Source organism: Sphaeramia orbicularis, chromosome 19 (assembly GCF_902148855.1).
Source record: "Sphaeramia orbicularis chromosome 19, fSphaOr1.1, whole genome shotgun sequence".
In the NCBI taxonomy this organism is placed as follows: Eukaryota; Metazoa; Chordata; class Actinopteri; order Kurtiformes; family Apogonidae; genus Sphaeramia; species Sphaeramia orbicularis.
The window spans coordinates 31,655,217-31,799,395 of NC_043975.1; the positions used below are offsets into that span (position 1 = coordinate 31,655,217).

At 37.4% G+C, this 144,179-nt stretch overlaps 2 protein-coding genes across 4 annotated transcripts; both read left to right on the plus strand.

Moving 5' to 3' along the window:
- The first annotated feature begins 4,604 nt into the window (after nucleotides 1–4,604).
- LOC115410255 (glycylpeptide N-tetradecanoyltransferase 1-like) lies at nucleotides 4,605–13,023 on the plus strand. Its single transcript, XM_030121818.1, has 12 exons — nucleotides 4,605–4,674; nucleotides 4,754–4,859; nucleotides 5,109–5,253; nucleotides 8,132–8,250; nucleotides 8,536–8,627; nucleotides 9,053–9,169; nucleotides 9,274–9,444; nucleotides 9,717–9,825; nucleotides 11,666–11,836; nucleotides 11,940–12,107; nucleotides 12,473–12,610; nucleotides 12,787–13,023. Exons 1-12 carry the CDS (start codon nucleotides 4,658–4,660, stop codon nucleotides 12,808–12,810), a joined length of 1,377 nt encoding a protein of 458 aa, XP_029977678.1. The 5' UTR covers nucleotides 4,605–4,657; the 3' UTR covers nucleotides 12,811–13,023.
- A 1,456-nt stretch (nucleotides 13,024–14,479) lies between these two features.
- On the plus strand, nucleotides 14,480–75,229 carry svild (supervillin d). Of its 3 annotated transcripts, none has more exons than XM_030121912.1 (29): nucleotides 14,480–14,596; nucleotides 25,903–26,408; nucleotides 34,725–34,759; nucleotides 40,815–40,876; nucleotides 46,522–46,619; nucleotides 48,745–48,853; nucleotides 52,702–53,219; nucleotides 53,318–53,453; nucleotides 60,148–60,295; nucleotides 61,890–61,973; nucleotides 62,391–62,477; nucleotides 62,600–62,783; nucleotides 62,939–63,111; nucleotides 64,240–64,395; nucleotides 64,490–64,626; nucleotides 65,515–65,662; nucleotides 65,751–65,896; nucleotides 66,119–66,294; nucleotides 66,520–66,655; nucleotides 68,075–68,375; nucleotides 68,525–68,679; nucleotides 68,838–68,937; nucleotides 69,937–70,141; nucleotides 70,966–71,090; nucleotides 71,255–71,410; nucleotides 72,757–72,900; nucleotides 73,125–73,237; nucleotides 73,959–74,114; nucleotides 74,196–75,229. In XM_030121912.1, the coding sequence occupies exons 2-29, from the start codon at nucleotides 26,056–26,058 to the stop codon at nucleotides 74,280–74,282; spliced, it is 4,428 nt and encodes a 1,475-aa protein (XP_029977772.1). In that variant the 5' UTR covers nucleotides 14,480–14,596; nucleotides 25,903–26,055; the 3' UTR covers nucleotides 74,283–75,229. The 3 variants fall into 3 exon arrangements, with proteins under 3 accessions (XP_029977772.1, XP_029977773.1, XP_029977774.1); XM_030121913.1 differs by having other exon boundaries at nucleotides 52,708–53,219; XM_030121914.1 differs by lacking the exons at nucleotides 14,480–14,596; nucleotides 25,903–26,408 and adding an exon at nucleotides 34,442–34,549.
- The last annotated feature ends 68,950 nt before the right edge of the window (nucleotides 75,230–144,179 follow it).

The window sequence follows — 144,179 nt, forward strand, 5'->3', positions numbered from 1 at the left end:
ATCACTAAAACGACACTGGCTCCAATTTGGCGCTCATATTGCTGTTAGGAAATAAAATATGTTTCTAGATGCTGAAAAATAATGAATGACATTGTGATCAGGAAAGTCATCCTTCATTCTGGCCACTCTCAAACACTCCAGGTTACCCTGCACTGTACAAATGATGAGTGTATGTGTTCAGAAAAATGCCTTCAGAAGAGATTAAGCAAGTCAGAGAATGAAAAATGCCCAGATATTTCACAGATAATGGTCATGTCATGTTTATATTTAATACTTTAAGTCATGTTTCAGCTGTTAATCACTGTAGCGACAGTACTCCAAGGAAAAGTACCCTGGGTGTGAGTAATAACATGGTGGTTGCATGATGTTGAAATGTCTTTTCTGACTTTTTTTTACACTTGTCATCTTTGTTATCAAGTCGGTGTTGGGTTATGTCAAGTACTTATGGCTCCTCACTGCTGTTTCAACCTGAGTGTGGACAGAGTTTAGCATTTTTCTTTCCAGTTGGTGATTAGATGTCACCCCCTTTGTCACTCCCCTGTCACAAATGTATTTTTGGGAGGTGATGTCCTCCAAATACAGGTCCGTTGAGGAACTTTTGCAATAACATACTAAACCCCTACCCCCACCCCTGCTCCCATATTTTTTAAGGGATGGGGGTGCGGCAGGATGCTGATGCTGCCATTACTGGGGCTTTGGTCGTTACACTGCATTACACAATAGAAATCCATTTCACATGGTAATTTTTTTTTTCATTTTGGGGTGTGTTGCCCCCCCCCCCAGCAATATCGCCCTGTGCAGCCACACATTATGCACATGGCAGACAAGGTTATAATAGTTATGGATTCTTACCCCACCCCCCCAAGGGAAGGCAAGGGGTATTGTTTATCATTCAGTTTGTTTGTGTCTTTGTTTGTTAACACTTGTTGAATTCATACCAAATTGGGTTGATAGGTTCCCAGTGACCCAGAATAGATCTGATGACATTTTGGGAACAGTAGGTCAAAGTTCAAATTTTTTATGATTTTTTTTAATCTTTTTTTTTTCCCTCCCATTTACTTATAATGGGTGAAATTTCAAATTTCGATAAAAAACATTAATTTTTGTTTCAATTTACTTCAAACTCGGGATATATATAAAGGCAATTGATATGCTGACATCAGCACATGCATAGTCATGATGACATCAGCTGGATTGATGCCAAAAAAAAAAGCTACAATACATGCGAGGGGCGGGGTTTGTTGTGCCTGGCACCACTTGTTCATTATAGATTAGAGAAAAAAAAAATCAAAACTGAATAAAAGTAAACTATAATGAACAATTACTTTTATTTAGTTTTGATTTTTTTTTCTCTAATTCAGTTAGTTTTAATTTGTTTTTAGAGCAGGTTTACTAGTTTTTATTAGTTTAGTTTTTTTTTTTTTTTTAATGCTTAGTTATGGTTTAGTTTTAGTATTAGTTTAAGTTTTTTTATGTCTTTTATCTTCCTCATATTCAAATAAATCCCATACAGCACTCTGCTGCTTTCTCTCAACTTTAGTCTCCATGTTTGAGTGGGGACGAGAAGCTGACTCTAAACGACAAGTGACGAGAACTGATGGACTGTGAAGTGCTGTATGGTGCCGCCAGCTAAAATTGCTCAAGCGAAATAAATTGATTTCATATCAATCTGATATTGACAAAGACGAAAACAAAGGGATATTTATCCATAATTTTTATACGTTTTAGTTAGTTTTATAAGGACAAAATACAGTTTCTGTTAATCATCATTTTTTCTTTTATACTTTTTATCTATTGCAGTTAATGAAAATGTTTTTTTCAATTCTAATTTTTGTCATTTCATTAGTTTTCGTTAACGATCATAACCTTGATTCCAGAAACCCACCACTAGTGGCAGGGAAATAACAAGCAGACACAAAATACCTCCAGGCTGCCCTTCAAAAGTAAAAAACACAGGCGACGTCTATTTCACATGTATATTTGAGCTAGAATCATTAGATCAAAAGAGAATAGGCCATTAATAGCATAGATGGTTGCATAGATGTACTTAAAAAAAAAGGATTCTGGACTCTTAGCGATGCTTCACAGATGAAGCAGCATGCAACAGACTCCAGAGGGATTGCAGTAAACCTTCCATGGGCTATTCACAAGAGGATACACGCTGCAGGAGATGTCACGGCTATTATTATCAGAGTTTAAAGAGGCTTGTGTGATGAAAAGGAATGCAGCAGCAGCAGCAGTAGTGGTGGTGGCGGCTGTGGCGTGGATGTGAATTTTGGATTGTCGACCATCTTGCTGATTTCTCTTTCTGAATGTATTTGGGGATTCAGGGAGTTCAGCAGGTTATGGATGGAATTGCTTTGCTACTCTGTTGAGGAACTAAAGTCTGGAATGGAGGATTGTCTTACTTTTAATACTTGTAAACTTGAAAAGTGAGAATTGTGACCCTTTAATGTAGATGTAAAACAGAGGGTAAAGGCTCAATTAAAAGATGCAGATGACGCTAATAGAAAAACAGTCTAAAAATGTATATCCAACAGACAATTTAACCCTTCAACCTCTGACATGTCTGTGGTGAGCATTCTGAATGTATGATTTATTTTAAATATTCATAAAAATTCAACCTGTTGTACAATAAGAAAAATGTCCCTGTTCTTTCTATAGACATCTGAGCATGCTCAGTTCACCCCCCACCACCTGTATAATGGGGAGCAAAACACAGAGCAATGAGTGAGACCAACTCACTATAAAAATAGACAGTTTGGGCTTTTTTTTTTCTTCTTGTACACTGTTTTCCATGCAATTTTTGGTTTTTACCATTGTTTGCTGTTTTGTCATGATTTTCCTTTTTTTTTTTTTTTTTTTTACCGTGCTTTTACAGAGTTTTGACCATCTAACTGCTTTTTTGAGTTCAACCAGGTGTTATAAAGCAGCTGGACTGATTTAGAAAAAAAGAGCCCCAAAATAAAACTACTAGGTCAAATACTTGCTGTTCAGTGTGTTCCAGTTCACAGTTAATGTTCAATATCCTAAATCCCTTATTGATTTTAATTCTGAGTGCCTTATTTAGTAAAAACCTGTAAAACTTCAATTCCTCTCTCTGTCTTTTTCTTTTATTCCACCCTGTTTTGACCCTAAAACACACAGTAAAACAAAACCACTGAAGAAAATGAACACAAGCACATACTCACAGCGGCTTTAATGACACTGAAACAGATGCAAATTCACAGCAGCACGTTAACCTGGAATAATGTCTCAGGGGTTAGAAAGTGAAATAAAATGTTTAGGTTACACAGAAAATAGGAAAAGTGCCATTAAACTGCCATAAAACTAATAAAAGCACTGGAAATAATGATGTTTTGGGCTCATTCCTGCAGATCTAAGGCTATGTTGACACTGCAGGTCTTCTTCTTTTTTTTTTTTTTTTTTTTTTTTTTTTTTTTACAGAAATCCAATTTTTTGCATGGTTGTTAGCATTATATTTGAATGCAATTGCCATGTGTGTACTCATGTGTGAACAGTCTACAGTCCTAAAGTGACCCATATGCAGAAGAAGATGTGACATCACTTGCAGCTCACTGTGTTTACAGTAGTATATATGGATCTTGCTGGGCTCCGCCTCCTCTAGTGCAGAATTGTGACAGATGAAGACTCATTTGAAAACATCAGATATGTATCTGATTTAAAACCTGGGTGTGAAATGAAAAAAATGGATTTGTGTTGTTCAAACAGTCATAAAATAAATAAAAATGGGTCACATATGTATATGCAAAAAAAGTCAGATTTGGGTGACTTTTGCCTGCAGTGTGACCTAAGAGACCACACAGGCTTTCAGCTCAGTTCTGATGGAAATCCAATAGAATAGAATAGAATAGAATAGAATAGAACAGACTTTATTTTGCCATTTGCAAAGATACATTGCTGTATAGGTAGATTGGAATTCTTCTGTGTTTCCCTGAGTCACAGAGTTAAAAAAGACACAAAACACAGCTAAAACATATATATGTATATATATATATATATATATATATATATATATATATATATATAAAGTTATTGCATGGACAGACACAAATACACACTGTAAAATAAAGTACTGTATCAGAGAAATATTAATAACAAAAGTATAAAAGTACTAAATCCTCTTTGTAAAGCTTTTTTTCTGAAAATATATGTGAAGATGCATGAACAATATAGTCAATACAAATGCAAAACCGTACCTATTATGCAAAAAATGCAGATTATCATTAGTCCAGTTAGTAATCTACAACAATTTTGCAGTAACTTCAAACTATACGTCAATAAGTTTATCTCATTGAAAATAGGCAGCGATCATCAGGTTCACAAAGGAAATAAAAGTTTAGAAAAAAATTCTACAATTAGACAACATCGACTAATTCAATGCGCTCACAGTATTAAGCTAATATAAACTCCATTCTGCTGCAGTAGTTGATTCAGCAGCTGTCTGATATATGAAAACTGTGAGAATGTATTTTTAATGGTTGGTATTAGTCTCAGTTATCTATTGACTGGGTGGGAGACGGGCTGGGCAGCTGAGGCGGTCACTCTCCTCCCCTCACTGTTCACTGAGATAAGAGCTGAAAATAACGCAACTGCATCACAAACCACCCTATTTCAGCTTCAAGGCCTCTTAACAATGAGTGACTCAAACTCGTAAGTATGCTTCTATCTCCTGCTAACTAAAATAAAAACAAACAGACTTGACAATCAGCACGTGAAAATGTCTTTTTAGGGACAAGCTCACTGAGGAGAAGACTGTTGATGTGAAAAAGAGCAAAAAAAAGCAAAAGAAGGAGGATGCCTGGAGACCAGAGGGCCCCAGAGACCCAGTTGCGATGGTTTGTGTCTTTGTGTGTGAGTGTGTGCATACATTGATGTTTGTGCCTGTTTTTGTTTGTGTCTGTGTGCCTACGCTGAAACATAAGAGCTTAGAAGTATTGCATTCTCCTGTCACACATAAAACAAGTGTAACTGTCAAATATAATCATGTGTTTTTGAATGTTTCTAGTGGCGACTACTGCAGCTGTGTGTCACTCTTCTTAGAATATATTGTTACATTTACATCTGTTTGTGTTCTTCTGTCCCAGCTGAATGCTTTGCCTGAAAGCAAACAGCAGGAAATCCAAAGAGCCCTGCACCTCTTCTCTTTAGGTTCAACTCTGCCAAGGACGCTGCAGCAAGCCAAGAGACGCATATACCGATTCTGGGAGACTCAGCCTGTCCCCAAACTGGGTAAGATGTAACTCAAGTTTAAAATATCTACTATTTATTATATGGAAATATTTCCAATTATTAAACATTCTTACCATTTCCAGCCTGTTACCACTAACAAACAGAAATGACACTATATTGTCATTCCTTTTCAAATAGTTGTATTCCTTTTTCCTCCCACTTATATTAACTTTTTTGTTAATTTCATTCTTAGTTAATGTTTTTTATTGGCTTAGATCACAGGTGTCAAACATGCGGCCTGGGGGCCAAAACCGGCCTGCCAAAGTTTCCAGTCCGGCCTGCAGGATGAATTTGCAAAGTGCAACTTAGGGCATCGAACTCAAAAATAATATCGTAATAACCTATAAATAATGACAACACCAGTTTTTCTCTCTTTGATTTAGTGCAAAAAACATTAAATTATGAAAATATTTAAATTAAGAAACAATTCTTTAACAATAACATGTGAATAACCTGAACAAATATGAACAACCTGAAATGTCTATAGAAAATTAAGTGCAATTTTAACAATATCTTGCCTGTTACTGAATGTTTTATGCCTTTGCAGATCGGATCTGTAATGCATACGTATAAATGATAAGTCAAGGCAGAATATTGATAAAATTGTACTTACATTTCTTAACAAATTTAATTTTTTTTCACATTATTCACATCCTTTTTGTCTGGATAGTTAGTAAATGTAAATATTGGCATAACTGAATGTTATTTTTTGCACTAAAACAATTTGGAGTTGTCATTATTTATTGGCTATCGTGCTATTATTGTACTGGTCCGGCCCACTTCAGATTAAATTGGGCTGAATGTGGCCCCTAGAAGAAAATGAGTTTGACACCCCTGGCTTAGATATAAAATTAGATAGACAGACTTTATTTGGAATGTAAGTAGAGAAAAGACATAACCAATTTAACCCTCTAGAGTGCACTCATAGAAACACTCTGAAATTCAACATTTCAACCTTAACCCAAAAAGACCCAGTGTGACTTTTGTGGCCCTTCCCAAAGAAATTTTCTGTGTATTTAACATTCCTTAATTGATTTATCACCATTTATTGTAACATTATCTTCTGTATTTTGTGTTTTTTCAGTGAAAATCTGGTATTTTCCTACATTTAATTCCCTAATTATGTAGATGTTCATACAAAGTCAGATTAAAGTTAAGGGTTATCATATAAAAAACAGAGAAAACTGAAAGAAAAGTGACTTTTTCAAATGTATCATTAACTGAACATAAACCCAATGTCTCCATCTGCTGTCACTGATCCAACTCCATGGGTTTTACTGGTGAATCAATGTCATACAAGTTGATGGTGTTTCCATGTTCACTACGGAACCTCTGAACGTCCAAATGGGTCATATCTGATGACCATGAAAAGATGCAAACTGCATTTTACACCAATTATTTACATTAATTTATAGGTTTAGTGGATCAACAGGTATTAAACCGTTAACATCAATACATGGTTTTGGTCAACAGTGGATGTTTGGGTCTTTATGGGCTAATGTGTTACTGAAGGACATAACAAGACTTTATTACTTTTGTGAAATTGTTCAAAATTTTTCATTGTTATGTAGAAAAATCAAGGTCAGTGAAGTTACCGTATTTGGTTCCTTACCCGTAAATAATAATAATAGTATTAAAAAAATTCTATATATATAATATATATATATATATATATATATATATATATATATATATATATATATATATATATATATATATATATATATATATATATATATATATGTATATGTATGTATGTATACACAGGGTGGGGAAGCAAAATTTACAATGAATATTTAGTTGTTTTTTCTCAGCAGGCACTACATCAGTTGTTTTGAAACCAAACTTATATTGATGTCATAATCATACCTAACACTATTATCCATACCTTTTCACAAACTTTTGCCCATATGAGTAATCAGGAAAGCAAACGTCAAAGAGTGTGTGATATGCTGAATGCACTCGTCACACCAAAGGAGATTTCAAAAATAGTTGGAGTGTCCATAAAGACTGTTTATAATGTAAAGAAGAGAATGACTATGAGCAAAAGTATTACGAGAAAGTCTGGAAGATACTATTAAAGAAGAATGGGAGAAGTTGTCACCCGAATATTTGAGGAACACTTGCGCAAGTTTCAGGATGCGTGTGAAGGCAGTTATTGAGAAAGAAGGAGGACACATAGAATAAAAACATTTTCTATTATGTCAATTTTCTTGTGGCAAATAAATTCTCATGACTTTCAATAAACTAATTGGTCATACACTGTCTTTCAATCCCTGCCTCAAAATATTGTAAATTTTGCTTCCCCACCCTGTATATACAAATATATAAAATACAAAAGAAGCACATGCAAGGAAACATGAAAGGAACATTTATTTTACAACATTAGAACATCACTTTTATAACATTCCAACAACATCAGTGCATATCCAGTCCCCTGTCCACTTCCACATTCTCCTTTTGAACATCATTCCTTACATTAGTACCATTACTTCATGGTACCTAACAAAGCAGGTCCACTCACTGTTCATGCAGAGGTGGACCTTACAGACCCTGTAGACCACATTGGACCTGAGACTGTTGACTCACTGTCCTCACTGGAACTGTTGCTGGCACTGTCTTGTAATGTGTGCAGAAATGATCAAAAACAGTCACTTGCCCGATAAAAGGGTTAAACAGGACACTCCAATATATGGAAATAAATCAACCAAAAAAGAAAAACAAATGTCACACAATTTACAAACTATTTCATTGTTGCTCTTGAACAATACTTTATGTCTGAAAAGGAGTAGGAAGAAGCCAAGCTCATATCGTCTTATGTGAGTTTAATTTCATGTGGTGATTGCTTTTCTCCCTGGGAAACGCTTTGTGGCTGCAGGTGACAGGAGAACAGCTCACGGTCCAATAGCAGAGACAGAAACCAGTGTCCGAAAGGAGCACTACTCTCTGCCCCAAGGCTTCTCATGGGATACTCTGGACCTGACCAACCCTACAGTGGTAAGATGCACCTGCTGCAGCATCTGTCAAATTCATGTCATTTGGATCCTTTTTTTTTTTCCCATTTCAGGACAATTCTCTCTCTCTCTCTCTCCTCTCTCTCTCTCTCTCTCTCTCTCTCTCTCTCTCTCTCTCTCTCTCTCTCTTTTTCTCTCTCTCTCTCTCTTCAAATATATATTGCAGCAGGCAGTGCTTTTCTAGTTTGAGGTTTGGCAAAAAAAAAAAAGATTTACTGCCTGAACTAAAATTCGAGGAACTTAAACGCCTTCCCTTCTCTTATTTCAGTTGGGAGAACTATGCGCTCTACTGAATGAAAACTACATGGAAGAAGACGACAACACCATTAGATTTGACTTCTCTCTGGAGTATCTGCAATGGTACGCTTTGGGCAGTTGCAGTTCTTTATAATTTATAGATTTTTTTTCTTGCTAAGTGCACATTAGTAAAGTTTGCAGTCTAAGTAACACTAAAGGATTCAAAGCTGTGACTTCCTTCAAAGTAGATAACCATTTTCCTACTGAACCCATCGATTCTGACCCCACAATACATCACACCAGTCTGAATGCTACTTCATCCTCTTCTCTCTCTGATCTATATATTTACATCTAATTTAATAAGATGCTTTCATCCAAACATAGTCAAACTCACTCTGTAATGAATAATTAACACTAGATCCGATACCTGAGCAGGTCCAGGGGAATTCTAATATTAATTTTTCCTGAATCAGTCACAATTTACTGAGGTGTACCTATATTTTTTCCACACACATATTACTTAGAGTTTTGTTTGTTTTTATTTTAAGGGCTTTGCAACCTCCAAATTGGCTGGCCCAGTGGCACTGTGGTGTAAGAGTGGACACCAATCAGAAACTAGTTGGATTTATTGCAGCTGTTCCTGCAAACATCCGCATATATGATGAGTAAGTGGCTTGAAAATGTACGTAAATGAATGTATATGTTCTGTTTTTTTTTTTTTTTTTTTTTTTTTGTAAAGCCCGCAAAACAAATAACATGTGTTTGGCAGGGAGAGACGGATGGTGCAGGTCAAATTCTTGTGTGTTCATAAAAACCTACGCCTAAAGAGGATGACTCCAGTTCTGATCCGAGAGCTCACCAGACGGGTCAACCAGCAGGAGGTCTACCAAGCTGTCTACACAGCTGGCATAGTGTTGCCCACCCCACTAAGCTCCTGCAGGTAGTGGCAGCTACACACACCACAAATTTGGTTCATTCATATTTTATACTGTGGTTATGAGTGAAAGCATAAATATGAGTTTTAGCATAGTAACGATGTAAATCAAAACATATAAACATGTTTATCTGGTCCTTTTTCTTTCCCCTTAATTGCAAACAGGCAGTCTTTAAAGAGAGAATAAAGAGAGATACAAATATGATTCAACATACTGCAGCCTTGTAGCATTTTTGTCATGTAGCAATAGTTTTCTGTATTACTCCATATCCTTCCAGATACTGGCATCGTCCTCTGAGTCCACGTAAGCTGATGGAGGTCAACTATCCAGGTGTGAGACAGAACATGACCCTGCAGAGAGCGATCAAATTCCACCGCCTGCCCGAGGTGAGCTTGTACTGACACCTAGAGGCAAAAAAACACTAATGACGCTGTAGTCTGATGCACAGGGTTTCATTTCCAAAGCAATCTACTAAGCAAAATCACATTTAACCCATAAAAACCCAAACATCCACTGGCAACCAAAAGCATCTACTGATGTGAATATTTAATACCTGCTGATCCACTAATTCAATCAATGCATGTAAAGAAACGGTGTAAAATGCAGTTTGTTTCCTTTTCATGGTCATCAAATATGACCATTTGGATGTTCAGAGGCTCTGTAGTGAACGTGGAAACACTGTCATCTTCTACAACATTGATTCATCAGTAAAACCCATGGAGTTGGATCAATGACAGTGGATGGAGATGCTTTTTTTTATATTTAGTTATGAATATCTTTGCTGAAAGACTCACTTTTTCTATAGCTTTCTCTGTTTCTGATATAATAACATTTGAATTTATGAAAATCTATGTGATTGATGAATTTAATATAAGAAAATACCTGATTTTCACTGAAACAAACACAAAATGCAGAGGATAATATTGTAAGAAATGTTGATAAATCACTTAAGAAAGGTTCAATAGAGAGACAAAAATCATTTGGAATCTGCAACAAAATTAGCCCTGGGTCTTTATGAGTTAAAAGATAAACAGTACAAGAGATTTAAAAAGAAAAAAACAACACATTTAAAAGAAGACACACTTAAAAGAAGTCACGTACACTCAAGGTGTGGAATAGAGTTAAAAGGGAAGAGTAAATGCTGGCAGCCTTGGTTTCTTAAGATCCGTTCCATTTTTTTTTAATATGTTTTGTATCCTTTTGCTTTTATACTTTTTGTTTGTCATTTTCAGACTTGTCTTTTTCACATTTTTACAATTTTTTCCCCACCTGTTTCAATAATTGTTTAATTGTCAATAGCTGTAGCTCTAGTTTTCATGACAAAACTAGAAATCTTTAAAACATGTTATTTTTTGTTTCAATTAAGACAGTATTAAAGAGGATGAAGGTTTTTTGTTTCGGTCTATTGTAATCCCTCATGTCTTAATGACTTTGTGGATAAGTACCTGAAAGACTGTGTAATAATTCATGTAAAACGCAGTTTGTCATCTTTTCATGGTCATTAGATATGACCCATTTGGACATTCAGAAGCTGCAAAATGAACGTGGAAACACTGTCATCTTCTACAACATTAATTCACCAGTAAAACCCAAGGAGTTGGATCAGTGACAGTGGATGGACACACTTGGTTTATGTTCAGTTATTTATATCTTTGCTGAAAAAAGTCACTTTTTCTTCAGTTTTCTCTGTTTCTGACATAAATAACTCAACTTTAATCTGTACTTTAATGGACACCTACATGATTGGTGAATTACATATAGGAAAATACATGATTTTCACTGAGACAAATTAAAAATACAGAAGATAATATTATAATAAATGGTGATAAATAACTTGAGAAAAGGTCAATACTGTGAAAAAATCATCAGAGAACTGCCACCAAAGTAGCGCTGGGTGTTTCTGTGTTAAACCAACTGCTGTGTTGTGTTTTATCTTTTTTTTTTTTTTCCTTCTTGTGCTGTATGCAAAGCTGCTGAATACTTGAATTTCCTTTAGGATCAATAAAGTATTTATCTATCTATCTATCTATCTATCTATCTATCTATCTATCTATCTATCTATCTATCTATCTATCTATCTATCTATCTATCTATCTATCTATCTATCTATCTATCTATCTATCTATCTATCTATCTATCTATCTATCTATCTATCTATCTATCTATCTATCTAAATCCATTCACTTGTGTGTTACATGTCTGTATAATTTTGATATTTCTACTCAGGTTACAAAGACACCAGGGCTGCGTCCGATGACAAAAGAAGATATTCCAGGGATACACTCCCTTCTCCACGCAAACGCCTCCAAGTTTCATCTCAGCCACATCTTGTCTCCGCAGGAAGTAGAACACTGGCTGTTGCCAAGAGAGACTGTGATTGACTCCTATGTGGTGGAGGTCTGCCCAAATACAACATCTTTATATAGAAAGAGAAAGAAAAGACACAGACACTTATTGTGCTGCTGCAGTTATTTGATTCACCTCCACTCTTTACACACAGAGTAACGACGGTACGCTGACAGATGTGCTGAGCTTCTATGGCATCACATCCAAGGTGCTTAATCACCCGGTTCACACTAGTGTGAGAGCAGCTCATCTCTTTTACCTCACCTGTACTGCCACAGACCTGCTGGCTCTCATGGAGGATGCACTGGTTCTGGCTAAAGCTGTAAGTGTGTCAAAACCCCACTAATTAAAACAGTGTGTTTTGACACTGCTACACACAGTAATTATCAATCTTACATTACTGATTCACTTCTTCATAATATTTAATACACAATAACTAATATTTATCAGACACTGGTTTATTATGCAGTTTTTTTTATACAATTCGACTCCAAAATAAGAACAACAAATTCTCCGATTCACTTTCAGATACATATGTTTATGTTGTTTCCATCTCTCTTCATCTTCATTTATTTTCTCACTTGTTCTGATAATAACTATCAAATAAAGTAAAATGCAAAGGCTTTGATTTGGTTACAGGTGTAAAATGTCTTTCGATTTTTAATTTTTTTTAAATGTAATCAACAGAAAGGGTTTGATATCTTCACTGCCCTGGATGTGATGGACAACAGGAGTTTTTTGGAGAAGCTTAAGTTTAACATGAGTACCCAGAGCCTTCATTACTACCTGTACAACTGGATGTGTCCTGACATGAGCCCAGAGAAGGTAATCAGTACTGTAATATGTATCATCAGCCTATCATGTTCCATGTCATTTTGTGTATTCACAGCTTGACTATTTTCCAGGCATCCAACTGTGAGGTTCGCAGAATGACAGATATTGTGGAGATGTGAGTCTGCCAGTCAGCTATCAGTAATTCACTTGACGTGCATGTTTTACAGGTGGGCTTGCTGTTAGCCAACTAATCTGCCTCAGGGAAGAGCTGAGCGATGAGGATGAAAGGACCAGAGTGACTGTCACAACAGTGGACATAAAACTGTATTAACAGCACATCTTTAAATGTCAACTGTAAAGTGAAAAACACAAGTCGATAAAAGAAATAAAGATAAACCTGCATTTGTAAATACATTAATCATCCGGATGTCAGTTATTCACTGGGCACGGCATTTCCATGACAAGGATGGATTGTTCCTGACATTACAGAGAACTGGGTAAATAGAGTCAAGCTGTTTGAAAATGTCCCCAGTATATCCTAATGCCAATTGGTTTTGTGTGTGTGTGTGTGTGTGTGTGTGTGTGTGTGTGTGTGTGTGTGTGTGTGTGTGTGTGTGTGTGTGGCAGCAGAAACACTGATTGGGTATGTTGCTCCCTGGATATTTCAGCGGACATTTCACATAACCTCTAGTGACGTGACACTTAATATTAGTGTAAATATTGTGCAATGCACAAATCTGAGAGCAAGATCATTAATCATTTTCACATGCACATGTACAGGGAAACACACACACGCACACACACACACACACACACACACACACATACAAGCTCATACACTTTACAGACTACTGTGCAACAAAAAATTAATTTAGATGTACATGCTGTATAATGTCAGGCAAAAATTCAGTCACATCAAATCTAATTTAAACAGGGTATGGATACACATATACATTCACTGGTTCTGTCAGTAAACATTTCTCATTTGTTGTTTTTTAACAGGCAAGCACCCCCTTTGATGGCATCCCATTGGGGCACTTGCATTTTGATCATTTTGTTAACGAGAGGGATGACCCCCCCCCCCCCCCCCCCTACACACACACACACACACACACACACACACACACACACACACACATAAGTATATAAATAATGTCAGTTTTCTATTTTTGCCAAATGATCCAATGAAAACTCTAAACCTGGCATGCGACCAGCTCAATAAATCTTCTCATGTTTTAGACAAATCACTAGTGATGTTGTTTAATATAGTCAGTTACAATTATTTGTCACATTTTCTCCCCTGATCTGAACAGTGATTGGTACATGGAATATACCAGCTGTTTACTGCACAAATACTACCTCAGAATGAGCTGTAGGGGGGGCTGCAAGACTAGACGTTAACTATGAAAATTGCACAGAAAAGCAAAGCAGATACAGACGCCACTGTTTGTTATTGAAATGTTGAGGGGGCCAAGTGTTCCGGACAGACAAGGATAAGAAGTTTTATCTGTTTTATTTAATCTGTTTAAAATATAGCAATTACAAGATTAAAGCAATTTTGCACTGAGCACATTACAGTTAATATGATCATTTGTTCTAAAATAATTCTCATCACTGGATTGTTTTTAGTCCAACAACGGTGCTGTATTTAAATGCTTGCGTAAAAGAGGGAGTTCAAGCCTGTATTAGTTATTTCGCTTTTTTTTTTTTTTTGATTTTTTTTTTTTTTTAATTTATTGACAATTTTAACTCTAATTACGACAAACGTTTCATAATTTGTGGTTTATTTATTACAATTCGTAGTTTTACATGCCCAAATAAGTTGACAGGATATCGCCACATTCTGTCTTTCCGTGATGGCACTGAACGCATCACGGTGCTTCTCGTTTCGGTGTGAGCCAATCAGATGCAGGAAGGCATTTTAAGTTTGAAGTGACTGGGCTCGGACTGCAGCTACAGCAGCAGCCCACTGCCGTGTACACCCTACACGGGCACGACACGGACCACCGCAACCCTACGGCTCCGTGGACACTTAAGGTAAAAAACAATACATTTTACTCAGTAGACAAGTAGTGATTTACTCTCATATTTCCATTTATTTTCCATTGAAGTCTCGTTCGTACCGGGTAAGGGTTAACTGCCTACTTCAAGTGACGTGTTAGCTTTACTACGAAGTTTTAAAAGCACAGCGAGTGTATTATTAGCTAAAAGTAAAGAGAGTTTTCGTCTATTTTGTTTGCTCTTCCAAAAGTGTAGAATATCTGAACGTGTTATATTGGAGAGGCATTTGTAGACGCCTTAGGTATGTAGGTACAAAATGCCAAGTTAATATCTGTAATGAGTGTGTTGTTACAGTTAAGCTAACTCACAAACTTTGGACTATCAACTGCAGCCCTGTTGTTTAGAAAATGTTTAATATATCCTAAGGGAGTGGGTTACATGCATTTACACGGGTAGTATTATGATGAAACGTTATGAACACACCACTTGTCATTGCATTAGTCAGTGTAATTTCCTTCCTTATCATTAGCCTAGTTCTGAACGTGACGATACGACAGTGACACACTATTCCTTTTCCCTTTAACTCTATGTCTGTGTACATGTACATAGGCTCTTCTACTTGTTTGTTCATGTTGGTAACTTAGCAGGACTGCATATTGTGGTGAGAGGAACTCAATACTCCTTTTTATATTTAAATGACTCCCCCAGTGACATATCAGGTGTCAGCACGGCTTAATGCATAAAGCCTCATCCTTAATGTCATTGTTTTTGGACTTGACGGATCAGGAAAGTTGACAGTAGATGAGGTGAGTGAGGTCTGTTTCTTTGCAGGCAGAAGTCCCTCTGCAAACAGTGTCAGAGCAGTAAGCAGCTGGGGCTGATTTCTGCAAAACCACCTGTGAAAACAAAGCGATAAGAAAGTGTGAGAAGACCGATGTCCAAAACAGCACATGGCAAAGTGGTTTTATATTCTCTTTCGTGGAGAAATAGGTCAGAATAATGTCACAACAGGCTATGGTCTGTAAGCTGGCGAATGATTGTTTAGAATCAAAGTCATGTTTATCAGTGTCTGACTGTCCTGGCTGGGCAAATACTCACAAACTGCTTGTGTAATGTGTACACTAAGATAGATGAGACAAGTTTGTCTGTAAATATGGTGACTGTATTCTGACTCTGTAAGGTGCAGCCTCTGATTAAGACCTCCGATTACCTGTTGTCTGACTTCAAATTTACAGTCATGTTCAGAACTGATTGTATCATGAGAAAACATACTTATGACATCTAAACTCCCTTGATATAAAAAGTTAACAAGGATTGTCCTGTAAATTCAGACACATGTTTCATCAAAGTTAAGTTATAACTTTTGTAATTTGGTGAATAGAATGAAACTCAGTGAAGCTTCATATCCAAAGGGTATAGTATTTAAGGTTTGCCAGACTGTAATTTTCCCACTGTAAGGCATCTCACTGGCCTATGTCACAACAGGCTTCTTTAGTCAGCTGGTGTTGAGCAACACAGAAAAAAGACTTCTGATGTATGCCTTGATAAGCCATACTCAGTGTCTGTGTGTCAGTCATGGAGCAGGAGGGTACACATTTGTGTAACTACACCTTATATAAGGGCACGTCATCCTGCATTACTGCTACAATAATCAGACTGGGAAATAACATAAAGATGACAGACAAAGTACAGGCACCACTGACCCAAAGCCAGTCTGTGCAGTGTAGCGTGTGCAGAGCATGTTCAAACAGGGAGTGGCTCTTTTCACGCTTTTTTTTCCCCTTCTTGACCACACACATTACTGTACTGCTTTTGACCTGCCTTTTCTTTGGCCCATGTATAGATCCTAAACAAAGACAGACACACCATTGTTACTGAGCAGAAGTGAGTGTTATGTGGTTGTGGTAAGTGTTATCATTCACCTGAACGGTTTTCGTCTGTGTAGGAGCGGTGTTGTGTTGCCCCTGCAGGGATCTTGTTACCTAACACTGGTGATAGAGTTCTTTCTGCAGAGGCTTGTCTGGGTCTTTCTTGGAGCATCAACTCATTCTTTTACTTGAAAGCAAATTGTCATGAGTGCAACTGTGGATTTTATTTTAATTCATCATCACAAGAAAACAATAGTGTGAGTAGTGTAAGGGTTGGAATTGAAGTATTAAAAAAACCGAGCGACTTGTTTTCACATGCATGGCTTGCTCATCTAGGGATATAAGCTAGATTAATGCAGGTAATTTAGGGTTTGAAAAGCTTTGCAGTGGGAAAGACACATATCAAATACACTAGGATTGTGTCAGTTTTAGGGATGTCACTTTATTGATTATTAAAAGGATATTTGATGATACTTGAAGACTTTCTAGCATCATCTTTTACAGAAGAAGATCTGATTCCCTTTTGCAGAGTTAGAAAAGAGAGAAAAGGTTTCTTATAGTTCCTTTTTCTGTTTCACGTTCATACTTGAAATGATCCTCAAATATTATTCACCATGCCAGTATTTGGAGTCACTTCCCCTATTCTTTTTTTTTTTTTTCTGCAGTTTTGAACCTCACCTGCCTCTGTTACAGTTAAATAACATGCTGCAGCTGCAAAAACCCAGGCCCAGAATCCACTGGGTCATTCCCTTCTCTCCCTCTTTCCTCAGGTCTTAGTAGGGTTTGATGTCGACTACACCGCCAAGAAGTTCCTCAGTACAAATATTTATATAAAGCAGAAGGGATGTGACAATGTGAGCAATAGGAACTCCACGGGGAGGAGTGCTAGGGGTTACCCTCAGGCTAATCTCCACTAAGACATATTTATAAACGCAGATAACAGTTAGAGTGGACCGCTTCCAGCCTCTACACCATCCCACTAACTGTATTTGGTCAGCAACTGTACAGCCAAGGCCCACTTCAATGACGTCTTTAACCAGTGAAATATTTGCGTTGCACATAAACATATGGTTATACTTGAGACTTTCATTTGATTTGCACAAGCATAATAGTTTCCATGTGTAGGGGAGGTGCAAAACCTCTCTTTTCATACTACATTTCACTTTGTTTTAGCTTTGTGCCAGAGCAGAATTTCAACTGACACTACTGTCACCTCAAGATAAATCGTGAGAATAAAAAGAAGGGGGAAAAAAGGTCTACAACAAACCAAATGACTCTATGATGGACATTTTTGGACAAGGTTTTGTGGCCTTTGTGTCCACATGAGTCACAGATGTTAACAGTAAGCATCCATTGAATGAAACAAGACCGAACGAATATGTCTTTGGTAAACCATAAGTGGGAGACAGTGAAAGCATTGTGTCAGAACACAGCAACGCTTACATGAAAAAGAGGATGTGTGGGCTGCCTTTAACTGGTCATAATGTGACAACTTTGCAAAATTAAACTTGATAATGCTGTCGTATTTCAATTTATTTGTAAGTTTTATTCATACTTCACAGAATGAACACAATCTAGCCTTTCATTTGGAAAAATACACCATGAATCCATGTTTGTGCAACAATAAGCAACAGGCTACAGTATTGAGGCATAATAAGGAATATTTATCGTGGGATTTATAGGACACCAAAATGCTTATTGCACCATTAGCCTCAGTATTGCTCACCAGTATTCTGCCTTCCTCTCATTTCCTGCTCAGCGAATTCAATAAATTGTCTGCTTCGTCTGGCATTAAACAGTTAATGGTACTACTGTTAATACTCCATCTCTCAGCCATAACCCATCCCCCTGCAAGATACGAGCCCCTCCATAACCCCTACACCCCCTGCTCTGTAACATTCCAGTTGGCCAGATGGTGTCTGCTCTGCACAGTGGACACCACAGAGCTGAGAGGGAGAAACCCCACGAGCAGGATTCTCTGGATGAGACATTCCACCCCACTGAACCCCCCCCCGACCACCCTCCCCTTATGTTGCCCTCTCTGTTCAGTCTTGTTTGTATCTTACAGTCTGCTATTCTGGTGATAAAGTCCTTGATGAGCTGTTGACAGGCGGAAAAATTGCATTAGATGGTTTCTTCTGGGGACACTGCTCTGTAGTTGGTTTGTTGTGAACTGTGTTAATTTCAGTGTTTAGTGTACAATATATGGAGTCGGAGTTATGTGTTTTTACACATTGAAGTCCATAGATACTTGCTGGTAGATGATGATATAATTACTGTAGGGCCACCACTGGTGAAATATGTGGGTTTGAAATGTATCATAATTGGCAGTTACAATATTGTGCATTAGTTTGTAGGCAAAGTATTCATAAAATAGAAAAATATACCTCTGGAGGATACATTTGAAATATTATGTCAACTTCTTGCTCAGAATAAGATTTGTGTATTTCAACTTCAAGAAGGCTGATAAGATGACTGATGAATGCTTTTGACAGTTTTCTTCTTTCTTTTTTCACACTTTTCATCAAAAGTTGCCAAATTAAACTGACTTGAAGTGTTGCTGGAACGAAACAGTGCTTTGTCAGCGTGTAACAAAAGGTAGTAATTGGTGTGAGGGGAGGCGCTTTAACTGTAGCTACTACATCTGTCCAATAAAAGAAACCGTGTGGGTGTTAGTTTCTGGCCTACATTAACTCTCTGAAAGGCATCTAAAGTGTATGTTTGCGTGCATGTGTGCACATGATCCCCTGGCTTGATAAAGCCTCATAAACTCCACCCTTCTCATACCACACTCAGACTTCCATAGTTGCAGCATCGTTGGGTACCCAGTGTGTGCAGTGTTTTGTTTTGTTTTTTCTCTGGTTTGTAGGTTTTGCCAGTGTACACTCATTTGCAGTTGGTGTTTGCTTGTTTGCCTTCCCATACGTCACATTTAATGGCCCCTTTGAATTTGGCAAACAGAAAAACCGGAAGGCCAGGACAAAGAGCTGGCTTGTAAAAAAAATAAAAATAGAGGAAAAGCACACACATGCTCCTCTGTGTTAAACCTCATGGCTTTGTGGGGTTTTTGCATATGCTGCTGTCCCCCTTGACAGATTTCAGAGAAAGGAAGCAGCACGCTTTCTCTGCCCAGAGACAATGGCAGCTCCGCCTCGAGCAGGTCAGTACAGTTTTTACAGTGTCAGTTACTAAGGCAAAGCAGACTGTAGGCATGAGTACCCAGGGGGTTGTTATGTCAACTGCCTTACGGGTGACTGGCTACAGTCAGCAGGACTTCTGGTAAAAGGGATTTGTGGGAGTTGTCTGTCTGTGTGAGAGAGAGGGGAGAGATGGATTAGTCTTAGGCCCTGTTCTCACCCCATCCTCCTCCTCCTCCTCATTTGCAGCAGCAGATCTTGTCCTCCCTCCACCCCCGTACCACCACACTGAGGCCCCCTTGGCACCCTGGAGACACATGCCCCACAAAGCCTCCACATCCAACATTACAAAGGCCATCTTCTTCTCTCATTCCCCCTGCTTTGACCTGTGCACCTTTTACTATTCTCCTTTGTATGTACCTCTCTTGTCCTCTGGACTCTCTCCATCCTCTTTCTCTTTTTTGCATCTTCCTCTTCCGTCTGTCTCTGCTTTCCCTTCTCCCTTCCAGCCCTGCCCCCCCCCAACCCCCCACCCCCCTTTCCGCCTTTGCTTGCTGCTCAAAGCCTGGGAAGAGTTGAGTCATGTGAATGAAGGTCTTTTTGCCATGTTAGACAAACACTTCCCTCCTGTCAGGATCTTTCTTTGAAGATCTCTATTAGTGGAGGCATTTCAACAGGATGAAGCGTTTGTACAATTGCAATTAAAACTTCATTCTGCCAGTTCTTGCAGGCAGGGCACTTAAACCGCCTTAACAGCAGAAAGATTGTTTTTTAATGAGAAACACATTGGGAACCCAGTATGTGGTTGATTGTTGTTTGAGGCTGGCTTAAATAAAGTGCGACACACCCTACGGTCTGCCCCCTCCCCAGCTGTTTTCTGATGCATTGGTGGGGTCAAATAGATTGGTTCGAGGCCTGCGTGTGATGAACAGTATGTGGAAGATGGAGTTATTGGATTAGTGGCTGTTGACCCGCACTCAGGCCTATCTGCTCTCACTGGTTGATCACATGACCTGGTTGCAGTCACATACACTGATGCAAACCAAAATACAACATACAGTATGTTATGTAAGATTGCAGTGATTGAAGGCTTAGCTTTCCGATGTAATAAATCCCCTCATTTGAATCCTCTTGACTCCACTTCAACACAACCAGTTTCTTACAGAGTTGTTGTGCATTTCAGTGTTATCAGCTTAGTGAACAAAAATATTTCAAGAAAATCAATGATGGAAACACAGAGTGGCTCCACTCTCATTTCTGTGTCCTGACCGACTCAAAAGCACCTACTTCCTTTTTACATCACAAGAGCATCCAAAGCAAATAGGGATGCACAGTTACCAAGAAAAAACAGGTAACAATCATGTATTCTCAATGTATAAATGTAACGCAATTCCTGAATTTTAACTATTTACCCACCTTTTAAATGCTGTAAATGAAATTATCTTATCTCATTACTATGCAGAACAACTACAAATACACCAGCCTTTGCATGCTATAAAACTTCCTTCAAGTTATTGAACTGTATCATAACTGAATCAAATGACTTTGCATTACATATTATTTTTTTAATCAATAACCTGCATTTTGGGTTCTCTATCTTGAAACAAATAATAGGTGATCAAACAGGGTACATGCCTTTTCCTCCATCTGCCAATTTTCTGAGTTGAAATAAAAATCTATGTGGCATGTGCACACTGAGCTGATTAAACATTAAATAGTAACCTCCTCTTCTTCTTTCTTTAAGTAGTGGGACAAAAATTTGGTATGTGGGTAAGGTTGAGCAATCTGGCCAAAAGACTGTGTGACAATCTTTTAAGATAAAATCATGATACACAAGCTAAATGACATTTTCTCTACACCCCTTATAAAATGTAGGCTACGAGTTGAGTCCAATTTTTTCCAAGTTCTTCCAAGTTTTCTGGAGAACTTTGGTTCTGTCTGATGGCTTTTTGTTGTTGTCTAACTAAAAACTAATTTTGGAGAGACACTGCAGTGTTGTTGGCAGTGATAAGATAAGGTAAACACTAGTCCACTTTTTCCTAATTGTACATAAATGTCTTAACAACTGCTGTGTCTCCAGTACTTACATGCTGAAGCTTCAAGAAAAAAATGTCAGTTACTTCTACTGCTTCTTTACTTCTTCAGTAGAAAAACATTTTCTACAAATTCTCCAAGTTCAACTAATTGATTTTGTGCAGACACACTTAACTATCACTATAAACAAACTTAAACTAATTTGCTAGCCTAGCAACATTAATGCTACAAACTCATAATGCAACGCTTTCTGTAAAGTACTGTAGATACTTGGGTATGAAGGTCATTTAAGACAAATGGTAGCTGAGTAAGAAAGTTTGGATAGGTTATCAAATTAATGATGTGATTGGTGCAGTCCCCCTGAAAAGCAGATCAAAGATCACATGACAGTTTAAGTTCAGTCACAATCCAGGATCATGAATCACCCAGCCCTCCATATCTGAATGAGTCCATGCATTCTTTGAAACAATACTCTGCATTCACGACCGCACTTGATACTCCCATCATTTGTTTTGCTCCTCTATCGTCCCTGGACTCCACTGAAAATTTCCCATAACCACTGCAGAGCTTCAATAAAAAAGTCTGTTTTTGCCTACTCTTTTCACAGTCTGAACACTGGCACCTGGTTTTCTCAGTGGAGCAGACTTTCCACTCTCCACCCTCTTCTCTCAAGAAGAATGTGTGTCAAGAACAGGGCTGTATCTTTAACTGCCTCCTGTCCTATTTGTATAGTAAAGGGAAAGTTAATATCCTTAAGTCACTTTGATGCTTATTGCAGCTGAAAATATAGCCTGTGTTCTGTCATTTTCAAGTGCAGCCCTTACCTCCTGAAGAAATAAATTTTAAAGCTAATAACTGCTGAATTCCCTGCAGTTTCAGGTGTGAACCACAGCAGTTTTTATACAGTCAGGACTCCCTACCATCCCATATAAATCCACTGTGTTTATGAGTAGGGTGTAGGCTGCATTCCTTCTCTGTCCTCTTGTGTGGACATGTAAATCCCAAAAACATACACAGACCGATAGGCTACAGGTCAAGCAGATTACTGTCTGGCCCTTGTCACGAGTTAACATGCGCTTTATGGATGGCGTGACAGGTATTCTTTTCCCATTAGGTCTTACATCTGTGTTGTTTTAAAACTCCGTCTAGCACCTCTATACGACTGAGGTGCATCACAGATCGTTTAACTGCAGGATTCTTGGTCATAGGAAGTCTTTGCATGTTTCTAATATACTTTGAGCTCTTGTGGTTGTTGCAACTTCTGCTTTTTCTGGTGTATTGTGTTGGTTAGTATGCAGGTATTATGTAATATAAAGTAATTGCTTCACAAGAGATGTCAAACATAATAAACTTAACAATCATGGCGATAAGTAATCATGCTGTTTTGAGTCTGAAGGGGATGTATGGCCATTGAACCCATGTCAAACGTTCTCTCAAGAGAATTCTGGATATTTTCCAAGTTCATGAGTAACACTTCCTGATTAATTGAGCTTCTATGAAGGGTATTATGGAGCAGAGTCAGGAAGTGACACACTTGGCTTTTGTTGAGACAGATCTTCCTCTCATAGCCATCGACATCTCCCCATGGACCGCAAAAGGTCAGAGCAGACTCTAGTGATTGGGAATGGAGGACACAGTTTGTTTACATGCCCTAGAGGAGCAGAAATAATATTGCTTGAGTGAAAAATCAGGTATGACTGGTGTAGCTGCATACTGTACGAGCAGACGAGTCACTGAGTGTCAGACCAAACATGTTCACTTATCTACTTCCATCTAATGCAAATGGAAGTGGATGTGGATCCTCTCTGAAACCACCCTTACCCTATCCTGGATCAATACTAGCACTTAAGACCTCTTTTTTGGTCATCTCTGTTCACTGCTTATTTCATTTGTCACCTTTTATTGAAGAAATAACCATAAATAGGTAAAAATACATTGGGTACCAAAACAAACATGTTTGTGTGAGTTCACATTTGCTGATAGGGGTGATGATTTCTAACGTATGACTCACATCTGTGTGTTTTTAAGCCCCCCTTGTTGCTTAAAATAACAGAGGCAACTTCCAAACAAAGCAGCCCGAATGTTCTGGTTCTCCATGGACAAGCTTTAGAGTACTGCGGAGCACTCCTTTTATAGGTAGTGCCCTAGGTGAATTATGTAAGTGTGCGCACACTCCTGAAGTCAACGTTTAATAACCTCAGGGGTCTTTTGCCTTCATAAGGAAATCCATGTTTTTTTTGTTTTGTGTTTTTTTCCAAGTGACACTCTATTGAAATGCAAAGGCAAATGCAAGTTTATACTTGTTTTTCCTAAGAGAGTTATGACTTTCCTAATTCAGACCCAACTCATTTCAACTGTTTTGGCATTTTTAGCATAATATTCCACGGACAGCTGCGTCAAAACAAACCTCATCATGAAATGCTAAACATTTAACCTTAGAGCAGGGCTGTGATATAACTCCCATAACTCCCTTTTTCTTATTGAGCTATGGAGCTCTAGATAGCTGGAGGCTGTCTAGTAGTGGATTTACCACTACAAATTGATTAAGCCTGCATATTTAATACATCATTTGGTTTTCATATAATGCATTATGAGATCCATTTAGAAAGGTTTAACCTCATGTGATTCCTCGAATCTGTTTCTGTTGTGACTAAGTTCCATTGGCTATGGATACTCATTGGACTAACAGGAATAGATGCAATCTGGGCTGGTTTGTTCATTTAAAAAACAGATGGTGAACTTCTTTCTTCAACATGGAGCTATAACATAGAACAGACAAGATGTAATTGTCCAGTGTAGTTACAGTTTATGGTTAGACTGAGTTTAAATTTCCACAAGGGAGGCACCGTGGTCCCTCTTTGTTTAGCCCAGTGCTGTTATGTTAGGTGGAGGAGGCCTGGGAGAGGTCAAGGTGAAGATACACACACACACACACACACACAAATGCACACATACACATCCTCTGTCATACACACTGATTTCCTGCGCAGTGTTTCAAAGCCATATTTTTTTACACAGGGCAGGAGTCGTGGTTCTGCTCTGGGTCTTGAAGCTCAGCAGGTGGTGAGAGGTCAGAGGGTTGCACTTGAAATTTGTTCAAGCTTGTCATCATTACAGCAAAGGTTCTGGGAGTCAGCTCATTTATCCACCTTTTGACCAGACTCACCTTTCTTTTCCCTCTTGCCTTGATCCACTCTTACCTTTTCCTCTTTGTTCATTGCTTTCTCATTTCTAATATCCTCCAGACACAGCACCCTCATTTATATTTCTTTCCATACTCCTGTTCCTGACCATAAATGTGAGAACCTTTGCACTGAATCAATCATGCCCTATGACTGGGCTCACTCCTGGGGGCTACATTAAACCTGTGCCCCCATTTCTAACATAAATATACCTCCATTTATTCATCTCCAGATATTTATTCTCCTTGGCTGCCCATAGACACAAGCCCCAAAGCATCGTAAGCATACTTGCACTGTGAGAAATGTCTGTGGAAAAGCCCGTGCTTGGTGCGGAGCAATCAAAAACAGTTTTTATTACTGTTGTCAGCTGGCATTGCATTTAAGCGAGTGCAATTCTCTAACCCCTCCATCTGAGCCATGCACGGTTTTCTGCTTTATGATTGCTTATTGGAACAAAATGAGCTCAACTCAGTCTTCAAAATCTTCACCTCCTGCATTTAACGTTCTACTCAGATGTCCTTAATACAGTGCACTTCTTCCATGTGTTAGAAGGAAGATTATTATTATTAACAGTCACAGGTGGCTGAAACTCAGCATGCATTGTTGAAAAGGAAGTGGAGAGGTCCTACCACAAGAATAACACATTCACACCAATGCAGTTTTGAGTTTTTCATGCATTGTATTTGCAGTAAAATAGAGTCATGTACACACAGAACGTTTATCAGATAATAAGCTCACACACAGAGCCCTCAATTAAGTAAGAAATAAAGTGGGATTAAGTCATATTTGAGCTGTATTTCTCACTTTCTCTCCTTTCCTCCTCCCCCTTTTCCAGCTGGCTCCAAGTGATGGAATAGAGGTTATTTGAGAGTCTCAGTGCGGTGGTCGGCTGTCTTTGAGCAGAGCTGGCTGACATCATTCTCACGGGGGGGTGGAGGGTGCTAGCTGGGGTTGGGACAGGGCTTGACTTGGAGTTCGAGCCAGCTATAGCTAGGAACCTATATGATCTGTTGGAGTACAGGACTTGGTTCATTCACTTTTAGAGTTTCTGGCAGCCTGTCATCTGAAATTCTACTCTACAATCATGATGTACTAACGGTGTCTTCCTTTCTTATTTGCAGTACTGGGATGATTTTGATGGAGTGAGACATTGCTGTCAGAGGAGATCTAACACAGTCCTGGGTTACTGCTTTTGAAGAAGCTACTTCAAATCTTATCTCTTGCATTAAGTAGAAAAAGCAGCTCTTTGAAGCCTGAGCTGTGTAAAACTGCAAATGGATGGAATAGACACCTTGCAGAGCTCAACCCTGGAGACGAAGGCTGAGCGAATTGCCCGCTACAAGGCAGAAAGGAGGAGAGAGCTTGCTGAGCGTTATGGCAACACAGAAGAATTCACCTCCAGATATGTCCGGAGGGACAGGAAAATTGGTGAGTCATCAGAAGCAGCGCCTTCAACAACCAGGAAGAATGAAAGACAAGAGGATAATGAATCAGAGCAAACATATACCAGGAGGGAATACAGGAGTAAGGTAGCAGAACCTGATGACGAGCCCACCCATCCCACAGAGGACACCAGTCCAACTAAAGCAGACACAGTAGTCTCATCTACAAAGTCCTCTTATTTCAGGTAAGTTTATTCACACTGTCACATTTTTGAGATGGAACACAATTTCCCCCATTGTTTATCCAAGACAATGCATCACTCTGTTACCTTATAATTAGCTTTTGCTAGCTAGCTTTCTGTGGGTCCTTAAAAAGTCATCAAAGGTGGATTTTCTAAAATCCAATATCCTGAATTTCAGGACTTAATGTCTTTGAGTGGTCTTATAAACTGATTGGATTTACTGCTTGATTGAAGCCTGCTGAAAATAATCAAGTTGCTACTTTGCTGTTCCTTTGCAAGAAATTACACAAATTAGGAATTTTGGCTACAATGGTATTGGAGACACATGGGAAGTCAGAGGACTGCCATCATCCAATATTGTTTCCTCTTCACATCAAGAGCCTCACCAACGTCTGACCCATCCCAGTATATATTGTCTGGTGCTGGAATCAGGTGCTTTTCAGCTGGAGGATGACACACTTCCCCAGAGCAAAGAGGAGTAGAGCACAGCAATTGAGTCACAGTCTTCAGTTTGCGCAATTAACGGCTGAGTCAGTCAGTTCGGTGTATTCTGTTTTAGTTCTCTGGTAGGATGTGAAATACTGAACGTCTTAAATTACATTTTTGATAGTTTCAGAAAGTCTAATATTTAAAGGTCCCGTATTATGCAAATCTGACTTTGTGACAGTTTTCTTACAGTAGTGTGTGTTGCAGTAGCCACATTATGAGGTTAGAATTTGAAAACTGTCTGTTTCCTCCCTGCCTTGCTACACCACAGTTTGTGAAAATGCCTGCTCAAACGGCCGAGTTTGAGTTGGCTCCGTTTATGACGACATAAGCGGATTTAACTCCTCCCCCTGACTGTGCCCCCACCCTCGCAAAGCGAGCCCCGCCCTGGCAAAGTACCTCTTGGACAACAAACATGGCGAAGGCGAGACATGCAAGTTGTGGTGTTGTTGGCTGCACACACCAACACGATAGTTTATTTTTGCTCCCCACTTCCGAGCCTCTCCGTAAAAAGTGTCTGGATTCTATCTGTGATGGTCATGGACCAAACAACATTCCCAAACGCTTGTATGTGTGTCCCCGGCATTTCACGGATGAGTGTTTTTTAACATGGGCCCATACAGCTCCGGCTTAGCACAAAGACTCCGAATCCAGAAGGACGCAGTACCAACGCTTCGTGACCCAAGTACAAGTGTGGGAGATGTAAGTTCTTATCATTTTTTTTGTATCTTTACTGCATAACCCTACATTACGGATAAGCTGGTGGGTGTTGATGTGTACGTCTAACGTTAGCATGGCAGCTAACATAGCTCGGTTACTGCTGCTAACGTTTGCGTCCCCGTTAACATGCAAGAGCTGATAATATCAAGAGACATTCAACAGAACTACTTTGAACACGGGCCTTTTGTGGTTGGCATCAGTATAGTTAGCATCAAGCTTGTTAGCAGCTGCCTGCATTAGTGGCGGCAGGCGTCTTTCCGTGTCAGGTCCACGAACCCGACACAACACCGCCGTTTTCCGTCGGGGCTCAATCACGCCTCAAGGCAAAGAAAGCCAGTGTTTGGAAAGACGTTCTGTCTGAGACATGTGTATTGTAGACGAGAGAGCCATGGCTTCACAGTCAACATTAGCGTGTAGTACCGCTAGCGGAAGCCGCGTCCTCTCCCAGAGAGGGGAGGGGGAGTGGGCGTGGACAGATGTGTTCATTTGCGTACCCGGAAGCAGGCCCAGAAACGGCCTGTTCTTAGGAGGGCTGGTTAGAGAGACTTTTTCGACCGCTGAAACTCCGAAAAAAGGATGATTTTGGGGCGAACAAACTTAAATACTATGTTTTTGGGCTTCTGAGACCTATATGACGTGACTGAAAAATAGCATAATACGGGACCTTTAAACCTGTGTAAACCTGTGTAAACCTGAAGAAACCCTGTATGATAAACATGTCCAGACATGAGGCACTAAGCTGCTCGGACTGCTCAGATGAACATCTCAAGAATAGGTCTATTATGACGTCTTTAATAATTTATGCAGAGTATGAAACATAATATCTGAGGCTGAATAGGATGCAGTCTTAACACATACAGTGATGTACAAGAAAACCTCAAATTCCCTGATTGCAATGAAATAAAGTGTAACAGCTTTCTTATAAAGTTCAGAAAGTAAAGAAATAGCAGGGAGGCATTTGGAGAACACTTAGTGATTTCTGCTGTTTGAAGTAAACAGAACTACTAGCATTACCTAAATTGGCCATGTATACAAAGCAGAGAGGACAGTCACATTTATTTTGCCATGGTATGTTGTGTTGCGATAACATGCTAGCTGATTGTTTTGGTTCGTTCTCCAGTCAGGCAGGGGAACTATTTCACACTCCTGTAAATAACAAGCAGGACTTGACAGGGTGACTCTGAACACTTTTGGAGTTTCTCATTAGAGGCCAGGAATGTTTTGAAAAGTGTACAAAGATGGAGCGCAACATGTCCAGTCATGGGTCTGGGGCTGTTTTTTAGCTGTAATCTTGTTGGGGATTCTGCTGTGTGTACATATCTAGGCTTGTCTGTTCTTGACAAAAAGCCTGAGGGAACGAAAGGGGGGAGAAATGAGGTGGACAGAGTTATGAACATGTCAAAGTTTGTGGCTTGTGGTTGTGTAAGGTATTTGAGTCCTGCCAAGTTTTCATTCCCTGTGCTTAATGAACAAAGATGTTAAGATACATGTGATTGATAGCCTGGTAGATATTATGGGCCAGTTAATTTTTCTGATTTTGTAAGGTATGCTTATGTCGTAATAGTCTAACAAACAGGTTTAAACAGAACTTTGTTATGAAGTGCTCTGTCTGATAATCTCTCAAGGCTATGGTTTAGTTTTAAAGAATGTTTTTGTTTTTTTTTGGGTTTAGGATTACTTTGCCCTTGGTTTAACCCATGATGACCCAAACATCCACCAGTGACCAAAACTCATTTACTGATATAAAATGTTAATATTTGTTGATCCACTAATCTTATTGATACATTCAAATAATTGATGTAAAATGCAGTTTGTCATCTTTTCACGGTTGTCAGATATAACCCATTTGAATGTTCAGAGGCTCTGTGGTTATTATGGAAACACCGTTATCTTCTACAACATTGATTCACCAGTAAAAACCATGGAGTTGGCTCAATGACAGTGGATGGACACACTTGGTTTATGCTCAGTTCATGATATATTTTCCTGAAAAAGTCACATTTTATTCAGTTTTTTCTGTTTTTGATATAATAGCCCAAAACTTTATTCCAAGCTTTTCTGAACATCTACATGATCCATAAATTAAATATATGAAAATACATGGTTTTACCTTAAAAATGCAAAGTACAGAGCATAATAATAGAGTAAATGGTGATAAATAACTTCAGAAAGATTAAAAATAGAATAAAATCCATATGGGAATGGCCACAAAAGTAGCACTGGGTCTTTATGGGTTAAATGTGAGATTTGTTTTGTGAGGATTATCCTGTAATTGAAGTGCAGTGCTTGGTACTTTTTTAAGCATCACTTTGTTAAAATTCTATAAGTACCTCTCATCATATTGTAATCCAAGCGGTCTAAACAGGACATGAGAGTTGTACATTTATTCCATATCGCTTTCAACTGGAGCAGGTTAAATATATGATTGACAGATGTTATTATTGAACTTTGATCAGTTCTCTCAGTGATTCTACTGCTCCACTCCATGTCTCATTATGGAAGTTTACTGAAGTGGCTTCATTATGATAATTTTCCATAATGGCATGAAACAACATCAGGTCATTTGTATATTCTTCTGTAGTTCTTTGATTTGGACTGAGAAGACGAAGCTTCAGAAGGAAGGTATTTACTGGATTTTCAGATTCTTGTGTTTTATCCCGCTGATTTTATCTCCTGCAGATTAAAGCATCAGTGATGTTGGTTATGTGGATATGGATCAAACTGTGGTTTTTGCACAGTATGCAGCATGCAAGGAAACTATGTCGTCTTACCATAGGAACACAGTCACCCAAAGGTTCCAAGCTACATTTTTAATTATAGAGAACACAAAGGCAGGCTGACTTGTTGATGTGTTTGTCCTCCATGCTTGTCACTTTAATTTGTAATCTTGTCAGTTCTGTTATGACGTTCGCTTTGTGTCACACAAAGCTGTGCAGATATGTTTGCAGGCATGGTTATGCAACTACGGGGAGGAGACAGAGAAGGCTATCTACAAAAATGTATTATTAGTTATTTTCTTACCGGTCATTCACACTTATGACTTTGTACAGAATATCTGAGCCTACCTCTTCGTGTTAATGTGAGTTTTGTACACAGTTGGTTAGCTTTCTTAGGCGAGATGTCAGCTTGTGCTAGTGACATAAATAGCATAAGGAAACTGGAACTTAGCTGTCCCAATGATAATGAAAACTGTCAATCAACAGGTTTATCTGCCATAGACGGGAATCCCTCCCTTGTCAAGTTAGTAAACGTTGAAGGGTTGCATTCCAGAGTGCCACGCTTTAACATTTAAAAAGAACTGTTACCTGAAATCCACACAGCCATCTGAAAACCTCACATTCTTCACTGTCCCACTGTGGTTTACATTTACAGTTGATGCAGTCTCAGCTGTCTGACTGTCTCACTATGACATTATCTGAAACTCCTTCCAAAGAGAAATTGTGGCTTTGCAATGCATCACTGTTTTGTTTGCACGGAAATTGGGACTTTTTAATCTTGTGCATTGTGTTATGACCATAAAAGGTCACAATTACAAAGAAGTGTAGAATTACTGAAGAATCCTTGAGTCAGTAAATCATTGTAACAATGTACAAAAATAAAATTCCGTGAATTTGGAGGAGTTAATGCATTCACTTACTTTTAGTTTTGTCACAGTTGTTTCTCATTATATATGTAGAGTAGGCACACTGTATTCCATTATATTGAATCGGATGTCTTGTTTGTCTCCTTAAGCCTATGTGGTAAATGTCAGTAAATGTGGCACATTGGGATTAGCCAAACGCCTTGGATTTAATGGGATTTGGGTAATTATTGTTTACATGGCTGAACGGTTACAGTACCTTCTGAAGGGCCGTACTTTCCAACAGTTAAGTGTGCAAATTAGAGACAGCAAGACTTTAATCTTTTAACCATGCTGAAGTCATGATTACATCCTCTCTTTTTCTTTTCATCCTCTTCCTCCCTGATTCGCTGTCTCACTTATAGCTTTTTTTTTTTTTTTTGCATGGCATAATGTAATGACGTGAGGAAGTTTACTGTAAGTGTTTGATTAATGACCTGTCTGCTTTCATTTCGAATGTGTTTAGCTTTTCTCTCCTCAGCTTCCCCTATTACTCTGTCTATGATGCTGTTTTTCTTCTTGTCCTCTTTCTCAACTGCACTTCTCTCCTCCAGCATGCTTAGTTTTTATGGTGGTGTAGGGCCCCTGGGCCTGCAGTCAGAGTGTGGGTGGGGTCGATTAAGTGTCATTTCGCCCTGCAGTTGCAGAGCAGGGTGTTGTGGTGCTAGAGAGTGGCATTATGCACTAAGAAAGCCAACAGTTAACACCTGCAAAAAAAGCCATATTTTCCATAGCTGAAGCTTGAAGAATGTATCTGCCTACACGTGTGGTTGAAGAAAATCGCATGACACTGTGAGATTGTTTTAATTTTACACAGATATATCAATGCTGTGTCCATGTAACTGTCATCACTATTACACCTTCAGTAAATTGTGATTTTTCCCTTCAAGCTCACTGTACAGTATTCACACATCATCAATATCTTGTCTTAGTGTTTCAATTTTTACCACTAAGTCACAGCACAACTAAGGCAAAAAGTGACTAGCCAAAACTTTTCCCAGCAACCAAACCCAAGACCACAATTACTCATAATAATATACCAGTATAAAAATGACTTTTAAGACTTTTTTTTTTTTTTTTTTTGTACTTTTCTGCCGGCTTTTCTGGGGGCTATGGACTGTGTCCTACAAAACACAGGACAGCATGAAAATGAGCTGTTTTACACCAACTAACCATATAGCAGAATTAAACTCAGACTGGAAGTAGAGCTTTATATACAGTGCATCTCTTCCTCTCCAGGACCATAATGCAACACTGAAAAGTAGCAAAATAAATGCCTGCAGACATTGTAGTATAAATTAAGTAAACAGGTAAACATCAAGGGTTCAAGATTAAGATTAAAGATAAACAGCAGCAATGTGAAGTCAGTGCAGTTTTACAGGAGAATTACAGTTTGACATCATTAGACTCTCCAACTTGTACAACTCCTGCTTCACCTATGTGTTAACTCCAAATAGGTAAGTATAGGATTTAAATGAAAATGAGAAGATGGCGCCGGGTGGGGTAGAGTCTAAGAAAAAACAGATGAGATAAATGGCCATCCATGCCGAGAACTGTAACTGTAATAATAGAGTGAGTATTCGCACTGATTAACAATAATGTTGCGATCCTATCAGAGCCCAGAAATGAATACTGATGATGAACTTGTTGCAAGGTGCAAATTGAGTCCAGATTGCTAAAAAGGAAGTTAATGATCCAAAGTGTTGCTCTTTATATCAAAATATCCCCTCAGGAATAGGTACAAAGTGTTTGACGTAAAATGAGGCACATTATCTCAAAGGATTTTTAGTGTGTACGGCCACGCTAAGATCGTACTAAGGCAGACATCTGATGGGAAAACTAATCTATATTATAAAAGCCAAGTGCCCTCTGTGTGTGTGTGTGTGTGTGTGTGTGTGTGTGTGTGTGTGTGTATCTGGGGATTCACACAAAATTCGGAAAGAGCTGACTACTGCAGTTTGGCATACTTATGTATTTTTGGTCAAGGAAGAGATTCCTATGAAATGGCAAGTTGATATTTTCGGAGATATTAGTAATTTTGGAATACAATAGCCTTACAATCACGTTGCTATGGCCAGAACGCTTTGGCAGTGACTGCTGGACAAATGTGGTACAGCATGCACAAATACACAACAGCATAAAAACTACCACATCTACTGTAGAACCTATGGATCCCCACGGGTCAACGTGCTGGTATACTCATAAGGTTCCTATTGCCGTTTAAACCAACAGCAGTCTCTCCGGCGCTGCATTTTGCACTTTACAGCAAAAAATTACTGTAACTCCTGAACCGTTGACATTACCGACAAAATTCAAACGGAATTGGAAAGCTGAGATCCTGAGCTTTCCAACATTATATAACACTTTACAGCAGCAACGTGGGACTCTATTACAAGTAGAAAGGAACTGTTTCATAGAGTTCTACACAGGTTAAAAAACGCCTGGAAATGAACAAAAAATATGAAGCCATAAAATGGATACTGAATGTTCAAGACTAAAAAAGCATGTTTGAACAGATGTAAAATAGTTGAGTTTATTTTTGCAATCTCAAAAAGTGTTTGTTATGGACATTTACAGTTGTTTCTGATAATAAATATGCTAAAAACTTCAAGTCTGTGTTTTTTTCTTTTAAGCATTTATTATTTATAATAATGATAATTTATGGTCAGATGTTAGCAGATTAATTCTTCGTGAAAACAAATGTGCAGAAGAATTGGTAAACAATACATTTTCTGACACTTTTATTGCAAAGAAAATATGAAGACACCTAGGCGGCTTCTTATAATGGCAGTCTTAAAAGGTTTAAAAGACCTGGAAAGAGCCTGAGAAGATAGCACAAGAGGTAGTTTTGGAGGGGATACATAAGCAGATCTCTTTTGATCACTTGAGGATTCATTTAAACTACTTTTGCTGTGTGTGTTTTCATGTCAGTGAAGTAAACAAGGGACGAACCAGACCGTACACAGAATTAGAACCAGATCAGGGTTTCTGCAGTCAGCACGAACATTTATAAAATGGCTATCTCAAACCCTTTTTGACAGATTAGCTTGGGGCTACGTCCCCTTCGTCAGTAACCTTTGACCCCTCCCCAGCTGTCCACCGCGATTCTCCATTGTATTAAAAGCAGACCTCTCTCCTCCTCCTATTACATCACTGCTGCTACCCCACAGGCAGCTGCTGTCCCCATCCATATTTAACGCCCATTACTTAGACATGAACGGGCATCTTCACAAGCATCGCTTTCGTTATATCATAGCCTGCATGGAGCTGAAAGTGCAACATGAGTAAATGTTGTAGGATGACAATCAGATCAGGCACAGTAAGTGGTTTCCTCCCGTTCCCGTTTGTTTATGTTCATTTCTCTTTCAGTTGGATTATAGTAGCGCATCTATGACTTGATGTACTGCTATATGGCAGTTACTAGAGCCATATAATTTGTGTCATCACTCCTCAGTATTTTATAGTGGCTTCATTTGTCTCTGTCTCTTTCCTAGGCTTCGGGAAACAGAAGACACGGAAGAGCCAAAGGGTAAGAAAAACTCTCTCCTTTCACTCCTCTCAAACCCTCTACTGTTCCACCGACTGCTTTATCTCTGCACCCAGTCGAGCTCTCACTATTACTCAGTGTTAAAGGAATACTGAGCTCATTGATGAAGTCAGATCACCTACCTGGTTTATGGATGTAGAGTTTTTTTATACTCTGCCACTGAGGAGGAGAGAAAGAAAACACATCTATTGGTTTATTTGGCTTTGTTTTGTTCACTATATAATTCAGAAAGAGTGTTTGGCCTCAGGCATCAACTTTTTTATAATAATGTAGATGATTGTTGGCACGTGGCTGCAAAGCTTTTGTTCCATGACTTGATGTTTGTGTTTATACGCCTGTGAGTCTCTCCGAGTAAAGGTTTGATCATATACTGCAGTATGAACTAATTTTGGAGAGAGATGAAAACCAGCGTCTAAAGCCTGAGAGTCCACCGTGTCAGTGGCTTCCTGTCTCTTTACAGACTGACTTGTGTGCCTTATTGCCTTATGTAGTTCATTTGTTTGCAGTTCTGTGTGATTACTTGCTTTCCAGTCAGTGGTGTTAATGTGCAGTAGACAAAGATAAGAGAAAGAGACAGATAATAATTGATAGAGGTGTGCTGGACAATCTGGCAAATGATCATATGATGATCTTTTTGAATTTTTTCACTTATTTTTTGTTTTTTTCTTTGGTTTCTGGAGGCTTGGGTTGTGTGTGTGTGTGTGTGTGTGTGTGTGTGATGACTTTTTTTGTTTTCTGCCTATGAACTGCATTTTTGCATCATTTTGGACCAACATTACTACAATATTTTGACAATATCTAGACTAAATAAACACTAGTCCACATTTTCCTTTCCATACATCTGTGATGCTGCAGTGTTTTCATTAAGCCAGGGGTCTCTCCAGGTATGCCAGGCTTCTGTCTAAAGACATGTCCCTCAGTACATGAATGAGTCTAAATCCCCCATAGGTGTCCATGGGAGAATGAAGAGTTGTTGGTCTGTTCATGTCAGCCCTGTGTTCTCGGTGTACCCTGCCTTGACCTGGCACCCCTAAAACCCTCTTTCAGATTGAGTGGTTCAGAAAATGAATGGATGTAGTAACTGAAAAAGTCAGGAGCTAGATCTTTGCCCTCACGTTGAGATTACTTTGCCTTTAGATCCAATGGTGAACTGAAATATGGTCTTTTTCTTAGGCCTAGTCTAGTCTTACTCTGGAACATTATGTAAAATGTCACCGCAGACAAAGTTAGTGACATATATATATATATATCTGTGTGTGTCTGAATCACAGATTTTATTCAAACAGAGATTAGTATATTTGAATAAAGGCTTAGTCACCTTCTGGTGAGTCAACTTTTACTTTATTTCAAACAATCATTTAATCTTTAATCTGTCTTGTGAAATTTGGAAACACCACGTCAGTGGTTGGTAATTTTCTGGTGATCTGACATTTTTAGAAAGTTAATAAACATATTTGTTCCCCAACTGTGTGTGTTTTTAAGTATATAAGATTATTGTTATTGGTACAATTAAATCTGTTTTTGATTTATGTAATAGATGACAGTATCATAATATGACAATTATGCTAAAAAATATTTAGTTAGTAATAACTGGATTTTTCCAGATGGAAGATAAAACTGAACTGGAAAGAAAAATAAATGTAAAAGATTCTGAATAAGGGAAAAAAAGGATAGTGCAGATTCATCATAATTGAGATATAACATGTTTGTGATAAAAAGGCAGTGTGAGAACATTGCCAGTGTAATCACATGGCTGATGGAGCTTCCTGTCCAAGCTGGCTGAGGACACAGGCTCCTGTGCCAGAAAGACTCCCGTGGTTGCAGTAAGAGGTTCCCTGAGCCCTCTTCTATCCCACGAGCCAACAGCACATTGAAACAGGCAGCGACTTAAAACATTTATACATTGATTTAAATACTCGTTTCCACCGCACAAGTGGAAGCACTCTGTCATGTTCGAGGCTCGGCAGCCCTATTTGACTAGTACCAGGTCTCTGGCTTTTAGATTTTATGAGGGAAGGCTCTATGTATACTGTTACCTCTTGTAGATTTTGCTATGCTTACTTAAGCAAGTAGAACAGAAAAAGACAACCTTTCTACTCAGTTGTCTTGTTACACAAGAGTTGATTTTATTGGTGAAAAAAGCTATCTGAAGACATCACTTTGGTCCATGAAAGCTTCCAAGGGTAGTTTTCTATTTGTTTTACCATTTTAGCTCACCAGCAGATAGCCCATGAGCTGCTGTGAAGGTGCTGTTTCTGTTGTCTTCGTTGCCATGAATTTGGGAATCTTTGTGGATTTTTTTTAACGAATTTTTCAATTATTAAAAATTTGCCTTTACTCATAATGGGCAATGTTTTGATGGCTTATAACATGGAAATACTTAGAGATATCAATATAGTTACTATTGAGCACTGATAGGAAGTCATATATGGGCTTTCATATGGGTCCATGACCTTTGACCTTGACTGACCTTGAAGAGTCAAACTCAAGGTCATCAATGTCTACATTTCAACAATCTTCTCCAAAAGTACTGGTTGGATTCATTTCAAATTTTTATGTTGCTTCCTTGGGACAATGTCTGCAAAGATCGCTCACAGTTTAGATAAATTTGGATTTTAAAATTTTTGACGAATTTTTGAAGTGTTAAAAATATGCCTTTACTTATAATGGACCATATTGTGATGGCTTATAACATGGAAATGATTAGAGATATCAATATAGTTACTATTGAGCGCTGATAGGAAGTCATATATGGACTTTGAATTAGTTGTTATCCTCCAGTAAAAGTACCACCCACTCCTGCATCCAGACCACAGGACTCTAACATAGCAGCAGAACCTGACAACCTCACAAATTCATGTTATTGATTCTTGATAGAACATGTCAATAAGCTACAGGGACACTGGTCCTATTGTTTTTATATACAGTAAGCAATCAAATGAGTAATCATCAGATAATACCAATACAGATAAAAAACAATAATGCCAACAGTTGGATGCTGCAGGGCTCATTGTAACAGAATATAGATTCTCCCTTCTACACTTTATTTGTGGTGGGGTAAAGATGTCTCATGCACATGTATAGCACAGTACACGATTGCTCAGTTCTTATCCGTACAGGCTCTGTTGCACATTCCCAGGTCAAAGGCCAATACAGTGGAGATGTCCAAAGCTAGAACCAAGCAGCTTTGTGAGATGGATGAAAACACTTATGGAAAAGTCAGTAAACTGAAGTGGAGGTTTTTCCATCACTTGACTTTTCCTTTTTTTTTTTTCTTCTCTTGCTCCGTCTCTTGCTTCAGCACTGTATGGATGATGATGTAAAAAAGATTGGACCGAAGTCAAATGTATAAAAAGTACAGTCTGAGTGGAATCACCAGTCTGCAATGCTCAGAGTTTCATCATCTGAACTAAATCATACTCGCTTCTGGACAGCAGGGGAGCTTGGAAACATGAATCAAAATTAGAGTAGAGGCATTTTTTCCATTGAGGAGGGGAGCTGGTTAGAGGCATGTCATGGTTTGGATTTGTTTGTTTCTTTGTTTTCTTTGGAAGGGGAACCATTTTGGCATGAAATGTCACGTTGCGGAGGTAATAAACACAGATTTATAGTGGGACAATGAGAACGAGTGTGTTGAGTTAAGTACTTAGTGTTGTTATGGAACACCATTACATTTAATGGTTTTCTTTTTGTTCAGATTAGAAGATTAGATTCTCGGGGCTGTTTTTGATTAAACAGCTCACATGAAAATTCTCTTTTGCTCATACAGAATATCCATTATCTCACCATCATTCTCTTTAGTCATTGATACTGTAGATACGGGATGACTTTACCTTTCCAGTATGTCTGAAACTGCTGGAGCCCAGTCAGTCTTCCAGAGTTATGATGTGACCACAGAACAAATCATTTCACTCATAGGAGGAATTATTATATATCAATTTTTCTGCTTCATTTTTTTTTTTGCTGTTTCCCCCAGAAAAGGAAACTTCCATTGGACCACATGCGCAGATGATTGCCCAGTTGAGTCAGACATCTAAAGGGCTTTTTGTTGGTTTACATGTCATTCAGTGGAATTATAAGATAAGATAAGATAAGATAAGATAAGATAAGATATTCCTTTATTGATCCCACAATGGGGAAATTCACAGTGTTGTTAGCAGCATAAAAAAACATACATAGACATACACATACACATAAAAACAGTCATATAAATTTGAATAAAAAAAGTGTTTAAAAGGAGAGTGCAAATATTGTTCGATATGATGTAGTGCAAACAGTTATAAATATAAAAAAAATATATATATATATAAATATATATATAAATATATAAATACGGATTGAATAACATAAGTGGAATGGAGGGAGGGTTGTTATTACACATTGTGCATTGATCTAATGGTAGCAGGACTGGTTGTGAAGTCTGACAGCAGAGGGAAGGAAGGACCTGCGGTATCTCTCCTTCGTGCAGCGTGGGTGAAGAATATACAACTAATTATTTGTTAAAGCAGTGGTTCCCAACCTTTTTTGGCTTGCGACCCCATTTTAACATCACAAATTTCTGGCGACCCCAGACATTCAAAACTGAGACTTTTTTTTTTTGCTAAAATTCATTTGTTTTTAATCATTTAATAGTTTGCTATACTATGTTGCAAATAAACCTTAATTTTAGATGACATGTAGGCTATAAAATGTATATTATTATGGACGTAGGCAGAAAAGCCCGGTTGAGATTAATGCACAAAGTGAGAATTTGATTTTCCTTGGTCAGGATATGTACAGTCAGTCCAGCTTGTATTTACAAGGCTGAACATTAATACTGAACAAACAATAACTCAAACTTTGAATTATGAAAGAGCTGCAGCATCTTAAACCGGCCACAATGAACATTTGAAAGATAAACAGTACCACAATGCTTCAGTTTCAGCTTCAGAGTTTGTCGTGTCTTTTATGTATTGTCATTGTCTCTCTCAACTCACCATATAGTTTTTATTAGTAAGTTTTTTTAGTTTTTTTTTTTTTTTTTATCAATTACTAGAAATTTCAGATGACCCCATTTGAATTCCAGGTGACCCCATGTGGAGTCTCGACCCCAAGGTTGAAAAACACTGTGTTAAAGGGGCTTATATATAGTATTGCTATTTCAGACTCTCATCAGTAGTGGAAATTCATGGATCTGAACACACTTAGAAGAATCAGAACCAGCTACAAATCAATGCTATGTATCCACAGACAGTATCACTCACTGAATAAAGTATAAAGCTCATTATTTACACACTTCTGTATCATGGTATCGTCATGTGTTCTTAAAACAAAATCTTAACATTGTGCATTATGATTTTCATGTGTTGCATCAGCTGATAGTTTACATTATAGCTCTGTTAGCTTTGCTCTGTTTTTAGACCAAAAACAGCCACAGGAAACCACAAATCACCTGTTTTCTCTATGGTTTGTGTTGTCACCAACTGCACCAAAGATCTGTTTGGAATCGCCCAAACAAGGTCAGAACTGTCCCAGTTTAGTCTGAACCATGGATCAACAGCCAGCTGAGCAAAGATAATAACATCCCATAATAACTTTATATCTTCATAAGCCTCATAATCAAACTCACCCATGTAGAAGAAAAGCTGTTTCAGCTTCAAACTCCTTTTTTTTTTTCATTTAGTGGTGAAAACAACAACAGTGCTTATAGCTTTTATCACTTTGTTACTTTCTTTGACTCTAAAAGTTGTTTCTTAACAGTTCTCATCCCATCTCACTTCCTAGCAGCCACATTAGTCAGACGGTTCGTCAAACTGTCTAATTATATTTACTTTACATCTGGCATTATTAGCAGAACTTCATAGCTCTTTATTCTAAACACTTTAATGATCTTTTTAGAGCATTTTTAATATTTGAAATAGAAATACTACACATACTTCCTTTAAATACTTGCTCAGTTCTGTCTGAAATTGTTATATTTCAAAACATACACAGCTCTGTGCTATGTAAATATAAGCCTTCATAGCTCACGTGTGTGTATATGTGTTTTCTTTTTCAGTTGATGAGAAGCCTGTGGACTCAGCCAAGAGGACTTTTACATCCAAGTCTTCTCTTTTTAAGGTAGAGTATTCAAGACCTGCCTCATGACTGTGTGTATCTGTCTATGAGTGTGTGCAAAGATTGTGTTGAGTATTTCATTATGTCTGTCCTGATGTTCATGGCCCAAATTTATTTTTAACACAGTACATTAAAGGTGGAAACACACTGCTGCCGCAACACTATGTTATAAGACAAGTGTCCAGTATCCCATGGCAGAAAGACCACACACAGCACAGGAAATATTATTCTAATAAAATGCATCATCAATGAATCTTAGCTGTAACCCTTTAACCCCTGACGTGAGCGTTCTGAATGTATAATTTATTTAAAATATTCATAAAAATTCAACCGTTTGCTCAATAAGAAAAGTTTCAGAACATGCTGATAGGATAGACCTTGTTCTTTCCATAGACATCTGAGCATGGTCAGTGCATCCCCTGCCATCATGTGTAATGGGGGGTAAAACATAGAACAGTGAGTGACACCAACTTGCTATAAAAATAGACGATATGGGCTTTTTTTTTGCACCGTTTTCCTTGTCTGTCTTGTTTTTTCTGTTTGCAGTGTTGTCATGATTTTCCTTTTTTTTCCTGCATTTTTACCAAGTTTTGACTGTGTAATTGTTTTTTGACTTCAACCAGGTGCCAAAAAGGTACTGGACTGATTTAGAAAAAAAGAGCCACAAAACAAAAACTACTGGACCAAAATTCAAATACTTGTTGTTCAGTATGTTCCAATTCACAGTTAATGTTCAACATCCTAAATCTCTTATTGATGTACATTCTGAGTGCCTTATTTAGTAAAAACCTCCAAAACTTCTATTAAATTCTGTTGTGTTTTGCTGTTATTCCACCATATTTTGACCCTAAAACACACAGTAAAGCAAAACCACTAAAGAAAAGGAACACAAGCACATACTCACAGCAGCTTTTATGACACTTCTATGGAAATTCTAAGCAGTTTGTTTCATTGAAATAATGCCTCAGGTGTTAAGGGGTTAAATCATAAGAAGACACCCATGACTTACTTTTGAGCTCTTACCTGAAGAGCTGTTCTTCAGAGCTATGGTCTGCCAGGCATTGTCTTTGTCAGGACAAGATTATGAGTTGTGCTGCTCAGGACATTTCTTAACCTCAACAGTTAGTTTCTCTTCATGCATTTATCACCACCCACGAGAGACTGCAGAGGTGAAGAGGAGAAGGAGCTGCCACGCGACTAGAGAGCTGCTGCGGTAGCTGGGAGGTGTAAGAAGTGTTTTGTCAGGGGTGAAGAGTGTGGCACAAAATGTTACAGGGCAGTGGATAAATGACTGCTGGCTGGGGTGAGAGTCATGCACAGAAAATAATACAGGTAGCTGTTCTCACTGGCAGTGTCTGTGTTCGTCTAAGATTTAAGGGAATCTTTGCAGAAATGGGAAGTAAAGTTTTTTTTTTACACTTCATTTTTATTAGTTATTTATGATTTTGTCATACAGAATGTAACAAACCACAATCTGCAACAGGTAATAGTCACAAAGTAATAGTAATGATAATTTAGGTTACAGTTATGAAATAGCAATCAAGTTACCTAATTAATTTAATTTTTAGACCAGCAGTTTATATAGCATTTCGCGGGGAAAGTATGGTTTATAATTTGATCTTGTTTTATATATATTTAATCACATGAAAATAACAATAGTGCTTTGTTACCTTACATTGAGACGTTTATGTCAAAGTGAAGTGTCACCACCTAGAGTCAACTATGTATCTACACTTGATCTGAACAGACATTGTTATTGTCTACTTCTTTTTCCTTTTTGTTTTTTATTTATTATTATTGGGGTAGGACAATATGAGCTTGGCTTCTTCTATCTCCATTTTGTAGAGTGTTGTTGGAGCCACTTTTTTTTTTTTTTTTGGTTGACATATTACCTTCAATATTTTGGAGTGTTCTGTTTAAATTTGTAATTTCTTTTTGCCTTTTGTTCACCTTTATATTTTATTTCGAAATTAAATTTATCATTATCATTATTTTATAACTGATGTCATGCACAGTTCTTTCCGGAATTAAGGTGCTTTACTGTCACTTACTGTGTCAGGGCAGAGCGGATGTAGGTAATTTGTTGTCTGTAACCTCACAGACAGATATCACTCACAGTCAGGACCCTTCATTTCAGTTCAGTTCTATTCAGTTTTATTTGTGTAGCTTCAGTCATAATGCATGATTGTCTCAAGGCACTTCACAAATCAGATCCAGGCTTTAAAAGAAAATACATAGAGGGAAACCCAACAAATCCTCCAGGACCAAGCTCAAGGTAACAGTGGGGAGTAGAAACATCTTTAAAGGGTACCTGTAGTGAATTTTCATTGCTAGATATTTCACACACAATACTAGCTGTTCTGTTCGGTAACTTACACTATAGCCTGTTAAATATGCACAAGTACTAAATCACTGCTTCGTCAGTCAGGCATGGTCAGCAACATGTTGCCTCCTTTGTAGGCTGTTCCAGCATTGGTCGTAATGAAGTAACGTATTGTCTGATTACCTTGGCTGTGAAGGACTGGTCACTGACCCCATCCAGCAGACACCGGTCTAAGATGACACAATGGGGCGGCCATGGCTGAGGAGGTAGAACAGGTGGTCCAATAACCGAATAATTGAATCCTGCTCTGTCCTAATCCGTTGTGTCCTTGGGCAAGACACTTCACCCTCCTTGCCTCCAGTGTCACTCACACTGGTGTATGAATGCGTATGGATGTTTGGTGATGGTCGGAGGGGCTGTAGGTGAATTGGCAGCCACGCTTCTGTCAGCTTGCCCCAGGGCAGCTGTGGCTACTCGTGTTGTTTACCACCACTAGAGGGGGAGTGTGAGAGCGAATGAATAATGGGTCAATAAAGTAAAGCACTTTGAGTGGCCAAAAAAGCGCTATAGAAATCTAATCCATTATTATTATTACATTATCAGCCAGGTGGGTCGCGTCTCCAGGACAATTGCGGAGTGTAAAGCTTATGCCTCCATGACAACAAGCGCAAACACAAGCTTTCCACTCAATCTCGCTCACTGACTTCTGCTTGTTTACTCCCACTCCATCACCCAGAATCAACGATGGTATGTGTCACTTACAGCTGGCAATGGCTGCTCCCCATAGGTTCTACCCTCACCTGTAATTCACGCAATAAAAAGTAATTTATGGTGATTTTTTTTTTTTTTTTTTTATTGACTTTGTGCTTTTCTTGCTTAGAAGTAATACACAAAGCACAATTAAAGTTGTAAGCGTGACAAGAACAGGTAGACTTCAACACTGCACATTGATTAGTATGGAAGTTAACACCAGATCCCAAGCATGTGTTAAGCCCAGTCTGCCTACTTCCCCCGTTGGCAGGTGTCTTAACCTATCACTGTACTCTCTCTAGCAGCATCCAACTCCCATTTATGTCCAATTTTAATCTAGTCGTTCCAATCAGTGTGAACATGTCAGTAAACAGCAAACCAAATCCAGACTACAGAACATCAATTCAAAAACTAGTGCATGATGTCACCGATGCATTGTGTATACTTTTCCACAGCCGTCGGTTATCTTTTTTCATTGCACCCACTGATTTACTCGCAGTCCTTTCCAGTGCAGCTGGTGTACGCTTCCACCCCCCTTTGAAAGATTGCTCCATTAATAACAAATTGAGCCGTTCAGCACCGAGCTGACCTGCACCTGGATGCACACTTTGCCAAAGTCATGACTTCACACACACTCAGAGGTTTTAAGGCAGTGATGGGAACAAAAAAGAACTAAAAAGATGCACTCGGGAACAAAAATGCAATAATGTCCCCGCTCCTTTGGGAGATACACGCGTGCATTTAGAAATGTGTCAAGCTTTCCCAGGCTGCTTAGGTTTCAGAAGTGGTTACGTTTCATGATGTTCGATGTAAATAGCTGTTCTAACTTGGCCTTCCCAGACCAGGAGCTGTGCCAAGGTTAGCCAAGTGAACCCAGATGGCAGCAAGTCACTCAGACCGAAAACCTGCTGGGAAAACAAGCTCCCACAAAGACCTAACTTACAATCCTATCACTTTTTTCTCCTTTTTATTTTTGCTTTCTTACTTCCCTCTCTTGCCTGCCCTTTGTTCCCAACTAGATTTCTTGTTTTAAGGTCCTTCCCTTTGAAAATATTCAGCTCTGACAAATACTGCAGCGCTGTCTGTGCTTTCACTTATCAGTCATTCCCCTCCTCAGCACCTGATGATATAAGCGAGTGAGTCAGTGTCTCCAGCAGGATATGTTCAGCAGAAGAGAGGTTATGACAGTACGTCTGCTCTCCTAAATGGATGGAGGCAATAAAAAGTGTACACAGAGTCTCCTGGAATGCTACATGATATAGTTCAGTTCATTTACATTTTGAGTTTCCTATCTGAATTTCTTGAGTTTGTAACATCTTTCTCATACTGGATGGAAATTAAGCTTCTTTTTTATAGTCTGTCAACATCAGTTAGTTTGTGAGAAGACATTAATTCAGTGAGCATGGTGCGATTTTGTGGGAAAAGAACACAATTTGATTTACAATGAATTTCTCACAGCTGCAAATCCACTTTTTTTCTACCAGGTCACCCCAGGGCCTCGGACGACTGTTTACTGGCTAAGGTCTCCAACAGCTGCAGAGTTCATTGTATATGCAGGCTTAATTTTTACACACTGGGTGCAGGTTTACTCCTGTTACATTTAACACAGTTTGAAGCTGAATTAAAGCTATTTTTATTTTTTGTGACCTTAATTAATGTGATCAGCATTTAACATGAATATGGTGCAATTTATGTTCAGTATTTTCAAACCACACACACCCTCCACCCCTTCATGTTTATGTCTCAGACATACTTTTTGGGTCGGTTTGACCCAGCAGTGAGAGGCTGGAAGCGTCAAATTTCTTTGCAAATGTGAGACATTTCTTACTCCCTTTCACAATACTTCACCCCAATCACACAAGCTTGGACACTGCATATCACCAAACCCGGTGGCCAGATTAAAATGTGTACATGTAATATAATGCTCCATATCAGCATTTTTAATATATGTACAGTATATCTATGTTGATGATGTTAATAGTAATGGTTTATGGCACAACTGCCTGTGACAGAAATGTATATATATTTTCTAGGCCAGTTTCAGGGCTTGATAATATCCCACAAAGATGTGCTTTTAAAAAAATGACTAACAATATCTTTACTAATATTTAAACCAAACTAGTTTTTTTCTAACCCTAAACAAACCTCTTTTACAACCTAAACCTAATCTAAAGTCCATAGAGATGTTTTTTTTTTTAAATGATCGAAAATTAGTCTGACCACTTAGAAAAATATGAACTGAATACCTCAGTTCTGTCTAGACTAGTGGATGCAGGAAAGTAATATTTAGCTGTGGCGATGATATAAATAACATTATGGCCCTCCTGAGAGGATATAACTTTAATATGGAAAGTCAGTACAGCAGAGCTCTTTTTTTCTCATGTTTTCTCTGTGCACCATCCCTTACATACAGCAGCAGTGAACTCTGAGCATCTCAGAGATGTAGTGTGTGATGGTAGTAATTATCTTGTTCAGGTGGAGCCTCGTTCATTCAGGTCATTCAGTTACAGTCAGGTGTCAGACTGTTGCAGCAGTAAAGAAACGTCTCCTGATCAATTTATGTCTCTGTCTACAGGAACTGGACGGGACAGAGGATGCTGGCAGCAGTTGCCATGCCAACAGTAGAGTAAACCGTCAGCAAATCAGGGGTGACAAAGAGACTGCCTCTACTAGGTGGGTCCAACTGATTACTGATTGTAGCAGAGTTCGCCTCTCAATTAAAAGTGGCAGGCTAGCTGGCTTAGTGCATAGACTTGGATCGACGCTCCCTTATAGATAATTCATGTTTGAATATACAGCTCTGGAAAAAATTAAGAGTCCACTGCAATTTCCTCTTATGTCTGCATGTATGACAGCCATTCCATTCCTATGTCTGTTGAATTCCAACACAAGCACACCTTATTCTACTGAACAAATACCTGATCCATGTCTTGTTTAAGAAGGAGAAGTATAAACACCACTACTGTGGCCATCACTATCTTCTTACGATAGGCGAAAACAGGGCTATTAGTACCGCAAAAGTAATTGGAATCCAAAAATAACTATTGAAAACTACTGGACTTCTGCTCTGACAATGTTCCCAAACTCTGAGGACTGGTTTTTCTATCAGGGCAATGCTCCTGGCCTCAGCTAGGTCAATAAAAGTGTGGATGATGGACCACCAGATGAAGATCCTGTCATGTCCAGCCCAATCTCCAGACCTGAACCCACTTTGAAAACTTCTGGAGGAAGATGGATGGTCACAAGCCATCAAACATTGCTGAGGTTCTTGAATTTCTATGCCAGGAGCTGCATAAAGTCATCCAACAGCAATGGTGGAGAGACAAGACATGTGAAAGCTGTTATTGAAAATCAGGGTTATTCCACCAAATATTGATGTCTGAACTTTTACTGCATTACAACATTAGTATTGTGTTGTTTAGAAATCAGTATGAACTTGTTTTCTTTGCATTATTTGAGATCTGAAAACACTACATCTTTTTGTTATTTGGACCATGTGTCGTATTTTGCAAATACATGCTCTAAATAACAATATTTTTATTGGAACTGGGGAGAAATGTCTGTAGTTCAGAGAATAAAACAAAAATGTTCATTTTACTCAACCACATAACTATAAATGGTAAAATCAGAGAAAGTGATCATTTTACAGTGGTCTCTTATTTTTTCCCAGAGCTATAGGTGTTTGCCATATTTTTTAGTGTGGACAGTATAATTTCATTAACAGCATTTAAACATTTGAAAAGAACTGACTTTCACACAGTTCGAATAATTACATACTGTATAACGCAAACGCATAACAAATTGTTTCACCTGGAAACTACTTCACTGATGCAATCACATGCAGACCAAGAGGCTAAATGGAGCACAGAGGTAATTGCAGGCCAAATGAATGGCTGTCTAATGATGTAAACAGCTTCAGAGATAAACCAGATGAACCTGCAGAGCTTGCCTTTGGTACCACACATACCGCACTTTCATGCACATACACATGCATGATTGCACCAGCAGTCATGGCTATGTGGTAGCTTAGTGATGTAAAGCAGATTGAAGTTAAAAGCTGCAGCAGTGAGACTGTACGTAGCACAGTTAACCACTGAATCAAATCTGGACTGAGTAGACTGTGTGTCCATATAAACAGTAGGTTAAGGACATAATGAGTTCACTGACCCATAAGTAATTCTGTTTTTCTTCTACAACCAAGTGCATTTGTGAATGAATAAATATTCTAAACAAAAGAAAATATCTTACAAGATAACGTCCATGTCAAAATAAAGTTCTTGAGCCAGAGGTCGAGTAATTATTGTTGCCTTCCAAAAGTCAAAACCAGTCAGTGATCAGAGGAGTTGATCATGAGATTGTGGTTGTTTCCTTCTTCCAGAGTTGGCAGTGATTTATTAGTGAGCTCTAAACATTCACGACCTTATCATTAGTATGGACCCAGTGTTTGCATTGATTTCAGCACATCTAATCAGTATGTGACAACACCCTAAGTGTTTGGGAGACGAGGAAACAAAAAAAAAAACAACCTCTGGAGACGCCATTGCACAGATTCTAATGAGTCCATTGTGGTTATTCACTGCTACACATTTACTAGTTTTAATACAAATACTAAATTAATGTTTCCTTCAGTACTAGGAATGAAATCTGTCTCAGAGGGCTTTAAATTTATGATGCAACAGTGTCATGTGTAACTATACTAAAATGGGTAGATGTTCTTACATTAAGGTCTTCACAAATAAATGTTTATCTTCCTTTGTGTACATGTTTCAGTAATCTTTGTTTACCTTTGGCATTTTAGCATCTTTAAAACCAGTACAAGCAAAGGAATGGAAGAGAAAAATGACACCACTAGTAAAACTACAGCAAAGGATCAGGATGAATGTGTCACCACTGAGGAGGAAAAACAGGTCAGTTTGTTTTACCTGAAGTATATAGATACTGCAAAAAAAAAAAACTGTCTTATGGTTTTCATAACTCAGTATACCCAAATATGAATATAATGTCCTCTGATTGTTCATATCCAATGCTTTTTATGACCACATCCAATGGTCTGACTCAATTTAACTTTGGCTCTGTTTTCCACTGACTCTGGTTCAGTTTATTTGTATAACCCATAAGGACCTGGTGTTACTTTAGTGGCAGTTCCCAAATGAATTTTCTCTATATTTAACCTTTATTTTTGTATTTATTTATTTCGAACATACAAAGAAACAAAATAAAACAAAACCAAAATGACATTTAAATTAACAGAATCTATCTTCAAGTATGAGCAAGTCTGAATTTGCATGGTCGAAAAGGAGTAGGAAGAAGTATAAACTTATTTAATCCTACCACTCAAGTACTTATACACCTTTATCAATAATTTAATTCATGAATCAAACAATATATTTTTCTTAATTTAGCATTCAACCCACAACTAATACATAATACAATAATTGAATTGTGCACAATAATATTATCATGGCAGTACATTCATACAGAGATCAACAGATCAACAATTTTCTTCAATAATTATATTTATCAATGTAACATTGTCCATAAATAAACAGCCCTCATAGTCATTATTTATTTATATATTATTTATATATTTATTGATTTATATCTTTTTAAAAATTGAATTATGTTTGATATTTGTTTTGTCTCCACACACAATTTGTTCCAGTTTTGCTCCATAGAGGACCTTCCTTAAAGCTTAAAGGAAACTTTCATCACCAATTTTTCATCAAATCTGTAAAACCCAATTCATATCCTCAGTATCACAAATCTGTAAGTCTTTTTGTGATTACTCACCTTAATCTCTTCCCTCACAGTGAACGATTTCAAACTGCCATCCACCATAAACAAACCATGTGTTTATAACAGAACTGGGAGGTAACTCGGGCATCTTTGGAAGTTTGTTTTGACATGCATTGTGGGAAGCGGAAGCTCATGTCACTACCGATGCCAGGCGACAGTGCAACCATATGATATTGTATGGATGAAACAAACACGATGCAGAAACGGCTGAAACATGGAAACGGCTGAAGGAAAGCAGAGCTCCAGCCGTTTCCATGTCGCATTTCTAGCAGCCGCTGATGCCAGGCAGCGGCACGAGCCTCCGCTTCACACAATGCACGCCACGAAAAAATTCCGAAGATGCCCAAGTTACCTCCCGGTTCTGTTTGTAAACACATAGGTTGTTTATGGTGGATGGCAGATTGAAATCGTTTACCGTGACGGATGAGATTCAGGTGAGTAATCACAGAAAGACTTACGGATTAGTGATACTGAGGATATGAATGGGGTTTTACAGATTTGATGAAAAATTGGTGATGAAAGTCTCCTGGCCCTTTAAGTGCTTTATCACCATTTATCGTAATTTTATCCTCTACATTTTGTGTTTTTTTTCAGTGAAAATCAGGTATGTTCCTACATTTAATTTATTAATCATGTAGATGTTCTTAAAAGCTCAGAGTAATGTTGAGGGTTATTATATCAAAAACAGAGAACACTGAAGAAAAAGTGATGTTTTTCAGCAAAACATAAACCAAGTTTGTCCATCCACTGTCATTTCTCAAACTCCATGGGTTTTCCTGGTGAATCAATGTTGTAGAAGATGACGGTGTTTCCACATTCACTACGGAGCATCTGAATGTCCAAATGGGTCACATCTGATGACCATGAAAAGATAACAAACTGCATTTTACACCAATTATGCACATGGATTAATAGGATTAGTGCATGAACAAGGATTAAACTGTTTAGATCAGTAGATGGTTTTGGTTGGTGGTGGATGTTTGGGTCTTTATGTGTTAAAGCTGACGAACAGATAATGATTCATATCACTCGTGTACAGTGGTACACACACATTCAGTCAGTCTCTCTACATTTGTTGATTTGCTCATAACCTGACCTAGCGTATCACTTTTAAAGGGGTCGTATTTTGCTAAACCCAGTTTTATTAGTCTTTGGTACATTTATTTGTGTATTTGAACCCTAATAGTTCATAAAGTTTGAATTTGAACCCTCCAGGTGCTGCAAAACTTTCTTTGTATTCATATTGGCAAAAATCGAGTGGATTTCTACAACCTGTTTTAATTCCTTTTTAATTTGTTACGTTTTATAACTAATTACGTCATGACATTTGCACATATAAGGTCAAGACTTCCTATGAACATTTCTCTGAGTACGACATAATTGTTTCTCAGCAGCAGCGGTTGTAGTCCATACTGAAAATATGTCCAAACTTCGAGCCAATTACCTAAAATGTTCAGTTGTTGGTTGAACGGGACAGAGCAGCACAGCCAACAACCTGGAGGGGGTGAGGTCGTTTGCATTTAAAGGACCAGCGCTCAAAACGATCTTTCTGGTGTCATTACTCAGAAATGGGCTTGAAGATGGACCTGTAGAGTTTAATTAATGAAGAATTCAGACCCAAGTATAACATTTACAGTTTATGTAGACCACAGGGAAATGTTTTAAAATACATAATTCCATTTTTTTCAAAAAAAGCAAAATATCACTCCTTTAACTGGACGAAGAGTTATTAAATCAACAATCGTCATGAAACATAAAATCTATCTTTAAAAATGTCTGTATTCACATTAGCCCTAACACTACCCCTGTACCCCTAAAGTTTCCACACACGTTTTGTGCACTGGTGTTTTTCATTTAGAGAGACCACCTGGTTTGTGTTGCACTTTTACCCTCGATTGGACCCACTGTCTGCCTCTTCCTTCATCTCCTCCTACATCAGCACTTCACTATAACCTTTGACCAGTCAGTAGGTCATCTGCTATTGTTCCAGCTGCTGTTGTGTCATCTAAGCTGAAGCATGTTGAACACATACAATTAGTTGTTGTGTTTATACTGGTTATTGCCTGGTCATATTTGCAGTATATTTACTGTATTTTTTTCTTTTAAATTGTAGATTTGTTGATAAAGGACGAACTTCTCACAGTCTGTGTCTATTGTGAAGCATTTTGTTCACTTCTACTCCTTTTTAAAATCACCCTCATTTTGCAAATATTTGACAAATGCTTTGCCCTATCACAAAAAAGTGTTTTATCTGAAGGTGATGATGGAAAAAGAGGAACTTATTTTGCTTCCCTCTCACCTCTGTTTAGTGTTGTGCTGTACTTATCAGGCACAAGCAAGAAAATAGTGAGTGAAGACACTTAATGAACTGAAACACAAGTGAGCACTTAAGTTCTCTTGGAGAAATAAGTTTAGTTGGACGGCATTAAGAGGAAGTGGATTACACTTAAACTGTGTGTTGCACAGGTTGGGGCAGGTTTAAGAGCGAGCTACATAAAATGGGGCACGTTTTCAATGCCAGGAAAATTTCTACCTGAGGGCCATGAGAAGAGCATCAACAACAGCTCACACGGATGGCAACTTCAGTGGCTGCCTATAGCTAATAAACATCACACTCAACTTCGGACTTTGCTACTTTGGACAGAAAAAATGAAAATGAAACAAAAGTTTAACCCTTCTCCACTTCTTCTCATTCGATCTATTACTGTGTATCTTAACAGCGTTATTAACAGTAATCTTGTGTTTTTATGGGTAGTTGTTGTTATACAGCTGTTTTGGTTTGAGATAAGCAATATAAAATAATTTTCACTTCTGATATCGAAACTGTAAGTAACTTGCAACTGGAAAATGTGATCTGGGTGAGAGTTACATTTTATAATCAAGGAGCATGGATTGTAATTTAAGTTCTGTTGCAAGTGTTTTTAAGTGGCTCATAGTCGAAATAATCTCTCTTTCTCAGTCTCAGACTTCCAGCCTCCATGCTGACAAGGCTCTCAGCAAAAACACAGATGCCTCTCCCCCTCCCTCGCCTCCCTGCCAGCCCACCACACTGCAGCGCCAAGACTCGGAACCTCGAGGCATCAAGGGAATCCTAAAGAAAAGCCGCTCCACCAGTGTTGAGTCAGACCACAGCGAGTCCTCGACATCTGAGTGCGTGCCAGCCCGACAAAGCAGTGTCACACTCAGCCACTCTGTGAGCGAGGAGGAAATGGACGAAGAGGAGGAGTTAGGGGAAGAGGTCAATGGTGAAGATGACAGAGAGGATGAGTCCTTAACTGATGATTTCACTGATGGAGGATGCTTCAGCATCAACAGACAAGAGAGGGAAGACAGCAGCGGTAGCAGCAGAGGGAGTTTTGAAGAGATGCGAAGTCCCTCTCCTGATGAGAGCCTGGAGAAAACCTCTACTATCTCTGAGGATGTTGAGGAGCTGGAGAGCAGTTTGGAAGGAAGCTTTACCTCCTCACTCAAACAAAGGTCAGTGAACACACACATATACATACACAGCATTGTACTCAGTATTAACATTTCATTAAAGCTGTGATCAACCAGAAAAAATGGGTTGTCCTCTGTAGACTAGCAGATTTGACCAGTGAAGAATGTGAGAAGAAGGATAGACTGAAGAAGCCTAAGCCCTCTGAGCTGATCCAGACATCACTGGCTGATCGTTTCTGCCAGCTGCAAGATGCTGAAAATGCCTGGAAGAAAAAGGTGAGGGTGTTGTGTCACAGAGATACTGTCCCGCATTCACTTGTCTCTAGTGGTTGTTTTAGTCTCCTCTGACCTCCTCTGGCATTTTCACTAGATATTTTCCCTTTTTTCTGACCATTCTCTGTAAACCGTCAGCATGGTTTGTGTGTGAAAATCCTAGTAGATCAGCAGTTCCTCAAATACTCTGACCAACCCATTCAGCACCAACAGCTATGTTACATTCAAAGTGAATTCTTTCTCATTTTGGTGCTTGGTTTGATCTTCAGCAGATCATTTTGACCATGTCCATTGGCCTAAATGCACTGAGTTTCTGCCAGGTGATTAGTCTGTCAGCTGTTTGTGTTAACGTGCAGAAATAAGTGAGTGGATAGTGTAGCTCCAGTGTGGTCTGTAGGCCGACATGGTGTCAAAAATGCCCTAAAGCTCATTGGAATTGCTTCAGTTAACCCTCTATTATGCGTAAGTGTAAGGTCAATGAGTTGTAGCTCAGTAGTGAAAAAAACTTTAAAGCCAGCTCTAACCTGTATAAAATAAAAAGCTCAGAATAAGGATTTTGAATGTAAAGACATAAGAGTTGTTGTTGGAGATCAGGAATAAAAATAAAGCTGCTGTAAAAAGCCATCAGTAAACCATCACCATATGCCATCGCTCCATATTGTTTTCTACTCAGATCAAGAGCATCTGACTCCAATTTTCCCTCATATCTTGTAAATTTCTTTCCCAGTATCGATGTGAATCAAGTCTTGAATTGCAATCATGATGGTCTTAAAAAGGTCTTAGAAGTCTTAAAACTAACTTGTTGAAACCTGTGGAGACCCAATTTATTCTGAAACTGTTAATCTTAAACAGAAGGCCATAACACAACACTACTTAATGAAGGCCCACAGATTTACACAAATGATCCTTCCAACACACCTGCATCAGAGAGAACTGTATGTGTGAATACCTTACATCAAAAATGTTAAACTGCCAAAAAAAAAAAACTGTTTTGAATGAACGGGCCAACACGAGAAAATCCCTTCATATATCCAGGCCTCCTGTGAACTTAATGTGTAGAGAGAGAACAGTTTGGCTGCGGATACATTCTTCCTCTGTTGAGTCAGCTTTTTTTACTGAGTTTTGCCAAGAGGGTGTGAGGTTAGCAGAGCTTTGGGGCGCTGCAGATCTGGGAGCGGTGATGCCAAAGCCAGAGATCTGGGGCTTAGCTAGCCTCCCAAAGAGAAAGACAGACACACCCCTTTCCTCTTGTAAAAATAAAATCCTGCACCGTAACCAAACACCTGCGAATCTTCCAGGTTAAGGTCTCCTTCCTTTATTGGATTTTGCCCTCTTCTTCCACTTAAAAGCAGAAAATTGACAATCTCTACAAGCAAGGTTTTGTATTCTTCACGTAAATATCCAGGTCAGCGCACAGGTCAGGACTGTGGGTTTAACTGACACATGTTAAGCTGAAGTGTTGTGAAATGGCCCACTCTGTCCACGCAAGTCTCGGCATGCTCTTGTCTTTAATAAACAAGACCACCCTCACTGAGCACTGAAGTGGAAAAACAACCACACTTTAATACATGGAAGTTAACAGTTAAATGGACACTTTGTCTGCAACTATACACCAGACTGTAGTTTTTAAACACCCTTTACTCAGCCTCTCAACAGCAAACTAGATGCAAGGTCTGAGGTGATGTCAATGTTTATTTATATGGACCATCTCTTGGCAGATTTCTGCTTTTGGACTCATCCTTCATCCAAATATGAGCTAATCTTACACTCCACTCTTTGGTCTGGGGAAAAGAAACATTTAATCGAAGCATTCAGCCAAAGATTTGACCAAATACTGGAGACTGATGTCATTTTAAGTTTGTGTGGCCTCCCTACATTATGATAAATCAACACAGACTCTATAAAAGATTTACTGTAGATCCGTTAATGGCACAAGAACTGCATCCTCGACTCTGACATGCATGAATGAGGTCCGAACTTGTGTCCAAAATGTCTGCAAATTTCTTCCGTTAATTCCCTCGGAGGTTAGTGACGGTGAATTGGTCTGGAACCTGCTGTGGGCTGTAGCTGCTACTGTAGAGCATCAGTCACATGAAATAATAGAGCAATAATGGACCATTTGGCTAAATTATTGGCCTCGGTGCCCTGTCTGCATTAGATTTGGGCCATTTACTCATATGTGACTATTCCGGTGACATTTCCATTTCTCATTGGTGCAGAGGCCATTGTTTTTTCATATTTGGATTTGGCGTTTTATCTCATACACAGCCAAGCCAGAGCAGTGGGAGGCCAGGGGAGTGTAACACACATGATACACATCATGGTCAACTCCAACCAACTCCAGATGTTTCCTGTTAAGCTTTGCTAAGCTGTTCTGCACACCACCGTTGTGTTGTAAAGTGAAGCCGTGCTGCAAATTTAATTGAAAGAGGGTTTGTGATGTCTAAAATAATTACAGTTAATCACACATTACACTGGCTGTTAGCGACATGTCACCAGCCCATGATTAATTCTATTTAAATCATAGAAGTAACGAAATACACAGCACTGTAATAACAGGCATTAAAATATAGTTTGCTCTTAAATCCTGTAGGATTTGCTAAATGTCTGGGTTTTCTGTTCCAGTTATGACTCAATAGAGATCACTCTCCAAAACTCAGAAACCCTTAGCCTGCATCTCCCCACAGAAAATTCAGTTCATTAAGACTACTTACCGGATTGAAATACAGTCTCATGTGTGTTGATTCCCAGCAAATGCATTAGAGATAATTGTCTAAAAATGAGTGGTAAAAGCCACACACTGTGCTGGAGTAGGCTTCGGGAGTATTAAACGGACTACTAATGGAATCAATTATAGAAAACTTAATGTGTTGTAAGGAGTTAAATGTAGTAATGGTTCTTTTTTCTATCTCTACAAACAGAAAAAAAATCCATTAGATGTTTAATTATTCCATGTAAAGATGGTAGCCTCATAAATTTCAACAAGTGGTACCAGGCACAACAAACCCCACCCCTTGTACTTATTGTAGCTTATTTTTGCATCAGTCCAGCTGATGTCACCATGTCTAGTCATGTGCTGATGTCAGCATATCAGTTGCCTCTATAAATGTGCCAAGTTTGAAGTAAATTGAAGCAAAATTTATGTTTTTTGTTGAAATTTTGAATTTCGCCTATTATAAGTAAATGGGAGGGGAAAAAAAAAAGATTTAAATAATTCATAGAAATTTTTAACTTTGACCTACTTTTTCCAAAATGTAATGACATCTATTCTGGGTCACTGTCAATTTATAAACCCAATTTGGTATTTATAGGCATTTGAAATGTCACCCATTATAAGTAAATGGGAGAAGAAAAAGTATTTTAAAAATTCATAAAAAATTTTAACTTTGATGTACTTTTCCCAAAATATAATGACATGTATTCTGGGTCACTGGCAATCTATAAACCCAATTTGATATGAATTCAACTAATAGTTTTTCTGCTAGAGAGTCAACGAACCAACAAACCAAAAACAATACCCCTTGCCTCCCCTTCGGGGGGTGGGGTGATGATAATTATGCTTGTGGGGTTTGCTTTCTCATCATGACCTCTTATAAACAATTGATTTCCTCTTCCTTTCTCTTCAACTCTGTGCCAGGCTTTAAATGACCCTTGTCTTTTCTCCCACGCCGATACCCTCTCCTTCCACCAGCTGTTCCAGTTTAATGTGGACGTTGCCCTGCTATGCTCTTCCTCCTCCTGTTAATTTTCCTTTCCTGTTTCCTTCTTCCTCACCCACTGCCCCGCTTTTACCTTTCCAGTTTCCTCCCTCCTCAACCAGTGACTCTACCCCTTTCTTTGACTCTGATACCTGCCTGTCAGCCTTTCCCCGTCCCTTCAGGTGAGTTTGTGTTAGTGATGTGCATTTCCATCACTGTGATGTTGAGTGCCACGACCATCGTGTTACGAGTTATGTTATGATTAAAGCCAGTTGTGATGCAGATTTGGCTGAACCTACTACCATTTAACACAATATGATGCATGAGAATATTATGATATGCGACTGAGGTTTTCCTAACTTGTGGTTCTTCTAACTTCTTTACTTAATATATTTATTTTCCTAATACTGCAACTTGCCAAGCTTCTTGCCCATTGTTTGTCTTGTGTTTGGAACATGTAGCTCTTCCTCCTCTGTGACGATATGCAGCTCACCCAGACACACCTCAGCCTCAGTAGCACGCTAAATATTTGTGTACATTCAGGCAAGACTTGGACCGAGAGGCACAACAATAATAAACCTCTGACAGCCACAGAGATCAGTGAGACACTTGAGAGAGAAATACACATTTGTGATGTCAAAGTAGTTGTCAGATTTGTAAATCATAGGCATAGGGCCTCTACTACTAATGTAATGCAATGTACCCCGAATTATCCTCAGTTAACAGTAGTCCAGTATTTAAAACATTTCAAGCAATTAAAAAAATACAGATTTTTGTGGTCATAATTCATGCAATAAATGCTGAAAAGTCAGTGATATGCAACAGATAATCTGTGGTACGTACAATATGTGACAAGGTGGAATTTTAACAGCTTATTCAACTAATAAACTGTTAAAATTTTCCAAATATGCTGCAGACTATCCTACTGCAGATCAGTGGAGCTTAACACAAACTATTTATAACACTTACTTAATTTATTTACCTTCATTTGTTTGTGCTCTGGACAATCTCTCACCCTCTCTCAGGTTTCCTAGTGAGAAATCAGAGCTGTCAACACGCTTGCTCTTTGTATATGAATGCGGTTTGCTGGCCCTCACTTCGCAGCAGATAGCTCTTCATTGGTTTGGCTGAGGTGTTGCCAGCAGTGTACTGTACACCAAGGCAGGGCTGAGAAAAATGGTTTCCTGTGGGTGTTTGAGGCCCAGGCCCTTTCCTCTGCTCCTTTCTCTCTGGGGTCCTGTCAGGCCAAGGTATTTCCCCTCGCTGATTGACTCCAGAGAAAGGCTGCTCGCTGCAGGGGCTGAGCGTGTTATGTGCAGAAACATCTTTGTGTGTCAGAAAATAAATGACATTCTGTCCATGTTATGAAATCAGCAAGAGTTCTCTTTCAAGCTCTAACGTGCTGTTTGTGTGTGTCAGAGTGATTTAATGTATTTCTTTTGTCTGATGTCGGGCTAATATTTGACCACATTGTTGCAATGTGTTTGAGTTTAGAAAACAAAAAAGTCTGTTAGCACTGTTGCTGAGTGTGTTTGTCTGTGTGTGGTAGGGAAGAAAGCTAGGTGGGATGTTAGTGTTTTGGTGCATTTGAGCAGAAGAGTGTTTGGCAAACTGTGTTTTTCCAGTCATCTAAAATCTAGGCCTATTGGGACAAATAACACAGGTTGCTACAAACCTGTTGCATTCATTTGTCTTTTCTCCTCAGCTTTTTTACAACCAGATTACAGCATATAAGTAAGTATGCAGGTACAGTCCTTCTTGGGGATATTTAATTTATTGTGCTTTAAGGCTTAAACTTTTGCCCTTTCAGTCAGAGAGCCTGTAGGAAGTTCACTTTAAAATATAAAACATGTTAGATGTAAACCTGGAATCAGTCAGTGTTGGAATAGAAGTAAAAAAAAAAAAAACATTGAGAAGATTTAGGAAGGAGACTCTTCCCACCATAATGCCACTGACAGTCTGTGTGCAGTTTACACTTGAACCAAAAATCTTTTTCTCTTTAAAGCTGCCAACATCTGTGAATGCTTTAGCCATACTATGACGTTGATGCTTGAAGTTACAAAATGATAGTCAGCAGATCATCCAGGCCATCATTCATCCATAAAAAAGTCCCTAACTGTAACATGTGTAGTTTTTATAAGACTTTAAGTCATTTGTTTGTCATTATCTTTTGAATCATGCAATAAATACTGACCTGGCGTTGCACCCGCACATTCAATTGGACACTGTATATTATCTAGTGCAGACAGAACTGACAAAAGAAGTGCAGAAACACATGCACATACAAACCAGAGTTCACAATGTCCTACTTTTCCACTGTTTTCACTTTTTTGTATGTCTGTGTGCCTTCATGGGACAATCTGTGTTTAGGAAGTCACCTCATGGTACATTACATGCAATGAATTGCTCATTATTAATGAAGGAATAAGTGGTGGCAGCCAGTGAAAACACAGCCAGGGCCATAAAAGGTTTCAAATATTTAGAAGTGGAATACCATCAATTACCGTAACACAGCTTTCAAGGTCCAGCGGGACCATGAGGCCAAGTAAGCCCCCACTTATTCATTTTTATGGTAGAATTCAGGTGCTAAAATGGCAGTGACAATAAATCAAGTAAAGAAAGCTCTGCTAAATAACAGCTGATGGATGTTCTCTGTATATAATAGGGTTTTAGTGATTTTCTGTCATACTCTACAGTCTTCATATTTTTTAGTTCTAAGAGTACATTTTGAAGGGAAAACATTTGTGGAAGAAGTTGTTTTTGGTAATAACAGTAGTCCTGGTACACTGTTCCAGAAATAATCACAGGATGATGATTCCATGATAAATTAATTTCTGGCTCTATTGGTTCATTATGTTCTTCCACCCTCACTATTAGTCTCTTATCCTCATGCAACCTTTTACTATTCACTCAGCATTTCTTCATTCTGCCCATATGAATAATCCTAACTGCTGATAAATGCTAGATCTGAAGTTGTGTTTGAATAAATGTTCCAACAGAAGTCCAGTGTGGATGTGGAACCCAAGATGTCACTGGCAGACAGGATGAAGGTCCTGAAGGAAAAGGAGGAGCAGTGGAAGAACAAAGGCAAAGGGGCAGCCAATGACTCCATCCAGTTCACTGTAGCTGGACGCATGGCCAAGAGAGGTCAGTCCACTGTCGAACCGAGTCAGCCGGCAGTAGTTCACACACATTTAGGAATGCCATGGTCCACTTGAAAATAGGGGAATCGTTAGAGGCCACATGTGACAAGTGAAGGGTTAAAGGTTACATTTGAGGCATGACCTGATGTATTTTACGCTGTGTTATAGTTACACGCCAAACACAGAAAACAGATGATGTACTCTTTCAGTATTCAAGTCTTATAGATGCTTCTCCAAACTTAAGCTCCATAGAAAGTACCATACATTTTTGTTAATTAGATGAATGATGAACATTAATTAACATACAATATGAAGATGAAGATGGAGATGAAGTTTTGACCTGAATGTGGTATAGCAGGTACATGCAAATACTTTTATTTGATTCCTTCATTTTGCTGTTGCAGCTTGTTGAGGTTGATTAACAGCTTTTAAAAGTTTTTGCCATCTGATCCAGTTTGGCTCTTTCTATGTACATTCAGATGAAAATTTTACCAATTAAATGAATGACACTTAATTTAAATCCCATGACTGTAACATAAGTAAAAACCATAACCACCAGCCAGAAATACAGTCTCAAAAAAATTATTATACCACCCTTGTTTTCTTCAATTTCTTGCTCATTTTAATGCCTGATACAACTAAAGGCACATTTGTTGGGACAAATATAATGATAACTAGAAAAGCACTCGGAGAGCGCAGACCTCCGCCAAGCGCAAAAATTCCCCACATAATCGGTGATACAAATCCTACATTTATTTTTTAAAATAAAATCCGCCTTCTGGATCAGATCCGGATCAGCCTTTGAAATGTGATAGAGGACCCCATTGTCAATTCCTGAGTTAAATTTCATGAGTTTTGGTCAATAATTAAGCGAGATATTGGGAAACGAAAATTTTGGCCCCATTTACCACAATGTTAACGAAAATTTCAAAGTGATCCAGAATCCAGGATTTCTTCCGGATCACCCCCAAAAGTTAATCATTTCTTCCTTATCCCATTTCCAACAAACCCTGAAAATTTCATCAAAATCTGTCCATAACTTTTTGAGTTATGTTGCACGCTAACGGACAGACAAACAAACAGACAGACAAACAAACCCTGGCAAAAACATAACCTCCGTGGCAGAGGTAACAACAAAAATAGCTCATAACAGTTTGATTTCAGAGCTGATATCTGACCATTTTCCATGGTTTTCTTGATAATAACCAAAATCACTTCAGTTCTTACATCAATATCTATGGCATTGTACTGCCAAAAACAGTACTTTTAGGCATTCCATGTCTTCTTTATTGTCTGTTTTAGTCACATGATACACACAGGAGTCAGTGCTTGATTGCATAAATATTGTTTTTGATGACTTTTGATGGTCTAATAATTTTTTCCATGACTGTGTTTCTGTAAGTAAAAATTAAAAACTTATTTTCAGTCTTTTTCCATTGATTTTCAAACTAATTTGACATCTTTGGGAAAGTGCAGTAACTTCACACTTAAGGAATTATTTTTTTAAGCAAAGCAAACAAATAACTGTTAAACATGAGTATTTTTTTTAACTAATGCACATGTGATATTTAAAGACAATAATCATTGTTTTCCACCAGGTCTGGTGACCGATACAGGAAAAGAAGAGTCACCTCTCATCGCTCTGAAGAAGTCAAATGCAACTCCTGTGAAGCCACATGAAGGTAAGTGGGCATTCCAGATACATAGATAGATATACTTTAATGATCCCAAACTGGGAAATTGTAGTGCAGCAGCAGCATGACAAACAGTAAAAATAGAATATAAGAATAAAAATAGAATACGAGAGCAAACACACAGTACATAATAAATTAGAAATAGAAAAAAGAACTGTAGAGAATCTGGACAAAGGATCAAATAGTAAAGGTGCTACAATAAACTGTATATGGAAAATAAAATGAATGGAGGTGGATATATATCAAAAAACGGCATAGTGGAAATATGTAATGATCAGGTTTCAACGTCAGGCAGAGGTGAAATTATTAACTTTAGTTTATTTATTCACTCGTTTTTCCTGAACTGTAGTACTCTGACACATGTCCATCCACTAATAAGTACAACTGTTCCATTCTCCTTTACAGAAATTTCCAGTAGAACTGATGTGAAGGTGGAGGGAGATAAACGGCTTGACAAGCTAGAGTCCTTCCTCGACAAGCTTCACAGTAAAGGTACAATCTGCCTATCAGTGATTTTTGTAATCTTTTGACATATATCTATGTTGAAGATGGACTAAAATGAATGACAGTGCTTGTAATAATTCCTGTTCTATTCTTTGTACTTCCTGGTTCAGGTGTGAGCAAAAGCAAAACATCCACCATTGAGGTGACGGCTGAGACGGAAAAAGAAGTGATGACCCTCGATGATGACGAGACATTTGGCAGCTTCTACAAACCTGTGTCTCCCTCAACGCTCCAAGATTCCAGTGTCATCCTGACAGAGGAAGACCTCAGCCAAATCCAGGCCGATACACCCAAGTGGGTTAATGAGAATAAAAAATTTAAAAAAAAACAAACAAAGAAATCAAATAAACGTCTGTCTTCTTTTTTTTTTTTTAACTGGGAGATTCTTCTTTGCAGTTCCTTGTTTGGTTGAATGTTAAACATGACTGCTTTGTGTGATTATATTTCAGACTCACCTCATCTGTAGCAGAACATAAACGTGCAGTGCGTCCAACCAGAAGGAACCAGGGCTCCAGGAATCCTCTACGGGCGCTGGCTGCTCGCAACGACATCCGCCAAGTGTACACTGAGCAGAGGCTTAACGTAGCCACAGTGGAGACCAAGAGGATCCAAGTAGAGAGAAGTATGATTTTTTAAACTTACATTCTAGCTATACCTAAGAGACTTAAATCACTAAACACTGTTAATCCCTATCCAAATTCTTCTGTATAAAGTGGGGTACTTGTGCAGGACTTGAAAGTCTTAAAGAGTCTGGAACTTTGATATTTTGTTTTCCAGCCCTTGAAAAGTCTGGAATTTTGTGCGAAAGTCTAAATAAAGTATGGAAAAAAGCTTCTCTCATACTTGAATTTTAGAGTGTGTTCAAAGGCACATAATCATGGAAGATAAGAAATACATGAGGAAAGCATCTAAAAACCTTGATATGATTTCACTAACCAGTCGATACTGGAATGATTCTAGTGAAACCTGTTTGTGTGATATCCATGTACTTTTTGGAATGTGCTGAAAACATTTCTGTCAGTAAAACATAATTTACTGTGAATTATGCATTCATTCATTCATACATTTATTAGAATGAACTTTTCTACCACACACAACAGGTACCATCTCAACCAAAAAAGTAGGCACGCAATTATAAAAGTACATAAAGTCAAGGTCGTGGGTGGGGGTTGGGGTCGGGGATAGCAGTTTTGAAAAAGTCTGGATTTTTTATTTGGCTAAAGAGCAAACACCCTGTAATGACTAATCTTAAAGCATAATGTGTTTTAGTTTTGTTTTCTTCTGTATTTTCTAAATCACCTCTGATAAGTATCACAGACTAGTCTGACCTCAGTAACCTTTATACAGGTTGTGCAAGAGGAAGTAGATACACACAGATATGTATAATAATATTCACATCTCTGCTGTAGTGCTGATTATTGTATTTGTTTCTTGATAACAGATTAGTTCAACAAACATTCATAACTGCTAGCAAACTTGATGGACTTAAAGATTTATATAGTGCTTTCTACTTTGACAGCACCCACAGAGCTGTACAGTGTGTCACATTTACACATCCGTGCACACAGATTCACACACCAGTGGTTGAGCCCCTGTGGGTTACAACACTCTTACAGGACACTTGGATTTGTGCACAGGAGCCAGGGATCAAATCACCTTCTACTTTGTGGATGACCCGCTCTACCTCCTACGCCACAGTCAAACTGTGCTGTTGCTTATTATTGATGAACTTGTTTTCTTTTCCTCCCAGTGGCAAAACACTCCAACCTGGCTGATGTGGCACTGGCAGGCCTCGCAAGCAAGGAGAACTTCCGCAAGGTCAGCCTACGCAGCGTGAAATCCACCGAGGTTGTGACCAACAACAGCGCACTGCCTTTCCACAAACTCATGCTTATTCGCATTAAAGGTCAGCAACACTAGAGTTTGTGAGTTAACTTTTGTTGTATAAAGGTGTTGTCAATACTGTGCTGATCCCAGGACTGTGTTTGTGTTCCCTGCAGGTCGGAGGCACGTTCAGGTGCGTTTGATGGAGCCAAAAGCCCATTCACTAAACAGCGGCGACTGCTTCCTTCTCATAACTCCAAAGCACTGCTTCATGTGGAGCGGCGAGTTTGCCAATGTCATAGAGAAAGCAAAGGTACTAAACCTCAGATACTGAGTTAACCTATAAAGACCCAGTGCTACTTTTGTGGCAGTTCCCAAATGATTTTTTCTCTGTTTAACCTTTCTTAAGTGATTTATCACCATTTATTATAATATTATCCTCTCTCTCAGTGTAACTCATGTATTTTCCTGTACTTAATTCACTGATCATGTAGATGTTCATTAAACCTCAGAGTAAATTCAATTTTATTATATCAAAAACAGCAAAATATATCATTAACTAAACATAAAAATAAGTGTGTCCATCCACTGTCATTTGTCAAACTCCATGGGTTTTACTGGTGAATCAGTGTTGTAGAAGATGACAGTGATTTATCACCATTTACTCTAATATTAGTCTCAGTATTTTACATTAAGTGAAAATCAGGTATTTCCCTATAATTAATGTACTAATGATATAGATGTTCATTAAAGCTCAGGTTAAAGTTGAGGGTTGTAATATCAGAAACTGAGAAAACTTAAGAAAAAGATAAATTATTGTGCAAAAAATATCATTAACTGAACATAAAATAAGCATCTCCATTCGCTGTCATTTATCAAACTCCATGGATTTTATTGATGAATCAATATAGTGAATGACAGTGTTTCCACATTCACTACAGAGCCTCTGAATGTCCACATGGGTCATATCTGATGACCATGAAAAGATGACAAACTGCATTTTGCACCAGTTATTTACATGTATTGACATGATCATTGGATCAGCAGATATTAATCATTTTAGATCAGCAGATGATTTGAATACTGTGACCGTTTGGGACTTTATGGGTTAAAAGCGTCATTATGTGTTTCCTCAAATAAAGTAGAGTTTAGCCTGAATTTGAATGAATTCTGATGCATTTCTTACGCTGTGTGTTGCCAGGCATCAGAGATGGCGTCTTTTGTCCAAGCTAAGCGAGACCTTGGGTGTAAAGCCCCCCAGGTGACGGTGCTGGAGGAGGGCATCAACACAGAGAGCAGATGGGCCAAAGAGTTCTGGAGCCTGCTGGGAGGAAAGACCAAATACAGAGGTAGGCCGACCGGTTTACCATGTGAGGACTGAGACGCAACCTGCCCTGCCTTTTTATATACATAATACCGTGTGTGTGTGTGTCATAGGGGCAGGGGAGCCGGAGGAGGATGAGCTGTATGAGAGCGGGGTAGTGGACTCTAATGGTATATACAGACTCCAGGGAGACAAGCTGGTGCCTCATGAAGATGCCTGGGCGTCCATTCCCAGTGTCTCTTTGCTCAACTCCAAAGAGGTAACACAAAGAAATGAGCCCTGAAATCTGGAAAGTCTTGACAAGTATGGAAAACAAATCTGACCCTTTCTTGCAACTGGAAAAATCAGGCAACTGCAAATCAGGAAAACTTTTCCAAGCCGTTAACAGGATATTATAACGTTTACAAATACCCTTAAAACTTACAGATAACTGACTCATTACATGTTGTCTTTTTTATCTTCTGTCTCCCATCACCCTCAGGTCTTAGTGTTTGATTTTGGGAGTGAAGTATACGTGTGGCATGGGAAAGACGTGCCCTTAGGTGACAGAAAAGTCGCTGTCAAATTAGGCAAACAACTGTACAGCGGCAGCTACGACTACAGCAACTGCAGAGTGAACCCTTTGGATGCCTCCTGCACAAATGAGGATGTGCCACAGTGAGTATGACTCAAAGATCTAAACAAAGTTGTATGCTGGGATGCACAGTGCTACTCTATATATTTATTGCTTTCAGATGGCTGCATTTTCATCTGATTCAGTTCAGCATCGACACTATTGGTTGTGCTATTGTAGCCCCTAGTGGATTTACTTTGTCATTACAGCTAACACAATGACCTACAAAGGAGACTGATTTTGATTTGAACTGTTTATGTGATGTCCAGGAAGGGGGAGGGGCGTCCAGGTTGGACTCTTTTCGGCCGCTTGTCAGAGCACAATGAGACGGCCCTGTTTAGAGAGAAGTTTCTGGACTGGGCCGAGAGGAAGAAGGAGGAGGCAGCCCTGGCCGAGGAAGTCAAGGTAGATAAGAGGTTCAGTCTTTGTACAGCAGGATACAGTTTTTGTCTTTTTCGTATGTTGTCTGTTTTGTGTTGACTGTTTAGGCTAAAGCTGTTTGGAATTAGTTTAGATCAGTTTAAATCATTTTATGTTTTCCTGAGCTTTAGGTCTCTGAAATCATCTGTGTTGCTATATACAGTTGCAGAAAAAATTATTAGACCACCCTTCTTTTCTTCAATTTCTTGTTCATTTTAATGCCTGGTACAACTAAAGGTACATTTGTTTGGACAAATATAATGATAACAACAAAAATAACTCATAAGAGTTTAATTTAACAGCTGATATCTAGCCATTTTCCATGTTTTCTTGATAATAATCAAAATCGCTTCAGTTCTTACATCAATAGCTATGGCATTGTACTGACAAAAACAGTGCTTTTAAGCATTCCATTTTTTTTCTGTCTGTTTTAGTCACATGATACCCACAGGAGTTTAGTACTCTCTCCCCATATTAAAATCCAGACTCAAAACTCCCCTTTTCAAAATAGCCAACCCACCATAAGTTTTACTCTCCATTTCAGATTTTCATTTCTAATAATAATAATAATAATAATAATAATAATAATAATAATAATAATACATATGCATTGTCTGTTTTATTCTTTGCTGTACAGTGTCCTGAAAGGCGCTTATAAATAAAAAAGTATTATTATTATTTTTATTGATTGTATAATCATTGCTTTTCATGAATTTTGATGGTCTAATAGTCTTTTTCCACGACTGTGTATATCAATATTTAAAAGCATAAAAGTATGTATTAAATTGCATCAAAGTAAAGCAATGTACTGAGAGAACAGACTACTGCAAACAACAGTAAACTCTGGTATTTGTGTGACAATAAAGATGACACCACGTCTAGTTTACATGTCAATCCTGGTTCTATCGGCCTCAATCCATGTACTATTTATCAGAATCTAATCAAGAATCATTCTCTTTCAGTGTTAAAACTACATCTAGCCAAGTGAAAGAAACACGGAAAAGATTCAGTGCAGCTTAACATTGTATTTTACAGAACCTTCACAAAAAATCCAAGATATATGCATCTGAGAATAAGACTGGAGGAGTTACTGTCAGCAGAAATAGAATAAATGTGTCCATGCTGAATAACCTGCTGTTGGTCTCAGTAAAGGAGGGGGATATACAGAGGAAAATGTTTTCACTTCCACAAGAAAGCAGAAAAAAAAAAAAAGTGTCATCAAATGTTTTGCTTTACTATTGTGTGTTCTTTTAAGTTGATTTCATTCTGTTTTTTCAAAGTAAGATTTAACCATTATATGATCTGCTACGTGTCCATATGAGCAAATAGCGAAGACACGAGACTGAAAACTAAATGAACAAATGTATTTTAAATGTTAACTGTAGTTTCTGTTTGTGCCTTCAGAGTCCGATCCATTCTAATGTCCGCCCCGCGTCTGACCCGGAGCTGCAGCCGTGTGATGCCAGGGCGCTGCTGGATAATGAGCCGGACCCTGTGAAGACCGTCCTGGAGGGGGTGGACGTCCAGCGGGGCCACGGCCTGGTGAGGACGGAGGATGGAAGGCAGGCAGAGTTGGCCACGGTCGCTGTAGACGCCTGGCACATCAAAGAGCACGGCGAGGAGGAGCTGCCTGAAGAGAGCCTGGGCCAGTTACACGACGGGGACGCCTACATCATCCGCTGGAAGTACTCCATCACTACACTCGGTGAGTCTAAACCCACGATCAAGACAAAGAAAATCAAGCAAGACAGCTTATTAATAAAACATAACTGAGGCCACCACTGATTAAAAATGAAGGAAGTAATGTGTGTATAGTTTATTGTGGTTCTGTTCTGTTCTGTTTTGTTGTGTCAGTGGGGAAGCGGCAGAAGCCTGGGGAGCTGAGTGCTGGCACTCCTGGAAGGGAAAGGACAGCTTGTTTTTTCTGGCAGGGCAGACACTCCAGCGTCAGCGAGAAAGGAACCTCAGCTCTAATGACAGTGGAGTTAGGCAGCCACAGGGGGGCGCAAGTGAGCACCACTTAGTCCTTTGTTTCTAGAGAATGCACCAGCACTAAGAAGTAGAACTATATCCTGCTGTGTTCACTTCATACAGATGCATTTTACCTCAAGCACACATTAATGACTGTGTGTTTTTGTGTGATTTATGGTCTGTTTGTGTCATCTAGATGTTGGTGAGTCAGGGGAAGGAGCCCCCCTGTTTCCTCCAGCTCTTCCAGGGGGGTTTGATCATCCACAAGGGCAACAGAGACAGCGCTAGCAACACAGGTATTAAATAAAAACAGTGAGGTGTCCTGTAATGAACAGATTCATCATGATGGAAAGACAAAACATGTCAAATGCAGTTTATTAGTATAAACAAATGAAATACAAGTACTTTGATTTAATAAGAAAGGAGACTTGTGAGTGAGGAACCCTGACATACTTGATTTTAATAGAAGTTCAGCAAATTATATAAATTACACAGTCATTTTTATAATATGGTGCACATGACTGTCTAAGACTAATCTAAACTGAACCCCAAGTAACTACTAAATATTGTCCAGACATTTGTTTATTAGTACAAACATTTATTAGAATGGGCAGCATGCTTTGCAGCCACTAAATGGCAATATAAGCAGACTGTAAATTGATTTCATGTAGGGTTTAGTGTGCATAAAGGAGATTGAACAGATTTCATGTTGTATACAGTAGTGGAAAAAAGTTTTCAAAGACCCTTAAAATTTTACACAATTCAAATATTATCATGAAATATTTGCAAACAGACACAAAAAAATGGAAATGATTTTTCTGTTTATTGTTAACAAGAAAAAAAATAAGAAAACCAAATTCTTGACCGTTTCAACATGTCATGGCCTGGATGTGTTTCATTATCTGCTGAAACACCCAGTTTTGACCTTCTTCAGTTTTCTGTTTCTGATATAATAACCCTCAACTTTAATCTGAGCTTTAATGAACATCTATATAATTAGTACACTGATTATAGGGAAGTACCTGATTTTTACTTAAAAATGCAAAATACTGACCCTAATATTAGAGTAAATGGTGATAAATCACTTAAGAAAGGTTAAGAATAGGGGGAAAAAACCACTTGGGAGCTGCCACAATAGCAGTGCTGGGTCTTTATAGGTTAAGAGTGATTCTTAATGTGTATCACAAATGGATGGGCCATTCAAAAACTTCTTTACACCATTTTATGGTTTTGTTTGTCAACACATTCAGATCATATGTGGTCATGCATGCTTTTAATCATATGTGTGTGTTTAGGTTGGAGGTTGTTCTGTGTCCGTGGTGAGGTGGAGCCAGAGGCGTCACTGGTGGAAGTGGACTGCCAACACGCCAGCCTGCGGTCCAGAGCCAGCCTGGTGCTGCTGAATGCTCAGACAGGCCGCCTGTATGTGTGGCATGGCTGTAAAGCACAGGCCGGTGCCAGACAGGTGGCCAAACGGGCAGTGGACAGGTTAACCCAGAGGTAAGACATGGACGTGGATTAACCCTCATGGCCCTGAGCCTATTTTGGTTGTTTTGAGTACTTTCAATTTTGCCTTTATTTACTATATAAAGAAATGTTTACTATACCCATGTTTGGTCTCTTTTTTTCAGCACAACTTCCTCTATCTCATCTGCCTTTTATTTTTTCCCTTTAACCTACTATATCAACATAAAAGGCCAAAAAACACACAAAAATCTAAAATCCAATTTGAAAAATGTGTATAATTTATTGCATAAATACCACAAAGATGCTTACAAACTATTTCACAGACTTTAAAAGTGAATATTGGTTCCAAATATTAGATATGTAAAATTCAGATTGTAATAAATTAAAACTATAGGCAGATATTTGACATAAAAGCATATCTTTACATCAGCGTTATTCTCACCTTAACCTGTAATGCTAATGCAGTCTGTGGATTAGAATCCACAGATTCAGCCAGTTTTTTCCATTTTGAAAAAGGACAAAAAATGACGAAGATATGGTATGAAATATAACACCCGCCCACTTCATTATCATATTTTTACTCACGTTTGTTTGCTCCCGTTTCAAAACGTAATATTTCCAGTTGTATTTGCTCTATCAATACCAAATAAAAAGTGGGAGAATGTTTCAAGTCCGCACTTTTGAATGTAATTGTCCAGTGGTCTATGTGACTGACTTCCGACGCTACGACGTGTTGAAAATGTCATGTGATTCGGTCGCGGGCCCGTGACCGTGGACCCCTAAGGTTTAATGATGTCTAATGGACGGACCATATGGCTGCAGCTGTGGACTCACTAGTATGTGTGTGTGTCTCTCAGGTGTCCGTCAGAAGTGGGTCTGAGTGGTGTTAAACCTGAGGAAGTGGAGGAAGGAGGCGAACCTGCGGAGTTCCTCAAGGCTCTGGGCGCGCAGGATAAGAAGCATTATGACTGCATGTTGAAAGGTACATCCTCACATTTCTCAGACAATTTAAACCAATTACAAACCTAAATTACTTCCCACGAACGCTGGTCAACTATGAACAGATGAACAGCAGGAGGCAGATCACTAATGACTGCTTGTCTTCAGGATATTAGCTGATTTCCTAAGATGTGTGTGTTGACTCAGATCCAGGGAAGTACAACTACACACCGCGGCTGTTCCGGCTCAGCGCCAGCTCGGGGGTGTTTGAATGGGAGGAGAAGCTGTATCCCGCCAGGGCCACTGAGGGAGTCATGGCGATGCCTTTTCTGCAGGAGAACCTCTACTCGGCACCACAGCCAGGTACCGCTCATGTGCTGCTAAATGAGGCTCAGAGGTGATGCTGGAGTACAAATGTTGTTTACTGTAATTTCAGCTCTCCTGTTTTTCCTCCCACTGAGCTGTTCATCAGAATAATCACTGTGGTTTAGAAAATTGCAGAGGGTTATATTGTTTTTTATAATCACCCTTAATCAGAATCAGGATTATTATTTTGTAGAAGGAAAATGTCTCTATAGTGAAGCATGGTTGAAATGTCACCACTGCACTATGTTTTTGTGTTTTGTATTTGTACTTTGAACTAAACTAGAATACTGTGGAGCTGTAAATATCTCACATTCAATAATCTGAATTTTAGGCCTTTAATGAGAGATTTAAACGAGACTGGATTTAATTCTTGGTTGAAGCCCACTCCCACTTATTTAAGAGAATGGGAAATAAGGAAGTACTACCATAACTATGCTGCACTCTGTAACTACCAAGGTGTAACTTAACAGCTTTGAACGTCCGACCCGGCTTCTGTGCCTCTGATATGCTCTCTGTTGTCATGTTTACACCCCACACCGCCCCTTATCAGCGCCCCAGCCTCAGAATAAATGTTTTTTGTTTTGTTTTTTTCCTGCACTGCTGCTGAATGTACATCCTCCTGAGACCCAGGAAAGTGAAAGGGGTTTTTTTTGTTTTTGTTTTTTACATTAGATAATTGTTTTATTGGAACCAGCATTATGTAGCAGTTTTTTCAGATGCTGATTTTAGTTTTTAGTTTTTTTTTTTTTTTTTAATGGAATTTGCTTTGTTTTTTGTTTTTTTAAGTAAGGCTGTGAAACTCTTGTCCCCTACAGAGGACAAAAATGCATCGCTGGGTCTCAAGAGGTTAAAGGAGAAACCCTGCACATGGGTTCTGCTTGTGCCCACCATGCTTACCGAGTGTTTGCGTTCTTCACTTAGGCTACATGTATTCGTTCGGTACTTCTGTATTGTATCGAAGGCCCTGAACCGAAACGATTCGCTACACACAAGTGCACCGTTACACCCCTACTATGCAGGTTCAGTGAAGGACTGCTACACCTGTTGTAGACGTCTAATGCAGTCAGGGCCAAACCGAGTCAAGCAGTACTGATTCAGGGTGACCCAGATGATACCGGCAGTGGAAAACCAGCATTAGAGTTACATGGGAAATCAGAACAGAAGTCCACCCCCAAACAACAGCAGGACTTAAACATATCTTTAAACGTCTCTGCACAAACACTTTGATGTCCAAGGTCTTGCTGTTGGTGGACATACAGTACTTTGTACATGTTGATCGGTTCTTGTCTGTGTGTGTTTTCAACCTCTGTCGTTGTGTTTCTGTTGCGTTCGTCCTTCTTCAGCGTTGTTTCTGTTGGATAACCGTATGGAGGTGTACCTGTGGCAGGGCTGGCAGCCTGAAGACACCCAGTGTACGGGATCGGCCAAGATGCGCTGGGACAACGAGAGGAAGTGTGCAATGGAGACTGTGCTGCATTACTGCAAAGGTCAGAGGTCACATACTGCTGTTATGACTAAACAGAGTTGAACTGCGGACTCGTCTGTTCGTACTGATGCATCTACTGTGTAGTTGTTCAGGTTTTATTTTAGCTTGATTGAATTAACTGACAAAATCTGATCATTCGAGGGTAAAGCAGTGACTCAGTGCTGATACCTACTTTGACGTGTTCAGTAGATATATTTTGTTAAGTTGCTGGTGCAATTATTACAGAGAAGAATCAGCGGCGCCCTCCTCAGGCCTACCTAGTCCAAGCAGGATGCGAGCCCTTCACCTTCACCAACATCTTCCCATACTGGGAGAAGGACAGCAGTATCGTCTCAAAGGTAGAACATTGGATTTATTCACCACTGAACATTATATGTGTTACTGTTTTATTTTGAGCTGGTCTGTTGATATGGCCAAAAATGGTATTTGCATTTCAGATCGATGTTGATTATCACAATAATTGCCAAAATATTCTTACTTTTAAGTTTAAAGACTTTTGAGAATTGATGATGCCAGGCTGTTATTTGCAGTTTTAAAATATTTGTGAAAGAGGTCACCAGGCTTAAATACACCTGAAGTCTTTTATTTTATGATTTAGTTCTTATTTTATGAACATTGGTGTCAAATAAAGTAAAATGAGTCCAATCTGAGTTCTTTTTCATGAGAGAAAAGACAGTAATTTGTGGTTTTTAAACTCCTATTTATAATCAGAACATGACTAATATTTAATAAACAACAGAACACATCCTGAATCTAGAGGTAGAACAATATAAACAGCTGGAATGATCATTTCATTCAACTGTTGAAGCGTTTTGTAGAAGCTTTAGCTGAGAATGTAAATGAAATAAAGCCTAAAGACAAAACAATCTGTAACAGTAATAAAAGGTTCAGGATACAGTCACCACCAAAGTAAATTATGATGTAATATAAAAGTTATATCGTCTTAATAGCTGTTATTGTTTTATCTTCCAGTCTTAATGTCTTGTACATGCACACATTCTGTTTCCTGTTAAACGCTTTCTGACTTGTGTGTGTGTGCGTGTGTGTGCGTGTGTGTAGACCGAGGGCTCCAAGGCCAAGGTGGTGTTGGTGAAGGAGGCGCTGTCAAAGCTCAGTAAACAGGAGTACTCCATCGAGGAACTGACGAGGAAGCCCCTCCCAGAAGGGGTGGACCCTCTGCGTCTGGAGGACTACCTCTCCGACCACGACTTTAAGGTACCAAAACTACATTCGCTTGTTCCGTGTGAAATTTACGCACATTTTACTCTTTTTGTAACATTTTCTGTCTAACTTCAGACGCTTCTGGAGATGAGTCGAGTGGAATTCTACGCCCTACCAAACTGGAAACAGAAGAATCTGAAGAAAAGCAAGGGCCTTTTTTAAAACACATTTTTCTACACAAATCTTTGTTTTATTTTATTTTGTTTTCAGCCGCTTTTCTTACATTTTGTACTCCAGTGTAATTCCTATCCTTATTTTTGTAAAGGATAAAAAGTAATTGTACAATTTTGTTGAAGTATTTGTGTATTTCTACAAAAAAAAAGCCATTCTAAAGGTTCTTTGTGTTATTGTCAATATTTTAGCCAACTATTATGTGCAATTTTTAGACATCTTTTTAATGGAAAAATGTTTTCCCTTCATGGTGAGACAGCTCCCTTCACATTATACATATGTAATATACTATAAATGAATGTGTTTTTGTTTTCTGTGTATAAATAAAATAGCCTGTGGTTTAGGGATTCATTGATTTTTGCATTTCATGGAAAAATAAGCAGTGTAATGGGATTAAATTGTTCAGCTGAAAATCTTCACTTTGATTAAAAAAAAAAAAAAAATCAGCTTCTAGATATGTGTGTCTTCTCTGATTTCAGCTCAGTTTTTATTAAATATACTGTATGCTGATGTTTTCATGAGCAGTCTGATATTGCTGATTCTAGTCAGGTTAAACGTTTGGTACTGAATAATTCCTGGTTTTTATGACTAGCTGTGTGCCACTGACTCTGATTACCTGACTATCTGGGACCAATTCTCATGTTTTTTTAATTTCCTCAACATGTATTTTTCATGATTTTCTGTTTGTGTATATGTGTATGTGTTGTGTACATGTATGTGTGTGTGCATGCACTTGTATAACCATGACCAAGTATTATATGTGTCTGAGTACAGTACAGTAACCAACGACAACCTGCAGAACACGCTGCCTTTATGACTGTAACTGACACCAGATCTGTATCCTGTACCATGTCTGTTTCCTGTGATTACATATAAAACATGCCCGTGTTGTCGTGTATTAAAACATTCTCTGCCTGGTATAAACAAAATGGCCTCAGCGCTCTGCTTCTGTTTGTGATGTGTGTAAAGTCCATATGTGGACAAACTTAATCCCATATATGTACAGTATATAGATATTTTTTGCTTGCCACATAAAACAGATGGTGTGGGGGAGTCAGACGCGGATGTGTTGAGTTCCCTTTTAAATAAATATATATATTTTAAAAAAAAAAGATTGTGGTTTTGTTTTTAACAGAAAAATCGTGTCATAGTCGAAATGCGACAAACTCAGTCTAGTACATTCTTCAATAGCTGATATTTATTGTTATGTGCTCTCCCTCTTGTCTTTAAATACTGAATGTCATTCAGATTCAGAAAACTTTATTTATCCCATATGGGCAATTCATTTGCGGTTTACCACAGACATCCACCTACATTCAAAGTGCAATGTGACAAACATACATCAGTGTAAAAATACAAGATCATTGGAAGGCAACTACGGATAAATCCATTAAATAATCAACAATAAATAATCAGAAAATACCAATGCAGGCTAAAACACTGTTGGTTTTGCTAACATAAAAAAAATCTCATAAAATGACTGCTGTCAGATGTTACCAATAAGGAAATATACAGTACATATGAAACGTAAATAAGTGTCTGAGCAGGAAAAACCCGGGAAGAACTGATCATTAATGTCTGTTCGATCCCACTGAAGGGCCTCTGCAGGTCCACAGGAGCTGGATCTGGTCCATCTGCATCGTCAAAACCAGGGGCATCAAATTAATTTTAGTTCAGGAGCCTCATGTAAGAGGTCCAGCCCAGTAAAATAAGAGAATAAAAACCTAGAAATAATGTCAACTCCAAATGTTTCTCTTTGTTTTAGTAAAAAAAAAAAAAAGGTAAGGTAAAATTACATTCTGAACTTGTTTGGAATGACAAACTATCCTTTTACAAAAAAATGTGAATAATGTGAAACAAACTTTCCTAAGAGCAATATTATGCCTTATCTTATCATTTACATCATTACCTTCACAGATCATAGTGGATCTACGATGACACAAAGCATTTAGTAACAGGCAGAATACTGTTAATATTGCACTTATTTTTCAACAGAAATTTCACCTTCTTCATAAATAATTTGCAGTTTTTGTGAAAGGATAGTTTGTAAATGTAATCATTTTGTAATTGTAATTTTACTTTTGTAATATTTCACTTCAAACCAAACAAAAAAACTGAGTTGTCATTATTTTTTGGTTCTTATGCTGTTACTTTACTGGTCTGACCTGGTGGACATCACAGTGGGGTTTATGTGGCCCCTGAAATAAAACCAGTTTGACCCTTGACTGTTAATATTGTCAGTATAATTTTTAGTTATAGTTATAGTTATACAGGGTGTCCCATAAGTCTCCATACGGAAAAATAAATATTTCTTGACATAAACCATTTTTATTTATATAATATGCTCTATATGACTGCCATTTTGTCAGGAACACATTTCAATGCGTGTCCTCCACAGCTGAAGAACTATAAAGAAGAAATATAAAGAAATGCATGTTAGAACCATATGTATTATGTCTCCTATGTATGGAGACTTATGGGACACCCTGTAGTTATAGTTATAGTTATAGTTATAGTTATAGTTATAGTTATAGTTATTATCAGACTTGTGATTGACAATGTTCATTTAGAAACAGATGAAGTTTATTCAACTCTAGGGAGAAATTCATGATGTTCATGAAATTCAATTCAATAAATGTAGATTATTAAACATCCAGGAGGTTGTTTACTAAACTATCAATAACTATCAATTACTGATGTATTTACTTTTTCAACACAAGACCCAGAAGAGACATTTGATGTCTTCTCAGGGCCCAAACATAATTGTCATGGATCAACATTTCTACTTTATTGTAGTTTTTTAGAATATTATTGTTATTATTATTATTATTATTATTATTATTATTATTATTATTATTATTATTTAGTTATTTTAATCTTGTTGCATCTCGTTTCTTTTGTCTTGTTATGAACTGTACTCTGTTCACATTATTATTATTATTATTATTATTATTATTGTTGTTGTTGTTGTTGTTGCTGTTGTTGTTGTTGTTGTTGTTGTTACATATTTTACATCATGTCTCGACATATGTGACTTTCATCTTGTTATTTATGTATTTATTTTTTTACATAATGTTTGCCTTGTTACATCTTTTCCAACTACTGATACTCCTCTTTGTTCCACATGGCATTTGTAAACTGTACAACAAAACACTTTTCCTCTGTTTTATCCAGATAAATTAATTCATTTATCATATTTTCCTCTACCCGTTGGTGACCCAGTAAAACCAGTTCCATGGCCCATTTTAGGCCCTTATCCAGTGTTTGGGAACCACAGCTATAGAACTGATCAAAAATGTATCACAAAACACTTTAAAGATCAAGATTAGAATAATGCAGACAACCTTAAAAATACATTAAACACTTTTTTTTTTTTTTTTTTTTTTAATGTTATAACGTAATAATTTTTGAGCAACATTTCCTGTAATCAGCAGGAAAAGTAAATCTGGTCAAATCTGTGACTCTTTTAGTATCAAAAAAGACTTTATGAATAGTTTTTTCTTAGTTTTTTCAATCTCTTTTATTGTGAGTTGAGAAAAATGTTCCTTTTTTTATTCTGTATGTGTCGTGTCAATATTCAACCACCAGGGGGCGGGCTCTGTCCAACATTCCCACCTTATTGAACAATGTGGAGTCTTTTGGTCCATTCTCATCAATAGGTGATTAGAAGAAAAAGGAGGCATTAAAAACAGAATAAAGCAGCTTCTTTTTAAACATCTGTGTGAACAAAACAATAATATGAGTCTTGATGAGGTTGAAAAACTGTAAGATAACACACACATTCAGACAAACACTGGCTTTTTTCCCTCCTATCACAGTGATGCCAAAAACACATGGCAACAAAAACTGATTTCCACAACAGATGCCAGCCTGTTCCTTGTACATCACCGGGGTGTGTGTGCTCTGTTTATTTAGTATCAGCCTCGTCCTGTGAGCATTAATCACCTACAAAGCTCTGCCTTCTGGCTCAGGTGCCACGGCAGCCTCCACAAAACAATGAAGCTGCTAATACAAGACAGATTAACCAAGCAAGAATAACAGCAGCAGACGTTAGCCTCATAGCATAATTACCACAGTCACACACTATATGGACAAAAGTAATGGGACACGTTGAATTCAGGGTTTGAGCTACAAAACAATATGTCATGTAATATACTTTTATATTCAGATAAATATCATATTAATTATTAATGTTGATGTTTATATCTCAAATCAGCATGAACAGGACATCTTACAGCTGTAGACGTGATGTGTCCCAATATTTTTGTCCATGAACCAGTTGACGACCCAGTAAGAACAGTTCCGTGACCCATTTTGGCCCCAAAACACAGCTTGTGTATCTATAAAAAATGCATCCCAAAACACTTTAGAGATCAAGATTAAAGTAATGTAGATGGCTTATAAAATACATAAAACACACACAAAAAAGTGTTAGAACATGAGAAATATTAAAAAAAAAAAAATCTTGAAAATATGGGGATATTTTAGTACCAATAAAGAGTCTGTAAACTATTTTCTTAGTTGTCTCATATTGATTATTAATATTGATGTTTATATTTCAAATCAACTCTTACAACTGTAGCCATGATGTGTCTCAATATTTTTGTCCATATAGTCGATTGGTGACCCAATAAAAACAGTTCCATGATCCATTTTGGGCTCTTATCCAACGTTTTGGAAACACAGCTTTTGCATCTATCAAAAATGCATCCCAAAACAGTTTAAAGATCAAGATTGAAGTAATGTACATGACTTTAAAAATACATAAAACGCAAAAAAAATTTTTGTTAGAACGTGAGACATAGCCTAAGAAATTTGAGCAACGTTTCCTGTAATCAGCAGTAAATTAAATCTGCAAAAATTTGGGAACTATTTTCTTAGTTGTCGCATATTGATTAATAATGTTGATGTTTATATCTCAAATCAGCCATAGCCATGATGTGTCCCAATATTTTTGTCCATGTAACCAGTTGGCGACCCAATAAAAACAGTTCCGAGACCCATATTGGGCCTGTATCCAATGTTTGGGAAACACAGCTTTTGCATCTGTCAGAAATGCATCCCAAAACACTTTAAAGATCAAGATTCTAGTAATGCAGATGACTTTAAAAATACATGAAATGCAAAAATGAAATTGTTAGAATGTGAGAAATATCCTAGGAAACTTGAGCAACGTTTCCTGTAACCAGCAGGAAAATTAAATCTGGGAAAAATTTGGGGAAATTTTAGTACCAAAAAAGAGTTTATGAATTATTTATTCATTTGTATCATTTTAAGTATTAACACTGATGTTTATATCTCAAATCAGCATGAACAGGACATCTTACAGCTGTAGACATGATGTGTCCCAATATTTTTGCCCATGTAGCCAGTTGACGACCCAGTAAAAACAGTTCCGTGACCCATTTTGGCCCCAAAACACAGCTTGTGCATCTATTAAAATGCATCCCAAAACACTTTAGAGATCAAGATTAAAGTAATGTAGATGGCTTATAAAATAGATAAAACACACACACAATAAAGTGTTAGAACATGAGAAATATAAAAAAAAATCTTGGAAATATGGGGATATTTTAGTACCAATATAGAGTTTATAAACTATTTTCTTAGTTGTCTCATATTGATTATTAATTTTGATGTTTTTGTCTTAAATCAGCATGAACAGTGACATCTTACAACTGTAGCCATGATGTGTCTCAATATTTTTGTCCATGTAGTCGAGTGGCGACCCAATAAAAAGAGTTCCATGACCCATTTTGGGCCCTTATCCAGCGTTTGGGAAACACGGCTTTTGGATCTATCAAAAATGCATCCCATAACAGTTTAAAGATCAAGATTAAAGCAATGTACATGACTTTAAAAATACATAAAACGCAAAAAAAATTTTGTTAGAATGTGAGATATATCCTAAGAAATTTGAGCAACGTTTCCTGTAATCAGCAGTAAATTAAATCTGCAAAAATTTGGGAACTATTTTCTTGGTTGTCTCATATTGATTAGTTTATATCTCAAATCAGCCATAGCCATGATGTGTCCCAATATTTTTGTCCATGTAGCCAGTTAGCGACCCAATAAAAACAGTTCCGAGACCCATATTGGGCCTGTATCCAATGTTTGGGAAACACAGCTTTTGCATCTGTCAGAAATGCATCCCAAAACACTTTAAAGATCAAGATTCAAGTAATGCAGATGACTTTAAAAATACATGAAATGCAAAAATGAAATTGTTAGAATGTGAGAAATATCCTAGGAAACTTGAGCAACGTTTCCTGTAACCAGCAGGAAAATTAAATCTGGGGAAAATTTGGGGAAATTTTAGTACCAAAAAAGAGTTTATGAATTATTTATTCATTTGTATCATTTTAAGTATTAACACTGATGTTTATATCTCAAATCAGCATGAACAGGACATCTTACAGCTGTAGACATGATGTGTCCCAATATTTTTGCCCATGTAGCCAGTTGACGACCCAGTAAAAACAGTTCCGTGACCCATTTTGGCCCCAAAACACAGCTTGTGCATCTATAAAAATGCATCCCAAAACACTTTAGAGATCAAGATTAAAGTAATGTAGATGGCTTATAAAATACATAAAACACACACACAAAAAAGTGTTAGAACATGAGAAATATTAAAAAAAAAATCTTGGAAATATGGGGATATTTTAGTACCAATATAGAGTTTATAAACTATTTTCTTAGTTGTCTCATATTGATTATTAATTTTGATGTTTTTGTCTTAAATCAGCATGAACAGTGACATCTTACAGCTGTAGCCATGATGTGTCTCAATATTTTTGTCCATGTAGTCGAGTGGCGACCCAATAAAAAGAGTTCCATGATCCATTTTGGGCCCTTATCCAGCGTTTGGGAAACACGGCTTTTGGATCTATCAAAAATGCATCCCATAACAGTTTAAAGATCAAGATTAAAGCAATGTACATGACTTTAAAAATACATAAAACGCAAAAAAAATTTTGTTAGAATGTGAGAAATATCCTAGGAAACTTGAGCAACGTTTCCTGTAACCAGCAGGAAAATTAAATCTGGGGAAAATTTGGGGAAATTTTAGTACCAAAAAAGAGTTTATGAATTATTTATTCATTTGTATCATTTTAAGTATTAACACTGATGTTTATATCTCAAATCAGCATGAACAGGACATCTTACAGCTGTAGACATGATGTGTCCCAATATTTTTGCCCATGTAGCCAGTTGACGACCCAGTAAAAACAGTTCCGTGACCCATTTTGGCCCCAAAACACAGCTTGTGCATCTATTAAAATGCATCCCAAAACACTTTAGAGATCAAGATTAAAGTAATGTAGATGGCTTATAAAATAGATAAAACACACACACAAAAAAGTGTTAGAACATGAGAAATATAAAAAAAAATCTTGGAAATATGGGGATATTTTAGTACCAATATAGAGTTTATAAACTATTTTCTTAGTTGTCTCATATTGATTATTAATTTTGATGTTTTTGTCTTAAATCAGCATGAACAGTGACATCTTACAGCTGTAGCCATGATGTGTCTCAATATTTTTGTCCATGTAGTCGAGTGGCGACCCAATAAAAAGAGTTCCATGACCCATTTTGGGCCCTTATCCAGCGTTTGGGAAACACGGCTTTTGGATCTATCAAAAATGCATCCCATAACAGTTTAAAGATCAAGATTAAAGCAATGTACATGACTTTAAAAATACATAAAACGCAAAAAAAATTTTGTTAGAATGTGAGATATATCCTAAGAAATTTGAGCAACGTTTCCTGTAATCAGCAGTAAATTAAATCTGCAAAAATTTGGGAACTATTTTCTTAGTTGTCTCATATTGATTAGTTTATATCTCAAATCAGCCGTAGCCATGATGTGTCCCAATATTTTTGTCCATGTAGCCAGTTAGCGACCCAATAAAAACAATTCCATGATCCATTTTGGGCCCTTATCCAGCGTTTGGGAAACACAGCTTTTGCATCTGTCAGAAATGCATCCCAAAACACTTTAAAGATCAAGATTCAAGTAATGCAGATGACTTTAAAAATACATGAAATGCAAAAATGAAATTGTTAGAACGTGAGAAATATCCTAGGAAACTTGAGCAACGTTTCCTGTAACCAGCAGGAAAATTAAATCTGGGAAAAATTTGGGGAAATTTTAGTACCAAAAAAGAGTTGATAAACTATTTTGTCATTTGTATCATATTAATTATTAATATTGATGTTTATATCTCAAATCAGCATGAACAGAAACATCTTACAGCTGTAGTTATGATGTGTCCCAATATTTATGTCCATATAGCCAGTTAGTGACCCAGTAAAAACAGTTCCGTGACCCATTTTGGGCCTGTATCCAACGTTTGGGAAACACAGCTTTTGCATTTATCAAAATGCATCCTAAAACAGTTTAAAGATCGAGATTAAAGTAATGTAGATGACTTATAAAATACATAGAACGTTAAAAAAAAAGTGTTAGAATATGAGAAATATCATTAGACATTTGAGCAATGTTTCCTGTAACCAGCAGGAAAGTTAAATCTTGAAAATTTGGGGAAATTTTAGTTTCAAAAAAGAGTTTATGAACTGTTTTGTTAGGTGTCTCATATTAATTATTAATATTAATGTTCATATCTTAAATCAGCATGAACAGTAACATCTTACAGCTGTAGACGAGATGTGTCCCAATATTTACGTCCATGTAACCAGTTGACGACCCAGTAAAAACAGTTCAGTGACCAATTTTGGGCACGTATCCACCGTTTGGGAAACACAGCTTTTGCATTTATCAAAAATGCATCCCAAAACACTTTAGAGATCAAGATTAAAGATATGTAGATGACTTACAAAATACATAAAATGTTAAAAAAAAAAAAAAAAAAAAAAAAAGGGTTAGAACATGAGAAATATCCTAAAAAACTGAGCAACGTTTCCTGTAATCAGCAGGAAAATTAAATCTTGAAAATTTGGGGATATTTTTGTTTACCAATAAAGAGTTTATGAACTATGTTCTTAGTTTTCTCATACTGATTGTTAATATTGATGTTTTTGTCTTAAACCAGCATGAACAGTGACATTTTACAGCTGTAGACATGATGTGTCCCAATATTTTTGTCCATATATTTTATAAACATCGATATTTCCTTAAAGTTTATTGGGAGATTTTCTTCCTAAGTGTAGATAGTTAGTTGTGGTAGAAAATTATCATTTACAGTCAGAGCACAAAAAACATTGTAGAAATTTAGAGGTAGAACATTTAAAATTATAATCGTGGATTAAAAAAAAAAGTCACTGTTGAGAGAAATTAATTAAAAATCATCTCTGAGGCATTCTGGAAGTAAAATAAACAAAAAATAACCAATGCAATGATATTTATCTCAATATAAAACTATATTATGACATTTGTCATTATTGTTTTGTATCCCAGACCCCTGTTGTAAAAGAAACACCTGAATCCAACATGTCCCAATACTTTTGTCCACATAGTTTATAAACATCAATATGTCCTTAAAGTTTAATGGGAGATTTTTCTTCCTAAGTGAGTTGTGAAAAAGTAGATGGTTAGTTGTGGTAGAAAATCATTATTTACAGTCAGAGCATGAAAAATATTTTAGAAATTTGGAGGCAGAACGTTTAACATTGTAGTTATGGATAAAAAAAAATATATACAAATCAGTGTTGAGAGAAACTATGCAAAAACCATCTCTGAAGCATTTGGGAGGAAAAGATAACAGTTTCAACCAAACTAGCCAATGCAATGCAATATTTATCCCAATCTAAAAATATATTATGACATTTGTCATTCTTGTTTTGTATCCCAGACCCCTGTTAGAAAAAAACACCTGAATTCAACGTCCCATTACTTTTGTCCATGTAGTCTATGACAGGCAATTATGCTATGAATTTAACATCTTTTCAGCATCAGATGTGTTTTTCGTATGCATCTATAATCTCCATAGTGAACATGGAAACACTGTCATCTTCTCACTAATAAAACACATGCAGTTTGAGCAATGACAGTAAATGAAGACGCTTGTTTTGATGTAGAATTAATAGCATGTTTTGCTGAAAAAGTCACTTTTTCTCTGATCAGTGAATTAAAATATAGGAAAATACCTGATTTTCTTTAATATAATATTACTGATTCTTGAGATTTTGGATAAAACAGGATTTTTTTTTTTTTTTTTTTTTTTTGTGAAAAAAAGTTTACATTTTTTAAAAAATCTTAAGTCTTATGGTCATAGAACCATTTCTTGGCCACCAAGTTTTATAGTGATGCAACCTCCCCATTCTGTAATTTTTTCATAAAATAGGTGTTTTTCCTGTCATTACTTTGTTTTTGTCAACACCGTCAGAAACAACAAAAAGCTAATTATTCCTATTTATTTAGTCAAGAATGGATTTTCAACCTGTGTCTGACACCATATGTACAAATATATGCTGCTAAATGTTGAATATTCAGTTTTGTTCTTTTTTTTTTTTTTTACTAAATCTCTCGTTTTCTTCAGTTGTGCAACAGCATCATGCAACTTTCATCTTTACCTTTAAACAGACAAAGTAATAATATTGTAATTAAAAAAACACATTTCTAATTTTCAAGTGACAACTACTTTAATAATTCTAAATATCTGATGGTGTTGACAGAAACGTGGGACACATTTTAAGGAAATGCAAAATAATAGTAAACGTTAATGAAAATTCACGGCTCTTAGTTTTCAAGTGATTTTTTATTCTATTTTTTCATTTCATAAGTATTTTATTCCTTTAACCCTTTCATGCACGAATTATGAGAACCTTGCTCAAATTTTTTTCCTGAGTGTTTTTGTTCCTCTTTAGGCATGATTAAGAATGCAATTGAAAATGTTCTTCTGAAAAATAAATTAAAATAAATAAATCAATCAAAATTATTTTTAAAAAATTTAAAAAAAAAAAATTTAATTAATTTTTAAAAATGGAAAAAATAAATAAATAAATAAATAAAAATTCTTATTAACCTATTTTTCATGAAGTTGCAAAAACGTCCACTCAGCAGAACACCACAAGTTTAATTTTTGGCACACAGAAACATGTATTTACTGATAAATTGTGTGAAAACTATGGGGAGGGCTTGTGATTCTGGGGGTTTATGCTCAGGAGAGATCTACATAATGTTACCAATTCATGTCAGAAAAGATATGTAGTGTCTTAAAACTTTAATAAAGATATGTGTAAAAAACAAACAAACAAAAGACCAACAAAATCCATGAATATACAAAAGAACAGCTGTAGAATAGCTGTCCACTGTAGTGACCAGTATGCATGAAAGGATTAAAAAGAGTTTTCACTGTTTGTTATCAGTTTGAAATGATAATCTCTGGTCTGTGGACAATCCATTTTGTGGGTAATGGGCAAACAGATTATTATAAAATTCATTAAATTAAAAACAAACTTATGGAAAAAAGGCTACATTTGTGCGAAAGACCCTTAAAAGATCAACTCTGACAATTTTTATAGTAAAAATATTTTTCATTTTTCCAAAATGTGAAGAATCAGGGATATTATAATACATGGTGATAAGTCACTTCTAAAAGAAACCCCTGAATTCAACGTGTCCCAATACTTTTGTCCATATAGTGAAAGACTTATGAGGCTAACGATATGTAGGATAATGGAGCTGAACTGGAGGCTCTGGGAAAAATGGGGGTAAAAAACATTGTTGGCGCTTTGATTGGGCCCTGAATTTGAACGGAGCGTGAGCCTGAAGGGGTCCCACACTCAGCCTGAACCAATTAAGACCAAACATTCCCATCCAGACTTGCAGAAATGACAGAAAACTGCATGTGACTGGTGCAAATCTCCATCAGTGCAGGCTCTTCTGTTTTCCTCTGGCTTTACTATTGATGAATGAAACACAAAGGAACGTATCAGAACAAGTTACAGGCTGCAAAATATAATTAGGCCAAGCAAATTTGCTAATGAAACATCCTGTGTACTGTCGCATATTTGACTCCAGGCAGCTCTATTCTGGACCTTTTAACTTGTTTCTTGCATTTTTTATATCAGCATTTTCTCTACCAATCTATTCCCTGGTGAATAAACGCTATCTGTGGGCTCATTTTAACTGAAAAAACTCAGTCGTGACACTGTTATTTGAAGCAGTGTGTCTGCATTCGCCTTGTACGCCATCTCGGCTGAAAAAGAAAACTGCAGGGTGACAAAAGAAAAAAGAAAAAAAAAAAAAACTCCACCACTTACATATGAGGCATATTTTTAAAGAAATTGATCGAGCTCAGGTAGAAATAATTTCTCTTGTGAAATACTTTTTCTTTTAAAACCAGTCTTTCTCTGTAAAAATGAGATGTTTTTTTAGTTCGAGCAAATCAGGGATGAACCCAACATGGTGGAGGACATGGGGGTCCTTCGCAATTTCATAACTCACAAAGCAATAGTGTTCGCTTTGAAAAGGAAAAAAAATATAGTTCTGTTTTTTTTATGTGAGAAATACAAGGTCTTGAAAATTCATTGTTGGCTCTGTCTGAACGCTGCAGCCAATATTGAACTGAAACAAACCTGCAATAACCTTGGATAGCTCTGCATTCCTGTGTGTGTGTGTGTGTGTGTGTGTGTGTGTGTGTGTGTGTGTGTGTGTGTGTGTGTGTACTAAAAAGAATCACTAGGAGTACAGGTGATAATGTTGTTAATCAATGTTGCGCTCTGGCTTCCCTCCCAGATCTGGGGAAACTGCTGCTCAGTCGAACCCTTCCATTTCTCCCATGATGCTTAAGGTTTCCACGGCAGGATTAACTTCCAAATCGACAACACATGCATTTGAAATACTCATCGATCTGCACTGGTATGAGTCACATCAGAACCACCTGTGTTTGCTCTCTGAGAGCTCGTGTAAATCCACAGATGTGTCTGATTGTCATTAGTTTTTGTCTCAAAGGGACGTGAGTGGATGAAACTGTTCATATCTGACCACTGGGCACTGATATTAACCCTTAAAAACACTAAAGTATCCACTGAGCTAAAATGACTAATACCTGTTGATCCTCTAATCCTGGCGTGTCACACTCATTTTAGTTCAGGGGCCACTTACAGTCTAATCTCACATGGGCCAAACCAATAAAATAATAACATTAAAAAAAACAAAAAAAAAAACAACAAAAAAAAAACATATAAAATGACAGTAAGAAAAAAAATAAAATTACATGATGAAATGTGTGCATCTACAACAGGGGTGTCAAACTCATTTTAGTTCAGGGGCCACATACAACCTAATATGAAATAAAGTGGGCCGGACCAGTGAAATAATATAAATAATTGGATAAGAACTTAGAAATAATATCAACTCCAAAGTTTTCACTATGTTTTTGAGTGAAAAAAGTAAAATTCCATAATGAAAATGTTTACATCTACGAACCATACTTGAACATAACATGAAGAAATGTGAACAACCTGAAAATTCTTAAGAAAAATTAGTGCAATGTTAACAATATTACACCTCAGTTTATTATTTATACATGTGCATTACAACTTACAGATCACAGTGGCTCTACAATAGGCAGAACATTGTTAAAATACTACGTACTTCACTGAAGACATTTCAGGTTGTTCATATTTTTTGTGAAAGGCTAGTCTGTAAATGTAAATATTTTTGTGTAATTTTACTTTTTTGACACTTAAACAAAAAGAAAAAGTACCTTTTTCCATTATTTATAGGTTATAATAATAATAATAATAATTAATAATAATAATAATAATAATAATAATAATAATAATAATAATAGCTTTATTTATATAGCACCTTTTAAAAACAAAGTTTACAAAGTGCTTTTGACAAACAAGTAAAGGACACAACAGCAGGATACAAGATGTAAATAAAAACACTAAAACAGAAGCAACACAATAGGAGAGATGAGTACAACAATGCAGAAACATGACACTTGGAATAAATTAAATGAATCGGAATAAAGAGGGCAGGGATAACGTAACATGATGCTGTCAAATCAATGCAAAAATAAAGGCGTGAGATAAAACAACATCATGTATGAGAATATAAACCAACAATCAAACAGGATAAGATTCAAATTTAAAAAAAAAAAAAATTAAAAATTAAAATTAAAAGGGACAAACATCATATAAAAGCAAGTCTATAAAAGTGTGTTTTAAGAAGTGACTTAAAAGATGCCACTGATTCCGCAAGCCTTATCTTACCTTATTATGATAGTATTTTACTGGTTTACCGCTTTAGATTTAACATCCGTGATTGTTAATACCTTCAGTGTAACTTTTACATTTCACAAATTCATCCCAGGGGCCAGATTGGACCCTTTGGTGGGCCGGATTTGGCCCCCGGGCCGCATGTTTGACACCTGTGCTCTAATCCTATCAATACATCATTGGCCTCATAGCAGAATTACCTAAATCATACAACATATGGACAAAAGTATTGGGACATATTGAGTTCAGGTGTTTCTTTTCTAACAGGGGTCTGGGATACAAAACAATAACTGCAAATGTCATAATATAGTTTTATATTGGAATAAATATCATATTGATTATTAATATTGATGTTTATATATTAAATCAGCATGAAGAGTAACATCTTATAGCTGTAGCCGTGATGTGTCCCAATATGTTTGTCCATATAGTTTATAAACATCAATATTTCCTTAAAATGTAATGGGAGATGTGAAGAAAGTAGATGGTTAATTGTGGTAGAAAATTATTATTTACAGTCAGAGCATGAAAAATATTTTAGAAATTTAGAGGTATAATGTTTAAAATTGTAGTTATGGATAAAAAAAGGAAATCAATGTTGAGAGAAATTAAATATAAACCATCTCTGGGACATCTCAGTAATGGAGGTGACTTTAAATATACATAAACTATTTTTAAAAAGTTAGAACATGAGAAATATCCTGAGAAACTTGAGCAACATTTCCTGTAATCAGCAGGAAAATTACATCTGGGAATATTTTAGTACCAATAAAGAGTTTATGAACTATTTTCTTAGTTGTCTCATGTTGATTATAAATATTGATGCTTATATCTCAAATCAGCTCGAACAGGACATCTTACAGCTGTAGCCATGATGTGTCCCAATATTTTTGTCCATATACGTTAAAAACATCACTGTTTCCTGAAAGTATAATGGGAGATGTGAAGAAAGTAGATGGTTAGTTGTGGTAGAAAATAATTATTTGCAGTCAGAGCACGAAAAATATTTTAGAAATTTAGAGGCAGAATGTTTATAATTGTAGTTATGGATAAAAAAAAAATAAAAAGGGAAATCAATGTTGAGGGAAATTAAATAAAAACCATCTCTGAGTAATGTAGATGACTTTAAAAATACATAAAACGATTTAAAAAAAAAAAAATGTTAGAACATGAGAAATATCCTGAGAAATTTGAGCAACATTTCCTGTAATCAGCAGGAAAATTACATCTGGGAAAATCTGGGAATATTTTAATTTGCCAATAAAGAGTTTATGAACTATTTTCTTAGTTTTCTCATATTGATTGTTAATATTGATGTTTTTATTTTAAATCAGCATAAACAGGATATCTTACAGCTGTAGCCATGATGTGTCCCAATATTTTTATCCATATAGTTAAAAACATCAATATTTCCTTAAAGTTTAATGGGAGATTTTTTCTTCCTAAGTGTAGATGTGAAGAAAGTAGATGGTTAGTTATGGTAGAAAATTATTATTTGAAAAACACTTTTTCTCCACTTTTCTCTGTTTTATATAATAACCTTTGAATTTACTCTGAGCTTTTATCAACATCAACATGATCAGTGAATTAAAATGTAGGAAAATACCTGAATTCCTTTAATATAATATAATACATGGTGATAAGTCACTTGGTAATGGAGATTAATTTGGATTTCACCACAAAAGATAGTTGTGGGTTTTTTATGGGCTGACTTCAGATCAGATTTGAGGTGTAGATATAACCCTCCTTTATTTAAAGCTCTCTTCATCAAACTTGGACATTGTGACTAATGATTTACTTCACTGCTAATAAATAACTGGTAGGGCCTCACAGATGAGCCTCCAGTGGACTTCCATTTTAATTTATGTTGGACTTTATTGGAAGTTCAGTCATTCATTAGGGACAAAATAAACAGCAGCCAATGAATGCTTTGCAGCCTCACAAATCACCTGTGCTTCATAACGCCTTGTAACTGTTTAGAACTGATGCTGACAGACTTACGGTGGCGCAGCAGTGCAGTGGTTAGCACCGTCAGGTCAAAGTGGAAACAGTCATCTTCTGTAATATTGATTCACTGACAAACTGCAGCGGTACACACACTAGTTTTTAGTTCAGCCAATGATATATTTTGTTAAAACAAGTCATTTTTTCTTCAGTTTTCTCTGTGTTGATATAAAAACCTTTGAATTTACCCGGAGCTTTTATGAACATTAACATGACTGGTTAATAAAATATACTGAAAAATACAGAGGATAAGATAATAACACTGGTCAACAACAAATTTATTGTTTAAGTTTTTTGAGCTGATTTAGGATCATTTTGGTGTGCTGAATCCAAAAATCACATTAATTTTGCTCAATCAGGTCAACTTTCTGAACTATGCTACATATTGGCTTTTTAACATTTTTGCTTACATTTATGGGCATTTTCACATCATATGATACAAAATTCTTTCATATTTCTTGCAATAAACGAGTTCTGAAGATTTTACTTTTGCCAATTTATGATTAATGGTTTTTTTAATATTACAGGTGAATGAAATGGCTTCGACTAGAAGATCTTGCAAAAATAAGCCTGACGTATTCTGCTACATCTGCGGTGAATACACTATTGTACCTAACAGGAATCCTGTTAGAAAATGATTTTTTTTTCTCTTAAAACCTATTTTGGGTGAGAACTATATAAAAAATCAACTGATAAAGTCACAAAAATGTAATCAATTTTGTGAGAAGATCAAATTTTTCAAAATCAAATTAGCAAAAAAACCTGACCTGATTGAGAAAAACAGATGTCATTTTTGGATTTAGCGGTGCAAAATGGTCCTAATTCAGTTGAAAAAACCTAGACAACTTGAAAAAAACATTTTTTTGTAACCCAGTGTAATAAGTGGTGACAAAATAAAATTAGAATATAACATAACTAGAAAAGCACTCGGAGAGTGCAGACCTCCGCCAAGGCAGATCAGTGACCGGGGGGGGCAAAAATGTTATCAAAATTTTACCATTTAAAATTTTACCAAAATTTTATCATTTGTTCCTTGTGCCAGTATCAACATTTCCTGATATTTTCATCTAAATCCGTCCATAAATTTTTGAGTTATCTTGCACACAGACAGACAGACAGACAAACCAATGCCGACAAAAACATGACCTCCTTGGCGGAGGTAATAAGTCACTTATTATTTATTACTTTGCCACTTCTTTCTACTACCACTTTTATTCTGTGATTATTAAACTATAAATATATACATATGTATTTCATGGCGAGGCAGGTTTTTTTATATAGCACATTTCATGTACAAGACAATTCAAAACATTAAAAGCATTACAGCAGAGGCAATAAAAAGGATAGGCATGAGAAAAACAAACAAACAAACAAACAAACAAAAAAATCTGCTAAATAGATAAAACATATAAACAGATAAAACAGACAAGCAGATGAAACAGATAAAAACTTTTAGCTTAAAAGGAACAGTGCAGATCTGAACTGACGAGCACAAACTCTATTCAAATGCAGCTGAGAACAGGTGGGGCTTGAACCTGGATTTAAATAAACTGAGTGTTTCAGCTGAGGTTTTCTGGAAGTTTGTTCCAGACATGTGGAGCATAGAAGCTGAACGCAGCTTCTATGTGTCTGGTTCTGACTCTGGAAACTAACAACAGACCAGATCCAGAAGACCTGAGGGGTCTGGTGGGTTCATACTGGGTCAGGAGGTCACTGATGTGTTTTGGTCCTAAACCATTCAGAGCTTTGTAGACCAGCCACAGAACTGTAAAGTCTATCCTCTGACGGACAGGCAGCCAGTGGAAGGACCTCAGAGCTGGACTAATGTGGTCTGCTTTTCTGGTGAACATGAACAACACAAATCACAAGGAATTTGTTCTTTTCGACTCTGATCCAGATCACCTCCATATGTGGTCCAGAATCAGATACAGATCTGATCTTCTTCAGTCTGAACTCAGTCAGATCAGACGTCATATAACAATGGAGATTCATCCACATGAATACAGAAGGATTTTACTACTGCAATAATCTTCTGCCTTGCAATAACAATGGAATATTTATTCAATACGTGTTAAAAATAAATACACTATTTGTATAGACCTTTTTCATAGGTATAGATACTGTTTCACATAGATATACATACTGTTTTTATAGGAAATACATTCTGTTAATACTGTCGTTACTGTTAATTACACCTATTCATGTTTTATCCAGTCTTTTTTTTATTCTGCTAAGCTCTATGCTTATGTAACTTTGTAAAATTGTAAATCTTTCTTTTTGTTTTATTTTCTAATCTTTTTTTTTTTTAGTTTTTGTAATTTTATATTCACTCTATTTTTATTTCTGCAGCACTAGTGTTTGTTATTGCTGCACTGACTGGAGTAGCACTCCTAATTTCATTGTACACACAATGACAATAAAAGCTATTCTATTCTATTCTATTCTATTCTATTCTATTCTATTCTATTCTATTCTATTCTATTCTATTCTATTCTATTCTATTCCATTCGATATAAAACTAAAATCCTGACAGGAACCTGTCTACTGTAAAATGATTAGTGATTATACATTTTGGTTTAGAAGTGTAGTGTTTTCACAGGGTGTATTAGTAGTTTTATTGGGGAAAATTATCTTTTTATGTTTAGTTGTTCACATAAACCTCATAAACTGAGTCAGAAGTGTTCAGATCATTTCATTCAGTAGAAATATTATCACACACAGTGAAAATACTCCATTACATGTAAAGTTGTGCATTAAAACCCTTACTTTGAAGCTAAAATACACTGTTGCCCATAAAGTTGGATTAATGGAACTTTTTATTCCTGTTTATACACATCAGATATCATCTTTGACCAGATCCAATGATCACGTACTGAGCCCCAGTTACACTTTATCTATTAAGAATAAATCACATTGACACATTAATTTCATGAGCGGTACAAATATTTTATTACAACTTTATGAGCGGCAGCGTATGTAAATATGATCAATATTCATGATGCAGTCCCATGGTCCTTGTCAGTCTTTTACTATTATATATGATGTTTTAGATACATTATTGATGCATATGATACATTTCAACTGCTTCATAACACCTGAGTGCTTTTCACCAAGTGCACAGTTGTGACAAATCTTCCAGTAAAGTGACATAAAAGTTGCATGAATTCTGATCTGATTGTTCAGACTCAAGTTGTACTGAAAAAGATCAGATCTGTGTCTGATTCAGGACTACATATGGAGGTGGTCTGGATCAGAACTGAAAAGATCCTCCTCTGAACCTCATTGGAGACTGGATTTGAGCCACTTTTGCCTCCAGTGTGAACAAAACCTCTGTGACATAAGACTGAGATACATTTGATAAAGGTGAAATAAAAATGTTAGCAAACAATTAACTGTTAATACAAGCAAGAATTATAACATTTACAGCTGCTATAGGGGGTGATGTGGGGGGTGGGGGGGTGGGGGGGTAGGGGGTGTATTAATCCCATTGATCTTTACATCACTGAGTGCAACACATGTGCAGCTTTAACCCTTTATAGTTCACTCAGAAATATTCTGAAATTCAGAATTTCAACACTAGTGTGTTGTTAGAGGACATAACAAGACTTTATTACTTTGGAGAAAATCATTCAAATTTTTTTATTGTCATGTGAAAATCAAGGTCAGTGAAGTTACCATATTTGGTTCTTTGCTCATAAATGGCTCAAAAAAATAATATATCTAGGAACTACAGTCACAGAAAAAATTATTAGACCACCTTTGTTTTCTTCAATTTCTTGCTCATTTTAATTCCTGGTACAACTAAAGGTACATTTGTTTGGACAAATATAATGATAACAACAAAAAATAACTCATAAGAGTTTAATTTCAGAGCTGATATCTAGGCATTTTCCATGGTTTTCTTGATAATAGTCAAAATCACTTCAGTTCTTACATCAATATCTATGGTATTGTACTGACAAAAACAGTGCTTTTAGACTTTCCATGTTTTCTTTTCTGTCTGTTTTAGTCACATGATACACACAGGAGTTAGTATTTGATGGCATAACCATTGTTTTTGATGACTTTTGATGGTCTAATATTTTTTTTTTTTCTACTGTATGTACAAAAAAATACAAGAAAGACACATGTAAGGTGAAAGGAACATGTATTTTAGAACATTAGACCAACACAAGTGCTGTTGCCTCACTGTAACTGCAGCTGTCACTGTTTTGTAATGTGTGTGGAAATGACTAAAAACAGTCACTAGCCCAATAAAGGATTAAACAGATTTTAGTCTTTTAAAACAGATTTTTTTAACAGCATGAACAAAGCACTTTTGTATAACACATCAGTTTTTATATCACATAGCATTTCTTACATATTGAGATTGAATATTTGACAACTGTATTTATTTTTTATATTGTGTTCGAGGGTTGTGCAATGAAATTTCATTCAAGTGCACTGTTATTTTGCATGTGTCCTGGAATGACGATAAAGTGATCTACTGGGAGAAAAATACCAGATATGACCTAAATACACTCACTGTTCATGCAGAGGTGGACTTTTCAGACCCTGTAGACCAGTGCTTCCCAACCTTTTTTGGCTCCAGACATTCATTTTAACATCACAAATTTCTATCTACCCCAGACATTCAAAATGGAGACATTTTTTTGCCAAAATTAATTTGTTTTTGATCATGTAATAGTTTGGTGTATTATGTTGCAAATAAACATTAATTTTAGAGGACATTAAGGCTATATAATGTATATAATGCACCTTTTTGGTTTCTGCTTCTCAGTTTCTCTTGTCTTCTCTTAGCGGGGCCGGGCAGGTGAAGAAATCTTTCCATTCTCTGTTCAGTCCGGTTTTCTGACTGCGACTGTGTCCGGGCAAATTGAAGCGTGGTAATGCAAGTGGTCACATGATCAGGTCAATCAAGATATGTCCTCTCAGATATTACATCCTGTATTTTTTTTTTTAACTTGATTTTTATCAGGAAAAGTGTGTGGTGTTTTTATTATAATGAATTATATACTGAATTGTTAAAAAAACTTTTTTTTTGGTAATTTTTTTTGTATCAATTGCTAGAAATTTCAGGCGACCCTATTTGAATTGCAGGTGACCCCACATGGGACCTGAGATTGTTGCCTCACTGTGCTCACTGTAACTGTTGCTGTCAGTGTTTTGTCATGTATGTGGAAATGACCAAAAAGAGCCACTTGCCCGATAAAGGGTTAATCCCAGACCCGCAGACCTATATTTTATGAACTCTTCCCTTGTTATGCAACTTAAATCCATCATGTAACTGAATTAAATGAATATAAGTGACTGAGTATGTGCAGGATTAGGGCTTTTCTTACAATTTAGTTGAAAAATTATAGGAAACCCTTTTAAATCAGCCAAACTGAAGTCACTCTAAAGCGTGATGTTTAATTTCTACAAACTCTGATTTATGCTAACACTGAGTCATTTGAGGAAAGAACGTCAAAACTAATATTCTACATTATACAACAGGAAGTCATCTCCTCATAAGGGAATTAATTTCTTTTTTTTTTTTTTTTTTTAAGAAATATGATGAAATGAGCAAACACTTGGGTACCACACATGTTTTGGATTAGAAGAGCTGCTTCCACTAAGCCAACTGCTGAAGTGAGCATTTATATTGTCTGATGTGTAATGTCAGCGGGTATTTCCAGGCAGCAGATGGTGACAGTTTGCCTACTTAACTTCATCTCAACACACACGAACACACACATAGACATATACTGGCATGCATCAGCTACAAAGCGGTGGTGGGAAAACAAACAAATTCATCCCCTTCCCATTCCTGTAACCCACCACCACCACCACCACCACCCCCCTTCCACCCCCTCTTTGACTAACGCAGGTACATGCATAAACTTCCCTCTGACACACAAACACACAAACACACACCCACGTCCTGGTGACAAAAGCCCGCCTGTATCGACCATGACATCAGTCCTGTTTTCCGCAGATGAGAGGGGGAACTGCGGATGACAGATTGATTGAAAGATCTTCCACGCTCTCTCATCCATCATTTGGGCCTGTTTATCATCTTCTAGCGGTTCAATCCATCTGATGTAAAGGGAGAGAAAACCATTTAGGGCCAGCCCTGACCATCAAGTCACCCAGAGGGATTGTAGACAACACACACAGCTGGGGCTCAGCCATAACAAGCCTTACATAAAACAAGAGGACGGGGGGTTTTGTTTGGCTTGAATTAATACAAAGTGCCTTTTACTTGACCTTGTCTCTCTGAATATCCAGGTAGCTTGATGTAGAGTGACTTTTATTATCCCTTCGGTAGTGGAGCTGCTTAATGATCTAAAGCCAAAAATTCTTTTACCTAAGTGAAGTTCAAAGCCTGTATCAGAGCGGAAAAAAGCCCCCCCCCCCCACTTAAAACAAAAAAAAAAAACAATTGAATTTCAAGATATGGAGGGATTTGTCTAAGCTCCACTAAGAGATGTCTCAGCTGATGATGAAGCAAAACTGGAGTGTTTTTTTTTTTTTTTAAGTGCTTGAGGTTTCAAATATGTTTTGCAATTACAAGCCAGTGATAAGTGGAGTGTTAAATAAAAGTGAGGCGTTTCTCTGAGAGACAAACACTCACTTTTTCAGGTCATTACACCTGCTGTTCGACTCACCAACGCAGCGCTTTCACATAAATATACAGAGGCAATTATTTGTTTACTGTGTCCATTAAGCGGGTCTTCATTCGACCAGTCAGCCGCAGCGGTGAACAACACACAGATGGGTATATTGTTATGCTAGAAAGGAAACACCTACACAGCATCGGTGTGAGCAAACAAACATGTACTGTCTGAGGTCGATAAAGACTGAGAGGGAAAGTGAACGGGACCATGTACAACCCCTGATTTAAAAAAAAAAAAAAGATGTGGGAAACAAAAGTCTAGAAAAGTAAGCGATACTAAAAAAAAGCACTGAATGGGCTCAGAAATCCGTCATTCCAAAGCATCGACAATTGTAGATTAATGGAAACTGTAGACACTGTAGGTTGATCTGGTTAATCTGAGGGTCCAGGGTTCAAATCCCTGTTCAGGCGACATAAGGTCGTCATTCATTCATGGCGACAGTAAAACATCTTCACTTGTACCTGTTCCCCACAACACAATTTGAGCACCACCTAGCTTTTTCTGAAGGTAAGAATCCTGCCTTCAAGGGCCTCTTTTTTCTCAGAGCTCTGCCAAAGGGATCAATATCTAATATCTAATGTAATCCAATATAAGAGGTTTGCACTCTCTTTGCTTCATGAATGGAGATCTTGTACCCTGGACCTTCAGATTAAAAGTCTGATCCTCTACCGTCTGACAAATCCAGGCCCTTAAAGGTGCCCTGCCACATGTACTTCATTACTACTAGGATTCTGTTGGGTTTCTGTAAATTGGCTTAGAGTCTGGTTTAGACCAACTCTATATATAAAGTGTCATGAGATAACTTTTTTTGTGATCTGGCGCTATATAAATAAAATTTGATTGATTGAGTGATTTAATTGGTTTTCCCCTGTAAGTCGCTTTGGAAAAAAGCGTCTGCCAAATGCATAAACATAAACATTACTTTTGTTGTAATGTCTGAAGTTCTACCATGGACGGTGGTTACCAAGTTTCCATCCATTCTAACATGGTATAAAAAGCCTGCTGGAAGACTCAGCTCAATTTGTGCCAGTTCTCATGAATATTCAACATGCTAATCTGCTTGACTCTGATTGGCTAACAGCTAGCCAATGAGAGCCTGGCTTTTCAGCATCCTTTACCCTGCACAACAAGTAGAGGAAGTGGCAGAAACCGAAAGTGAAACTTAACATGCTTTGAATGTCTGACTCCTGGTTTCTATGCCTCTCTTGTACGATGGACCTTACACAGAATTCTCACAACTTCTAACCTGCATCCACTGGGCCCTGGACAGTCCAGACCTTCCACCAGTTGAAAACATTTGGCACATCATGAAACAAAAAATATGACAATGAGGACCAAATAAGATTGGGCAGCTTGAATCCTCTGTCAGATCAGAATGGGGCAATATTCCTCTCCCAAAACTCTGGAAAGTGGTCTTATATTGAGATAAGATAAGATAAGATAAGATAAGATAAGATAAGATAAGATAAGATAAGATAAGATAAGATAAGATAATAAATGACTTTACTGATCCCATTGTGGGGAAATTGCAGTGTTTACAGCAGAAAAAATGCAGAAAACAAAGTGCAGAAAGAGAGGCAGAAAATTTAAGAGTATCTGCTATTTAAATTACTTTTTCTCTACATACATACATACATACATATTATTTTCATATTTGTAATATACCGCAGTTTAAGTTAAAAGTTAAAAGTAAATGGGATGCTACATATTGGTAAATACTAATCTGTCCGAACTTTTTGGTGATTTTCCACCAACAAATAATTTTTAAAAAAAACTTTATTTTTGTCCTTAAAATGGTGCATTTTCTTAGTTTTCTATGTTTTCTATGTGCCACTAAGTAATAAAATATGGGTTCATGCCATCTTTGCATTCTGTTTTAATTTGCATTTTAAACCATGTCTCAACTTTTTTAACTCAAGTGCTAGCAGGTGACATATTTGTACTATTTTATGCAGCTGTATACATCTACTGTACAATATTTCAGGGGTAAATCTGACACTTTTTACTTAACTGCATTAAGTCACTTAGTTTCTTTTTTACTCTTTCTCCTCAAGTATAATAAACTCTTTAAAAGCCTTTCAGATTAATTGCGACACAACTTCACAAAGCTGAAAACAGACGTATTTTTTCAGCTCATGAAAAGTTTTTTTGGACACATGATTTTCACAGGACCATGGGAACATGATGCATTGCCATAGACTGAACTAAACAGCAGCATATAAAGCAGCTCAACCTTGAAATGAGTTCAACCTGAAAAACATACAGCAACAAAATGCAACACACATTCATCAAACAGCGACATGAATCCACAAATATCACATATTGTCCTAAAACACTGTCAGAAGCTATTTTACCACACATTGATTACGTTTACTTTTGTTTTAAGTACATTTAGCTTATTATACTATAGTATTTTTACTTTAAGTTGCAGTGCTTGATAGTTTTTTTTAGCATCAATGGGTAAAAATTCCATAATTACCTTTCATCGTTTTACAGACAGGTTGGAAAAATGAGTTCACTTTTCCATAACTGCATGAAAAGTCAGGTCACCCATATTTAAATTTAGTCTTTTTATTTGGACTGAATGGAAAAAGCTGCAGAAGCAAGGTGTGTATTTTTTATTTAATATCCTGCAGCTTTATTTTTTTTTTTTTAACCAGGAAAAAATCAGTCATTGAAATTAACCCATAAAGACCCAAACATTCACCATCAAACAAAACTGTCTACTTATCTATAATGTTTAATACCTGTTCATCCTCTAATCCTATCAATACATGTAAATAATTGGTGTAAAATCCAATTTGTCATCTTTTCATGGTCATCAGATATGACCCATTCAGAGGCTCTGTAGTTACCGTGGAAACAATATCATCTTCTACAACATTAATTCACCAGTAAAACCCATGGAGTTGGATCAATGACAGTGGATGGAGACACTTGATTTATGTTCACTTATTAATATCTTTGCTGAAAAAGCCACTTTTTCTTCAGTTTTATCTGTTTCTGATATAATAACCTTCAACTTTAATCCGAGCTTTTATGAACATCTATGTGACCGGTGAATGAAATATATGAAATTACCTGACTTTCACGAAAAAAAAGAAAAAAAAGAAAAAAGAAAAATTCAGAGGATTTTATAATGAATGGTGATGAATCACTTAAGAAAAGTTCAATAGAGAGAAAATTCATTTAGGAACTGACACAAAAGAGACACTGGGTCTTTATGGGTTAAAAATCTCTTTTGTGAGTGTGTCCTAGACAAGCAGCAGCAGCAGAAGGTTACAAAAGAATAGAAATTTCCGGCATACACCCACACTAAAACGTACATACATAACACAAAATAAAAATAAGCACTAAACTATGCATATCAATCCCCACCAAAAACTTAAAAGTCACTAAAATGTGTGATCACCAGTGTTCCTTAAACGCATCTCAAAACTGAATCCAATTAAATCAGTCAAAAAAACATCTAGATCCACATTTATCCTTTAAGTAAACCTTTAAATGCTGTAATGTCACATTAGTACTTGCGCTGATTCAATTTGGAATGTGAAATCACACTGAAGTGCAGCAGTATTCAGTTATTTATTCTAGTCAAGGTCTTCTTATGTGCATATTCTGAAACACGATCTGACACTGTAGAGCTGCTGTGGATCATAAAAACATGGAAAACTCTAAACTGTTGACATCTGATGAAGAATGGACATCTGTATTGTATTGTATTTATTTATTTATTTATTTATTTATTTATTTTTAATCAAGCTGCAGTGCTTAATATTTTCTTAGCGACGTTCCACAGTGACCTCTCAGAATATTATTTATTACTGAAGAGGTCTGAGTGGACATGACACTTCTGCATTTATTCCTCACGCTGTGTTTTTAGGTTGTATAAAATCTGCCCAGTTACAAACCAATTCTGGCCAATCAGATGTGCTTCTATAACTTGCTGCTATGTATAAATACTAATGGAAACATCTTTACATATGTTAAATGCACTACTCTATATTTATACGTAACAATTACAAAACTGCACTTACTGCTGAACACACCTACATACACCGTTGGCCAAAATAATCTACTGATCTAAACTGTTTAATACCTGTTGATCCACTAATCCTATCAATACATGTAAATAATTGGTGTAAAATGCAGTTTATCGTCTTTTCATGGTCATCAGATATGACCCATTTGGACGTTCAGAGGCTCCGTAGTTACCATGGAAACACCGCCATCTTCTACAACATTGATTCACCAGTAAAACCCATGGAATTGAATCAATGACAGTAGATGGAGACACTGGGTTTATGTTCAGTTAATGATAGATTTTGTTGAAAAAATTACTTTTTCTTCAGTTTTGATATAAAAACCTTTGAATTTACCTTGAGCTTTTATGAACACCTACATGATCAGTGAATGAGATATTTGAAAAAATATGATTCACACCAAAAAAAAAAAAAAAAAATGAAAACACAGAGGACAATACTAGAATAAATTGTGATAAGTCACTTAAGAAAGGTTAAATAGAGAGAAAAAATCATTTGGGAACTTCCACAAAAGTAGCACTGGGTCTTTATGGGTTAATATTGGACTTTTTTTATGTTTGTGTGAGAATTTTTTACTTGACTGGCTTTATATTTCTTATTCTTAACCACTTTTATAATTGCTTTCTGTATTTATAATTCTGGGAACTTTACAGAGCAGACAAATATAATTTCTATTCTATTCTATTCTATTCTATTCTATTCTATTCTATTCTATTCTATTCTATTCTATTCAGCGATAATTACTGATTTCTGATCAGGTTCCATTGGATGTGTCCTGGATGTTCGTCGAACGTATCCCATACAACAGCCAGTCAACCCCATTTTCACAAACCAGGAAGGACAGAGCTGCAGAAGAACGGTGAATATTTTATAAGTGTAGCATTTCGTCCTCCTCATTTCGGCTCCTGCAGCTAAAGGCAGATTAACTCACACTGAACATATTGAATAGGCAGCAAATTCAAGGGGGTCAATAGAGACAAACACTGCAAAGGAAACCCAGGGTCAGAGCTGCAGAGCTGCATATTGACAGATACTCCTGTAACCCAGAGACAGATGTTGTAAAGGAAAGACAAAGGAGTGCTCAGTAAGAGCTTGGACAGATAATAAAACAGTGAAAAGGGATTTTTTTCCTTTTTTTTTCTCTTTTTTTTTTAACACTCCTGTCCCCAACTGTGTCTCATAGAACTTGTGCTTTGTGCAGCCACATCTCCGTTAGACAGCGTATTATAAAAACTGAAGCAGGGTGCAGTTCATAAATGTTCAGAAGGAATGTATGAGTTTGAATAAATAATACGCTGAATTTAACATATTTTAGGTATTTATAGGATTCAATTTAGGATGTTGCAGTAGTAATAAAATAAAAAATGTAATACTGGGTAGACTTTAAAGTGGAAAAAGAAATAGAAATTATATATTTTACTCTTCTTAAGGTCATCGCTTTCATCCTTGAATTTCCATCCCATTTTGCATATTTTTATTATGCTGTGAAAAATAAGAAGTTGTCAGATAAAATATGTCTAACACAGTAGAAAGGGTTGCATTTATGAGCTCTTGTACTATTTCTATAAACAGCACACCCAATGAGAAATGTTACAGGGAGTAAAAGCATTAACTGGGGTGTCAGTAACATATATATATCTATATATCTATATATATCTATATCTATATCTATATCTATATCTATCTATCTATCTATCTATCTATCTATCTATCTATCTATCTATCTATCTATCTATCTATCTATATATATATATATATACACACACACACACACACACGTATACATATATACATATATACATACTAGTGTGTTGACCTGTGAGGATCCACAAGTTCTACATGTGGTAGTTTTTATGCTGTTGTGTATTTGTGCATACTGTACCGCATTTGTCCAGCAGTCACGACCAAAGTGTTGTGGGCATAGCAACATGATTGTAAGGCTATTGTATTCCAAAATGACTAATATCTCTCAAAATATTGGTCCTATCAACTTGCCATTTTCACTGCTGTCTTCCTTGACCAAAAATACATTAGTATGCCAAACTGCAGCGGTCAGCTCTTTCTGGAGTTTGTATGAATCCCCAGACACACCCACATACACACACACACACACACACACCTACACACACACACACACACGCACACACACACACACACACACACACACACACACACGCACAAACGAACACAGAGGCCACTTGGCTTTTTAATATAGGTTGAATGATTTGAAAATCTTGAAAAACTTATTCATGTGCTAAAATTATTTTACTAAATCTTAGTAAAACTTCATAATGTGAGTTAATTTGTAACATACACTATGTGAATCAAAGTATTGGGACACGTTGAATTTAGGTGTTTCTTTTCTAACAGGTCTGGGATACAAAACAGTAATGACAAATGACATAATATAGTTTTATATTGTGATAAAATCACTGCATTGCATTGGTTAGTTTGGTTTAAATTGTTATCTTTTCTCCATGACTATGATTTTAAATGTTCTACCTCTAAATTTCTAAAATATTTTATATCCACATATCTCAAATCAACATGAACAGCAATATCTTACAGCTGTAGCCGTTGTGTGTCCAAATACTTTTGTCCATGTAGTTTGTAAACATCATCTTAAAGTTTAATGGGAGATTTTTCTTCCTAAGTGAGATGTGAAGAAAGTTGATGTTTAGTTATAGTAGAAAATTATTATTTACAGTCAGAGCATGAAAAATATTTGAGAAATTTAGAGGTAGAACATTTCAAATCATAGTCTGACCTATTGTGTCTCTTATTTTGCACACAATCTTCCAAGGACAAACACACAACACACACACACATTCTCTCAACTCCAACTGTCTGCCCTCATACTCATACTCAAATCCGACCAAATCCACTGAAAAAGTAGCAGCATGTGTCCACATGTAATGTGTGAAAACTGTATGATGTCTTATATTTGTGCTTGCATTATCCTCTGTTCTTAACTGCAAATTTCGAAGAAAAGGGTTCTGTGGCGGCCACCGAAGTTGCAGAGGCCTCGATGTCCCTAATCATCGATCGCAATTTCGTTTGATGTATTCTGTGCTGTCAAATGATAATAAAGGCCATTCTGATTCTGATTCAGATTCTGATTCTCAAATCATAGTCATGGATAAAAAAAAAAAAAGAATGTTGAGAGAAATGAAGTAAAAAACATATCTGAGGCATTCTGGAAGTAAAGACAACAATTTAAACAAAACTAACAAATGCAATGTAATGATATTTATCACAATAAACTATATTATGACATGTGTCATTATTGTTTTCTATCCCAGACCCCTGTTAGAAAAGAATACTTCTGTCCATACAGTGTATCTATACATCCAACTAAATCTGACAGCACATTTGATTAAACATTAAATAATAATGATAATACTCAATGATATTCCTTTTGTTTTACTGTGTCGACTCAGGAAAAAGTCATCAGTCAGAGCGGAACACTAATGTTCTGTGATCACGTACTGTATGTGCTCAATGCACTTATAATTGTAGCTCACAGTTTATATTTTTGTGCAAATAGTCATTATATTTTATAAATAACAGTCGAGTGTGTTTGAGTCTATTTGGAGAAAATACTGGCATTTCTCCTGCATATATATAAATCAGAATACTGTCACTCTGTCCATTTCGAGCTGTACAGAAATACAACTAAAATCACTCAAATAAAACGTAAATCCCATTAAACCTGTCTCCTGTGACTTATTGGACTCCTTCTATTGGCTGTGATCATATGTGAAATATAGTGTCATCTTCTATGAGTCACTGTGACTGTGATTGAAATGTGCTTTTTGCTGTGATACGTGACTTAAGGATTTTAGCAGAAGGGAAAAGCTTTGTAATTGAGCCATATGATGATGGGGCTGAGCTAACCCTGTTCTGTCTGCGCTTATTACAGCCAGGGAGATTTTTTTTTTTTTTTTTTTGTGCTCACTCGTCTAATCCCGGCTAAGCCTGTCGGCTCTGGGTGCAGTTAAATGGGGTTGTCCACAGTTTGATATGAAGTGACCTTCTATGAGCCACAGGAAACTGCATTAGAGTTTTTAGGGTCCATCCTGACACACTCTTCTCATCCATCATTTATTTTATTCCTGTTCTCTCTATAAAACCTTCACTCCTGCTTTTTATGCGAAGCGATTTGCCTCAAAATGACATTTAGGCCATTGTATGACAAGCATTAGACTCAAAGGAATCACAGCAAATTGGGCAGAAAAAGTCTAAAGATGGTAAAATGGCAGCAATTTAACCAGAATTTCCTCATTTTTTGTCGTTCTAGTGCTTTTAGTTGCTGACATTCACTCTTTCGTTTGCTTCTGTTTTTTACGACACCTTTTACTCTGAATTTGTTCTTCGTCACTGTTGCAAAAGTGGATTATTTTTTCAAACATTTCTTATGGATTTATTACAAACCTTTGATCTTACTTCTTAAGGATGCAGAAATCTCTGGTGCTGAAAATGTGAAAATGTTATGTTGGCAAGTAATTTACCTTTTTCTTTTTTTTTTTAGCTCCTTTCATGGGAGCAAATTGTAAGTAGTTTTACAAAGTATTACACACACCCACAGGGGAAGACAAGTCTCTAAAAATCCACTGCTAGAAGTATTTTATAGACTTTTAACCCTTTATAGGCCACTCATTGAAATTTCAACCTTAGTGAGTTAGTGGAGGACATAACTAGACTTTATTCCTTTTTGAAAATGTTCTAAATTTTTTATTGTCGTGTAGAGAATCAAGGTCAATGAAGTGACCATATTGGGCTCCTTCCCCATAAGGGACAAAAAAATATCCAAGAAGTACTTCTATTTTTTTTTTTTTTTTTTTTTTTTTTTTACCTTTATTTAACCAGGAAGTTCCATTGAAATTAGAAATTTCTTTTGCAAGGGAGGGAAAATACAAGAAAAACACATGTACGGTGAAGGGAACATGTATTTTAGAACATTAGACCAACATAAGTGCTGATCCAGACCCCTGTCCACATCCACATTATCCCTTTGAACATCATTCCTTACATTAGTACCATTACTTCATGGTACCTAACAAAGCAGGTCCACTCACTGTTCATGCAGAGGTGGACCTTACAGACCCTGTAGACCACATTGGACCTGAGATTGTTGACTCACTGTCCTCACTGGAACTGTTGGTGTCATTGTCTTGCAATGTGTGTGGAAATGACCAAAACTAGTCACTTGGCCGATAAAGGGTTAAACAGATTTTAGACTTTTAAAACAGATTTTTTTAATAGTATGCACAATGCACTTCTTCTTTTTTTTTTTTTTTATTACAATTTTATTTATTTCTCATTTTTATCAGTACAATACAATCCAGTCTCCTCAGGTTGAGGTGCAAGAAAAGAAACAAAAGAACAGGAAACAAACAAATGAAAAGAACAGCCTGTGGTTGTCAGAATGTGGTTAGGTACCTTAATAGACACATTTTCCCCTGATTGTCAGCCATTTTCCTCAGTTTTTCATTCATTCATTCATTCATTCATTTTCTGAACCCGCTTTATCCTCACTAGGGTCATGGGGTTCTCTTGGAGCCTATCCCAGCTACATAGGGGCGAAGGCGGGGTACACCCTGGACAAGTCACCAGTTCATCGCAGGGCTGAACATACAGAGACAAACAATCACTCTCACATTCACACCTATGGACAATTTAGATTAACCAATTAACCTATTAGTACATGTCTTTGGATGGTGGGAGGAAGCCGGAGTACCCAGAGAGAACCCACGCAGACACAGGGAGAACATGCAAACTCCACACAGAGAGGTCCCACGCCCCATTGACTGGTGTTGGAATCGAACCCAGGACCTTCTTGCTGTGAGGCACGAGTGCTAACCACTGCACCACCTCAGTTTTTTACAGAGAAATTTTCTTTCAACCTCAGTTTATATGTAAGATGTTCCTTGACAAGTATATCAGCTATGATTGAAAGCCATTATTTGTAAGATGGAGCATCAGTCTTAAGCTAGTTCTTTGTTATGGCCTTTTTCCCGGCCACCAGGAGGATCTTGACAAGATATCTGTCTCCTTTATGCACCGTTTCTTCCAATTGTCCGAGGTAAAGAACAACACAAGAGTTTGGGATTGCATATCCCAACACATCACAGAGAGCTGAGTGAACCTTCCCCCAGAAGGGTTGAATATTTGGACATTTGCAAAACGTGTGTGTGCGATCTGAATCCATGTGATTACAAAGTCTCCAACATGGCTGTTGACTATTCATTTATTTACTTTTAATTTTAGGTATGATGAAATAACAAATTAGATGTGTCCAATTAAATTCTTTCCATTTAGGTGATTGTGATGTTGATTGGTGTGTTTGCCACATATCATACCATATCCCCTCTGGGATCTCCTCATCCAGCTCCCTTTCCCATTTGGCTTTAACATATAATGTTGAATCTTTTCTACAGTCCATCAAACAACAATACAAAACTGACACAGTTTTGCACAAAGCACTTTTATATAACACATCACTTTTTGTATCACATAGCGCTTGTTAGATATTGAGATTAAATATTTGAAAACTGTATTTATTTTTTATTTGACAGTCATGCAACAAAATTTCATTCAAGTGCACTGTTATTTTACATATGTCCTGGAATGACAATACACTGATCTATCTGAACGTGGATTTTGCTACTGGGAGAAAAACACCAGATTGGACCTAAATCAGAAATCAACATTCCAAGATCTACGTATGTCATGTTTTCACAACATCACCAGGAACACACATAACTCTGCAAAGTTTGTTTTGAACAGTTTCCAACAAAAAAAAGACAACAAACTGCATTTTACACCATTTATTTACATGTATTAATAGGAATATTGGATCAACAGGTATTAAACAGTTTAGATCAGTAGGTGGTTTTTGCCAGTGGCTGTTTGGGTCTTCATGGGTTACTAGCTGTTAGCAGGAAATCACACCACGTTCTGGTTTTATATATTCTCATCACTATTTAGAGGCTTTTTAATATACTTCCAAAGCGATGCAAAGTTGAAATTTTCATTGAACCTAGACTGTAGAATCATGGATGATCCCCTCAAAGCTCAGCTCTAGAGTAACACTTTAAGATTAATTTATGCAAGTGGTGCACAACCATAGAGCTCCAAATAGAATAGAATAGAATAGAATAGAATAGAATAGAATAGAATAGAATGCAGGCGGTCTCTACCAGCAACAGTACACTTACATCTAAATAACGACACAATAAAATACAGACATATGCTTACAAATATATATGAAATCTAAAATAGTAACAAAACAAAATATGTGCAAATTACAGATATTCTGTATGAAAATGTATCTGAAGTGGCTATGTCCACAGTACTATGGGACTAACTTGGTCATTTGTCTATTACCACAGATCCACTAAGCGCCCTCGCTCCATCCTGTGTAGACTGGTAACCTGTCATCCTGCTGACGCAGTGCTGTGGACATAAGTATCAGACATGCCATGGGCCTATCTGGGTACAGAGAGGTGATCGACACTCACAACCAGAAAATGAAAGGTGTGCAGGATCCCAAAAAAATTAGATGAAAAAATAAAGTCTGATGAAGGGCATCAGTCTGAAACATCACCCGTGGTAATAAATTCTTTGGGAGCTCACAGGTTGTGCGGACCTTATTTTAATTTTTCATTCTATCTGGGTACAGGAAATGGCTAGGGCACCAGTTATGTCCAGACAGCAAAGCTTGTGGTATTTTTCTTTTGCGAATTCTAAAAGTTTCATGTCCATACACGTATCATTTCAAGAAGTATCTGCGTCCAGGTGGAAACGGTGTAATATGTATGCCACACCTATATGTGGCGCTGTACGCAAACACAGACAGAGCCACAGGATACACTAAAATCACAGACGAATGCAGTGAGCATGCAGTCTGGGGTTTTCTTCTTTTGGTCACATGGTACTATGGCGTCATCATTTCCAAAAAGTAGTGTTTTGCCTATCCATACGGCAACTTCAGATTTTTCCACTCTGGAGCCCGTTCTCCAGAAATACAGTTCCAGGGCGCTGACAGACGCTGGTGTCATGTGGACGAAAGGTTGAAACAATTTTAAACTTTTGAGGATTGACATAATTTTGTTGTCTTGTGTACGGGGCATTTTATATATTTATATATGATTGTGTAAGTAAAGGATTTGGACATTTAAAAAAGTTCTGTTCTATAAATCTACAGAAAAACATGACGCTGCTGGCATTAATACTATCCTACATCATTTATAGTTTGCAGGGTTGTTGAATCATCCCGTAGAGACTGTGATAAAATCCTGTGGGATTTGAACTGAATATGGCAGCAACTCACTATAAATCCTGCAATATAAGAGGAATCACAGGATGGGCTGAAGTATTCCTTTGACCTTCTTGCTGAAAATCTAGAGGAATTTATCGTATACTGCAGAAAATGTGCTGGGATTGTTCCCGTCTGAATAATGCATGAAATGAGATTCCAGCACTTAGCATCACTTTTATTGTCTAAGTTCACAGCACCGTTTTGTGATTAGAGTTATTTCCCCATATATAGTCTCATATACCTCTTGCGCTCATTACCATAAGAAACAAAGGCGTGTTTTTCATTTGAATGGAAACTCTTCTCATTCATTCTCCGTGAACCACTTTGAAAACTAATTAACACTTCAGAAACCACAAGGCTGAGGCTCTGTGTAGCGGTCTGGGTACTAACTAGAGGATGCTGTATTTAGTTTGTAGCTGCAGAGGGTTTGATGAGAGGTTGACACTGTACCTGGATTAAATCAAGGACAATGTAAGGTCATTCCACCCATGACCCACTGTGGAGGGAGGATATTGAGCGCTGTCTGTAATAAAGCTGTCACTGTGTGTGTGCTGCGCTTCACTCTCTGTTTGCCTCTCCAAACCTGTGAGATTTTATCCTAGATTAGATTACATTCCCCCAAGACTTTCTGATAAGATCCTATTCTCATTTTTTATCTTCAAAATAATTTATTCCTATGGTATTTGTGCCCCCTGTGGTTTTCTACAAACTCATTCTCTTAAGCAGATGCTGTGAAATTGCTTTATAGTTGTGTTTAACGTCGCCGTTTACGCTTTATGCACCCACTCACACACTGAACACACATCTCTGCACATATGCATACTGTACACGCTACATAAATAAAACTGTTAAATATTCAGCCGGCCTACATTCATCAGTGTTTTCCTGGTAGCACAGGGTTGTAAGCAGTTGGTTGAGGATTTGCAAAAGTGCACCTCAAAACAAAAGAGGAGTTTATGTGCTATCACTTGCAGACTTTATGTTAAAAAAAAATAATAAATGGCAGCTGATGGTAAAATCCATTATGTTGGGCAGAAACCTGGTAAGTCCATTTTTGGTATCTTTTTTGTCATAAAACAGTTCTATTGGTCAGTCTTTAAAAATATTTAACCGATGAAAAGTGTTGAAAATAGTTGTGACTCCATCTCTTAACTCCATTCATTTATTTGTACTGTAATGTACACTGTTTTTCCAGTTTCATGAAATATAACTGTTTTGGACATATGAGGTTTCCACCAGACAGCAACGATCTCCTAAAACCATACAAGCAGTGGGAGAATTCTTGCATCAAACAGATATGACTCGTCTCACATGGTGTTTAGTGTTTGCAACGATCAATAATGAAAATGTAAAGACTTAAAACCATTAAGGAGTAGAATTAATACATAAAAGGGAAGGAAAAATGAAATGTTTTTTAATGACGACTTCTAACAGGCGAATGTTTGTTAAGTAATCTAGGAAGTTAATAAACATGTGGTTGTTTCTTGAGACAGACAGCGGATGGCCCAAAGGCCTTTCCCTTTATGATCTACTGTATGCAGCTGAATCAGGCTGTGATGATCCTATCACATCTCACCGTCTGCGTCATTCATTTCACTCATCTCTCCCACAGTCAGGAAGCCTCTATCTAACAGCTCCGAGTTCACTTTTTCATGTGTCATTTCACTTCCACCTATGTGTTGGATGAGTAAAGCAAAAACAACATGACTCCACTAAAGACACTGAATCTGCAGCTGTGTCGCAAATTCCAAACTAACACAAAAAACAGTATTTAATACCTTTATTTTTTTTAATCCTCCATTTATTCAAGTTTTAAGAAAACTGTACAGACAGTAAACAACAACAAAACAGTTGGTAAAATTAAAATTACAAAGATGCTACAAGACTGGTTTATGTAATATATGCTTGTGCAACATCACTAGCACACTGAGGTAGTGCATTATGTTTGCACAATAACTGGTATTGTATAGTAAAATACAACACATAAGTATGTGAATCAAGAATATTATGTCTTTACAATCAAAGTGAAAAGGAAGACAAGCAGAAAAAGCCAAACAAAACAAAAAGTAACAGACATCCATCATTTTCTTTTATGTACTTAAGTCCAAATTTTACTGCACTCCCAAAAGTTCCAGTGGCTTCCCCCATTTCTGCAGGACAATATGAGTCCTTTAGTTAATTTTGTGTTCGAGTTTTACTAGTATCACAACTTGTGAGATCAGTGATTTCCACATAGGACTGGAAGGGGGGTCTTCTCCAACCCATTTGACCATTATGGCTTTCCTTGCTAGCATTAAAAGTGACTGGGTCGCATCCTTGTTTTCTTTTAGAAAAGCAGGGACCTTCCCTAGCAGACATACGAGTGGGTTTACTGGTACCTGTTGACCTATTGCTGTAGGGAAGACCGGGGATGGTTGTAATACTTTTTGTCTCAGTTCCTATAACTTGCAGAGTGTTCATGGAAGGGCTCTCAAATTTTGACACAAAGTACCCTCATTTGTCTACTACAAATATAATACCTACAACTTCTCCAACTATATGACAGAATTAATTATTTAATGCCAAAGGCAAGGAGTGCAACTGTTACAACCTACACCACTACTGGGGTAGGTTGTAACACAACCCAGGGTAAACTGAAACAGTAAGATTAAAGAACTAAAAACTGGGACTATGTCACGAAATGTGCCTCCATATAAATGTATTGTGCATGTACTAACACTCAACAAAAAGAACTTATCATTTATGGATAACTGAAAAACATTCTCGGTGGCATTTATCCTAAGAGTCAAAGAACATTCTGTGGAAAATTATTCAATAATATTTATGAATGGTGTACACATGAGAACAAAAACTTCAGTGGGAGGTCAGAGGCAGCTCCCAATTCACAAAAATAATTCAAGGAAGATGTTTTCCACTTAAAGAAACCACAACCATGTGCACAAATGATAAAACATGGATGTGAGTGTGTTCATCTGTATGTGTCATCCCTCTATTCATAATCAGATTAACAGTGATCACAGATATATGTAGGTTTTCCTGGGGTGCAATTTTCATGGTTGGAGGACGTTGGAGGGTGCAGCTTTAAGTACATGTGCACACACCCCTATTTGTTTTCTGCACCCATTGTCTTCGCATACTGAAAAGAGGGAGTAGGATAGAGAAAATACATGAGATGTCACTGGTCAGTGGTTGTAACATTTTTTTGGAAGGTGTTACAACCCTCCCCACCCCTGTCAGCCATGGTTTAGCTAGTTGTACTAGCATGATAGCCTAAAATTAGTGTTAATGGAATTACTCATATTTTATCTTAGGGCCTACTCTTCAATCAAACATAAGTTTCCTAACTCAAACTTCAACAGTGTCAGTACTAATCAAAATATAAACTTGGTCCAAAAGATTTATTTTAATATGAGCTTTTCCGAACATCTACATGATTAGTGAATTAAATATAGGAAAATACCCAATGTTTACTGAAAAAATGCAAAGTACAGAGGATAATATTATAATAAATGGTGATCAATCACATATGAAAAGTTAAATATAGAGAAAAAATATTTTGGAGCTGCCACAAGAGTAGCACTGCGTCTTCATGGTTTAATATGCCTGAAAACTATAGTATGAAACCAATAGTATGTGAGTTGTGTTCAATTCCTGGGTAAATATTACAGTACCAAGAGTATCTGACACGCTTCCAGTACTGGATACTTTGCCACAATACACATCCCATAATGCTATGCAATCATGAACAGAGTAGTCAGTAGTATGAGAAAGATACCACAATGTTACAAATTTTCCAGAAAAGTGAATATTGTTATATTTTTTATATTATGCATCTGTAGTACTATTGGTCAGTTACAAAAAATATGAATGGTAGCCAATGGTGACAAATTATGTTTTGATCATGTTTGCATTGTGTCATCATTTACACATATGGTGCTTATCAATTTAACAGATAATTTCACAAGTCAAAGACAGCAAAGAAACATCTAGTTTTGTCTGAAACAGTTCTATGGATGTGATACATGAGCAGCTGCTGTTTTGGTGTATTTTACCTCAGTCTTTGAGAAAGAAAGAATCACTACATTCTTGTCACGTTGAAGATGCAGAGACATCTACAGTGACTGTGAACACATCAAGCAGAGACAGTTACCATGCCAACTCCATGATTTTTGGGTGTGTTGTTTTTATATTTATCCATTTTCCCTTTTTTTTTTTTTTTTTTCATTTTTGGCAATATTTTCATACTTTTAGCTTTTTCCACAAACAGTGACCTTCTTGACTTGTAAATCTGTGTTAGATTAGATTAGATATATTATAAATTTGCAGATGGTATAATTCAAAGGGGATCATAAAATTACATCTGTTTTTTTTTTCTATAATAAAGTCTCATGTGGCAGAATCATAAGGGGCGGAACTTCACCTGTCTATCGGCTTGTTAAACCGTGACATCATTTTCTGTTTCCACTCATGTTCATTACTCTGTATATGTTCTGCTGCAGTACTGTTTCCATAAAACCTCCAGTCCGTGTAATGTTAAAGACAAGAGGAAGTAGATAAAGTTGATAAGTAAAGTTACAATTCATAAGCGAATGAGAAAAAAACAAAAGTTTACATTAACTCCCTAATGTTAGTTCTCACTGTAACGGCCAAACCAGATCTTTATAGATATAGGATAGGGCTTCTCTGAGGTGTTTCGCATCTTTACATTCTGTGTTTAATATTTCAGCTCTTCTATCTGTGCTGTCTGGTTCAGGTGAAGGTAAATAAAGTAACAATTTACGTCAAAACACACTTGAGCATGAAGTGAAGCAATGCTGGTGTAAACAGACCAGGAGTTTCAACAGGTAAATGATACTTAACATACCGTGTCCACACTTGAAAACCCTCTGCCTTTGGTCCATGCCAAAGTTTTTGCACATACAGACAGACGGATGACAAACTGATGACAATACCCTGGAGCAAGGGCTGAGGGTAAAAACTGCACTAAACACTGTATTTGAGCTAAATAAATGGGTTTATTCCCTTCTGAAATCTAGCTGAAGCCTCAATCATAACAGAAGTTACAGCTGAGTTTGGACAAGCAGCTTGTGAACAAAGAGATGTTGTTGGCTGATGTACCCTTGAGCAAGGCACTTATCCCCCCCCCCCCAATTTGCTGCTGGTCCTAGTCTACAGTGTGTGTTGTGTTCCTGCATGTTTGGCTAGTGATGAGTTAAATGGAGAGGTTCAATTTCAGTGAGTGTTGGATGTCCACATGCGTATTATACAGACAAATAAAGATTTTTAATTCATAATTAATCCATAAAGACCCAGTGCAACTTTTGTGGCAGTTTCAAAATATTTTCTTCTTTACAGTATACTTAATTTTTCCTGAGTGATTGTTCATCATTTATTGCAATATTATCCTCTGTATTTTATGTTTTTTCAGTGTAAATCATTGTATTTTCCTGTATTTAATTCATCGATCATGTAAATGTTCATAAAAGCTCAGATTAAAGTTGAAGGTTATTATATCCAAAACAGAGAAAACTGAAGAAAAAGGGGCTTTTTCAGTAAAATACATCATTAACTGAACATAAACCAAGTGTGTCCATCCACTGTCATTGATCCAACTCCATGGGTTTTACTGGTGAATCAGTGTTGTTGAAGATCGGTTCAGATGGTAGAGCGGGTCGTCCAATAACCGAAGGGCTGGCAGTTTGAATCCCACTCTGTCCATGTGCTGTTGTGTCCTTGGGCAAGACACTTCACCCTCCTTGCCTCCAGTGCTGCTACTCACACTGGTGTATGAATACGTATGAATGCTTGGTGGTGGTTGGAGGGGCTGTGGGCGCGGATTGGCAGCCACGCTTCTGTCAGTCTGGCCCAGGGCAGCTGTGGATACAAATGTAGTTTACCACCACCAGAGGGAGAATGTGAGAGTGAATGAATAATGGATCCTCTGTACGCGCTTTGAGTGTGCATTCATAGAAAAGCACTATATAAATGTAATCTATTATTATTATTATTATTATAAGATGAAGGTGTTTCCTTGGTAACTACGGAGCCTACCGAGCCTCTGAACGTCCAAATGGGTCATATCTGATGACCGCGAAAAGATGACAAACTGTATTTTACACTAATTATTTACAGGTATTGATAGGATTAGTGGATCAACAGGTATTAAACATTTTACATGTCTAGTTTTGGTCTCCAGTGGATGTTTGGGTCTTTAGGGGTTAAATGGTATCAGTGATAATGTCTTATTCTATTAGGTTTCTGTCATGAACCATTTACCTGTTTTCACAGCCATTGGTCTCATAATAATTTTATACCAGAGTAAAGCTCCTACATTCCTGTACTTAACAGGTCATGGAAGTCATATTACACCCATAAAACTCTCTTTGCTCTTACTCTGTGCTGAAATTGTTGTCATTACACAAACTACAGAACAGTACGAGTGTGAAAGGAGAGTGGCGAGGACAGCGGAGAGGATCATTGGGACCTTTCCTCCCTCCATTCAGGACATTTCATCAAAGCGCTGCTTGTCCTGAGCCAACAACATAGCCAGAGACTCCACACCCCCCCACCACAGACTGTTTTCGCTGCTGGCCTCTGGAAAGAGGTTCCACAGCACCTGGTGCAGGACCACCAGGTTCTACAGCAGCTTTTTCCCCCTAGCCATCAGGCTACTGAACTCAGAACTGGCTCCTGCTGTACACAGCTGCAGATTGGGTATATTTTGATAACTGCCATATTTTACTCCAGCTGCATTTTCTCTTTTTAATCACTGCTGTTTTTTTTTTTTTTTTTTTTATCCCTGTTGCGCATTTTAAACCATTGCTGTATGTTAAACACATGTACATACATTTTAATAACTGTATAGTAGTATTTTATCATTATTTATTAAATAACTGAGCACTTTACATTAGATTCTTGTCCTGAGCCTAAATGCAATGAAATTTCATTCTTGTGCATACCTGAATGACAATGAAGTTTGTCTAAGTCTAAAGTGAAAGTCTTCGGGCAGCTTTTTAGCTTTGTAGTTTTAGAAGCGTTGTGCTGGGTGTGTGTCTTTATTCCTAACAAGAAATATGCAGGAAACATGTGCACGGTATTGAAACACACACACAAACAGAACTAAACTAAACAGCTTCTGCAGGTAAAGCCAGTATTCAGTCTGACCTCCATTTAGATTCAGTAAATCTTTGTCTCTCTTGGGTCGACTGTTTGGATGTTTTCTGAAATAATCTTGTGCTATTTTACACACCTTGAGAATGTCCCAGAGGCTTTCATGGTTTTTTTTAATCCATTTTTCTGTCCACATGATCTCATATCACTTCCATAATATTCTGATTTTTTTCTGAAATCAAGAGAGCTGAAGATTTACTGAATCCTAGTGGAGGTCAGACTAAATACTTGAGGCTGTTGAGTTCGGATTTATGTGTTGTAATACTGTGCACATATTTCTTGTTAGAAATAAATACAAATGGTCAGTACAACCCTGCAAAACCCATAATGCTAAAGACGGCCTAAGTGTTAAAAACTCCACTTCCTGGTTGGGGGGGGGGGGGGTGAAACCTGTCCTCGCCTATCAGGCTACCCTTATCCCAGGTCCAGCACATTCTCTTTCCTTTGTTTGATGGAGCATGCAGCCTGTGTAAAAGACTGACTTTAACCTATTAACTGGATCCATAGATGCATATTTAAGTTGTACTTTATGGTTTTGTAACCTCAGTGACTTTCTCAGTACATTTGAAATTGTTTTGTTTACTGAGTTATTGTTTTTTCTTTGTTTAAAATTTACATCATCTTGATCTAAATAAGTGAAAGTCTGTATATAATCCTGTTGAGGACTAAATAAAATCTTCAAACCTAATCCCTGACCTCTTCATATCTGTCCGTATGCCGATACAGGAGCTTTAATTATTCTCAACCAGCCACAGTTCATCATTATTAATAGCTTTTACACAAAACTTTTACAAAGTACTGTATATTAGCCATTGAACTTCTTACATGATTCTAAAAAAAAAGTCCAGTTGCTACCACACTAATTGCTTGTACACCAATCTCTCACAGTTCATCAAATAATCTCAATCATCTGTCATTTTTTAATTTCATTTCATGCACCTTACTTGTATAAATCAGTTAATTTGATTTGTCAGAATAAACTTTATGAGTTTCTATTAAGCTATGCTGAGGGTGGTTAAATGGTAATGATGGAAATGAAGTCCCAGATGAAGGTGGCAAGTAAAAAAGATGCTGATGGAGACAAAGAAATCTCAGGAACCAATGAGAGCCAAGGTCTAACAGTAAGTGGAAATCGATGGACGAATGGTATCGGTTCCATCCACCCAAGGGGATTCCACAACCAAGGACAGATTTAATTTAATTAACTCATAAAGATCCAGCGATAATTTTGTGGCACTTCCCAGATGAATTTTTCTCTATATTTAACCTTTCTTAAGTGATGAAAAGATGACAAACTGCATTTTACACCAATTATTTCAACATATTGATAGGTTTAGTGGATCAGAAGTTATTAAATATTTTAGATCAGTATGCTTTTGATCACCAGTGGCAAATTTAGTTTTTATGGGTTAAAGTAAACTCATATATAGACTTGGTTTGGACCCAGAAATGAGTTTTAGAACAAAGTGATATCAGACTTAACAACTGGATTATTTATTTACACAAAACTACATTGAACATTAGTATAGATAGTGCGCATTTATTATGGGATTTGGACATACCCTTTGATAAAGAAGACTAATGTTACCAGAGATGGTATTAAAATATGATGCTCTGCTTAGTGTTAGTATGTAACCTGTATGCTGGTGATGCAAATTATGGATTGAATCATGTGGGGATAAGTCATTTGTCACAGTCTTAGTACAATATTAACCCACAAAGACCCAAACAGCCACTGGCAATCAAAACCATCGACTGATGTAAATGGTTTAATACCTGCTGATCTGCTAATTGTATCAATGCATGTAAATAATTGGTGTAAAATGCTGTTTGTCATCTTTTCATGGTCATCAGATATGACCCACTTGGACGTTCAGAGGCTCTGTAGTTACCATGAAAACACTGTCATCTTCTACAACATTGATTCACAAGTAAAACCCATGGAGTTGATTCAGTGAGAGTGGATGGACACACTGGGTTTATGTTCAGTTAGTGATATATTTTACTGAAAAAATCCCTTTTTCTTCAGTTTTGTGATATGATATGAATTTACTACATTATCATTAAATTAAATATAGGAAAATACCTGATTTGCATCGAAAAAACTCGAACCAAAGACGATAATACTACAATAAATTGTGATAAATCACTTAGGAAAGGTTAAATATAGAGAAAAATTCATCTGGGAAGTGCCACAAAATTAGCACTGGATCTTTATGAGTTAATTAAATTAAATCTGTCCTTGTTTGTGGAATCCCCTTGGGTGGATGGAACAGATACCATTCGTCCATCGACTTCCACTTACTGTTAGACCTTGGCTCTCATTGGTTCCTGAGATTTCTTTGTCTCCATCAGCATCTTTTTTACTTGTCACCTTCATCTGGGACTTCATTTCCATCATTACCATTTAACCACCCTCAGCATAGCTTAATAGAAACTCAGAGAGTTTCATTTCACAAATCAAATTAACTGATTTATACAAGTAAGGTGCATGAAATGAAATTTAAAAATGACAGATGATTGAGATTATTTGATGAACTGTGAGAGATTGGCATACAAGCAATTAGTGTGGTAGCAACTGGACTTTTTCTAGAATTACATAAGGAGTTTAATTGCTAATATACAATAAATTGTAAAAGTCTTAGTGTAAAAACTATTAATGATGATGAACTGTGGCTGGTTGAGAGTAATTAAAGCTCCTGTATCGGCATATGGACAGATATGAAGAGGTCAGGGATTAGGTTTGAAGATTTTATTTAGTCCTCAGCAGGATTATATACAGACTTCCACTTATTTAGATCAAGATGATGTAAATCTTAAACAAAGGAAAAAACAAAAACTCAGTGAACAAAAGAATTCCAAATGTACTCAGAAAATCACTCAAGTCACAAAAACATAAAGTACAACTTAAATATGCATCTATGGATCCAGTTAATGGGTTAAAGTCAGTCTTTTACACAAGCTCCGTCAAACAAAGTAGAGAGGATGTGCTGGACCTGATCCTTCCTCTTAAAGGGTTGGGTGTGTGATAGGTGAGGATAGGAAGTGGAGTTTTTAACACTTAGGCAGTCTTTAGCATTGTGGTTTTTGCTGGGTTGTACTGCCCATGTGTCTTTATTTCTAACAAGAAATGTGTCCATAGTATTACAACACATGAATCTGAACTCAACAGCCTCAAGTATTTAGTCTGACCTCCATTAGGATTCAGTAAATCTTCAGCTCTCTTGATTTCAGAGAAAAATCTGAAAATTGTTGAAGTGATATGGGATCATGTGGACAGAAAAATGGATAAAAAACATGAAAGCCTCTGGGACATTCTGAAGGACAGCCAAAAACACAAGATTATTTCAGAAAACATCCAAACAGTCGAGCCAAGAGAGACGAAGATTTACTGAATCTAAATGGAGGTCAGACTGAATACTGGCTTTACCTGCAGAAGCTGTTTAGTTTAGTTGTGTTTGTGTGTGTGCTTCAATACTGTACGCATGTTTCCTGCATATTTCTAGTCAGGAATAAAGACACACACCCAGCACAACCCTTCTACAACTACAAAGCTAAAAAGCTGCCCTAAGATTTTCACTCGTACTGTTCTGTAGTTTGTGCAATGACAACAATTTCAGCACAGAGTAAGAGCAAAGAGAGTTTTATGGGTGCAATATGACTTACATGACCTGTTAAGTACAGGAATGTAGGAGCTTTACTCTGGTGTAAAAATATCATGAGAACAATGGCTGTGAAAACAGGTAAAAGGTTAATGACAGAAACTTTTAGAATAAGCCATCATCACTGATACCATTTAACCCCTAAAGACCCAAACATCCACTGGAGACCAAAACTAGTCATGTAAAATGTTTAATACCTGTTGATCCACTATTCCTATCAATACATGTAAATAATTAGTGTAAAATACAGTTTGTCATCTTTTCATGGCCATCAGATATGACCCATTAGGACATTCAGAGGCTCCGTAGTTACCATGGAAACACTGTCATCTTCTACAACATTGATTCACCAGTAAAACCCATGGAGTTGGATCAATGACAGAGGATGGAGACACTTGGTTTATGTTCAGTTAATAATGTATTTTACCTAAAAAGTCACTTTTTCTTCAGTTTTGTCTGTTTCTGATATAATAACGTTCAATTTTAATCTAAGCTTTAATGAACATCTACATGATCGGTGAATTAAATACAGGAAAATACAATGATTTACACTGAAAAAACATTAAATCCACATGATAATTTTACAATAAATGGTGATAAATCACTTAAGAAAGGTTCAATACAAAGAAAAATTCATTTGGGAACTGTCATGAAAGTAGCATTGGGTCTTTATGGGTTAAACTTGTTTGGTGTCTTAATAAAAGTTATCAATAAAAGGTTTAGTTTAGGTTAGGTTTAGGTTAGTTTATTTCAGACACAGACATAATACAAAACATATGGAACAAAAATAATAATAATAATGATAATAAACAATACACAAATAAAAAAATTAAACAATAGAAAAATAATAATAATAACAATAATAATAATAATAATAATAATAATAATAATAATAATAATAATAATGATAAACAATACACAAAAAAATCAAGGTTGGATTTTTTTTTTGCACTTTATGATAGGGTTGCTCTTGTGAGTTATAAATTGTAGTAATCCATTTGTGAACAAACTAGATTTATATGTACCGTGTGAAAAACCTGCTATAACACAGGTGTCAAACATGCAGCCTGGGGGCCAAAACTGGCCCGCCAAAGGTTCCAATCCAGCCCATGGCATGAATTTGGAAAGTGCAAGTTAGGGCATCAAACTCAAAAATAATATCATTATAACCTATAAATAATGACAACACCATTTTTTTTCTTTGATTTAGTGCAAAAAACATTAAATTATGAAAATATTTAAATTAAGAAACTATCCTTTAACAACAAATTGTGAAAAACCTAAAATGTCTGAAGTAAATTAAGTGCAATTTTAACAATTTTCTACCTGTTACTGAATGTTTTATGCCTTTGTAGATCAGATCTGTAAGGGATACGTATAAATGATAAGTCGAGGCAGAATATTGATAAAATTGGAATCACATTTCTTAACAAATTTGATTTTTTTCAGGTTATTCACATCCCTTTTGTTTGGATAGTTTGTAAATGTAAATATTGGCATAACTGAATGTTATTTTTTGCACTAAAACAATTTGGAGTTGTCATTATTTATTGGCTATCATGCTATTATTGTACTAGTCCGGCCCACCTCAGATTAAATTGGCCTGAATGTGGCCCCCGGAAGAAAATGAGTTTGACACCCCTGTGCTATAACTATATAACTTTACAACCTGATTAAAAGTGTGTATAAATCTTTTCTAAGGGTACCCATGTTGTAAAGTCCTTGTTTCACCTTCATTTCCCATCTCTTCCATCCCCCCTTGATTTTCACCCCCTCCCCTCACCCTCCACCTTGACACCCTTCACCATTTCTTTTTAATCCACAATCAGCAGCATCAGAAAGATCATTTTCCACATGTACACCAGCACAAGCATCTGCTGTACGGGGTCAAAGGTCATGTTGTATACAGCTCAAAACACCAACGGGACACAAGAAATAATAGCTACTGAGGTCCTGATGGTTTCAGTGAGTAAAACGCTTACCCCATTATTATTATTTTTTTTTTACCAATTTCAAAGCAACAGTTTACAAATCAGTTCGCATCACGCTGTTGCTGTGGCGCTGAAAAACTAACACTGATGTACAAGCAAGAGGGAACCAGGTTTATTGATGTCTGTATGGTTGTTTTTGTGCTCTGCTGCGTTTTTGAGGCTTTTAACACGTGTTGTTAGGTGTTGCCACTGTTGATTAATCTAATATGATGTAGGTTTTTTTCAAAACACACTTTAATTGCCTCAAATGGTTTCCGTGAACAAGCTCACCTCATTTATGAATCCATTTGCTGTGTACAATGGAGAACACCACAGTTTAATTGCAGGGTTTGTGTTGCAGTCAGGATGACAGAAAGGCAGCACCATTAAAAATGATAGCGACTGTGTAATTGTGATGAATGTTAGTGTCAGTGTGCGCAGGCTGATGAAAAACCCCAGCCCCTCTGTTAGCTGACCGGTGAAAACCTCGTGAGGGAGCGCAAGTAATCCCCCACTTCACCCAAAAGCAATGTCCACACGTCACATGTACTGTCACCGACAATTTGGATGATGTACGAGTTGGGGAGGTTTTTTATAAAATCTAATAGGTTACACATTAGTTACTGTGTTTACTGTGTAATTACACCCACCAATATTTTTGCACACTTATTATGTATATTTCTTTAATTATCATATTGATGATATAGTGTCTAGTATATATTGTACAAATTGCTGTTTTAATTTAGTGTCTTAATAGAGTTTTTTATATATTCAGAGCTATATATATGTTTGTATATTTAGAGCTTTATATATATTAAGATATTTTTCTTTTTCTGTTGTATTGATAATTATTTCCTGCCACTCTTTATTATAGTGGAATGGAGCAACTGCAATAATTTCCCCCTTGGATTAATAAAGTATTCTGAGTCTGATAATAAGTCATGTAACTACTTCAATCCTGTCATGCATGAATGGAAAAATTTTAAAGATTGGATTTTATGATAAGACAATTATAATTATTTTTTGTTTTTTGACAAAATTGTCTTTTATTTAAAACTTATGTATTTATGGGTATGTGGGGTCACCATTCTTTAAAGGAGGAAAAAAAGAGGTATAAAAGAGATATAATGTTTTAGCTTAGGAATATCATTTCTTTTTTAACCCGTAATGACCCAAAATCACCACTGACGACAAAAATCATCTACTGATCTAAAATGTTTTATAATTTCTGAACCACTAAACTTACTAATACATGTAAATAATTAGTGTATAATTCAGTTTGTCATCTTTTCATGGTCATCACATATGACCCATTAGGACATTCAGAGGCTCCGTAGTTACCATGGAAACACTGTCATCTTCTGCAACATTGATTCATCAGTACAACCAATGAAGTTGGATCAATGATAGTGAATGGACACACTAGGTTTATGTTCAGATAATAATAGATTTTGCTGAAAAAGTAACTTTTTCTTCAGTTTTCTCTATTTTTGATATAATAACAGTTCATTTTAATCTGAGCTTTGATGAACATCTACATGATCAGTAAATTAAATATAAGACAATACCTGATGTTCACTGGAAAAAAAACAAAATACAGAGGACAATGTCATAAAAAATGGAATTAAATCACTTAAGAAAAGCTAAATATAAATAAAAAAATATTTTTGAACTGTCACAAAAGTAGCACTGGGTCTTTATGGGACAAGGTTAGAGTAGGTTCTGCACAAAGTTAATTACTAAAAAACAATCAAACACATGCAGTATATTTAAAAAAACAAATAAAAAAAAAAAAAAAAACAGAAAAAGATGATTAACACATTAACATTTGTGCTTACATATATAAATATAAATGAAAACCTCCCAAGAGTGCTGTAAGTTGATAAATACTTCACTTCTTGACATCTTAAGAAAACATATTTTTTACAGATTTACCCATAGATCGACTGATACAGACGCTCTGTTTGAGTTCTTTGGAGAACTCTGAGTAATCCCAAACTAAGTTACACAAATGTGAACACAGGACATTACAAGGTTTGTTAATTATTTCATTAGGTTATTTCCCTCTGAAACCATTTGTCAGGTGTCGGAAGTATTCAGTAATTGTACATATGTTTTCTCAGTAACTGTAACTGATTACATGATGCATTAAATTTACGCTCTAATCTAATTTCAGCTCCATTATATGTAGCTGCCCACCCCATAACATACTCTATAACATACATAATAACAGCTTAACATAATTTATTTCCTTTTCATATGCACAGATATACATTTTGCACTTTTTGGAAATTCTGCTCCGATTCACCGATATAAAAATCTAACATCAGCAGTCATTCTCTTCCTCTTCTTGTGTTTATTTCCTCCTCTTAATATCAGTTTTCCTCAGGAGTGTATTTTCCTGTCTATGGTAATATTGTTTATGATGCCAGTTGTCTTTATTTAAAAAGTTTAAGTAAATCAAAAATGTCCCAAATTTGATTTAGATTTTTCATTATTTTCCTTGTTTTTTTTTTTGTTTTTGTTTTACTGAACATCTCCAAATATTTGGTGTGATTTGTTTTGGCAGAATCCCCTGCTGATCTATACAGAAAAGTAATAAATGTGATACAGCAGCAATTTCCCATGAGAAACTCAATTTCAGCAGGAGTAGAGATTCTCCGTGGTTTGCTATAGTTGCAGTTTTTCTTTTCTTTTTCTCCCCACCTCAGTACAGTCCATTACAAGCATTTTCCATCAAAGGAGTTTATGATGGGAAAATATCGCCACGATCTCTACATTTGCACCCTCCAGCCTGCGTTCCCCATGATGGCACCTGTACGCTTTGACATGTTTGTAAAATAATCTGGGCTGTTGCTGTGACCCCCCCCCCTTCCCCATCCCCTCCACCCCCTGAACCTGACAAGAGGTTATGAGCAAAACCATTTTCCTGCTGTTTTACCGCCTCCCAGATGACTCTCACTCCTGCCGCCTGAGTGCATTTCTAGTGCACCCCCGATCCGTCTCAGAATGACCTGGAGGTCAGGGTGTAATGCAACAGCAGCGTTTCCACGCACTGAAAAGAAAAAAATGCCTAATCTGTATGTTTGCTGTGATCAGGTTGTGTTGGTGTGATGGATGGGATAGAGAGCTTTGGACAAATAATAACAGTCTAAATTTCATTCATTTAGTACACATTCTTTAAAAATATGTCTTTTTCAGGTTTTGGGATTACATAAAGGTAGGAAGGTAGGTAGGTATGTGTGTATGAGTGCATGCAGTGGTGTAGTGGTCCCTGGAGAAGTGGGTATATTCTCAATTGTTGCCTTTTTTTAAAGTAGTCCAGAAAAACGCCATGTTTTAGAAACAGTGACATGTCAGATTACTCTATTTACTTTACCCAAAAATCTGTCAGTAGTATTTGCTCACTAGTATAAAATTATCATGACTTGATCAGGAGCAGTTTGTAGGTATTACTGGTCACACAAGCAGCTGCATGAATGTAAATGTATTCAACATGAGGCAAACATAGGATAACATTAGCCTTTCATAACATTAGCCTACTCACACAGTTTAACTATTGGCGACAAAATCTCTTCTCTTTTAAATACGCAGTCATATGTCCAGTAGTTTAAGAGTGACTCATTCAGAAAACCACGTTAAAACTTAACTCAGAATTATGTATTCCATCAAAGTAGGTTCACTCGATATGTGTCACTCACTTGAAAGACGTTTATTCTGCCTTTCTTGTCCACATTTCCAATAATTGCACATCTTTCAATGAGACGTGCAGTGACCTGTCAATCAACTGGGGTGGCACTGGCACCTGTGGGGTCCAATCAGGTTCCAGAGGTGGTCAGTGCTAATTAGCAATATTTTCCTTGACATGACCCGCCCTACTCTGCCTCTGATTGGCTCATCAGTCCTCATGCCTAAAGTTAACCAATCTAATCAGTGAAGGTACCGAGTACTAGCCAATTAGAGGCAGAGTAGGGCGGGTCATGGCTTCACCATACGAGGGGAAAAAATGGGTGATTTGGCTCAGATACTACTGAATGGTGCGCATTAGGGGGATTTAGAAATGGGTATATGCAATGCTGACTGAAAAATAAGTTGGTATATGGCAGGGGTCTGCAACCCTGGTCCTAGAGAGCCACTATCCTGCATGTTTTAGATGTATCCCTCTTCCAACACACCTGAAACAAATGATAAGCCTATCATCAAGCTCTGCAGAAGCCTGATAATGACTAGTAGATGTGCTGGAAGAGGAACGCATCTAAAACATGCAGGATAGTGGCTCTCTAGGACCAGGGTTGCCGACCCCTGGTATATGGTGTATACCACTGTATACCCTGGACTAGACCACTGAGTGTATGTACAGGTGTGTGTGTATACAAATATATATTAGTTGTTATTATGTATCCACCTTCTTTTGTATTTGCTGCTTGTCTTTTATCTTTGATCTCTTATGTTTGTGAGATAAAAAAAAAAAAAAATATCTTGAGTCTGTCACAAGAGTTAATTGTTAATTTCATAGGCCTGTTCCTGTATGGAAAAACATATTAAGTTTGCCATTTACCAAGCCTTTGAAAAGTTCAATAAAAACCTGAATTCCTATGGAAGCGTATTGCATTCACAAAAAAAAATAATTTCGGCTCTGTTTTTCTGAATTAATGAGATAATTATCTCATAATTACGAGAAAAAATTGTTAAAAAAAAAATTGGTGCTCTTTTTCTGAGGTTATGAGATACTGTTTCCTGAAAAAAAAAGCTCAGTTTTTCTGAGTTTATGAGATACTGTTTCCTGAAAAAAGAAAAAAAAAAGCTCTGTTTTTCTGAGTTTACGAGATACTGTTTTCCGAAAAAAAAAAAAAAAAAAGCTCTGTTTTTCTGAGTTTACGAGATACTGTTTTCCGGAAAAAAAAGCTCTGTTTTTCTGAGTTTATGAGATACTGTCTTCTGGAAAAAAAAAAAAAAAAAAAAAAAGCTCTGTTTTTCTGAGTTTACGAGATACTGTTTTCCGAAAAAAAAAAAAAAAAAAAAAAAAGCTCTGTTTTTCTGAGTTTACGAGATACTGTTTTCCGAAAAAAAAAAAAAAAAAAAAAAGCTCTGTTTTTCTCAGTTTATGAGATACTGTTTTCCGGAAAAAAAAAAAAAAAAGCTCTGTTTTTCTGAGTTTACGAGATACTGTTTTCCGGAAAAAAAAAAAAAAAAAAAGCTCTGTTTTTCTGAGTTTACGAGATACTGTTTTCTGAAAAAAAAAATAAAATGTGGCTGTGTTTCTCTGTGTCAGTGGGACAGTGGTCCCTGGTCCAGGCAGGAGCTCCTTCTATCTGTGCTGCTGAAAGCCTTGCGGGGGAGCGTGAAGTTGTTTCCGTTCTCGTAACCGGTTCCGATTATGGATCATGGAACTAGTTTCGTTCACAGAAATCAGAACCAAGCCCCGCTTTGTGCCCTTCAAGCACACCGGCACTCAGAGCCTGTAGCCCTGCTTCCTGACAGGGCACGACCGCGGTGATGGGAGTTGGCATTAATGAAGTCAAATAAAATGACATTCACCAGCATTAAAGAAAATATACACAGCAGAAGAGTGCAAATGTGTATTCATTTATTTGTCAGACCTGATGGAAAGCATTAGTCAGAACTAGATCCATGGAGGAGCAGCTTGGTGTACCGGTTCGTCCCCCCCCCATAACTTTCCATCAGGTCCAGGTGGACAGCTATCCGCTCCCCGGTGTGTAAGCCGGACTGGAGCGGGTGGACGGAGCAGCTCAACTCAACAGAACACCGGCGCTCTGACCTGCCCCGCCTGCCGCCTGGATACCCACCTGCCTGTCTGTCTGACCACGTCTACCTGTCTGCTCCTCGGTAACCCACCTGCCTTCGTCTGACCACGTCTCTCTGCCTGCCTCCTGGTTGATCTACCTGCCTTCTGTCCCTGACCACGTCCCCTGTCTTCGTTCCACTGGCTCTCTCGGTTACTGACCCATCGCCTATCCCCGACTCACCTGCTGCCTACCTCCTTGTCTGTTGCTTGTCTGCTAGAAAATAAAAGCTGTTCATACTGAGCTCCTGGTTCTGCTCTTGGGTCCTCTTTTGTACTTGTTACACCTCCACCCTTTAACTTACAAGTACAAACCATTTACTTTGAAGGTAATATAAAAACTCTGAAAAATGTTCTTATAGTTTGATATACAACCCACTCAGAAGCTTCACTGTGTCAATGAACAACTTCCAATCTAACTCAGCGGATCTACTGTGTGGTGTGCCCCAAGGTTCTGTCCTGGGACCAGTGCTATTCTTACTCTATGTCCTCCCACTTGGCCACATTATCCGACAGTATAGTGATGTCTCCTATCATCTATTCGTGGATGACATCCAGATATACTGCTCCTTTAACTCCTCTGAGCCCCACAAACTGAGTTCCTTAATAAACTGCTTGTCAGAGCTGAAGCAGTGGCTAAATGATAACAGCCTCCAGCTGAACTCCAGCAAAACAGAGACCCTCATTATTGCCCCGGACAGTGCAATCCCAGGGATCAAACATCACCTTGGAGACCTGAGTTCCTCGGTAAAGACCAAGCTGAGGAATCTGGGTGTCATCTTTGACCAGGACATGTCTTTAGAATTCTACTCCAAACACCTAGTGAAAAACTGTTTCTTCCAACTCCGCAACATCTCCAAACTCAGATCTATGGTGTCCATCAATGAGCTCGAGATGATTGTTCACGCTTTTGTGTCTTCTCGCTTAGACTACTGCAACAGCCTGTTTACATGCTTAAACAAGAAGGAGCTGGCCCGTCTACAGTTTGTCCAGAACTCTGCTGCCAGGCTCCTGACCCGCACAAACAGGAGAACCCACATCACTCCCATCCTTAAATCTCTCCACTGGCTCCCTGTTCTATATCGTCTTCATTTCAAAATTCTGGTGCTAACTTTCCGGGCTCTACATGGCCAGGCCCCTGCATACATTGCTTCCCTGATCCAGCCCTACAGCTCGACTCGTAGCTTGAGGTCTTCAGGACAGCACCTGCTGATGGTTCCACGCGCCTGTTTTAGCACACGCGGTGACAGGTCTTTTAAAGCTGTGGCACCACGTCTATGGAATGACCTGCCTCTACACCTACGGTCCATGGACTCTGTAGAGAGCTTTAAGAAACACCTCAAAACCCTCCTGTTCAAAAAGGCTTTTTAGTCTCCCACCTGACCCAGGACCACCACAGACTGACTACACTCTATGTATTCATCATAAAGTACTCCATGTGTCCCCTCCCCACCCTCTCTCTCCCCCAGTCTCTCTATATCTCTATTGCTCTCTCTTTTCTCCTCCTTTACTCTCTCTCTTTAACCCCAACTGGTCAAGGCAGACAGCCATCCTTCAGGAGTCTGGGTCTGCTCGAGGTTTCTGTCGTTAAAGGGAAGTTTTTCCTCGCCACTGTCACCAATCACAAGTGTTTGCTCCTGGAGGATTCTGTTGGGTCTCTGTAAACTTGATTTGATTCTGATTTGAATTGATAAAGCACTTTGTGACTCTGTCTGTGAAAAGTGCTCTATAAATAAATTTACTTACTTACTTACTTACTCACTTTCTCAGATTTTTTTTTTATTCCTTTTTGCTTTTATTCCTTCCTTCCTTAACACAAAAACCTGTACTTTCTTCTCTTTACACTTCTAAAACAGGCTTGTTACTGCATGTCCACACTAAATATATATTTTCCTTCAAGGTTTTTGGTAAAACATTCAGTCCTCACAACCTTCATTTTATAAAACATCTCTGAACATAGTTGAACGCACTCAAAAATAACTATAAATCACTGTAAACACTCAGACAAGCCATTGATTCTGGTGGCCTTTAAACTGTGGATAAAGTGGACCTTCAGATAATATGTGAGGCATCAGTATGTCCATGAAGCTGCGCATGAATGATTTAAAGTATCTATAATGTTTCTACTTTAAAGTGTCATGAGAGTGTTTCAAATAAAAAGGTCTGTGTTTATGCCTAAGATGCCAAATGTATTATATTGTAAAGAAATGAACGCATCGACAGTCGGAAAGATTTAGGTGACCACTAGAGGGAGTAGTGAGTCTCCCGTGGTGAAAAAACAAACACTACTGGGCCTTTGACAAAGTATCAGAAAATAATGAGATGGGATTGGAACCATTAAGAAGCAACTTTTAGAATTGGTGAAAGTGACAAAGTGATAAAAACTACAAGTGCTGTTTATTTGTTAGTTAGTTAGTTAGTTTGGAATTTAATTTTGAATATTGCAATTAAATCAAACAACAAAAGAATGATATAAAAAGAAAGTAAACCATTCGAAAAGGAGCAGGATGCTGTTGTTTTCACCTCAGCTCTAAATGAAAATAATGGAGTTTGATGCTGAAATCACAGTGTTTCTTCTTCACTGGTCAGGTTGATTACAAGGCTTATGAAGGTTTAAAGTTATTATGGGATGTTATTATCTTGGCTAAGTTGGTTAAACTATTGTGCTGTTCTTTTTTCTAAGGTTGTTATGATAGTTGATATTTGTATTATTATTTAGGTTTGCTTGTTCGCATTTATGTTAAATTTCATTGCATGTTTGGGATAAATCACTCAGTCAATCAAATCAGTCAATCAATGTATATCAGGAACACAGTTGAAAGTGGCTAAACTATTGGGATCTGTTCAAATATTACATGATCGGTGGGAACTACTTCTTCTTCCGCCTGGGTAAGAGTGTACTGTGTCACGCTTCTCAGTCAGTCAACTCTGACTCTTGTCTGTAGTAAGCAAAAAACGGAACAGACTAAAGGGGTTAAACAGTAAATATGTTATTGTTCCTTAACAAAAACTTGTGAATGAGTTGAAGTGTTAATGTTGAATGCTTTTGTTTAAGTGTTACATGTTCAGTATTTTCATGTTTCATGTTAACACGTTCATGTAACGTGAATTAATATGCAAGTTTTCATTCTTAAAATAATTCTTGATAATTAAACAATAACTACTCTTATGTTTTGTATTCTTTATGAAGCTATGATTTGAAATACAGTATTTTTGTTAGATTTTCCAGACATTAAGCGAATTTGTACAAACTAAGTATCAGATCAGTATCGCCGATTCCAGCCTGAATTTGACTTGGTATTGGATCGGAAAGGAAATCCATGGTATCCAACATCACTAATGAACTTTAATGTAAACTATCAGCTGATGCAGCATGTGGAGAATATAATACACAGTGATATTTTGACCAACTGTCAAAGTGACCTGCTATGAGTTTTCGTTTGAAGGAGAAAACGTGATGATACCATAATAGAGATGAGTGTAAACAATGAGCTTTATACTTTATTCAGTGAGAGATACAGTCTGTGGATACATAGCGTTGATTCATTGGTTTTGGTGGTCATAAGTGTGTTCTGGTGTGTGATTTCCCCCTGATATTGAGCATTTGGGATATTTAATACTACATAGAAATCCTTAAAGGGGTCATATTTTGCTAAACTCACTTGTATTAGTCTTTGGTACATTTATTTGTGTTTTTGGACCCTAATCAAGCCCGGATTAACCATATGGGCAACTGGGCAATTGCCCAGGGGTCCGCGATGTCTGAAGGGCCCTGGGTAGCTCGGGCATAACGAAAATATCTGGTTATCCTTTGCTTATAAATGAAACTGTCCGCTGTCCGGAGCCATTGCACTGCACAGAAACCCTGCTCCTGCTGTCTGTGACCGTGAGCTGAGACCCTCTCCTCATTGGTCAGTCCAAAAAGCCAATCAGCTGTGACGCAAATCAACGTGCGTGCACTGAGCGGGATGTGAGACGTCAAGAACTATGCGACATACGTACGCGAATCAAAACGATGTTTACATTGCACTTACTTTAACTCTCTTGTTGAATTCTGAGGTGACAAGTGGATTTCTGTTTAACTCTTTCTTCGCCAATGACGAGATTTTCCGTCAATCCGTGTTTTCACTGTTATGCTATAGTTGGAGGTGTTGCGGATCATGTGAAATACTTTCCTTAGTCCAAAAACAAACAATTAAGCAGTTTTTTCGGAAAAATGAAGGACCGGGTTTAACGTTCTCGCACTGGAGTCTCCGTATCCCATGGCAACGCATCCAGCGGCAGTCACTGAATGAGGAAGTGCAGACTGTGCAGGAACCGCGTGCAGTTTCAAAAGCCATAAAGATGATTATGGAGACAGAGTCTGACAGTTCAATATGTGATGGAGCTACAGAAGAACCATTTAGAGACAGAAACGGAGAAACAGAAGGTGAGGGAGACGGACACGGAACACGGGAAACACGGAGCGGCTCAGGTCCGACACGGAGATGGGATGGGGGGGGGGTGCATGGAGCGACACGGAGAAAATGACAGACAGGAGGAAGAGAAAAGAAACATTTCTAGGGGACATTCAAGGAGAAGACAGACAACCAGACGTGGGACAAGACAAAGGACAGTGTTCATCTGTTAGAGTGAGTTCAGATTCAGACTGAGGACACAGAACAGATTCAGCTGTAGAATGTCAGCAGGGACAGAGGTAAGACACTGTTGGATTTAGCTTTTGTATGAAATAAATAAATAAATAAATAAATAAATACATATATTCATCCAAAGTTAAATAACTAAATGTCCGTATAATTATTTACAGATCAAACACAGCAGGTGGTCCAACAGGAGGATGTGGTGCAGCCAAGCAAAGGCCAGAAATCTGCAGTATATAGTGAATTTGTTTCTTTTTTTCTTGAAAATGAGGAATATTGAAGTGTTTATATCAAAAAACTAAACTAATATGTTGTTACTTATAACTGATGTATGTCAAAGTGTAAAGTTTAGAAGGAACCTGGTGCTTTAGAAGATGTTTGGTCTAAAGTTTGGTGTGGATTCCACAAACATTTTGTGGAATGATGGGATATCTTAGAGCTGTTTGTTATTATTATTGTTGTTATAATTATTTTATTTTGTGATTTTGAATACAGTGTTACTGTTGGTAAAGAAGAAAGAGTCAAAAAAGTAAATAGGAAATCAGTTTTATCTTGAAAATCAATGTCTTCGGAAAAAATTCAATTTTCTCAGTTTTTTGCTCTAAATTCATTTTTTTCCTGAAAATGACCAATATTCAAATATTCATATCTCACGAACGAATGAAGATAGAATAAAATCGTTTTTTGTGTTTAAAAGTTGAAGTTCTGTTCTTTCTTTTGATGTATTCAGTGTTCACATACTCCTAACACAACATTTTCAGTGAGCCTCCAAAGATGAGTGAAAATGACCAAAAAGGCTGGCGCTGGCTACCAACTCACTGGAAAATGCTCTGGCGGGGAAAGAGTTAAAATTCATATCTGAGTCTATCAGATTATGTTTGTGTTTTGTCTGTGGGCTTTTTCTGACGATTCAATACATTTGTGTTGGCAAAAAGTGTTCTTAAATATATACTGGATACTTTGGAAATGGTTTCTTATTTATTTTTTGTGAAAATGGAGGACACTTCCCTCTCTTTCTAATGTGGTGGATCAATTTTAGATTATACTGATGCTAATGTGTTTTGTTTTCATATCATCATATGCAAGTGAGTGGCCTTGACAAGAGGCTATAGTGGTGCACTTGTAGTTTTACGAGCATTTACACATTTGTACATCAAAATGCATTTGATGATAGTTAGATATTGAAGTATGGGGTATATTTACATATATTCCTGGAACTTATTCTGTATTTTGTCAGATTATAGGGATCCTGGGGTTGTGATGATGGGGCCCTTGAATATTGTTGCCCAGGGTACAATGAAGTGTTAATCTGGCCCTGACCCTAATAGTTCAAAAAGTTTGAATTTGAACCCTCCAGGTGCTGCAAAGCTATCTTTATATTCATTTTGGCAAAACTCGAGTGGATTTCTACAACCCGTTTTAATGCACAGCCCCACTACTTCCTGAACTTCAGGTGGGTCCTTTATTTCCTGTCTTATTGGACACACTGATTAATCCAGGTGTGTCTGCTACTTGTTGTGACTACTGATTAATTAGGCACACCTGAATTAATCAGTGTGTCCAATAGAGGGAATGCAGATACGTCACTTCCCCCCTGGGCCACGCCCCTCTAAATCAGACTGAGTGGCAAAAACAAACCAGCTCAACATGGCGGAGCATAGCAGTAACTACAGCCAGACCGGGAAAAATGTGGAATATAACATGAAATTAAAGATAATTGGACTCAACGTGGATCCATACAAGCTACCAAACAAGTGGTCTACGAACATTAATATGTGGCCGGAAATCATGTATCCTGACATTTATATGAACCTGATTTCAACGCCGGGAAAATCCACAATGCAAAGGCTGAAAGCATACAAAAGACAAAGAGTTGTTGACATCCTTGTCATCGTTAATTAGAGGATTACAGCTGGTGAGTGCTTTCAATTCAACATACTATTGTTTTTGAGGTTTTCTGTCAGTGAAGACGTATTTTCTTGGCGGTGATTTCCAAGGTAAAGGCCCAGCAGTAGTGCTCACAGTTCACTACTGATTTACTGGAGTTGAACCCTTAGTATTGACCCAAGTGAGTGGATGATCTACTGGTACTGTGGAGATTTAAGTAGAGTTAACATCAAATACTTGATACAACACAGCTACAACAGCTTTGTGCTAGAGTACCCCCTTATTTGGAAAACTAGGTTAGCCTCAGTTTAAGCTAGTTTACAAATTACGTAGAGCACAAAGTTCATAATCACACAATTGAAGACACAAACGTTTCAGTTATGAAATATAGAACTAAATGACAGATGCTAACATTAAGAGCTTTACTAAGAAGTAACGTTAGCCAAAACAATATGTAATTTAAGGTATGATTTTACGCAAGAATGCAGCATAAATTAATGTTACCTGACGCAAATCCAGGTGTCACTGCCCTGATTCCAGTTATTTCTACAAATTGCAGCGATCCATCTGCTTCTTCTGTCTTTGGCTTTAGGTAGCCGCTAAAACGATAGCTCCGAGTGCTTTTTAAACCTATTTGTGCAATCAGTGGCACAACAGCTCTTCCCCATTTTTCAGATTGTTCTAAAGTTTTCGCAGTATTCAAGCCAAAGCTGCTACTCATCTCCCTCTTTCTGCCACTCAGTGGGCGTAACTGCAGTGACTTCCACTAGTGGTGACGTCATGTGCATACCCTCTATAATCAAAGACAGGAAATGAAGGACCCACCTAAAGTTCAGGAAGTCGTGGGGCTGTGCATAGAGTCCATTCATGCTTAATTTGCAACAGCTATAGCTAGTTATGTCATGACATTTACACATATAAGGTCAAGACTTCCGACAAATATTTCATACACCATAACTGTTTGTCAGCAGTAGCAGTTGTAGTAAAAATTGAAAATATGTCCAAACTTTGAGCCGATTGCCTAAAATGTTCAGTTCTTGGTTGTATTAACGAACACAAGTGGTTGAACAGGACAGAGCAGCACAGCCAACAACCTGGAGGGGGTGGGGTGTGAAGTGGCTCATTTGCATTTAAAGGGCCAGCGCTCAAAACAACCTTTCTTGTGTCATTACTCAGAAACAGGGTTGAAGATGGACCTGTGGAGTTGAATTAATGAAGAATTCAGACCCAAGCATAGCAATTACAGTTTATGTAGACCACAGGGAAATGTTTTAAAATGTATAATTCCATTTACTGAAGCAAATATCACTCCTTTGAAGTTAATTTACAAATGTTGGATTGCACTGAAACATACTCCTTATATTAGAAAGATGTCTCCACAACACTATTATATTATCTATTGCATGTAATAAACAGAGCTGTACAGTGATGTTTCAGGTGCATGTTAATTACACAAAGTAAAAACTGGCATATACAAATAGAGTTGTGGTGCCATCATTTTCTAATCCTGTGTTTCCCACAGAGGCATGGCTGTAATAATCCTCACTTTAATCCCTGTTTTAGTGACATGAAGCATGTTTACAAATGAACAAGAAGCCCAAACATAGAGGGAAATACTAATTTTGGAAACTAGACACGTTGGTGTGGGCATGACCTCAGTTTTAACGTATCTGAGGGAATTATCGATTATTTTTTTTATTTTGCATCATAGCACATTTACACGACTTCAAAATCGATCTCAGCCTGCATGGATGGAACAATAACACGATACCCTGTGGTGTGTAAACCATGTCAGGCATGACAAATGTAGTAATGTAAAATGAAACACAGTAAAATGGAAGACGTGACATTGGCGAAAAGGTGCCGTCAATTTACTGCGACATCACACTAGAACTACTGACACATCATGTGAGTCACAGGAGCGATTACTTGGAATGTTTTGAAATTTTACCGTGTAAGAGCCAGTGAATCTGTACTTTTACTTAGATATTAGACTTGCTTTAATACCTCTGCTTGTATTTTGTAATATCTGGACTTCTACTTGAGTAAATAATGTGCGTACTTTTACTATATAACATATGCCTGAATTTGTACATGTTCAGAATCTCCCTTTAACAAACATAACATGTCATACTTTTCTTCTGTGTTACCAGAGCCAGACCTTTAACATCACCTTTTCAAGCATAAAACGCAGTCATGTTGGATTTCGTCGACAGCTCTCATGGACACCTTGTCTCCTGTGGTTAGCTGCTGATCCAGCCATGGGGGGAGGTTCACTCCCCCCCACGGAACACACACTCACAGCTACACACACATACACACTGAAAAGTACACAAAATACACTTCAGTGAACACTTCACCTCCTGTGAGGTTGTACACTGAGGCTCTTTCTATCTGCTCCATGCTGAGATGCACACATTAACACAAAGGCAAACACAGTGTGCGCTCGTACATCTGGAACGTACGATCCTACAGCTACTAGTTCATTTACTCAGGCAGATACACAAAACATCCACCTCAAAAGTGAAAGGCTTTTATGTTTACATATGTACTCTAAAGTGTAAATTCGTGCAGGTTTCCTCTACACTTCTGGGACTCAAATACAGAATACCACTGTACTTCTGAACAGTCCAGTGGGTCGATGGGGAGGGTTTTACAGAAATACACCAACTTTAAAAGGATTGTCCCATTTTCCCAGCCTGCTGAGAGATAAGGGATGAAGACACATAAATATGTGTGTGGATTCCACCCACACTAGAATCATGGACTGTGGAGATCATTTCACTGTGTTCCATTCTGATCTAAGCCCAAATATCCATTAAATCTACACTCAAAAGAAGTCAGAGGCTATATGCTTAGTGTATTTCTTCCCACCAGTGTATTTAACTTGTTTTTTGTCCTAATTAATCTTGATAAGACATGAAAAATTACTGAGATTTTATTACTTAGTTTTGGAAACAATAATTACTGGAATTATGAAGCTGTTTGATCAATGTTGACAGGTATATGACTGCTGTGTTGATATGAGAATTTCTTCTTTGAAGCATCTTATCCTTTTCATCTCTTCACATAGTCTATTTAGAACAGATAATGACCCAAAGGAGCTAATTGTTGTCAATCTCACACCCCAGAACAGAAATGTTGCTTATTTTAAGCAATATTTTCTTTTTTCCAAGCAAACCTCCTGGCTCAAAATTGAGCCAACCCAATTCTTTGTTTTATGATGCAACATTTGCAAGACTAATGACATCTCAGTTAGATTCTGCACTGGTTTATTTTAATAAGCAAACATTAGCATGCTAATGGCACATGGTAAACATTATGCCACATATGAGACTGTGGAAATATGGGAATGTGGAAAAAAATTAATTGTAAAATTGCTGGATGCTGTAGCAGAAGAAGTGTTGAAATTCTGTGTAGAGACAGATACACATGCAACAAGGTTGCAGTTGTCTGACACATTGTGAGGTAACTGAGAAAACATTACATAATGCTCTATTTATCATCTTCTGGGTTTTGATCTGTAAGCAAAGAGTTCCAGAATACGCTAATATCACTCAATGATCAGAGATTTCATCTACTTTTATTCGATCATATATGACTTAAGCACATAAAACTTCTAGCTACATTAGTTTCATGCATGGGCATCTTGTAAAGGCTGAATTACTGCTGACTTGTTTCTGTTCCATCTCTATCGTACGCCTTCATGTGGACCCACAGGTGGCTAATGCTAAAGCTCAGGTGACTAACAACTGCCACTCATCACTCAACTCCCATTAACGAGAAGCTAAAATCTAAAATGTATAATTATGGCATGGGTGATTATGAAGAGGGGATGAACTGAATATGCTGTATACATATTTTACAACCATGTGCATATGGAATGATGCATGTATTTTTTAATATTTTGTTCAGATGTTGTCACTGTGTCTCAGTGGATTTTGTCTGGACACTGGTTTCCTCCCACAGTTCAAAGATATGCACTACAATACATTCACTGGTGACTCTAAATTGGCCTTAGGTGTAATTATATGAGTGATTAGTTGTCTCTGTATATGTCAAACCCTGTGATGAACTCTCCAGGGTTAACCACCCAGGGTTCAACTATAGAAAGGCCTGAGCAGTTACATCACATTAACGAAGGGACAAATTTACTGGACTGTCTCTGTGAGAAAGTTTGTATCAATTCACATTACATCTACAAAACACACTATGTCTCACTGACGTCTTATCAGAAGCACATTTTGGCACAGTCACTTGAACACATGGATAAACTGAAAACATTTTAGCAGCCAAAGGTCATGTTCACTCTATCCTCATGTGTATCCCTTCTTATGAATGTCAAATCTAAAAACGGCATGTCTTGAATTGGAATATCTTGATGTTTGGGGGCAACATTTACGTATTCACAAGGATGATTGCTACAGATTCTGTTTCAATGGCCAAAGGTCAAAGGTCATGGTCAATGTAAACTATTGTTTTTCCCTTCTTATGAATGCCATCTCTTGGGAGCAACTTAAGGGAATTTCCTCTAGTTTGATGCAAACATTCACTCAGTCTCAAGGATAATGTCTATTTAAACTGATTCCCTATTGGTTGCCACAGGTCAAAGGTCAAGGTCACTCTAACCTTACGTGTGTCCCTTCTTATGAACGTCATATCTGAAAATGGCATGTCTTGAGTAGGAATATCTTAATGTTTGTGTCCAACATTTACGTATTCACAAGGATGATTTCTACCTCAACGAATTCAGTTATGATGGCCAAAGGTCATGGTCAGTGTAACCTAATGTTTTTCCCCTCTTGTGAATGCCATCTCTTGGGAGCAACTTAAGGGAATTTTTTCTAGTTTAATGCAAACATTCACTTAGTCTCAAGGATAATGTCTGTTTAAACCGATTCCCTGTTGGTGGCCAAAGGTCAAGAAAGCTGTGGCCTTAGAAAACACATTCTTAGCTCTAACTCAAAACTCATCCTCTTTTCCTAAAAAAACATCTCTCCTTACTGTAAGTTGGTAGTGGAGAACTGCATAAAAAGATTCTAATAGGAGGATAATGGTCGCATCTGATCGAATATACAGTTCTTGTTACGAACAAAAAGGAAATATTTAATGTATTCTGATTACGAGGCGTGGAAAATATCTCTGACATGCCATTATGATGGCTAATAAGCTGATGTAAACAACTTTATCATAGCTGACTGGCATCAGGAGAGTGTAAATGCTTGATTAAACACAAGCTAAATAAGCTCGATGCATACAGTCAAGCTGAAATATTGATGTTGCGCGCTCACTGAAATGTTTATTTGATTACAGTGCACTAAAGCTAAGCATCTATAGGTGTCTTCAGCAACAGCTTCTACACCAATTAATTTGCTTATTCCTTTAAAGTGATGCAGCTAGCTGGATTATGTCCAAGTGGTACAGTGTGTGATGAGTGTGTGACGTGGAGAATGCTGCTGTCTTCATGGGTCTCTGCATGAACAGTAACATGGGCAGAATGTTACAGCCATATGGTAGCATAGAAGGTGCTGATTAATAGCTCAGATGTGTGAAACGGAGGAGCGTTTTTTATTTATTTATTTTTTTAACCAAAGTACTGACTCAGTGCGAGATCATGCAGTGTGTGTGTTGCTGGCCTGTGTGTCCATGTAGATACTGAAAGGCGTGCGTGAACGTGAATGTGTGTGTCATGTGTCTACCAGATGGAGCTCTTGACAGTGAACTGTGGAGGGGAGGGGTGAGAGGCGACATTGAAATGATGTCACTCAGTCCTCTTCCTGCCTCCCCCTAATTAAATAAACTCTGTCTCCATATCTCGCTCTACCTCGCTCTCTCACTTTATCACACTCTAATTCCATCAGATCCGGATCCCCTTGTGTACACTGCAGGGATAGGTGGTGCATGTTTTCGTGTGTGTGTGTGTGTGTGTGTGTGTTGGGAGCACAGGGGGTTAAACCTGCGGATAAGACAGTCGGTGCAGTAAATTCTTGGCCTTTCCCTTTTGACGAATGACTCTGTCAGCGACTCGAAGGGCAGCAGCCCTCCATCGACCCTCAAGGTGCCCTTCCATACTTTCAGCTGCAACTGACTATCAAAACCTCAAGTGGAATAAACTTAATGAACAAATATACTGCCAGAATCTCCAAGGAGTACTTTTTTTTTTTTTATCCCACAGCACGGGCACCTTAAGCGGAGGAAATGCTGCAGAAGGAAACCTTTAAAAAAGAATTTGTTTTATGCTGACTTTAACGAAACCGTTTACAAAGCATGAGCATAGCTTTACAAGCAGAGGTTTCCAAAAGCAGAGGCGTGACTGTTGCAGCGACTAAACTGTTACCACCCAGAATTACTGACAACACCCCAGAAGGTCATTTTTTAATGAGGTGAGAACAGAAGTATGAAAATGCTACGAATGCTAAAATGCTTCATGGCGCAATTATATAACTGACCTAAAGAGCTTTTAATCATTAAACTTTTACCTAATTTCTATATTCAACAAGGCATATCCAGTATTCACTTTATACTGCACAAACTTCTGTTCCCTCAGCAGCGGTTCAGGTCTACAAAAAGTCAGATGAAATGTTCTAGCAGTCACTCACGATCACAAATATTGTTCCATTGCTGATGGATCTCAAAACCACTGCATGTTTAACTACTATGAAGGAGATGCTTTATCCTACTTATTTCAATTATAAACAAAGTTATATTATTATTTCACCAGCAGTGTTGTGCAAGTTACTTCCAAACTGTAATACATTACAGATGACTTGATACTGTTATTTAAAAGTAACTCCTTACCTTACAATATTACTGTCTCAGAATTGTAAAGCGTTACAACACTCCTTTAAAGTTACATTCAGACTCTTGTCATAAATGGTGTGTGCGGAGTTCAACCCCCACCTGAACCTTGAGACACATAAAATTGTGCCCCGAAATACATGTGGACAGATAGCTCAGTAACACTATGGTCTATGATGTTCGAATCCCAGCAGGAACGCTTGCATTTTTTTCAACATTTTACATGTTCAAACAGGGGGCACGGCACCGGGGACACAGGTAGATAAATCTGCAGCTGATAAAGAATTCTAACTAGTCATAGAAATGTTAGCTTACCTTGTCATTGCTGATCACAGGGATCACACTAACTAGCTCCTGTAAAGCAGGGTTAGGGTTAGTAATGAGCATACGTCCATGTGGCCAATGTACTGTCTTCTGCCATCTTCACCCATTGGCTGAACACCAACAGGAAATAGAACTGTCCTGACACATTTTTGATTCCTTAAGGTCTCATGGTCTTGCTGGGTTTTTTTTTTTGTTTTTTTCATTTGAGCAATTAAATTATGGGCAAAAAGTGTGTTGTAACAAGTATAATTGAACATGTACTGAGAAAAATATTACTGAAAATTGATTAGTAATGAGTTACACTACTGCGTTACAGCAAAAAAGTTACTGTTACTGTAATGCATTACTTTTGTAACATGTTACTCCCAGTACTCTTGACCAGTGGGTAGTAAGTAACAATAAATAACAAATCCTCATTTTCTAGTTCTAGCTGTGTAACCCTTCTTTTGGAATGAACATATGGAAAGATAGCTTTCATTTTCTGCAATATTATTTAAACTCTTTTCACTGGTGACATTTGGAATAAGAATCTAATCAAAATGTTGTCAGATCCATCCTGTTGTATGGATCAGAAACTTGGAAAGTTGCATCTGCTGGTTCCAACAAGCTTCAGACCTTCATGAATTGATGCCTTAGACCACAGGTGTCAAACTCTGGTCCTCGAGGGCCGGTCTCCTGCATGTTTTAGATATTTCCCTCTTCCAGCCACACCTGTTTCAATTAATGATCAGCTCATCATCATGCTCTGCAGAAGCCTGATAACGATGTAATGGTTTCCAGGTGTGATGGAAGAGGGAAACATCTAAAACATGCAGGATACCGGCCCTTGAGGATCTGAGTTTGACACCCCTGCCTTAGACGGATTGTCCGCCTTCATTGCTTCGACCAAACAACAAACATAGAACTATGGAAGAGAACGCACCAGGAGCCTGTTACCACACAAATCAAAAGAAGGAAATGGCGGATAGATTGGACAGACCTTAATAAAACAACCCACAAATGTCACCAGATGGGCGCTTGAATGGAATCCCCAGGGATCCAGAAAAAGAGGACGCCCAAGATAGACCTGGAGATGCAGTCTTCTGGATGAATTAACCCTTTAAGACCCAAACATCCACTGTTAACCAAAAACATCTACTGATCTAAAATGTTTAATACTTCTAAACCACTAAACCTATTAAAGGCTTAAATAATTGGTGTAAAATGCTGTTTGTCATCTTTTCATGGTCATCAGATACGACCCATTTGGACGTTCAGAGGCTCTGTGGTTACCATGGAAACACCGTCATCTTCTACAGCATTGATTCACCAGTAAAACCCATGGAGTTGGATCAATGACAGTGGATGGAGACACATGTTTTTATGTTCAGTTTTCTGAAAATGTCATTTTTTCTTCAGTTGTCTCTGTTTTTGATATAGTAACCCTCAAGCTTTGATGAACATTTACATGATCAGTAAATTAAATATAGGAAAATGCCTGATTTTCACAAAAAAAATAAAAAGGCAAAATATAAAGAATAGTATTATAATATATAGGGTTAAATCACTTGAGAAAGGTTAAATAAAGAGAAAAATTTTTTTTGGAAAGTGCCAAAAAAGTAGCTCTGGGCCTTTATAGGTTAAAAAATTTTTCTGGATGGCTCTACATGGAGAAAATAAAGAAGGCAGCGAAAGACAGAAAATGTGGAAGATGACAGTTGAGGCCTTATGCTCCACAAGGAGGAAAGAGGACTAATGGGGGATAGTTGGTAACGATAAATAACAAGTCCTCATTTTCTAGTATTAACTGTGTAACCCTTCTTTTGGAATGAACATGTGAAAAGATAGCTTTCATTTTCTGCAATATTATTTTAAACTGTTTCCACTGGTGACATTTGGGAATAAGAATCTAATCAAAATGTTGCCCATCTGCTCAATTCTCTAATATTGACTTTTACACCCATTACTGAAAAAGTGTGGATTGGATTTTCAAAGCAATTTTCAACTGCTCCATCACACAATGTGGTTTTGCAGAGTGTGAAGGAATCATATTTAATTGCAGAATGGGATATGGGGGTGGGGGTGGTGATGGGGGGGTGGGGTGCTTCCATTAGGGTTAGACACTATGTGATGGCGGGGGAAATGAGAGTTGGTATGGAGTGGGTGGGAGGGATGTGACTCCCTGTTTTCAAGAGGGATGAAGGGATAGAGTTTGGTCAAAGTAGGATGGTTGAGTTGAGGTTTCCAGTTATGAAAGCCTGTGTGAAGTGGAAGCGTGTGGGCGCCAAGTGCCTCGTCGAACACCCGCTTATCTAATTGCATATCGACAAGAAGGGGAATAAGAGAGAATTAGCTGCCTGCACATGTATGCGTGAGTGTGCGTGTTCATTCATCCCATGCCTATTGTAATCTCATCATATGAAAACC

What these genes read in the sequence shown, in the direction of transcription:
- LOC115410255 (XM_030121818.1), top strand. An exon ending in ACCTGACCAACCCTACAGTG is followed by an intron (nt 8,251 to 8,535) that starts GTAAGATGCACC and finishes CTCTTATTTCAG; the next exon opens with TTGGGAGAACTATGCGCTCT. An exon ending in AACATCCGCATATATGATGA is followed by an intron (nt 9,170 to 9,273) that starts GTAAGTGGCTTG and finishes TGTGTTTGGCAG; the next exon opens with GGAGAGACGGATGGTGCAGG.
- svild (XM_030121912.1), top strand. Translation starts at nt 26,056, where the DNA reads ATGGATGGAATAGACACCTTGCAGAGCTCAACCCTGGAGACGAAGGCT. An exon ending in AGACACGGAAGAGCCAAAGG is followed by an intron (nt 34,760 to 40,814) that starts GTAAGAAAAACT and finishes TTTCTTTTTCAG; the next exon opens with TTGATGAGAAGCCTGTGGAC. An exon ending in ATCCAGGCCGATACACCCAA is followed by an intron (nt 62,784 to 62,938) that starts GTGGGTTAATGA and finishes ATTATATTTCAG; the next exon opens with ACTCACCTCATCTGTAGCAG.